The sequence below is a fragment of the Haliotis asinina genome, unplaced genomic scaffold (assembly GCF_037392515.1).
Source record: "Haliotis asinina isolate JCU_RB_2024 unplaced genomic scaffold, JCU_Hal_asi_v2 scaffold_26, whole genome shotgun sequence".
In the NCBI taxonomy this organism is placed as follows: domain Eukaryota; kingdom Metazoa; phylum Mollusca; class Gastropoda; order Lepetellida; family Haliotidae; genus Haliotis; species Haliotis asinina.
In genome coordinates, this window is record NW_027133898.1 from 14,078 (window position 1) to 135,973 (window position 121,896).

At 42.3% G+C, this 121,896-nt stretch overlaps 1 protein-coding gene across 1 annotated transcript; it reads right to left on the reverse strand.

Annotated features, from left to right (window-relative positions):
* Nucleotides 1-49,365: 49,365 nt before the first annotated feature.
* LOC137270012 (B-cell receptor CD22-like) lies at nt 49,366-109,925 on the reverse strand (the record flags this gene model as incomplete). Its single annotated transcript, XM_067803826.1, has 4 exons — nt 109,892-109,925; nt 54,735-55,010; nt 53,699-53,980; nt 49,366-49,641 (listed from the first exon to the last, which is right to left on the reverse strand). Coding segments are annotated over exons 1-4 (868 nt in total), but the record flags the coding sequence as incomplete, so codon positions are not given.
* Between the last annotated feature and the right edge of the window lie 11,971 nt (nt 109,926-121,896).

A 121,896-nucleotide genomic window follows, 5' to 3' on the forward strand; every position in this document is an offset into this window, starting at 1 on the left:
TGCAGATATAACCGTTAGAATCACCATCATAACACCCTCTATGTCTTAAAGCATGCAGATATAACCGTTAGAATCACCACCATAACACCCTCTATGTCTTAAAGCATGCAGATATAACCGTTAGAATCACCATCATAACACCCTCTGTGTCTTAAAGCATGCAGATATAACCGTTAGAATCACCATCATAACACCCTCTATGTCTTAAAGCATGCAGATATAACCGTTAGAATCACCATCATGACACCCTCTATGTCTTAAAGCATGCAGATATAACCGTTAGAATCACCATCATAACACCCTCTATGTCTTAAAGCATGCAGATATGACCGTTAGAATCACCATCATAACACCCTCTATGTCTTAAAGCATGCAGATATAACCGTTAGAATCACCATCATAACACCCTCTGTGTCTTAAAGCATGCAGATATAACCGATAGAATCACCATCATAACACCCTCTATGTCTTAAAGCATGCAGATATAACCGTTAGAACCACCACCATAACACCCTCTGTGTCTTAAAGCATGCAGATATAACCGTTAGAATCACCATCATAACACCCTCTATGTCTTAAAGCATGCAGATATAACCGTTAGAATCACCATCATAACACACTCTGTGTCTTAAAGCATGCAGATATAACCGTTAGAATCACCATCATAACACCCTCTATGTCTTAAAGCATGCAGATATAACCGTTAGAACCACCACCATAACACCCTCTGTGTCTTAAAGCATGCAGATATAACCGTTAGAATCACCATCATAACACCCTCTATGTCTTAAAGCATGCAGATATAACCGTTAGAACCACCACCATAACACCTTCTGTGTCTTAAAGCATGCAGATATAACCGTTAGAATCACCATCATAACACCCTCTATGTCTTAAAGCATGCAGATATAACCGTTAGAATCACCATCATAACACCCTCTATGTCTTAAAGCATGCAGATATAACCGTTAGAATCACCACCATAACACCCTCTGTGTCTTAAAGCATGCAGATATAACCGTTAGAATCACCACCATAACACCCTCTGTGTCTTAAAGCATGCAGCTATAACCGTTAGAATCACCATCATAACACCCTCTGTGTCTTAAAGCATGCAGATATAACCGTTAGAATCACCATCATAACACCCTCTGTGTCTTAAAGCATGCAGATATAACCGTTAGAACCACCACCATAACACCCTCTGTGTCTTAAAGCATGCAGATATAACCGTTACAATCACCATCATAACACCCTCTATGTCTTAAAGCATGCAGATATAACCGTTAGAATCACCATCATAACACCCTCTATGTCTTAAAGCATGCAGATATAACCGTTAGAACCACCACCATAACACCCTCTGTGTCTTAAAGCATGCAGATATAACCGTTAGAATCACCATCATAACACCCTCTATGCCTTAAAGCATGCAGATATAACCGTTAGAATCACCATCATAACACCCTCTGTGTCTTAAAGCATGCAGATATAACCGATAGAATCACCATCATAACACCCTCTATGTCTTAAAGCATGCAGATATAACCGTTAGAACCACCACCATAACACCCTCTGTGTCTTAAAGCATGCAGATATAACCGTTAGAATCACCATCATAACACCCTCTATGTCTTAAAGCATGCAGATATAACCGTTAGAATCACCATCATAACACACTCTGTGTCTTAAAGCATGCAGATATAACCGTTAGAATCACCATCATAACACCCTCTATGTCTTAAAGCATGCAGATATAACCGTTAGAACCACCACCATAACACCCTCTGTGTCTTAAAGCATGCAGATATAACCGTTAGAATCACCATCATAACACCCTCTATGTCTTAAAGCATGCAGATATAACCGTTAGAACCACCACCATAACACCTTCTGTGTCTTAAAGCATGCAGATATAACCGTTAGAATCACCATCATAACACCCTCTATGTCTTAAAGCATGCAGATATAACCGTTAGAATCACCATCATAACACCCTCTATGTCTTAAAGCATGCAGATATAACCGTTAGAATCACCACCATAACACCCTCTGTGTCTTAAAGCATGCAGATATAACCGTTAGAATCACCACCATAACACCCTCTGTGTCTTAAAGCATGCAGATATAACCGATAGAATCACCATCATAACACCCTCTATGTCTTAAAGCATGCAGATATAACCGTTAGAATCACCATCATAACACCCTCTATGTCTTAAAGCATGCAGATATAACCGTTAGAATCACCACCATAACACCCTCTATGTCTTAAAGCATGCAGATATAACCGTTAGAATCACCATCATAACACCCTCTGTGTCTTAAAGCATGCAGATATAACCGTTAGAATCACCATCATAACACCCTCTATGTCTTAAAGCATGCAGATATAACCGTTAGAATCACCATCATGACACCCTCTATGTCTTAAAGCATGCAGATATAACCGTTAGAATCACCATCATAACACCCTCTATGTCTTAAAGCATGCAGATATGACCGTTAGAATCACCATCATAACACCCTCTATGTCTTAAAGCATGCAGATATAACCGTTAGAATCACCATCATAACACCCTCTGTGTCTTAAAGCATGCAGATATAACCGATAGAATCACCATCATAACACCCTCTATGTCTTAAAGCATGCAGATATAACCGTTAGAACCACCACCATAACACCCTCTGTGTCTTAAAGCATGCAGATATAACCGTTAGAATCACCATCATAACACCCTCTATGTCTTAAAGCATGCAGATATAACCGTTAGAATCACCATCATAACACACTCTGTGTCTTAAAGCATGCAGATATAACCGTTAGAATCACCATCATAACACCCTCTATGTCTTAAAGCATGCAGATATAACCGTTAGAACCACCACCATAACACCCTCTGTGTCTTAAAGCATGCAGATATAACCGTTAGAATCACCATCATAACACCCTCTATGTCTTAAAGCATGCAGATATAACCGTTAGAACCACCACCATAACACCTTCTGTGTCTTAAAGCATGCAGATATAACCGTTAGAATCACCATCATAACACCCTCTATGTCTTAAAGCATGCAGATATAACCGTTAGAATCACCATCATAACACCCTCTATGTCTTAAAGCATGCAGATATAACCGTTAGAATCACCACCATAACACCCTCTGTGTCTTAAAGCATGCAGATATAACCGTTAGAATCACCACCATAACACCCTCTGTGTCTTAAAGCATGCAGATATAACCGTTAGAATCACCATCATAACACCCTCTATGTCTTAAAGCATGCAGATATAACCGTTAGAATCACCATCATAACACCCTCTATGTCTTAAAGCATGCAGATATAACCGTTAGAATCACCACCATAACACCCTCTATGTCTTAAAGCATGCAGATATAACCGTTAGAATCACCATCATAACACCCTCTGTGTCTTAAAGCATGCAGATATAACCGTTAGAATCACCATCATAACACCCTCTATGTCTTAAAGCATGCAGATATAACCGTTAGAATCACCATCATGACACCCTCTATGTCTTAAAGCATGCAGATATAACCGTTAGAATCACCATCACAACACCCTCTATGTCTTAAAGCATGCAGATATGACCGTTAGAATCACCATCATAACACCCTCTATGTCTTAAAGCATGCAGATATAACCGTTAGAATCACCATCATAACACCCTCTATGTCTTAAAGCATGCAGATATAACCGTTGGAACCACCACCATAACACCCTCTGTGACTTAAAGCATGCAGATATAACCGTTAGAATCACCACCATAACACCCTCTGTGTCTTAAAGCATGCAGATATAACCGTTAGAATCACCATCATAACACCCTCTATGTCTTAAAGCATGCAGATATAACCGTTAGAATCACCACCATAACACCCTCTATGTCTTAAAGCATGCAGATATAACCGTTAGAATCACCACCATAACACCCTCTATGTCTTAAAGCATGCAGATATAACCGTTAGAATCACCATCATAACACCCTCTGTGTCTTAAAGCATGCAGATATAACCGTTAGAATCACCATCATAACACCCTCTATGTCTTAAAGCATGCAGATATAACCGTTAGAATCACCATCATAACACCCTCTATGTCTTAAAGCATGCAGATATAACCGTTAGAATCACCACCATAACACCCTCTGTGTCTTAAAGCATGCAGATATAACCGTTAGAACCACCACCATCACACCCTCTGTGTCTTAAAGCATGCAGATATAACCGTTAGAATCACCACCATAACACCCTCTATGTCTTAAAGCATGCAGATATAACCGTTAGAATCACCACCATAACACCCTCTGTGTCTTAAAGCATGCAGATATAACCGTTAGAATCACCACCATAACACCCTCTATGTCTTAAAGCATGCAGATATAACCGTTGGAATCACCATCATAACACCCTCTGTGTCTTAAAGCATGCAGATATAACCGTTAGAACCACCACGATAACACCCTCTGTGTCTTAAAGCATGCAGATATAACCGTTAGAATCACCACCATAACACCCTCTATGTCTTAAAGCATGCAGATATAACCGTTGGAATCACCATCATAACACCCTCTGTGTCTTAAAGCATGCAGATATAACCGTTAGAACCACCACCATAACACCCTCTGTGTCTTAAAGCATGCAGATATAACCGTTAGAATCACCACCATAACACCCTCTGTGTCTTAAAGCATGCAGCTATAACCGTTAGAATCACCATCATAACACCCTCTGTGTCTTAAAGCATGCAGATATAACCGTTAGAATCACCATCATAACACCCTCTGTGTCTTAAAGCATGCAGATATAACCGTTAGAACCACCACCATAACACCCTCTGTGTCTTAAAGCATGCAGATATAACCGTTACAATCACCATCATAACACCCTCTATGTCTTAAAGCATGCAGATATAACCGTTAGAATCACCATCATAACACCCTCTATGTCTTAAAGCATGCAGATATAACCGTTAGAACCACCACCATAACACCCTCTGTGTCTTAAAGCATGCAGATATAACCGTTAGAATCACCATCATAACACCCTCTCTGTCTTAAAGCATGCAGATATAACCGTTAGAATCACCATCATAACACCCTCTGTGTCTTAAAGCATGCAGATATAACCGTTAGAATCACCATCATAACACCCTCTATGTCTTAAAGCATGCAGATATAACCGTTAGAACCACCACCATAACACCCTCTGTGTCTTAAAGCATGCAGATATAACCGTTAGAATCACCATCATAACACCCTCTATGTCTTAAAGCATGCAGATATAACCGTTAGAATCACCATCATAACACCCTCTATGTCTTAAAGCATGCAGATATAACCGTTAGAATCACCATCATAACACCCTCTGTGTCTTAAAGCATGCAGATATAACGGTTAGAATCACCATCATAACACCCTCTATGTCTTAAAGCATGCAGATATAACCGTTAGAACCACCACCATAACACCCTCTGTGTCTTAAAGCATGCAGATATAACCGTTAGAATCACCATCATAACACCCTCTATGTCTTAAAGCATGCAGATATAACCGTTAGAATCACCATCATAACACCCTGTATGTCTTAAAGCATGCAGATATAACCGTTAGAATCACCACCATAACACCCTCTGTGTCTTAAAGCATGCAGATATAACCGTTAGAATCACCACCATAACACCCTCTGTGTCTTAAAGCATGCAGATATAACCGTTAGAATCACCACCATAACACCCTCTATGTCTTAAAGCATGCAGATATAACCGTTAGAACCACCACCATAACACCCTCTGTGTCTTAAAGCATGCAGATATAACCGTTAGAACCACCACCATAACACCCTCTGTGTCTTAAAGCATGCAGATATAACCGTTAGAATCACCATCATAACACCCTCTATGTCTTAAAGCATGCAGATATAACCGTTAGAATCACCATCATAACACCCTGTATGTCTTAAAGCATGCAGATATAACCGTTAGAATCACCACCATAACACCCTCTGTGTCTTAAAGCATGCAGATATAACCGTTAGAATCACCACCATAACACCCTCTGTGTCTTAAAGCATGCAGATATAACCGTTAGAATCACCACCATAACACCCTCTGTGTCTTAAAGCATGCAGATATAACCGTTAGAATCACCATCATAACACCCAGATATAACCGTTAGAACCACCACCATAACACCCTCTGTGTCTTAAAGCATGCAGATATAACCGTTAGAACCACCACCATAACACCCTCTGTGTCTTAAAGCATGCAGATATAACCGTTAGAATCACCATCATAACACCCTCTATGTCTTAAAGCATGCAGATATAACCGTTAGAATCACCATCATAACACCCTCTGTGTCTTAAAGCATGCAGATATAACCGTTAGAACCACCACCATAACACCCTCTGTGTCTTAAAGCATGCAGATATAACCGTTAGAATCACCACCATAACACCCTCTGTGTCTTAAAGCATGCAGATATAACCGTTAGAATCACCACCATAACACCCTCTATGTCTTAAAGCATGCAGATATAACCGTTAGAATCACCATCATAACACCCTCTGTGTCTTAAAGCATGCAGATATAACCGTTAGAACCACCACCATAACACCCTCTGTGTCTTAAAGCATGCAGATATAACCGTTAGAATCACCACCATAACACCCTCTGTGTCTTAAAGCATGCAGATATAACCGTTAGAATCACCATCATAACACCCTCTGTGTCTTAAAGCATGCAGATATAACCGTTAGAATCACCATCATAACACCCTCTGTGTCTTAAAGCATGCAGATATAACCGTTAGAACCACCACCATAACACCCTCTGTGTCTTAAAGCATGCAGATATAACCGTTAGAACCACCACCATAACACCCTCTGTGTCTTAAAGCATGCAGATATAACCGTTAGAATCACCATCATAACACCCTCTATGTCTTAAAGCATGCAGATATAACCGTTAGAATCACCATCATAACACCCTCTATGTCTTAAAGCATGCAGATATAACCGTTAGAATCACCATCATAACACCCTCTATGTCTTAAAGCATGCAGATATAACCGTTAGAATCACCACCATAACACCCTCTATGTCTTAAAGCATGCAGATATAACCGTTAGAATCACCATCATAACACCCTCTGTGTCTTAAAGCATGCAGATATAACCGTTAGAATCACCATCATAACACCCTCTATGTCTTAAAGCATGCAGATATAACCGTTAGAATCACCATCATAACACCCTCTATGTCTTAAAGCATGCAGATATAACCGTTAGAACCACCACCATAACACCCTCTGTGTCTTAAAGCATGCAGATATAACCGTTAGAATCACCATCATAACACCCTCTATGTCTTAAAGCATGCAGATATAACCGTTAGAACCACCACCATAACACCCTCTGTGTCTTAAAGCATGCAGATATAACCGTTAGAATCACCACCATAACACCCTCTATGTCTTAAAGCATGCAGATATAACCGTTAGAATCACCACCATAACACCCTCTGTGTCTTAAAGCATGCAGATATAACCGTTAGAATCACCATCATAACACCCTCTATGTCTTAAAGCATGCAGACATAACCGTTAGAATCACCATCATAACACCCTCTATGTCTTAAAGCATGCAGATATAACCGTTAGAATCACCACCATAACACCCTCTGTGTCTTAAAGCATGCAGATATAACCGTTAGAATCACCACCATAACACCCTCTGTGTCTTAAAGCATGCAGATATAACCGTTAGAATCACCATCATAACATGTCTTAAAGCATGCAGATATAACCGTTAGAATCACCATCATAACACCCTCTGTGTCTTAAAGCATGCAGATATAACCGTTAGAACCACCACCATAACACCCTCTGTGTCTTAAAGCATGCAGATATAACCGTTAGAATCACCACCATAACACCCTCTGTGTCTTAAAGCATGCAGATATAACCGTTAGAATCACCACCATAACACCCTCTGTGTCTTAAAGCATGCAGATATAACCGTTAGAATCACCATCATAACACCCTCTGTGTCTTAAAGCATGCAGATATAACCGTTAGAATCACCATCATAACACCCTCTGTGTCTTAAAGCATGCAGATATAACCGTTAGAATCACCATCATAACACCCTCTGTGTCTTAAAGCATGCAGATATAACCGTTAGAACCACCACCATAACACCCTCTGTGTCTTAAAGCATGCAGATATAACCGTTAGAACCACCACCATAACACCCTCTGTGTCTTAAAGCATGCAGATATAACCGTTAGAACCACCACCATAACACCCTCTGTGTCTTAAAGCATGCAGATATAACCGTTAGAATCACCATCATAACACCCTCTATGTCTTAAAGCATGCAGATATAACCGTTAGAATCACCATCATAACACCCTGTATGTCTTAAAGCATGCAGATATAACCGTTAGAATCACCACCATAACACCCTCTGTGTCTTAAAGCATGCAGATATAACCGTTAGAATCACCACCATAACACCCTCTGTGTCTTAAAGCATGCAGATATAACCGTTAGAATCACCACCATAACACCCTCTGTGTCTTAAAGCATGCAGATATAACCGTTAGAATCACCATCATAACACCCAGATATAACCGTTAGAACCACCACCATAACACCCTCTGTGTCTTAAAGCATGCAGATATAACCGTTAGAACCACCACCATAACACCCTCTGTGTCTTAAAGCATGCAGATATAACCGTTAGAATCACCATCATAACACCCTCTATGTCTTAAAGCATGCAGATATAACCGTTAGAATCACCATCATAACACCCTCTGTGTCTTAAAGCATGCAGATATAACCGTTAGAACCACCACCATAACACCCTCTGTGTCTTAAAGCATGCAGATATAACCGTTAGAATCACCACCATAACACCCTCTGTGTCTTAAAGCATGCAGATATAACCGTTAGAATCACCACCATAACACCCTCTATGTCTTAAAGCATGCAGATATAACCGTTAGAATCACCATCATAACACCCTCTGTGTCTTAAAGCATGCAGATATAACCGTTAGAACCACCACCATAACACCCTCTGTGTCTTAAAGCATGCAGATATAACCGTTAGAATCACCACCATAACACCCTCTGTGTCTTAAAGCATGCAGATATAACCGTTAGAATCACCATCATAACACCCTCTGTGTCTTAAAGCATGCAGATATAACCGTTAGAATCACCATCATAACACCCTCTGTGTCTTAAAGCATGCAGATATAACCGTTAGAAACACCACCATAACACCCTCTGTGTCTTAAAGCATGCAGATATAACCGTTAGAACCACCACCATAACACCCTCTGTGTCTTAAAGCATGCAGATATAACCGTTAGAATCACCATCATAACACCCTCTATGTCTTAAAGCATGCAGATATAACCGTTAGAATCACCATCATAACACCCTCTATGTCTTAAAGCATGCAGATATAACCGTTAGAATCACCATCATAACACCCTCTATGTCTTAAAGCATGCAGATATAACCGTTAGAATCACCACCATAACACCCTCTATGTCTTAAAGCATGCAGATATAACCGTTAGAATCACCATCATAACACCCTCTGTGTCTTAAAGCATGCAGATATAACCGTTAGAATCACCATCATAACACCCTCTATGTCTTAAAGCATGCAGATATAACCGTTAGAATCACCATCATAACACCCTCTATGTCTTAAAGCATGCAGATATAACCGTTAGAACCACCACCATAACACCCTCTGTGTCTTAAAGCATGCAGATATAACCGTTAGAATCACCATCATAACACCCTCTATGTCTTAAAGCATGCAGATATAACCGTTAGAACCACCACCATAACACCCTCTGTGTCTTAAAGCATGCAGATATAACCGTTAGAATCACCACCATAACACCCTCTATGTCTTAAAGCATGCAGATATAACCGTTAGAATCACCACCATAACACCCTCTGTGTCTTAAAGCATGCAGATATAACCGTTAGAATCACCATCATAACACCCTCTATGTCTTAAAGCATGCAGATATAACCGTTAGAATCACCATCATAACACCCTCTATGTCTTAAAGCATGCAGATATAACCGTTAGAATCACCACCATAACACCCTCTGTGTCTTAAAGCATGCAGATATAACCGTTAGAATCACCACCATAACACCCTCTGTGTCTTAAAGCATGCAGATATAACCGTTAGAATCACCATCATAACACCCTCTATGTCTTAAAGCATGCAGATATAACCGTTAGAATCACCATCATAACACCCTCTGTGTCTTAAAGCATGCAGATATAACCGTTAGAACCACCACCATAACACCCTCTGTGTCTTAAAGCATGCAGATATAACCGTTAGAATCACCACCATAACACCCTCTGTGTCTTAAAGCATGCAGATATAACCGTTAGAATCACCACCATAACACCCTCTGTGTCTTAAAGCATGCAGATATAACCGTTAGAATCACCATCATAACACCCTCTGTGTCTTAAAGCATGCAGATATAACCGTTAGAATCACCATCATAACACCCTCTGTGTCTTAAAGCATGCAGATATAACCGTTAGAATCACCATCATAACACCCTCTGTGTCTTAAAGCATGCAGATATAACCGTTAGAACCACCACCATAACACCCTCTGTGTCTTAAAGCATGCAGATATAACCGTTAGAATCACCACCATAACACCCTCTATGTCTTAAAGCATGCAGATATAACCGTTAGAATCACCACCATAACACCCTCTATGTCTTAAAGCATGCAGATATAACCGTTAGAATCACCATCATAACACCCTCTGTGTCTTAAAGCATGCAGATATAACCGTTAGAATCACCATCATAACACCCTCTATGTCTTAAAGCATGCAGATATAACCGTTAGAATCACCATCATAACACCCTCTATGTCTTAAAGCATGCAGATATAACCGTTAGAATCACCACCATAACACCCTCTGTGTCTCAAAGCATGCAGATATAACCGTTAGAATCACCACCATAACACCCTCTGTGTCTTAAAGCATGCAGATATAACCGTTAGAATCACCACCATAACACCCTCTATGTCTTAAAGCATGCAGATATAACCGTTGGAGTCACCATCATAACACCCTCTGTGTCTTAAAGCATGCAGATATAACCGTTAGAACCACCACCATAACACCCTCTGTGTCTTAAAGCATGCAGATATAACCGTTAGAATCACCACCATAACACCCTCTGTGTCTTAAAGCGTGCAGCTATAACCGTTAGAATCACCATCATAACACCCTCTGTGTCTTAAAGCATGCAGATATAACCGTTAGAATCACCATCATAACACCCTCTGTGTCTTAAAGCATGCAGATATAACCGTTAGAACCACCACCATAACACCCTCTGTGTCTTAAAGCATGCAGATATAACCGTTACAATCACCATCATAACACCCTCTATGTCTTAAAGCATGCAGATATAACCGTTAGAATCACCATCATAACACCCTCTATGTCTTAAAGCATGCAGATATAACCGTTAGAACCACCACCATAACACCCTCTGTGTCTTAAAGCATGCAGATATAACCGTTAGAATCACCATCATAACACCCTCTATGTCTTAAAGCATGCAGATATAACCGTTAGAACCACCACCATAACACCCTCTGTGTCTTAAAGCATGCAGATATAACCGTTAGAATCACCATCATAACACCCTCTATGTCTTAAAGCATGCAGATATAACCGTTAGAACCACCACCATAACACCCTCTGTGTCTTAAAGCATGCAGATATAACCGTTAGAATCACCATCATAACACCCTCTATGTCTTAAAGCATGCAGATATAACCGTTAGAATCACCACCATAACACCCTCTATGTCTTAAAGCATGCAGATATAACCGTTAGAATCACCACCATAACACCCTCTGTGTCTTAAAGCATGCAGATATAACCGTTAGAATCACCACCATAACACCCTCTGTGTCTTAAAGCATGCAGATATAACCGTTAGAATCACCATCATAACACCCTCTATGTCTTAAAGCATGCAGATATAACCGTTAGAACCACCACCATAACACCCTCTGTGTCTTAAAGCATGCAGATATAACCGTTAGAATCACCATCATAACACCCTCTATGTCTTAAAGCATGCAGATATAACCGTTAGAATCACCACCATAACACCCTCTATGTCTTAAAGCATGCAGATATAACCGTTAGAATCACCACCATAACACCCTCTGTGTCTTAAAGCATGCAGATATAACCGTTAGAATCACCACCATAACACCCTCTGTGTCTTAAAGCATGCAGATATAACCGTTAGAATCACCATCATAACACCCTCTATGTCTTAAAGCATGCAGATATAACCGTTAGAATCACCACCATAACACCCTCTATGTCTTAAAGCATGCAGATATAACCGTTAGAATCACCACCATAACACCCTCTATGTCTTAAAGCATGCAGATATAACCGTTAGAATCACCATCATAACACCCTCTGTGTCTTAAAGCATGCAGATATAACCGCTAGAATCACCATCATAACACCCTCTATGTCTTAAAGCATGCAGATATAACCGTTAGAATCACCATCATAACACCCTCTATGTCTTAAAGCATGCAGATATAACCGTTAGAATCACCACCATAACACCCTCTGTGTCTTAATGCATGCAGATATAACCGTTAGAATCACCATCATAACACCCTCTATGTCTTAAAGCATGCAGATATAACCGTTAGAATCACCATCATAACACCCTCTATGTCTTAAAGCATGCAGATATAACCGTTAGAATCACCACCATAACACCCTCTGTGTCTTAAAGCATGCAGATAAAACCGTTAGAATCACCACCATAACACCCTCTGTGTCTTAAAGCATGCAGATATAACCGTTAGAATCACCACCATAACACCCTCTATGTCTTAAAGCATGCAGATATAACCGTTGGAATCACCATCATAACACCCTCTGTGTCTTAAAGCATGCAGATATAACCGTTAGAACCACCACCATAACACCCTCTGTGTCTTAAAGCATGCAGATATAACCGTTAGAATCACCACCATAACACCCTCTGTGTCTTAAAGCATGCAGATATAACCGTTAGAATCACCATCATAACACCCTCTGTGTCTTACAGTATGCAGATATAACCGTTAGAATCACCATCATAACACCCTCTGTGTCTTAAAGCATGCAGATATATCCGTTAGAACCACCACCATAACACCCTCTGTGTCTTAAAGCATGCAGATATAACCGTTACAATCACCATCATAACACCCTCTATGTCTTAAAGCATGCAGATATAACCGTTAGAATCACCATCATAACACCCTCTATGTCTTAAAGCATGCAGATATAACCGTTAGAACCACCACCATAACACCCTCTGTGTCTTAAAGCATGCAGATATAACCGTTAGAATCACCATCATAACACCCTCTATGTCTTAAAGCATGCAGATATAACCGTTAGAATCACCATCATAACACCCTCTGTGTCTTAAAGCATGCAGATATAACCGTTAGAATCACCATCATAACACCCTCTCTGTCTTAAAGCATGCAGATATAACCGTTAGAACCACCACCATAACACCCTCTGTGTCTTAAAGCATGCAGATATAACCGTTAGAATCACCATCATAACACCCTCTATGTCTTAAAGCATGCAGATATAACCGTTAGAACCACCACCATAACACCCTCTGTGTCTTAAAGCATGCAGATATAACCGTTAGAATCACCATCATAACACCCTCTATGTCTTAAAGCATGCAGATATAACCGTTAGAATCACCATCATAACACCCTCTATGTCTTAAAGCATGCAGATATAACCGTTAGAATCACCACCATAACACCCTCTGTGTCTTAAAGCATGCAGATATAACCGTTAGAATCACCACCATAACACCCTCTGTGTCTTAAAGCATGCAGATATAACCGTTAGAATCACCATCATAACACCCTCTATGTCTTAAAGCATGCAGATATAACCGTTAGAATCACCACCATAACACCCTCTATGTCTTAAAGCATGCAGATATAACCGTTAGAATCACCACCATAGCACCCTCTATGTCTTAAAGCATGCAGATATAACCGTTAGAATCACCATCATAACACCCTCTGTGTCTTAAAGCATGCAGATATAACCGTTAGAATCACCATCATAACACCCTCTATGTCTTAAAGCATGCAGATATAACCGTTAGAATCACCATCATAACACCCTCTATGTCTTAAAGCATGCAGATACAACCGTTAGAATCACCACCATAACACCCTCTGTGTCTTAAAGCATGCAGATATAACCGTTAGAACCACCATCATAACACCCTCTGTGTCTTAAAGCATGCAGATATAACCGTTAGAATCACCATCATAACACCCTCTATGTCTTAAAGCATGCAGATATAACCGTTAGAACCACCACCATAACACCCTCTGTGTCTTAAAGCATGCAGATATAACCGTTAGAATCACCACCATAACACCCTCTGTGTCTTAAAGCATGCAGATATAACCGTTAGAATCACCATCATAGCACCCTCTATGTCTTAAAGCATGCAGATATAACCGTTAGAATCACCACCATAACACCCTCTATGTCTTAAAGCATGCAGATATAACCGTTAGAATCACCACCATAACACCCTCTATGTCTTAAAGCATGCAGATATAACCGTTAGAATCACCATCATAACACCCTCTGTGTCTTAAAGCATGCAGATATAACCGTTAGAATCACCATCATAACACCCTCTATGTCTTAAAGCATGCAGATATAACCGTTAGAATCACCATCATAACACCCTCTATGTCTTAAAGCATGCAGATATAACCGTTAGAATCACCACCAAAACACCCTCTGTGTCTTAAAGCATGCAGATATAACCGTTAGAATCACCACCATAACACCCTCTGTGTCTTAAAGCATGCAGATATAACCGTTAGAATCACCATCATAACACCCTCTATGTCTTAAAGCATGCAGATATAACCGTTAGAATCACCATCATAACACCCTCTGTGTCTTAAAGCATGCAGATATAACCGTTAGAACCACCACCATAACACCCTCTGTGTCTTAAAGCATGCAGATATAACCGTTAGAATCACCACCATAACACCCTCTGTGTCTTAAAGCATGCAGATACAACCGTTAGAATCACCACCATAACACCCTCTGTGTCTTAAAGCATGCAGATATAACCGTTAGAATCACCATCATAACACCCTCTGTGTCTTAAAGCATGCAGATATAACCGTTAGAATCACCATCATAACACCCTCTGTGTCTTAAAGCATGCAGATATAACCGTTAGAATCACCATCATAACACCCTCTGTGTCTTAAAGCATGCAGATATAACCGTTAGAACCACCACCATAACACCCTCTGTGTCTTAAAGCATGCAGATATAACCGTTAGAATCACCACCATAACACCCTCTGTGTCTTAAAGCATGCAGATATAACCGTTAGAATCACCATCATAACACCCTCTATGTCTTAAAGCATGCAGATATAACCGTTAGAATCACCATCATAACACCCTCTATGTCTTAAAGCATGCAGATATAACCGTTAGAATCACCACCAAAACACCCTCTGTGTCTTAAAGCATGCAGATATAACCGTTAGAATCACCACCATAACACCCTCTGTGTCTTAAAGCATGCAGATATAACCGTTAGAATCACCATCATAACACCCTCTATGTCTTAAAGCATGCAGATATAACCGTTAGAATCACCATCATAACACCCTCTGTGTCTTAAAGCATGCAGATATAACCGTTAGAACCACCACCATAACACCCTCTGTGTCTTAAAGCATGCAGATATAACCGTTAGAATCACCACCATAACACCCTCTGTGTCTTAAAGCATGCAGATACAACCGTTAGAATCACCACCATAACACCCTCTGGGTCTTAAAGCATGCAGATATAACCGTTAGAATCACCATCATAACACCCTCTGTGTCTTAAAGCATGCAGATATAACCGTTAGAATCACCATCATAACACCCTCTGTGTCTTAAAGCATGCAGATATAACCGTTAGAATCACCATCATAACACCCTCTGTGTCTTAAAGCATGCAGATATAACCGTTAGAACCACCACCATAACACCCTCTGTGTCTTAAAGCATGCAGATATAACCGTTAGAATCACCACCATAACACCCTCTATGTCTTAAAGCATGCAGATATAACCGTTAGAATCACCACCATAACACCCTCTATGTCTTAAAGCATGCAGATATAACCGTTAGAATCACCATCATAACACCCTCTGTGTCTTAAAGCATGCAGATATAACCGTTAGAATCACCATCATAACACCCTCTATGTCTTAAAGCATGCAGATATAACCGTTAGAATCACCATCATAACACCCTCTATGACTTAAAGCATGCAGATATAACCGTTAGAATCACCACCATAACACCCTCTGTGTCTTAAAGCATGCAGATATAACCGTTAGAATCACCACCATAACACCCTCTGTGTCTTAAAGCATGCAGATATAACCGTTAGAATCACCACCATAACACCCTCTATGTCTTAAAGCATGCAGATATAACCGTTGGAATCACCATCATAACACCCTCTGTGTCTTAAAGCATGCAGATATAACCGTTAGAACACCACCATAACACCCTCTGTGTCTTAAAGCATGCAGATATAACCGTTAGAATCACCACCATAACACCCTCTATGTCTTAAAGCATGCAGATATAACCGTTAGAGTCACCACCATAACACCCTCTGTGTCTTAAAGCATGCAGATATAACCGTTAGAATCACCACCATAACACCCTCTATGTCTTAAAGCATGCAGATATAACCGTTGGAATCACCATCATAACACCCTCTGTGTCTTAAAGCATGCAGATATAACCGTTAGAACCACCACCATAACAACCTCTGTGTCTTAAAGCATGCAGATATAACCGTTAGAATCACCACCATAACACCCTCTATGTCTTAAAGCATGCAGATATAACCGTTGGAATCACCATCATAACACCCTCTGTGTCTTAAAGCATGCAGATATAACCGTTAGAACCACCACCATAACACCCTCTGTGTCTTAAAGCATGCAGATATAACCGTTAGAATCACCACCATAACACCCTCTGTGTCTTAAAGCATGCAGCTATAACCGTTAGAATCACCATCATAACACCCTCTGTGTCTTAAAGCATGCAGATATAACCGTTAGAATCACCATCATAACACCCTCTGTGTCTTAAAGCATGCAGATATAACCGTTAGAACCACCACCATAACACCCTCTGTGTCTTAAAGCATGCAGATATAACCGTTACAATCACCATCATAACACCCTCTATGTCTTAAAGCATGCAGATATAACCGTTGAATCACCATCATAACACCCTCTATGTCTTAAAGCATGCAGATATAACCGTTAGAACCACCACCATAACACCCTCTGTGTCTTAAAGCATGCAGATATAACCGTTAGAATCACCATCATAACACCCTCTATGTCTTAAAGCATGCAGATACAACCGTTAGAATCACCATCATAACACCCTCTGTGTCTTAAAGCATGCAGATATAACCGATAGAATCACCATCATAACACCCTCTATGTCTTAAAGCATGCAGATATAACCGTTAGAACCACCACCATAACACCCTCTGTGTCTTAAAGCATGCAGATATAACCGTTAGAATCACCATCATAAAACCCTCTATGTCTTAAAGCATGCAGATATAACCGTTAGAATCACCATCATAACACACTCTGTGTCTTAAAGCATGCAGATATAACCGTTAGAATCACCATCATAACACCCTCTATGTCTTAAAGCATGCAGATATAACCGTTAGAACCACCACCATAACACCCTCTGTGTCTTAAAGCATGCAGATATAACCGTTAGAATCACCATCATAACACCCTCTATGTCTTAAAGCATGCAGATATAACCGTTAGAACCACCACCATAACACCTTCTGTGTCTTAAAGCATGCAGATATAACCGTCAGAATCACCATCATAACACCCTCTATGTCTTAAAGCATGCAGATATAACCGTTAGAATCACCATCATAACACCCTCTATGTCTTAAAGCATGCAGATATAACCGTTAGAATCACCACCATAACACCCTCTGTGTCTTAAAGCATGCAGATATAACCGTTAGAATCACCACCATAACACCCTCTGTGTCTTAAAGCATGCAGATATAACCGTTAGAATCACCATCATAACACCCTCTATGTCTTAAAGCATGCAGATATAACCGTTAGAATCACCATCATAACACCCTCTATGTCTTAAAGCATGCAGATATAACCGTTAGAATCACCATCATAACACCCTCTATGTCTTAAAGCATGCAGATATAACCGTTGGAACCACCACCATAACACCCTCTGTGTCTTAAAGCATGCAGATATAACCGTTAGAATCACCACCATAACACCCTCTGTGTCTTAAAGCATGCAGATATAACCGTTAGAATCACCATCATAACACCCTCTATGTCTTAAAGCATGCAGATGTAACCGTTAGAATCACCACCATAACACCCTCTATGTCTTAAAGCATGCAGATATAACCGTTAGAATCACCACCATAACACCCTCTATGTCTTAAAGCATGCAGATGTAACCGTTAGAATCACCACCATAACACCCTCTATGTCTTAAAGCATGCAGATATAACCGTTAGAATCACCACCATAACACCCTCTATGTCTTAAAGCATGCAGATATAACCGTTAGAATCACCATCATAACACCCTCTGTGTCTTAAAGCATGCAGATATAACCGTTAGAATCACCATCATAACACCCTCTATGTCTTAAAGCATGCAGATATAACCGTTAGAATCACCATCATAACACCCTCTATGTCTTAAAGCATGCAGATATAACCGTTAGAATCACCACCATAACACCCTCTGTGTCTTAAAGCATGCAGATATAACCGTTAGAACCACCACCATAACACCCTCTGTGTCTTAAAGCATGCAGATATAACCGTTAGAATCACCACCATAACACCCTCTATGTCTTAAAGCATGCAGATATAACCGTTAGAATCACCACCATAACACCCTCTGTGTCTTAAAGCATGCAGATATAACCGTTAGAATCACCACCATAACACCCTCTATGTCTTAAAGCATGCAGATATAACCGTTGGAATCACCATCATAACACCCTCTGTGTCTTAAAGCATGCAGATATAACCGTTAGAACCACCACGATAACACCCTCTGTGTCTTAAAGCATGCAGATATAACCGTTAGAATCACCACCATAACACCCTCTATGTCTTAAAGCATGCAGATATAACCGTTGGAATCAGCATCATAACACCCTCTGTGTCTTAAAGCATGCAGATACAACCGTTAGAATCACCATCATAACACCCTCTGTGTCTTAAAGCATGCAGATATAACCGTTAGAATCACCATCATAACACCCTCTATGTCTTAAAGCATGCAGATATAACCGTTAGAATCACCATCATAACACCCTCTCTGTCTTAAAGCATGCAGATATAACCTTTAGAATCACCATCATAACACCCTCTGTGTCTTAAAGCATGCAGATATAACCGTTAGAACCACCACCATAACACCCTCTGTGTCTTAAAGCATGCAGATATAACCGTTAGAATCACCACCATAACACCCTCTGTGTCTTAAAGCATGCAGCTATAACCGTTAGAATCACCATCATAACACCCTCTGTGTCTTAAAGCATGCAGATATAACCGTTAGAATCACCATCATAACACCCTCTGTGTCTTAAAGCATGCAGATATAACCGTTAGAACCACCACCATAACACCCTCTGTGTCTTAAAGCATGCAGATATAACCGTTACAATCACCATCATAACACCCTCTATGTCTTAAAGCATGCAGATATAACCGTTAGAATCACCATCATAACACCCTCTATGTCTTAAAGCATGCAGATATAACCGTTAGAACCACCACCATAACACCCTCTGTGTCTTAAAGCATGCAGATATAACCGTTAGAATCACCATCATAACACCCTCTCTGTCTTAAAGCATGCAGATATAACCGTTAGAATCACCATCATAACACCCTCTGTGTCTTAAAGCATGCAGATATAACCGTTAGAATCACCATCATAACACCCTCTATGTCTTAAAGCATGCAGATATAACCGTTAGAACCACCACCATAACACCCTCTGTGTCTTAAAGCATGCAGATATAACCGTTAGAATCACCATCATAACACCCTCTATGTCTTAAAGCATGCAGATATAACCGTTAGAATCACCATCATAACACCCTCTGTGTCTTAAAGCATGCAGATATAACCGTTAGAATCACCATCATAACACCCTCTATGTCTTAAAGCATGCAGATATAACCGTTAGAACCACCACCATAACACCCTCTGTGTCTTAAAGCATGCAGATATAACCGTTAGAATCACCATCATAACACCCTCTATGTCTTAAAGCATGCAGATATAACCGATAGAACCACCACCATAACACCTTCTGTGTCTTAAAGCATGAAGATATAACCGTTAGAATCACCATCATAACACCCTCTATGTCTTAAAGCATGCAGATATAACCGTTAGAATCACCATCATAACACCCTCTATGTCTTAAAGCATGCAGATATAACCGTTAGAATCACCACCATAACACCCTCTGTGTCTTAAAGCATGCAGATATAACCGTTAGAATCACCACCATAACACCCTCTGTGTCTTAAAGCATGCAGATATAACCGTTAGAATCACCATCATAACACCCTCTATGTCTTAAAGCATGCAGATATAACCGTTAGAATCACCACCATAACACCCTCTATGTCTTAAAGCATGCAGATATAACCGTTAGAATCACCACCATAACACCCTCTGTGTCTTAAAGCATGCAGATATAACCGTTAGAATCACCATCATAACACCCTCTGTGTCTTAAAGCATGCAGATATAACCGTTAGAATCACCATCATAACACCCTCTATGTCTTAAAGCATGCAGATATAACCGTTAGAATCACCATCATAACACCCTCTATGTCTTAAAGCATGCAGATACAACCGTTAGAATCACCACCATAACACCCTCTGTGTCTTAAAGCATGCAGATATAACCGTTAGAATCACCATCATAACACCCTCTGTGTCTTAAAGTATGCAGATATAACCGTTAGAATCACCATCATAACACCCTCTGTGTCTTAAAGCATGCAGATATAACCGTTAGAACCACCACCATAACACCCTCTGTGTCTTAAAGCATGCAGATATAACCGTTACAATCACCATCATAACACCCTCTATGTCTTAAAGCATGCAGATATAACCGTTAGAATCACCATCATAACACCCTCTATGTCTTAAAGCATGCAGATATAACCGTTAGAACCACCACCATAACACCCTCTGTGTCTTAAAGCATGCAGATATAACCGTTAGAATCACCATCATAACACCCTCTATGTCTTAAAGCATGCAGATATAACCGTTAGAATCACCATCATAACACCCTCTGTGTCTTAAAGCATGCAGATATAACCGTTAGAATCACCATCATAACACCCTCTATGTCTTAAAGCATGCAGATATAACCGTTAGAACCACCACCATAACACCCTCTGTGTCTTAAAGCATGCAGATATAACCGTTAGAATCACCATCATAACACCCTCTATGTCTTAAAGCATGCAGATATAACCGTTAGAACCACCACCATAACACCCTCTGTGTCTTAAAGCATGCAGATATAACCGTTAGAATCACCATCATAACACCCTCTATGTCTTAAAGCATGCAGATATAACCGTTAGAATCACCATCATAACACCCTCTATGTCTTAAAGCATGCAGATATAACCGTTAGAATCACCACCATAACTCCCTCTGTGTCTTAAAGCATGCAGATATAACCGTTAGAATCACCACCATAACACCCTCTGTGTCTTAAAGCATGCAGATATAACCGTTAGAATCACCACCATAACACCCTCTATGTCTTAAAGCATGCAGATATAACCGTTAGAATCACCATCATAACACCCTCTGTGTCTTAAAGCATGCAGATATAACCGTTAGAATCACCACCATAACACCCTCTGTGTCTTAAAGCATGCAGATATAACCGTTAGAATCACCATCATAACACCCTCTGTGTCTTAAAGCATGCAGATATAACCGTTAGAATCACCATCATAACACCCTCTGTGTCTTAAAGCATGCAGATATAACCGTTAGAACTACCACCATAACACCCTCTGTGTCTTAAAGCATGCAGATATAACCGTTGGAATCACCACCATAACACCCTCTCTGTCTTAAAGCATGCAGATAAAACCGTTAGAATCACCACCATAACACCCTCTATGTCTTAAAGCATGCAGATATAACCGTTAGAATCACCATCATAACACCCTCTGTGTCTTAAAGCATGCAGATATAACCGTTAGAATCACCATCATAACACCCTCTATGTCTTAAAGCATGCAGATATAACCGTTAGAATCACCATCATAACACCCTCTATGTCTTAAAGCATGCAGATATAACCGTTAGAATCACCACCATAACACCCTCTGTGTCTTAAAGCATGCAGATATAACCGTTAGAATCACCACCATAACACCCTCTGTGTCTTAAAGCATGCAGATATAACCGTTAGAATCACCACCATAACACCCTCTATGTCTTAAAGCATGCAGATATAACCGTTGGAATCACCATCATAACACCCTCTGTGTCTTAAAGCATGCAGATATAACCGTTAGAACCACCACCATAACACCCTCTGTGTCTTAAAGCATGCAGATATAACCGTTAGAATCACCACCATAACACCCTCTGTGTCTTAAAGCATGCAGATATAACCGTTAGAATCACCACCATAACACCCTCTGTGTCTTAAAGCATGCAGATATAACCGTTACAATCACCATCATAACACCCTCTATGTCTTAAAGCATGCAGATATAACCGTTAGAATCACCATCATAACACCCTCTATGTCTTAAAGCATGCAGATATAACCGTTAGAACCACCACCATAACACCCTCTGTGTCTTAAAGCATGCAGATATAACCGTTAGAATCACCATCATAACACCCTCTATGTCTTAAAGCATGCAGATATAACCGTTAGAATCACCATCATAACACCCTCTGTGTCTTAAAGCATGCAGATATAACCGTTAGAATCACCATCATAACACCCTCTATGTCTTAAAGCATGCAGATATAACCGTTAGAACCACCACCATAACACCCTCTGTGTCTTAAAGCATGCAGATATAACCGTTAGAATCACCATCATAACACCCTCTATGTCTTAAAGCATGCAGATATAACCGTTAGAACCACCACCATAACACCCTCTGTGTCTTAAAGCATGCAGATATAACCGTTAGAATCACCATCATAACACCCTCTGTGTCTTAAAGCATGCAGATATAACCGTTAGAATCACCATCATAACACCCTCTATGTCTTAAAGCATGCAGATATAACCGTTAGAACCACCACCATAACACCCTCTGTGTCTTAAAGCATGCAGATATAACCGTTGGAATCACCATCATAACACCCTCTGTGTCTTAAAGCATGCAGATATAACCGTTAGAATCACCATCATAACACCCTCTATGTCTTAAAGCATGCAGATATAACCGTTAGAACCACCACCATAACACCCTCTGTGTCTTAAAGCATGCAGATATAACCGTTAGAATCACCATCATAACACCCTCTGTGTCTTAAAGCATGCAGATATAACCGTTAGAATCACCATCATAACACCCTCTGTGTCTTAAAGCATGCAGATATAACCGTTAGAACCACCACCATAACACCCTCTGTGTCTTAAAGCATGCAGATATAACCGTTACAATCACCATCATAACACCCTCTATGTCTTAAAGCATGCAGATATAACCGTTAGAATCACCATCATAACACCCTCTATGTCTTAAAGCATGCAGATATAACCGTTAGAACCACCACCATAACACCCTCTGTGTCTTAAAGCATGCAGATATAACCGTTAGAATCACCATCATAACACCCTCTATGTCTTAAAGCATGCAGATATAACCGTTAGAATCACCATCATAACACCCTCTGTGTCTTAAAGCATGCAGATATAACCGTTAGAATCACCATCATAACACCCTCTATGTCTTAAAGCATGCAGATATAACCGTTAGAACCACCACCACAACACCCTCTGTGTCTTAAAGCATGCAGATATAACCGTTACAATCACCATCATAACACCCTCTATGTCTTAAAGCATGCAGATATAACCGTTAGAACCACCACCATAACACCCTCTGTGTCTTAAAGCATGCAGATATAACCGTTAGAATCACCATCATAACACCCTCTATGTCTTAAAGCATGCAGATATAACCGTTAGAATCACCACCATAACACCCTCTGTGTCTTAAAGCATGCAGATATAACCGTTAGAATCACCACCATAACACCCTCTATGTCTTAAAGCATGCAGATATAACCGCTAGAATCACCATCATAACACCCTCTGTGTCTTAAAGCATGCAGATATAACCGTTAGAATCACCATCATAACACCCTCTATGTCTTAAAGCATGCAGATATAACCGTTAGAATCACCATCATAACACCCTCTATGTCTTAAAGCATGCAGATATAACCGTTAGAATCACCACCATAACACCCTCTGTGTCTTAAAGCATGCAGATATAACCGTTAGAATCACCATCATAACACCCTCTATGTCTTAAAGCATGCAGATATAACCGTTAGAATCACCATCATAACACCCTCTGTGTCTTAAAGCATGCAGATATAACCGTTAGAATCACCACCATAACACCCTCTGTGTCTTAAAGCATGCAGATATAACCGTTAGAATCACCACCATAACACCCTCTGTGTCTTAAAGCATGCAGATATAACCGTTAGAATCACCATCATAACACCCTCTATGTCTTAAAGCATGCAGATATAACCGTTAGAATCACCATCATAACACCCTCTGTGTCTTAAAGCATGCAGATATAACCGTTAGAACCACCATCATAACACCCTCTATGTCTTAAAGCATGCAGACATAACCGTTAGAATCACCATCAAAACACCCTCTATGTCTTAAAGCATGCAGATATAACCGTTAGAATCACCATCATAACACCCTCTATGTCTTAAAGCATGCAGATATAACCGTTAGAATCACCACCATAACACCCTCTGTGTCTTAAAGCATGCAGATATAACCGTTAGAATCACCATCATAACACCCTCTATGTCTTAAAGCATGCAGATATAACCGTTAGAATCACCATCATAACACCCTCTGTGTCTTAAAGCATGCAGATATAACCGTTAGAATCACCACCATAACACCCTCTGTGTCTTAAAGCATGCAGATATAACCGTTAGAATCACCATCATAACACCCTCTGTGTCTTAAAGCATGCAGATATAACCGTTAGAATCACCATCATAACACCCTCTATGTCTTAAAGCATGCAGATATAACCGTTAGAATCACCATCATAACACCCTCTGTGTCTTAAAGCATGCAGATATAACCGTTAGAACCACCATCATAACACCCTCTATGTCTTAAAGCATGCAGATATAACCGTTAGAATCACCACCATAACACCCTCTATGTCTTAAAGCATGCAGATATTACCGTTAGAATCACCACCATAACACCCTCTATGTCTTAAAGCATGCAGATATAACCGTTAGAATCACCAGCATAACACCCTCTGTGTCTTAAAGCATGCAGATATAACCGTTAGAATCACCATCATAACACCCTCTATGTCTTAAAGCATGCAGATATAACCGTTAGAATCACCATCATAACACCCTCTATGTCTTAAAGCATGCAGATATAACCGTTAGAATCACCACCATAACACCCTCTGTGTCTTAAAGCATGCAGATATAACCGTTAGAATCACCACCATAACACCCTCTGTGTCTTAAAGCATGCAGATATAACCGTTAGAATCACCACCATAACACCCTCTATGTCTTAAAGCATGCAGATATAACCGTTGGAATCACTATCATAACACCCTCTGTGTCTTAAAGCATGCAGATATAACCGTTAGAACCACCACCATAACACCCTCTGTGTCTTAAAGCATGCAGATATAACCGTTAGAATCACCACCATAACACCCTCTGTGTCTTAAAGCATGCAGATATAACCGTTAGAATCACCATCATAACACCCTCTGTGTCTTAAAGCATGCAGATATAACCGTTAGAATCACCACCATAACACCCTCTATGTCTTAAAGCATGCAGATATAACCGTTAGAATCACCATCATAACACCCTCTATGTCTTAAAGCATGCAGATATAACCGTTAGAATCACCATCATAACACCCTCTATGTCTTAAAGCATGCAGATATAACCGTTAGAATCACCACCATAACACCCTCTATGTCTTAAAGCATGCAGATATAACCGTTAGAATCACCACCATAACACCCTCTATGTCTTAAAGCATGCAGATATAACCGCTAGAATCACCATCATAACACCCTCTGTGTCTTAAAGCATGCAGATATAACCGTTAGAATCACCATCATAACACCCTCTATGTCTTAAAGCATGCAGATATAACCGTTAGAATCACCATCATAACACCCTCTATGTCTTAAAGCATGCAGATATAACCGTTAGAATCACCACCATAACACCCTCTGTGTCTTAAAGCATGCAGATATAACCGTTAGAATCACCACCATAACACCCTCTGTGTCTTAAAGCATGCAGATATAACCGTTAGAATCACCACCATAACACCCTCTATGTCTTAAAGCATGCAGATATAACCGTTGGAATCACCATCATAACACCCTCTGTGTCTTAAAGCATGCAGATATAACCGTTAGAACCACCACCATAACACCCTCTGTGTCTTAAAGCATGCAGATATAACCGTTAGAATCACCACCATAACACCCTCTGTGTCTTAAAGCATGCAGATATAACCGTTAGAATCACCATCATAACACCCTCTGTGTCTTAAAGCATGCAGATATAACCGTTAGAATCACCATCATAACACCCTCTGTGTCTTAAAGCATGCAGATATAACCGTTAGAATCACCATCATAACACCCTCTGTGTCTTAAAGCATGCAGATATAACCGTTAGAATCACCATCATAACACCCTCTATGTCTTAAAGCATGCAGATATAACCGTTAGAATCACCATCATAACACCCTCTATGTCTTAAAGCATGCAGATATAACCGTTAGAATCACCACCATAACACCCTCTGTGTCTTAAAGCATGCAGATATAACCGTTAGAATCACCACCATAACACCCTCTGTGTCTTAAAGCATGCAGATATAACCGTTAGAACCACCACCATAACACCCTCTGTGTCTTAAAGCATGCAGATATAACCGTTAGAATCACCATCATAACACCCTCTATGTCTTAAAGCATGCAGATATAACCGTTAGAATCACCACCATAACACCCTCTGTGTCTTAAAGCATGCAGATATAACCGTTAGAACCACCACCATAACACCCTCTGTGTCTTAAAGCATGCAGATATAACCGTTAGAATCACCATCATAACACCCTCTATGTCTTAAAGCATGCAGATATAACCGTTAGAATCACCACCATAACACCCTCTATGTCTTAAAGCATGCAGATATAACCGTTAGAATCACCACCATAACACCCTCTATGTCTTAAAGCATGCAGATATAACCGTTAGAATCACCATCATAACACCCTCTATGTCTTAAAGCATGCAGATATAACCGTTAGAATCACCATCATAACACCCTCTATGTCTTAAAGCATGCAGACATAACCGTTAGAATCACCATCATAACACCCTCTATGTCTTAAAGCATGCAGATATAACCGTTAGAATCACCACCATAACACCCTCTGTGTCTTAAAGCATGCAGATATAACCGTTAGAATCACCACCATAACACCCTCTGTGTCTTAAAGCATGCAGATATAACCGTTAGAATCACCACCATAACACCCTCTATGTCTTAAAGCATGCAGATATAACCGTTAGAATCACCATCATAACACCCTCTGTGTCTTAAAGCATGCAGATATAACCGTTAGAACCACCACCATAACACCCTCTGTGTCTTAAAGCATGCAGATATAACTGTTAGAATCACCACCATAACACCCTCTGTGTCTTAAAGCATGCAGATATAACCGTTAGAATCACCATCATAACACCCTCTGTGTCTTAAAGCATGCAGATATAACCGTTAGAATCACCATCATAACACCCTCTATGTCTTAAAGGATGCAGATATAACCGTTAGAATCACCATCATAACACCCTCTATGTCTTAAAGCATGCAGATATAACCGTTAGAATCAAGACCATAACACCCTCTGTGTCTTAAAGCATGCAGATATAACCGTTAGAATCACCACCATAACACCCTCTGTGTCTTAAAGCATGCAGATATAACCGTTAGAATCACCACCATAACACCCTCTATTTCTTAAAGCATGCAGATATAACCGTTAGAATCACCATCATAACACCCTCTGTGTCTTAAAGCATGCAGATATAACCGTTAGAACCACCACCATAGCACCCTCTGTGTCTTAAAGCATGCAGATATAACCGTTAGAATCATCATCATAACACCCTCTGTGTCTTAAAGCATGCAGATATTACCGTTAGAATCACCATCATAACACCCTCTGTGTCTTAAAGCATGCAGATATAACCGTTAGAATCACCACCATAACACCCTCTGTGTCTTAAAGCATGCAGATATAACCGTTAGAATCACCATCATAACACCCTCTGTGTCTTAAAGCATGCAGATATAACCGTTAGAATCACCACCATAACACCCTCTGTGTCTTAAAGCATGCAGATATAACCGTTAGAATCACCACCATAACACCCTCTATGTCTTAAATCATGCAGATATAACCGTTAGAATCACCATCATAACACCCTCTGTGTCTTAAAGCATGCAGATATAACCGTTAGAATCACCATCAAAATACCCTCTATGTCTTAAAGCATGCAGATATAACCGTTAGAATCACCACCATAACACCCTCTATGTCTTAAAGCATGCAGATATAACCGTTAGAATCACCATCATAACACCCTCTATGTCTTAAAGCATGCAGATATAACCGTTAGAATCACCACCATAACACCCTCTGTGTCTTAAAGCATGCAGATATAACCGTTAGAATCACCACCATAACACCCTCTGTGTCTTAAAGCATACAGATATAACCGTTAGAATCACCACCATAACACCCTCTGTGTCTTAAAGCATGCAGATATAACCGTTAGAATCACCATCATAACACCCTCTATGTCTTAAAGCATGCAGATATAACCGTTAGAACCACCACCATAACACCCTCTATGTCTTAAAGCATGCAGATATAACCGTTACAATCACCATCATAACACCCTCTATGTCTTGAAGCATGCAGATATAACCGTTAGAATCACCATCATAACACCCTCTATGTCTTAAAGCATGCAGATATAACCGTTAGAATCACCATCATAACACCCTCTATGTCTTAAAGCATGCAGATATAACCGTTAGAATCACCATCATAACACCCTCTGTGTCTTAAAGCATGCAGATATAACCGTTAGAATCACCACCATAACACCCTCTGTGTCTTAAAGCATGCAGATATAACCGTTAGAATCACCATCATAACACCCTCTATGTCTTAAAGCATGCAGATATAACCGTTAGAATCACCATCATAACACCCTCTATGTCTTAAAGCATGCAGATATAACCGTTAGAATCACCACCATAACACCCTCTGTGTCTTAAAGGATGCAGATATAACCGTTAGAATCACCACCATAACACCCTCTGTGTCTTAAAGCATGCAGATATAACCGTTGGAATCACCATCATAACACCCTCTGTGTCTTAAAGCATGCAGATATAACCGTTAGAATCACCACCATAACACCCTCTGTGTCTTAAAGCATGCAGATATAACCGTTAGAATCACCACCATAACACCCTCTGTGTCTTAAAGCATGGAGATATAACCGTTAGAATCACCATCATAACACCCTCTGTGTCTTAAAGCATGCAGATATAACCGTTAGAATCACCATCATAACACCCTCTGTGTCTTAAAGCATGCAGATATAACCGTTAGAACCACCACCATAACACCCTCTGTGTCTTAAAGCATGCAGATATAACCGTTAGAATCACCATCATAACACCCTCTATGTCTTAAAGCATGCAGATATAACCGTTAGAATCACCACCATAACACCCTCTGTGTCTTAAAGCATGCAGATATAACCGTTAGAATCACCACCATAACACCCTCTGTGTCTTAAAGCATGCAGATATAACCGTTAGAATCACCATCATAACACCCTCTATGTCTTAAAGCATGCAGATATAACCGTTAGAATCACCATCATAACACCCTCTGTGTCTTAAAGCATGCAGATATAACCGTTAGAATCACCACCATAACACCCTCTGTGTCTTAAAGGATGCAGATATAACCGTTAGAATCACCACCATAACACCCTCTGTGTCTTAAAGCATGCAGATATAACCGTTGGAATCACCATCATAACACCCTCTGTGTCTTAAAGCATGCAGATATAACCGTTAGAACCACCACCATAACACCCTCTGTGTCTTAAAGCATGCAGATATAACCGTTAGAATCACCACCATAACACCCTCTGTGTCTTAAAGCATGCAGATATAACCGTTAGAATCACCACCATAACACCCTCTATGTCTTAAATCATGCAGATATAACCGTTAGAATCACCATCATAACACCCTCTGTGTCTTAAAGCATGCAGATATAACCGTTAGAATCACCATCAAAATACCCTCTATGTCTTAAAGCATGCAGATATAACCGTTAGAATCACCACCATAACACCCTCTATGTCTTAAAGCATGCAGATATAACCGTTAGAATCACCATCATAACACCCTCTATGTCTTAAAGCATGCAGATATAACCGTTAGAATCACCATCATAACACCCTCTGTGTCTTAAAGCATGCAGATATAACCGTTAGAATCACCACCATAACACCCTCTGTGTCTTAAAGGATGCAGATATAACCGTTAGAATCACCACCATAACACCCTCTGTGTCTTAAAGCATGCAGATATAACCGTTGGAATCACCATCATAACACCCTCTGTGTCTTAAAGCATGCAGATATAACCGTTAGAACCACCACCATAACACCCTCTGTGTCTTAAAGCATGCAGATATAACCGTTAGAATCACCACCATAACACCCTCTGTGTCTTAAAGCATGCAGATATAACCGTTAGAATCACCACCATAACACCCTCTATGTCTTAAATCATGCAGATATAACCGTTAGAATCACCATCATAACACCCTCTGTGTCTTAAAGCATGCAGATATAACCGTTAGAATCACCATCAAAATACCCTCTATGTCTTAAAGCATGCAGATATAACCGTTAGAATCACCACCATAACACCCTCTATGTCTTAAAGCATGCAGATATAACCGTTAGAATCACCATCATAACACCCTCTATGTCTTAAAGCATGCAGATATAACCGTTAGAATCACCACCATAACACCCTCTGTGTCTTAAAGCATGCAGATATAACCGTTAGAATCACCACCATAACACCCTCTGTGTCTTAAAGCATACAGATATAACCGTTAGAATCACCACCATAACACCCTCTGTGTCTTAAAGCATGCAGATATAACCGTTAGAATCACCATCATAACACCCTCTGTGTCTTAAAGCATGCAGATATAACCGTTAGAACCACCACCATAACACCCTCTATGTCTTAAAGCATGCAGATATAACCGTTACAATCACCATCATAACACCCTCTATGTCTTGAAGCATGCAGATATAACCGTTAGAATCACCATCATAACACCCTCTATGTCTTAAAGCATGCAGATATAACCGTTAGAATCACCATCATAACACCCTCTATGTCTTAAAGCATGCAGATATAACCGTTAGAATCACCATCATAACACCCTCTGTGTCTTAAAGCATGCAGATATAACCGTTAGAATCACCACCATAACACCCTCTGTGTCTTAAAGCATGCAGATATAACCGTTAGAATCACCATCATAACACCCTCTATGTCTTAAAGCATGCAGATATAACCGTTAGAATCACCATCATAACACCCTCTATGTCTTATAGCATGCAGATATAACCGTTAGAATCACCACCATAACACCCTCTGTGTCTTAAAGGATGCAGATATAACCGTTAGAATCACCACCATAACACCCTCTGTGTCTTAAAGCATGCAGATATAACCGTTGGAATCACCATCATAACACCCTCTGTGTCTTAAAGCATGCAGATATAACCGTTAGAACCACCACCATAACACCCTCTGTGTCTTAAAGCATGCAGATATAACCGTTAGAATCACCACCATAACACCCTCTGTGTCTTAAAGCATGCAGATATAACCGTTAGAATCACCATCATAACACCCTCTGTGTCTTAAAGCATGCAGATATAACCGTTAGAATCACCATCATAACACCCTCTGTGTCTTAAAGCATGCAGATATAACCGTTAGAACCACCACCATAACACCCTCTGTGTCTTAAAGAATGCAGATATAACCGTTAGAATCACCATCATAACACCCTCTATGTCTTAAAGCATGCAGATATAACCGTTAGAATCACCATCATAACACCCTCTATGTCTTAAAGCATGCAGATATAACCGTTAGAATCACCACCATAACACCCTCTGTGTCTTAAAGCATGCAGATATAACCGTTAGAATCACCACCATAACACCCTCTGTGTCTTAAAGCATGCAGATATAACCGTTAGAATCACCATCATAACACCCTCTATGTCTTAAAGCATGCAGATATAACCGTTAGAATCACCATCATAACACCCTCTATGTCTTAAAGCATGCAGATATAACCGTTAGAATCACCACCATAACACCCTCTGTGTCTTAAAGGATGCAGATATAACCGTTAGAATCACCACCATAACACCCTCTGTGTCTTAAAGCATGCAGATATAACCGTTGGAATCACCATCATAACACCCTCTGTGTCTTAAAGCATGCAGATATAACCGTTAGAACCACCACCATAACACCCTCTGTGTCTTAAAGCATGCAGATATAACCGTTAGAATCACCACCATAACACCCTCTGTGTCTTAAAGCATGCAGATATAACCGTTAGAATCACCATCATAACACCCTCTGTGTCTTAAAGCATGCAGATATAACCGTTAGAACCACCATCATAACACCCTCTGTGTCTTAAAGCATGCAGATATAACCGTTAGAACCACCACCATAACACCCTCTGTGTCTTAAAGCATGCAGATATAACCGTTAGAATCACCATCATAACACCCTCTATGTCTTAAAGCATGCAGATATAACCGTTAGAATCACCATCATAACACCCTCTATGTCTTAAAGCATGCAGATATAACCGTTAGAATCACCACCATAACACCCTCTGTGTCTTAAAGCATGCAGATATAACCGTTAGAATCACCACCATAACACCCTCTGTGTCTTAAAGCATGCAGATATAACCGTTAGAATCACCATCATAACACCCTCTATGTCTTAAAGCATGCAGATATAACCGTTAGAATCACCACCATAACACCCTCTATGTCTTAAAGCATGCAGATATAACCGTTAGAATCACCATCATAACACCCTCTGTGTCTTAAAGCATGCAGATATAACCGTTAGAATCACCATCATAACACCCTCTGTGTCTTAAAGCATGCAGATATAACCGTTAGAATCACCACCATAACACCCTCTATGTCTTAAAGCATGCAGATACAACCGTTAGAATCACCACCATAACACCCTCTATGTCTTAAAGCATGCAGATATAACCGTTAGAATCACCACCATAACACCCTCTGTGTCTTAAAGCATGCAGATATAACCGTTAGAATCACCATCATAACACCCTCTATGTCTTAAAGCATGCAGATATAACCGTTAGAATCACCATCATAACACCCTCTATGTCTTAAAGCATGCAGATATAACCGTTAGAATCACCACCATAACACCCTCTGTGTCTTAAAGCATGCAGATATAACCGTTAGAATCACCACCATAACACCCTCTGTGTCTTAAAGCATGCAGATATAACCGTTAGAATCACCACCATAACACCCTCTATGTCTTAAAGCATGCAGATATAACCGTTAGAATCACCATCATAACACCCTCTGTGTCTTAAAGCATGCAGATATAACCGTTAGAACCACCACCATAACACCCTCTGTGTCTTAAAGCATGCAGATATAACCGTTAGAATCACCATCATAACACCCTCTGTGTCTTAAAGCATGCAGATATAACCGTTAGAATCACCATCATAACACCCTCTGTGTCTTAAAGCATGCAGATATAACCGTTAGAATCACCATCATAACACCCTCTATGTCTTAAAGGATGCATATATAACCGTTAGAATCACCATCATAACACCCTCTATGTCTTAAAGCATGCAGATATAACCGTTAGAATCACCACCATAACACCCTCTGTGTCTTAAAGCATGCAGATATAACCGTTAGAATCACCACCATAACACCCTCTGTGTCTTAAAGCATGCAGATATAACCGTTAGAATCACCACCATAACACCCTCTATGTCTTAAAGCATGCAGATATAACCGTTAGAATCACCATCATAACACCCTCTGTGTCTTAAAGCATGCAGATATAACCGTTAGAACCACCACCATAGCACCCTCTGTGTCTTAAAGCATGCAGATATAACCGTTAGAATCACCATCATAACACCCTCTGTGTCTTAAAGCATGCAGATATTACCGTTAGAATCACCATCATAACACCCTCTGTGTCTTAAAGCATGCAGATATAACCGTTAGAATCACCACCATAACACCCTCTGTGTCTTAAAGCATGCAGATATAACCGTTAGAATCACCATCATAACACCCTCTGTGTCTTAAAGCATGCAGATATAACCGTTAGAATCACCACCATAACACCCTCTGTGTCTTAAAGCATGCAGATATAACCGTTAGAATCACCACCATAACACCCTCTATGTCTTAAATCATGCAGATATAACCGTTAGAATCACCATCATAACACCCTCTGTGTCTTAAAGCATGCAGATATAACCGTTAGAATCACCATCAAAATACCCTCTATGTCTTAAAGCATGCAGATATAACCGTTAGAATCACCACCATAACACCCTCTATGTCTTAAAGCATGCAGATATAACCGTTAGAATCACCATCATAACACCCTCTATGTCTTAAAGCATGCAGATATAACCGTTAGAATCACCACCATAACACCCTCTGTGTCTTAAAGCATGCAGATATAACCGTTAGAATCACCACCATAACACCCTCTGTGTCTTAAAGCATGCAGATATAACCGTTAGAATCACCACCATAACACCCTCTGTGTCTTAAAGCATGCAGATATAACCGTTAGAATCACCATCATAACACCCTCTATGTCTTAAAGCATGCAGATATAACCGTTAGAATCACCATCATAACACCCTCTATGTCTTAAAGCATGCAGATATAACCGTTAGAATCACCACCATAACACCCTCTGTGTCTTAAAGGATGCAGATATAACCGTTAGAATCACCACCATAACACCCTCTGTGTCTTAAAGCATGCAGATATAACCGTTGGAATCACCATCATAACACCCTCTGTGTCTTAAAGCATGCAGATATAACCGTTAGAACCACCACCATAACACCCTCTGTGTCTTAAAGCATGCAGATATAACCGTTAGAATCACCACCATAACACCCTCTGTGTCTTAAAGCATGCAGATATAACCGTTAGAATCACCATCATAACACCCTCTGTGTCTTAAAGCATGCAGATATAACCGTTAGAACCACCATCATAACACCCTCTGTGTCTTAAAGCATGCAGATATAACCGTTAGAACCACCACCATAACACCCTCTGTGTCTTAAAGCATGCAGATATAACCGTTAGAATCACCATCATAACACCCTCTATGTCTTAAAGCATGCAGATATAACCGTTAGAATCACCATCATAACACCCTCTATGTCTTAAAGCATGCAGATATAACCGTTAGAATCACCACCATAACACCCTCTGTGTCTTAAAGCATGCAGATATAACCGTTAGAATCACCACCATAACACCCTCTGTGTCTTAAAGCATGCAGATATAACCGTTAGAATCACCATCATAACACCCTCTATGTCTTAAAGCATGCAGATATAACCGTTAGAATCACCACCATAACACCCTCTATGTCTTAAAGCATGCAGATATAACCGTTAGAATCACCATCATAACACCCTCTGTGTCTTAAAGCATGCAGATATAACCGTTAGAATCACCATCATAACACCCTCTGTGTCTTAAAGCATGCAGATATAACCGTTAGAATCACCACCATAACACCCTCTATGTCTTAAAGCATGCAGATACAACCGTTAGAATCACCACCATAACACCCTCTATGTCTTAAAGCATGCAGATATAACCGTTAGAATCACCACCATAACACCCTCTGTGTCTTAAAGCATGCAGATATAACCGTTAGAATCACCATCATAACACCCTCTATGTCTTAAAGCATGCAGATATAACCGTTAGAATCACCATCATAACACCCTCTATGTCTTAAAGCATGCAGATATAACCGTTAGAATCACCACCATAACACCCTCTGTGTCTTAAAGCATGCAGATATAACCGTTAGAATCACCACCATAACACCCTCTGTGTCTTAAAGCATGCAGATATAACCGTTAGAATCACCACCATAACACCCTCTATGTCTTAAAGCATGCAGATATAACCGTTAGAATCACCATCATAACACCCTCTGTGTCTTAAAGCATGCAGATATAACCGTTAGAACCACCACCATAACACCCTCTGTGTCTTAAAGCATGCAGATATAACCGTTAGAATCACCATCATAACACCCTCTGTGTCTTAAAGCATGCAGATATAACCGTTAGAATCACCATCATAACACCCTCTGTGTCTTAAAGCATGCAGATATAACCGTTAGAATCACCATCATAACACCCTCTATGTCTTAAAGGATGCATATATAACCGTTAGAATCACCATCATAACACCCTCTATGTCTTAAAGCATGCAGATATAACCGTTAGAATCACCACCATAACACCCTCTGTGTCTTAAAGCATGCAGATATAACCGTTAGAATCACCACCATAACACCCTCTGTGTCTTAAAGCATGCAGATATAACCGTTAGAATCACCACCATAACACCCTCTATGTCTTAAAGCATGCAGATATAACCGTTAGAATCACCATCATAACACCCTCTGTGTCTTAAAGCATGCAGATATAACCGTTAGAACCACCACCATAGCACCCTCTGTGTCTTAAAGCATGCAGATATAACCGTTAGAATCACCATCATAACACCCTCTGTGTCTTAAAGCATGCAGATATTACCGTTAGAATCACCATCATAACACCCTCTGTGTCTTAAAGCATGCAGATATAACCGTTAGAATCACCACCATAACACCCTCTGTGTCTTAAAGCATGCAGATATAACCGTTAGAATCACCATCATAACACCCTCTGTGTCTTAAAGCATGCAGATATAACCGTTAGAATCACCACCATAACACCCTCTGTGTCTTAAAGCATGCAGATATAACCGTTAGAATCACCACCATAACACCCTCTATGTCTTAAATCATGCAGATATAACCGTTAGAATCACCATCATAACACCCTCTGTGTCTTAAAGCATGCAGATATAACCGTTAGAATCACCATCAAAATACCCTCTATGTCTTAAAGCATGCAGATATAACCGTTAGAATCACCACCATAACACCCTCTATGTCTTAAAGCATGCAGATATAACCGTTAGAATCACCATCATAACACCCTCTATGTCTTAAAGCATGCAGATATAACCGTTAGAATCACCACCATAACACCCTCTGTGTCTTAAAGCATGCAGATATAACCGTTAGAATCACCACCATAACACCCTCTGTGTCTTAAAGCATACAGATATAACCGTTAGAATCACCACCATAACACCCTCTGTGTCTTAAAGCATGCAGATATAACCGTTAGAATCACCATCATAACACCCTCTGTGTCTTAAAGCATGCAGATATAACCGTTAGAACCACCACCATAACACCCTCTATGTCTTAAAGCATGCAGATATAACCGTTACAATCACCATCATAACACCCTCTATGTCTTGAAGCATGCAGATATAACCGTTAGAATCACCATCATAACACCCTCTATGTCTTAAAGCATGCAGATATAACCGTTAGAATCACCATCATAACACCCTCTATGTCTTAAAGCATGCAGATATAACCGTTAGAATCACCATCATAACACCCTCTGTGTCTTAAAGCATGCAGATATAACCGTTAGAATCACCACCATAACACCCTCTGTGTCTTAAAGCATGCAGATATAACCGTTAGAATCACCATCATAACACCCTCTATGTCTTAAAGCATGCAGATATAACCGTTAGAATCACCATCATAACACCCTCTATGTCTTAAAGCATGCAGATATAACCGTTAGAATCACCACCATAACACCCTCTGTGTCTTAAAGGATGCAGATATAACCGTTAAAATCACCACCATAACACCCTCTGTGTCTTAAAGCATGCAGATATAACCGTTAGAATCACCACCATAACACCCTCTATGTCTTAAAGCATGCAGATATAACCGTTAGAATCACCATCATAAGACCCTCTGTGTCTTAAAGCATGCAGATATAACCGTTAGAACCACCACCATAACACCCTCTGTGTCTTAAAGCATGCAGATATAACCGTTAGAATCACCATCATAACACCCTCTGTGTCTTAAAGCATGCAGATATAACCGTTAGAATCACCATCATAACACCCTCTGTGTCTTAAAGCATGCAGATATAACCGTTAGAATCACCATCATAACACCCTCTATGTCTTAAAGCATGCAGATATAACCGTTAGAATCACCACCATAACACCCTCTGTGTCTTAAAGCATGCAGATATAACCGTTAGAATCACCATCATAACACCCTCTGTGTCTTAAAGCATGCAGATATAACCGTTAGAACCACCACCATAACACCCTCTATGTCTTAAAGCATGCAGATATAACCGTTACAATCACCATCATAACACCCTCTATGTCTTGAAGCATGCAGATATAACCGTTAGAATCACCATCATAACACCCTCTATGTCTTAAAGCATGCAGATATAACCGTTAGAATCACCATCATAACACCCTCTATGTCTTAAAGCATGCAGATATAACCGTTAGAATCACCATCATAACACCCTCTGTGTCTTAAAGCATGCAGATATAACCGTTAGAATCACCACCATAACACCCTCTGTGTCTTAAAGCATGCAGATATAACCGTTAGAATCACCATCATAACACCCTCTATGTCTTAAAGCATGCAGATATAACCGTTAGAATCACCATCATAACACCCTCTATGTCTTAAAGCATGCAGATATAACCGTTAGAATCACCACCATAACACCCTCTGTGTCTTAAAGGATGCAGATATAACCGTTAGAATCACCACCATAACACCCTCTGTGTCTTAAAGCATGCAGATATAACCGTTAGAATCACCACCATAACACCCTCTATGTCTTAAAGCATGCAGATATAACCGTTAGAATCACCATCATAAGACCCTCTGTGTCTTAAAGCATGCAGATATAACCGTTAGAACCACCACCATAACACCCTCTGTGTCTTAAAGCATGCAGATATAACCGTTAGAATCACCATCATAACACCCTCTGTGTCTTAAAGCATGCAGATATAACCGTTAGAATCACCATCATAACACCCTCTGTGTCTTAAAGCATGCAGATATAACCGTTAGAATCACCATCATAACACCCTCTATGTCTTAAAGCATGCAGATATAACCGTTAGAATCACCACCATAACACCCTCTGTGTCTTAAAGCATGCAGATATAACCGTTAGAATCACCACCATAACACCCTCTGTGTCTTAAAGCATGCAGATATAACCGTTAGAATCACCACCATAACACCCTCTATGTCTTAAAGCATGCAGATATAACCGTTAGAATCACCATCATAACACCCTCTGTGTCTTAAAGCATGCAGATATAACCGTTAGAACCACCACCATAACACCCTCTGTGTCTTAAAGCATGCAGATATAACCGTTAGAATCACCATCATAACACCCTCTGTGTCTTAAAGCATGCAGATATAACCGTTAGAATCACCATCATAACACCCTCTATGTCTTAAAGCATGCAGATATAACCGTTAGAATCACCACCATAACACCCTCTGTGTCTTAAAGCATGCAGATATAACCGTTAGAATCACCATCACAACACCCTCTGTGTCTTAAAGCATGCAGATATAACCGTTAGAATCACCACCATAACACCCTCTGTGTCTTAAAGCATGCAGATATAACCGTTAGAATCACCACCATAACACCCTCTATGTCTTAAATCATGCAGATATAACCGTTAGAATCACCATCATAACACCCTCTGTGTCTTAAAGCATGCAGATATAACCGTTAGAATCACCATCAAAATACCCTCTATGTCTTAAAGCATGCAGATATAACCGTTAGAATCACCACCATAACACCCTCTATGTCTTAAAGCATGCAGATATAACCGTTAGAATCACCATCATAACACCCTCTATGTCTTAAAGCATGCAGATATAACCGTTAGAATCACCACCATAACACCCTCTGTGTCTTAAAGCATGCAGATATAACCGTTAGAATCACCACCATAACACCCTCTGTGTCTTAAAGCATGCAGATATAACCGTTAGAATCACCACCATAACACCCTCTGTGTCTTAAAGCATGCAGATATAACCGTTAGAATCACCACCATAACACCCTCTGTGTCTTAAAGCATGCAGATATAACCGTTAGAATCACCATCATAACACCCTCTGTGTCTTAAAGCATGCAGATATAACCGTTAGAACCACCACCATAACACCCTCTATGTCTTAAAGCATGCAGATATAACCGTTAGAATCACCATCATAACACCCTCTATGTCTTGAAGCATGCAGATATAACCGTTAGAATCACCATCATAACACCCTCTATGTCTTAAAGCATGCAGATATAACCGTTAGAATCACCATCATAACACCCTCTATGTCTTAAAGCATGCAGATATAACCGTTAGAATCACCATCATAACACCCTCTGTGTCTTAAAGCATGCAGATATAACCGTTAGAATCACCACCATAACACCCTCTGTGTCTTAAAGCATGCAGATATAACCGTTAGAATCACCATCATAACACCCTCTGTGTCTTAAAGCATGCAGATATAACCGTTAGAACCACCACCATAACACCCCCTATGCCTTAAAGCATGCAGATATATAAATTATTACCAATTAATTAAAAGGTTTACAACGTACAATGAATTTTATGGACTTCACTAAAATATTTTCATGTATAGTTTGTTGCAGACGAATATTGAAAGGAGTTTATATCTAAGCTAACCTTTAGGAATGTATCAAACAAAACTGGCAGCTGACATACTTTGGACATTTTAGAAAGACGCGATTGGCGTCTTCCAGAAGAGCAACACAAGGGCAACCTTTACTTCCAAATACATTGACACCCAAAAGACCAGCATTTAGGGATCTACACGAATGTCTTAACTTAGTTTGTGAAATATTCATCTTCGTTTCACCAAACAGGAATTCTTTAGGAATTTCGTCATTTTAAAAGATGATTTCTATTTGAATAATGGAAATCAAATTGGTACATTGGTATTTTTTTGTGTGAATCACTATTCCTTAAAATTCCCAATTATATGTAAAAGCAGGGCTGTGGGTCTTTGGAATAGCCAAATTAGACTTGTTGCGCAAATTGTATGGAGAAATGAGTCGATGGTGGAAATAAGTCCATAAGATAAAAAGAAGTTTGCATGTTAACAACTTTGTCAATTGTCAAATGTTAATAAAGGTTACCAATCAGTTTTATTGCACAAACTAGCTCTTGAAGCGAATATTTGCAGACCAGTTACAATGATTGCTGCTTTAAAACTGGGCAATTTACAGTTTATCACAAATATCTGCGGGACAATAATTTATTAACCCAGACCTCAGAAGTATATTCTGTGATAGGTCTAGCATTTCATGCATGCTTGACAGAATATTTCTGGGTAGGACGTTTTAATAATGTTCCATTAACAGACACATTGTCGTCTATCAGAGGCAGTTACTTCACTCACTGAGTGCGTTTCCACGAATTCCATAGTGTTCTAAATTGTGCAATAAACTGTTGTGTTAAGCCCTACAAAAAATATCACAAAATAACATACAGCACAGGTGGTGATTATCCAGGAACTGAGCATATATTGTGAAAGATTTCTTTCCTGAGATGTAGTAGAATGACTAGCAGTAAAACCCCACTGGAATATATCTAAAAGGTATGTTCATGGGAATGGTCGTGCGAATGCTTCACCGTTATTCTTTCAAGGATTTTCCCAAGGATGGATAATAAACTAACAGGTCTGTAACTAGCTGGAAGGAAATTAATTGTATCTCGTTCTTTCAAAATAGGAGTAACATTTACCCGCTTTCCATATTGTAGGAAATACAGCCACACAGTGATATATTATACAACAAACCACCCGTGAAGGTCCCGTGGTAGAATAGGCCTTCCGCAACCCATGCCTGCCATAAAAGGCGACTGAGATTGTCGTAAGAGGCGACTAACGGGATCGAGTGGTCAGGTTCTCTGACTTGGTTGACACATGTCATCGGTTCCCAATTGCGCAGATCGATGCTCATGCTGTTGATCACTGGCCTGTCTGGTCCAGACTCGATTATTTACAGACCGCCGCCATATAGCTGGAATATTGCTGAGCGCGGCATAAAGCTAAACTCACTCACTCACTATACAACAAACCAGGAGGTTCAGCTATAGATGTACAAAGTCGTTGTAACACGCTCATGCTGATACTATATGGTCTACTAGATTTGTCTGCTGGTGGGGGGCTTAATCACATCAGATACTTCTTTTACGGTTAAAATAACATTTGGTTATCACAACATTTTCTGTCTAACAGATGGCAAAGACTTGCCATTATTAACATTTGAAGCAGATACAAAATAATCATTTAATGCGTGTGCTTTATCCAAACCTGTAACACTGAAGGCATCCCAGAATCATAAATGACAAGAAGGGGATGTGTCCTGATTAAATAGTAACCCACTGAATAGGCTGAGTTGATAAATAGTGATCACAATTAGATTAAGAGTTTTCCTTGGCTATTGTTTTCAGATTATTTACTTTGTCTATAGCTCTTTGCCTTTTGGGTTTAAGTAGCACAGAAGTATTCATAGATCGAAATGCATTTATACTTAGGCGTTCTCATGTCTTGTAAATATGCTACAAGGGGTGTTGAAATAATAATAATAATAATAATTTTAATGAGTTGCTGGTCGGTTCAACTTGAGATGTACTCGAAAGGGCAGGTGCAGACTTCGGAATTTATTCCAATCAGAAGGGGAATATTTCAGGGGGACTCCTTCAGTCCTTTGCTTTTTTGTCTGTCTCTAACCCTTTGAGTTTTCTGCTCAGTAGGGAGGAGGGTCACCAGCCCGGACCTCCTTAGCACAGATCCCCAACACCTCTTACTCATCTCCTCTACATGGATGACATCGAGCTCCTTGCCAAAGGGGATACCAATTTGAAACGTGGCAAGGTTACTAATGATGGATCGGTCAAGTTACAAGGGGCAGGAATTATTGAGCATCTTGTGGAAAATCAGGCCTACACCCATCTTGCAATGCAAATTCGAGACAAGCTCCAGAATGCCCAGATTCAAGATAAACTTCGTTTATAAATCTCGTTTGAAGAAAATCTGGAACTCCGAGTTAAGTGCTCGAAACAAGGTCAAAGCCACCAATACTTTTGCTGTGCCAGTCCTCTCCTATTCCTTTGGAGTAGCTGATTGGACGAAAGAAGACATACAGGGTCTTGACCGCCTGACCAGAAGGATCCTGTCTGATAACAGAGCACACCACCCTCCTCCTCTTAATCGTTGATACATGCAAATCAATTCGGGAGGACGGGGTTTGATTAATGCGGAAGCTCTTCATGACAGAATTTTATTGTGTACTTTTGCACATATTTATTTATCGGATGATCCTCTGGTGATGCACGTCAAGACTCACGATGAAAACAAGGAATTCCACAGCTATTTTAAGCGTGCCAAGGTTGTTGGACACAATTTGAAATTTGAAGTTGATTTTGTTGATTGTGATGTACTGCTGGACGGTACAGTGATGGGAGTAAACGAGGTGAAGTCATTCACCAAGTCTGCCCAGAGTCAGTCCTTTGTGGAGAAGCTGCCTGAAAAGCCATGGAATCGTGTGTACATGCAGTGTGTGGAACAGAACAGCAATCCAACCGACTCCTTCGCCTGGATGAAGTCGGCTGGTCTCAGATGTGAAACTGAGGGCTTCCTTTTTGCTGCTCAGGACCAGTCACTTCCCACTCGCAGTCGCCAGAATGTTATTTTTAAAGAAAATATCAATATGAAATGTCGGCTTTGCAATCAATTTACAGAGACTGTCCAACACCTTGTCAGTGGATGCCCTTCCTTGGCGCAAACAGCATATCTTAAAAGACATGATGGTATCGCTCGCTGCTTTTACTATCGTCTCCGCCATATCTGTGGCTTTGACCCCGAGGTCCATCCATGGTACGACCCTGAACATGTCCAGGGCGTCCTGGAAAATGATGCTTTTAAGCTTCTCTGGAATAGGCCAATATACAGCCTGAGATGAATTCCAGCCAACAAACCTGATCTTGTTCTTTTTGATAAAACTAATGAAATTATTTATATCATAGAATTGTCTGTCCCTTTTGACAGCAATGTGATTGGCAAGATTCAGGAAAAGCATGATAAGTATGCGGAACTCGCCTTTGAAATGTCTCGCTTGTATCCCAAGGACACTGTCGTCAGGCTCCCCATTGTTTGGTACCTCGGTGCCCTTGGTTTGGTACCTTCTGATCTCTTGGCGCAGATGAGGAGAGTGCCCGGGTTCTCCAACGGGAGCACAGCCCTTCTGACAATTTGGATCATGCAGAAGGCTGCAGTGTTGGGGAGCCTCCATATTCTCCGGAAAGTTCTTGGTGGGTTCGACTAGGCAGTGTTTCCTGGGAGAAGTCCCATTTGCTGTCTGGGCTGCGTGTAGAGGAGGTGAGGGCACTGAGCTGATGATGAGCTTGACCAGCCTGACTGTGCCAGGATCACCCAAACCCTCTCTGGTGCATTTCAATTCTAATTTGTAAAACATAATAAGTGCATATTTATAATGCGCCTGTTCCACACATTAAGGCATGCTCAAGGCGCTACAGAATATTTACAATGGATGGAGTATTTTCAGCTGAAATATTTAGTAGTTTGCTGCGAAAAAGTGAGTTTTCAAGTCTGGACTCAAAAATGTCAATTGTGTTCGAGCTTTAAATGGCACAAGGGAGAGAGTTCCAAAGCACAGGTGCAGAGTACGAGAATGACCGGTAGCCGAAGGATTTCAGTTTTTAGGATGGGATGACCAGTAGATCTTGAGTGTTTGAGCGCAACGGATGTAGGGGTTTAGACAGGTAGGACGGAGCCAATCCATGGAGGCACTTGTATGTCAAACAGAGGATCTTGAAGTCAATTTTGGACTTAACTGGTAGCCACTGCAAATCTTTCAACACAGGTGTTATACGGGAACATTTAGAAGTCTAGCAGTCAGACTTACTATACTCTCTATGTCCAATGTTTGGACAGCTTCCACTGTATTTTGACGGATTCATTAGCAAAGTGACATCCAAAATTTTTTGTGGGTAAGCGTACAGCGTTTCTTGTAAATTTGCAGAAACTGGAAAACGATCTGCCATCTGGTACCTAAGTTATAATAATAGATTACGTATCTGGCGCCCATGTCCAGGTACATTGCCTGCTGACGGCGCTACGGACATTATTAATTCCGACCATAGGACACTATATATCGTACTTTCCGATAGTGTTTCAACTCCCTGGGGAACACACATTCATACTGCCTGTTGGGGGTAATGAACTAAACACTCACAATGCCAGCGTTTCCTCGCGGGTTTGATTTTACAGCTTGGTGAACTGACACAATGTCGATCTAAATAGCTTATCCAAGGATACTACTTAAATATGCCCATGTCGGGACTCGAACCTAGGTGCCTCGTCGGACCCAGGCCTCCATCGTGGTAGGCAGACTCATTATCGCTGCACTATATCGGTACCTCCTGGATAATGGTCCTCAGATAATACCATATAAAATATGTTCAACATAGTACAGGATGACTTCCAACATTCAAAGTTTCGATTAATTTTATATATATTTAAACGGGTCTCTTTTTCAAGGACACTTTCATTCTAGTTTTTCCAAGAGATTGGGTTCAGATATACAGTTTATTGATACGTGGGCTACCATTCAGGAATTAGGTTGAACCTTCTGAAAGGGGGTGGATACTGTCCCCAAAACAAGTTCTTTCAGCAAACATGAAGGGGGTCACTTGAACAAGAATTAACTCTTGTACTTTCAAATTGCTTTTTTGTGCAGTTTAATGTCTAAGTTTGATCCTAGGGGACTTCTATCGATCTCCAACATACAAACAGTTGCTTGCATTCTTTGTTTCCTGGCGTTTGTGATTGCAGAGACGCATTTTACTGCAGAGTTTACGTTTTGTGTGACTGACAAGCCAAGATACAAAACAGGGGTCGTGAAGCTGGAACATAGCAAAACCAATTTGACTGATGCTGACAGATAACATGTGGTAAAACAAAACATAAAAATCAGCTGCATGTTGAATGTTCCTCGTAGATATACTAGTACCTTTGAGAACACCCATCCAGCCCTCCGACTCCACATTAATGTGTGTTAACTATAACTAACAATCTCATCCCACCCCTACTTTATACATATGGATATGAAACCCTGAAAATATATTTGCGAAAAGACATGATAAACAGGATAGTTACAGATTTTATATCGATTATATATCAGGAGGAATATATGTAGGAGTATTTAAATTGTACATATTAGCCAGTATATTTTAACTTGTATTTTAATCATTAAGTCTAGCCCCAGTTTAACCACTCAATCTAACCTGCTTCACGTTCACAATAGCACAGTGAGCCCAGCGCTTACGTTGTCCATTTCACCTATTGTCTTGTCTCAGCCCCAGGCCCCATATATTCCCAAGCAGAGTGTTTATGGGTCAGATTGCATTTCCACTTCAGTCTCCCAGTCACTGGTGAGCACATACAGCTTTCTCACAGGTTAGCTTATATTTGCAAGGTGTATTTTATGTCTTCACATATCATGTTATGTGTGGTAAATATAACTTATATTAACAATCTGGTGTGTGCCACATAACTAGGTCCTAGCAATACTTTTTGGTATGTGAGTGTATTGCAGGTATTCTTAAAGAACATTTCCACGGAGATGTTATATAACTTATTGTGTAGGTAAATATAATGTGTACATACCTAGCTTTGTATGTCTGTCTGTCTGTCTGTCTGTCTGTCTGTCTGTCTGTCTGTAGAAGATGAGTCGTTCGAATGGATACTGTATGTACTGTAGTGTGATACAGGTGCAGAGCACTGATTTTGTATATATTTATGTTCAGGTGTGGCAAACATACTTGCTAACGTTTCTGACGTCGAAAGGGGCGCAGTGCCATACACTCGGTGAGGGTCATTCACATTTTATGGTATATAACTATGTCGTAACCTTATTTGATGTTTAATGGTCATCTTGAATATATAATAAATATGGATATATATATATATATATACACTCACCCTATGACCTGGCCAATCAATAATTATTGTATTGATTATATATGTTTGATAGTAGCATGTATGGCTTATTCTCATCTGTGTCGGCCCTTCTAGTACTGTTGTATATGTTTGCTACAGTGTGTTAATACAATGTATTTATTTTCACAGGGCCTTTCTGTTACGAGTTTGCCAATAAACCCTGACATCTACTGGAACCTATTTGCCTTTGTGGTATGTCCAAAACCACTCCGGTTACATATATATAATTTTCATTATTTAGCTGAGATTTGTCAAATCTTCCTTGGGTTATGGCGCCAACAATCTCTATATTGGCAAAACCCTCAGAGTTTTGCTGTGACCTTGCAAATTATCTCGAGGTCATTCAGTTTATCTAATGACGGTGAATCTTGCCAATATACGTTGGTACCACATTTGAACAAGATCCGCTATTTCTTTCTTGAGTAAGAGCCCTAACAAGGTTATTGGGTTATGATCTGCAAAGAAAATGTATTTACGAGTGGCTACAACTGTTATTACAATTTACGTCAATATTTGACTGCAACTAAAATTATTACATTTTCCATCAGTTTTTATTATAATTTACCTCACGTTTATTACAATATGCTGCAAGTATTTGCGTTTTTATTAAAGTTTACATCGTAACAGGCTCATTGAGCGTCCATGGTTTACACCAGGTTTGAATATCGTAACAAAGGTCTGGCCAATGTGATAGCAGAATACAGGAGGTTGATAAACCGTGACTGCACATGAGCACCGGCGGTGTTAGTCTTCAGTATTTAGGGTTTCTCAGAGAGCCTGTTTGACTGGATTTGCCCCTTCAGTCAAAATGACAAGCTAGCAAGAAAGTTATCATGTTACACATATTTTCAAAGGGACAAAGGCGAAAACAAAGATTAGGTTAATTTAGTTCAGTTTCCAACATCATCACTAGATAAATGAACTTACATAACCCGCATTACAGCAGTCTCCGTCTTTGTTCAGCTGTGTCCAGTGAGTGAATGAGGCAGTCAGTCAGTAAATTTTTAACATCACATTGGCAATGCTACAGCTATGTCGTAACGAGAATAAGTTTAACGTTGCTAATTTAAGATAGCCAAGAAGAATCTTTTGAAGTCTGTTCAATTGTGAGTATGAAGTGGCCGAAGATGGAACCATTGATTCTGGCTCAAATCCGTGAAGGAAATGTTTATAACTAAGCACGTTTTCTCCTGTTAGTAGTATGTAACCCTGTTTGATTGGCACACAGTGCCAGCTGATGAATCTACACCCAGTACTTACAGTGGACGTCGACTTGTACGCCATGCTCTCCTGGTGGATGAATGCCATTATCTGCCGTACATCTGTACCAGCCCCCACTGGATCTAGTCACACGACTAATGGTGTAGATAGGACTGGGCCCGTCCTGCAGGCTGACATCTTTATGGTACCAAGAGAAGGAGGTTGGTGCAGGGTTAGCTCCCTTGACTGAACAGTTGAGAGCCACATTTGACTCGTTGATCCTGAACGTAAACCCGGAACATGGCGTCACGGCGTGTATTTCAACTGTAGGAGAATCTGCAATAACATTATACTTCTATATTAATGAGAAACAAATTGTCATATGCAAGTATGCGATTGCGCTGGGAAAGTACATCCAGGGCAAGGTGTGTATAGCATTTTAATGCAGTGTTACTAAGTAACAAATAGATGCACGTACGTTTATATGTACGTGAGGAAAGCAGGGAAGGATGTGAAGACGACAAACCAAGGGGAGACTATTCATATTCAAACAGAATACAAACGTGCAAAGCGCGATTTCCGTCGTTTACATCGACAGGCAAAGCGAAAACAACGAAAAGAACTATCTCGTGAACTCGAAATTACATCAGAAACTGAGATTAATACCTTCTTTAAATCTGTGCGTAAACATAGACGCCTGCGGTCAACGGTTGACCAATTAGTGTTTAACAATACCCAAGCGGACACACCAGAGGCCATTTGTAACCTGTGGGGTGCTTACTATGCTAACCTTGCCTTACCGCACCACGCCGAAATGTTTGGAGATGAAGTTAAAGCATCTGTTGATAAGAAACTAGCAGATATAATTTCACATGCTAATGATTCTAGTCATGCTGACGCTGTACTATATGCCGATATCCAGAGTTAAAACAACATCTGGTCAATCTAAATCGTAATAAATACCCCGGACCAGATCATGTAAACAATGAACACCTTATCTATGGAGGTGACGCGCTGGTCGAAAAGCTTTGCGTCTTATATAACGCAATTATGAAAGCTGTCTACTTTCCCAGTATCCTTAGATTGGGCATGATTGTTCCATTTACAAAGGAAAAGGTTCAAAATGCGACCCCAAAAACTACAGGGGTATCACCGGTACCTCCTGTATAGGAAAACTATTTGAAAAACTATTACTCTCACGTCTGCAATGTTATATAAGTCATATTAATCCTTATTTTCCAGACCCTCTCCAATTTGGATTTAGAAAAGAACATGGTGCCATTATGTTAACGTTCATGCTCAATGATTGCGTAACATATTATGTTGAGCGTGGCTCACAAGTCTTTTCAGCGTTTCTCGATAATGAGAAAACCTTTGATCGCGTTTGGCATAACGGTCTATTCCTAAAACTCTACAATTTGGGTATAACGGGAAGCATGTGGAATCTGCTATATCATAGCTACACCTGCAGCTCTTCTTTTGTAATGTACAACGGAAATAGCTCAGATACATTTGAAGTAAAACAAGGTGTAGGACAAGGTAGAGTCCTGTCTGCATGGTTCTTCCTTGTCTTTATTAATGATTTATTAACTGAACTAAGACGCAGTAACAATGGTATATGTGTATATGGTATAGACGTGCCATCAATCCTGTTAGCCGATGATACGACACTGTTACGCACCACCCCGTGTGGGCTGCAGAATTCACTTCACATTGTCTCGAATTATGCTTCCCGATGGCGCCTAACATACAATGCATCTAAAAGCACTGTTGTAGTTTTTCGGAAAGGAAAACAATCTTGTCCTGAGCTTTCATTCTCGTTTTGTGACGTCGCAATTAATACAAGTTCAGCAGTAGAATATGGTGGTGTTCTACTTTCATCAGATCTGTCTTGTAAAGACAGAGTTCTCGCTAACTGTCAAAAGGCCAGGCAAACTATATATTCCTTACGCTCACTGGGTCTTAACAACACTGATTTACATCCTGTTACATGTGTTAATATATGGAAAAGAATGATTTTACCTACAAGTTTCTATGGCTGTGAAACCATGCCTCCGCTATAAGGCAAAAACATTGATTTGCAGGAAAATACCCAACGATATTTTGCTAAATGTATTCAAGGGTTCAACAGACGTATGTCAACAGATTCTGTGTGTGCCAACCTATGTCTCTGGACAATGGTTGGGTACATTGATAAGTGTAGATTGCTATTTATAGGAAGATTATGTAACAACGCTTGTCATTCATCAACGAAAACGATGTTCTGTACATTCTTATCACTAACTGTTCACTTAGATATTAACTCACGCAGTATTTGCAAAACTTTGTTATGTACTGTACGGAAGTATAATCTATTGAAATATGTAGTAACTTTTGTCGAAACTGGTATTTTTCCGTCAAAGACAGCTTGGAGAAGAATAGTTGTAAGTTCTATCTTGTCTTATGAAGAAGCCCAATGGAAATTGAGACTCTCCATAAGAGAACATATGTCCAGATATGCTGTAATACACCAAACACTGAGTCTACATAGACTTTACACTCTAATGTATTTGTACCCAGACTATAAAGCACGTATACAACTTACTGTACTAGTCGGCTCTAAAGCCAAATTCTCAAAGGAATGTACGCTTTGTAATAAGTACTGCCATGACCATGATGCCCACCGTATTTTACATTGTGAATCTGTAATGAGCCAACGAAATCATTTTTATATGACACTACTTGACATACTGGATATAGATATATATGTATTCATTGAAATACTGGATGATGAAGATGCCCTTGTACTCTTTTGTGGTGCCACACTTCAGATCCCTGATCTTGACGAAACAGCATGGCAAACCATCACATTACACTTTTCAAACTATATCTATGCCTTAAAAGACTCTTTGATGTATACTTTCTAAACTACCACTCATGAAAATATCCATCTTCTATAAATATGTGTGCTTTGCTAATATCATATGTATATGTGTAGTTGACTGATATCATAAATGCTTAATCTTCGAATGTATTTTGGAGGAAATAAAGACATTCATTCATTCATTCATTCATATAAAACATGATGAGATTACCAAGTAATGATTCGATTCCTTGTTTTTGCCTTTATGTATCTAAATGGTATTAATCATGCATACAATGCATGATGAACTTGTTTGTATCTAGCACATGGATATACCCTGGTTTCGTTCTGTTAGCAGGACTGATGAGAAGGAAGTACTAGTCAGGTTCTGTATCTTACACAAATTATGTGTTACAGATTATTTTAGAGGTGGTGGTATGTGGTCCTGTGTGACGATGAGAGCTCTTAGATGGGTGACAGTGTTTGGCGGACAGACTCCTGGGAGTTTCTAGGATTTCAACCCTGCCTCACGACGAAGCAAACGTGACACATGTGGTCTCACCTTAGGCACCATGTTCATCAACTGCCTTTATTCACCCATTTGTGAATGGGTACCCGGTGGATAAGTCACATGACTGTTAACCTTCCGGCGCCTCAAGGCGGTTTGGGCTATCCCAGGTAATAATGTTAATAATGCGCTTTGCGATTCAACCGGTGCTTTATAAATAGCCATTATTACATTACTATCATTAATTCTAAGATGCTTCGGTGAAAGATCAAAGGTGCCGACAATACTTTATCAGACGATAATGTCGCATCCCGTTTCTTGGTTTGCAGTTGCATTACACATCTAACATCACCGTGGAAACATTACGTTTATGTTTTCCGACGGATACAATGTCTCATAGTTCGACTCTTACAGAGACACGGTAATGTTGGCAATGTTTACATTCCCACAATGCAATCGTGGAATGTCGCTTGACTTGTCAGCTTCCTCTGAATGTACTGATCTAAACTTTCGTTGGTAGTAGAAATGAGGCAGTCATATTGCCTTGTATGGTTTAAGAGAATCACGAATGTAATTAAAATGATCTAGAGAAGATATTTAACCCGAACATAAACCATCACCAAACTCTTCATCATTTGTTTTTCTAGTAACCCTTGTCTTAACGTAGGGGGCTGACACGTCAAAAGAACAGCGCGTTAGTTAGCCCTGTGCGAGGATTCTTAATTTAGGTCACAGACGCCGCCGTCTGTATTCTGCCATAGATTAATCGAAATTAGGTTTAGAAATTATTGAATACAGCATTTTAGAAAAGAAATACATTTCGTTCTACCACCATGTATAGTGTAATAAAGCACACTTTCACCCTGAACTATTACAACGTTAAAGCACTCGGACGCTTGTGTCAGGGGGAAAGTTTACTTTATTACACTATACATGGTGGTAGAGAGAACTGTATTTCTTAAATATTGTCACTTAACATACCACCACCTTTAATTAAGTATAACATAACACGCACATAACTTCACAAACACATTTTTACTCACATTGCACCTCCAGGGTTACAGACGCATGTGAGTGTTTCGTCTGTGGTCCTTCCGAGCAGGATGTGACCTTGTTGGTGGCTTTACAGACATATATTCCAGCGTCATCCTTATGTATGTCTCTCAGACGAAGAGTCCCATTCTCAGAGATCCTTCGACCTACAACTTTCTTTGTCCAGACTACTGACGTCACTTCCGGTATTGCGTCTGCTGTACATTGGAGTGTCAAGTCTTCGGATTCAGTGACGACTCTCTTAGTATCGCCAACATGCACAGTTGGTGGATCTGAAAAATGGATATGATGTGCAGAATATTTGTCACATTGCTCGCATGTGTGCCATATGTGCTGTATGTGTTGGTGAGTCTGGCTTATGGCGGGAATTGTGTTCGTATTGCACACTGGACAGAACATGTCGTGAAAAGGAGTTAAAATCAGGAGCCAGTAGAACACCATTAAATACGAAAATGCTTCACGTTTCCATGTCATGATCTGGAAATCATGGAGATCTGGAGTTAAACATGTGTTTTACAACATGGATGTCCAGTGGAGTCATTTGGAATGATACTCACAGCAGCTGTGCGACTACTTTTATGTAACTACTACTACTTCCACTACTAACAAACTACTACATATTGTGTGTGTGTGTGTGTGTGGGGGGGGGGGGGGGGGTGGAGGGGGGGTGGGGTGGGGGGGTGAGGGGTGGGGGTTACTTGCTGTTGCTATATCTATATAACCACTGAAAACAATTTGTCAGATTAATTGTTGTATATGTCTGTATGCCTGTTTGTGTGTTTATCTGTCTGTACGCTTCTGTATGTCTGTTTATCGATGTGCCTGTGTGTTTGTTTGTGTGTATACCCGTGTGTGTGCTTGTCGGTATGCCCGTAAGTGTGTTTAACATGACAATGTTCGGGTAATAGTACAGACCCACTGACATGTCTTGCCTCAGTGGATACACATTTTGCAGTACATAGTGTGGAACAAGAGGGACACAGTTGTCTTGTTAAGTCAGTTACTGAATCTACACCCAGTACTTACAGTGGACGTAGACTGTCACATCATCCTCTCCTGGCGGAGATATGCCATTATCTGCCGTACATCTGTACTGACCCCCAGTGGATCTATTCACACTATTGATGGTGTAGATCGGACTGGGCCCGTTCTGAAGGGTGGCATCTTCATGGTACCAAGTGAAGGAGGCTGGTGCAGGGTTAGCTCCCTTGACTGAACAGTTGAGAGCCACATTGGACTCGCTGACCAGGAACGTAAACCCGGAACATGGCGTCACTGTGTGTATTTCAACTGTTGGGGGATCTGGAATAACATTTCAATCAATATGAATCAGAAAACAAAATGTGATATGTCTCAGCACACTTGGAAAGTAGTACAGGACCTGGGGTGTACAATAAACGTTGGAGGATCTGCACGTATGTGTCACATTAGATAAAATATTTATATATTCCTGTATGCTGTTTGAAAGTGTATTTTTATAAATGTATAGATAATTTCAAAATTTGCCCTTTTTACACCCTCCGTGCAAAGTCCTCGTTATGCCAGGACTCAGACATCGAAAGTATCGAGGAATTTGACTTCAAGTGGCAGTATCTTTTTCAGTCACACAGCTGTTCGATCAAGGGTGACAAAATATGTATGCCAGTAGCATATCTACATTTACCTGATAAATCTAAATCTAAACTATGAGGCATTGATGTAAATAGGTGTGGATTAGCTGTATTGGAAGCATGCATGTTGTGGGGACTACTCATTGTGAATGGTCGAGGAGGACATCACATGACACGCCTGGTTCAGTCACATGTCAGTCACGTGAATCATAAGCAATGAATCTGGTTTAGTTGACTATATACTAGTAACAGCTAATTGTTTGCATTCTATAATAGATATCTCTCACTCAAAACCTGACTCTGGTGATCTTCCAGTTTCCTTTCATTTTACATGTTAATTAAATATAGTAGTATATACAATGGGGGTTTTAAAACACTTTCAAGAAAAGTCTCTACAAAGCCTTATTTACTAAATAAGGCTTTGGTTGGGTCCTTAGCTCTTGCTACTATTACCCCTACTACTTAACGTGTGTTGGAGGTAACACTGTGCCGTACGGTACGATCAATAATTCTTCTCTTACAAACCCCCTACCCGGCCCATCCCTCAAGTAGTACAAGTTAGGTTCGTCGGCTTTTATATCCACTTTATCTATGTTGTAAGTTTTGACTGACCATATAGGATCGGTGGCCCGCTTACGGCTATCACCCTCGTGTTCCCCCGGCTGGTATAGATACCTCACTAGGGCCCTATCTGGTATCTGTTTCTCCTTCCCACGCAATGGAGCGGCCAACTCTGCAACTATTGATTTTAGTTTGATAGCGTCTGCCGGTTTCTTACCGGTGAGACGGGTGACTTCATGGTTGATTGCCGACACCACCTTGGGTAACCTCGTGACCCATTCAGTCGATCGTTTTCCAGGGGTGACCATCTCCCTAGCATACTGATGGCCGAACAAGTGCTCAGCCAAAGTCCTATTAAATCTCTCAACTATGGCTTGGCTGCGATGGGCTCCGGCCGTGCAACGCCTGACCTTTGTATCGTGTTTGGCTAGCAGTTGTGACACGGCACCCATGAACTCCCGTCTGGGGTCAACTTGCAGCTCTGTTGGCCACGTCAGCGGGCTGCGTTTGTATATGCGTTCCAATCCTCTGGCTACCTGGGCCGAATCTTTCGTGGTCAAGGGTTCGGCTTCCTTGTAATGACTGGCTACGTCCACTACGGTTAAGGCATACTTGTACCTCTTGTCGTGGGGTAGGAACAGTAGGCCTGCCTGGTGAACGCTATTAGGTATGTTAATACCGAACCTCCTTCTAGGCACGTAGCGTGGTGCCGGCAAATAGATCTGCCACAGGGCTTGTTTTTCAAGCCACGCTTTGGCTTCCTCCGGGGGTACTCGCGGTATTTTAGTTAGCTTATCTACTGCGCTAGCTCCTTTCCAGTACCCACGCGGGCTGTAGTAAATAGCCTCAAATTTTTTCATGTCCATACGCGTATGTGTTTATCCCATCAATAGCTATCCAACGTTTCGTGTCCATAGGCGACAGGGACGTCTTGTTTATAGTCAGTCCGTATATCTTATGTCCATCACTTCTAAGTGTGTTCATTTTATGCCTAAAGGTACGGGTCTTGAACAGGGCTTCCTTGAATCTGGCGTGTTTGATGTGTTGTTTCACCACATACTTCTTAACCCCCTTAGCCTTCCGGATCTCACTATTGTCGGCTTTCAGTATGGAGTACATCTTAGGTCTCAAACCTATGTACTCGGCTATGGGCGTGCCAGCACACTCGTCCTTCATCTTACCTAGGACCTTTTTATTTACCGTACTGTGTATGGCATGGGTCTTAGGGTAGTCGCTGGTGTCGTATAAATCGAGGTGTTTTTTCATGTCCTCGTACACGTCCTCGGTTCGAATTTCTAACAGCAGGGAATCCGTGTCAGTGTACAGCACTTCACACCTGTCACCGTACTGTTTCTTGAGCTCGTTGTAGTAAAAGTCGTACATCAGGTGTTTGGATAAATCGAGGATGCTCATCCCCACGTAAACAGGCCGGTTGAATTTTATGTGGCTTTTCTTCATGTGTAGGGCAACCAGGTTGTCTGTGAATATCTTACTACGGTTGAATGCTGGACTGGCTATCAATCTCCTGAGCTTGTCTTCCTCACTCGACCGAACCAGCTTCACGGTCACGCGTTTCCTCAGGTTCTCCATAGTCTTACCAAACACCCAGTTGTTCATGAGCTTGTAGAGATTTTTCTCAAAGTCACTGGTGGCTTTTTTTCGTAGGTCTGTGTTCATTCTGATGTAGGGCTCCATCCATGGGCTCTGGTCGAACATGAGCACCCTGTGTATTTTGGTCAGCCTCATACCCAACGACAGGTACAGCTGTAGGTTGCGATAGTGAACGATGTACTTGGTCTTATTCATTAAGTTAGGAACGAGTTTTTCAACGTCTGTCACACGCCCACCTAACAAGTTATGTTGGTACTCAGACATCCAGTCTGGGTTAACCCTCATACGTTCGGGGGCCAGGGGGTAGCTGTTGTGCGATGTGTGTAATTCCTTGGTATACTCTAAGTCAACCTCGAGGATATAACCTTTGTTCGAATCTGGAAAACCCCCATAACATCAACGTGGGGTACCCATTCGAATCCCCCTGTAGGTAGATACTGGCTCATGGCCCAGCCGTACAGGTTGTTTGCGTCGAGGTAGAGAATGTGATTGGTTGGCTTGTTAGGATCGTAACCTTTCACGTATTGATTATTTGCTTTCGCGTATCGTTTGGATGCCATGGAAATCCCACCTCGCAAGCCTTTCTCAATGAATAGGTGCATGTCGTAATCTGTGAGCAATTCCAAATTAACTCCGGTCTTTTTAAGCAAGGCGTCCCACGACAGACCTGGGCTGGTGTAATACCATGCGGGGTCGAGTTTATACTGCTTGAAACACGTCCGCCTAAACGTCTCAAACACGTCGGCTAACAGCAGTACATCTGTCCTCAAGTACAGGTCGTGATAATCACCCAGGTTCTTACAACCCAGTTTATTCCATAGGTTAGTCGCGTGCGAGTAATCATCTCGTGAGACGGACGCCTCATTCAGCTTGCTATAAAAGCAGTCAATAGGGGGTAGTCTGGTCTCGGTGAACTTGACCCAACTATCCATGTACTCATAGGGGTACACACCCTTCCTCATAAGCAGGGGTCTAGTCTCGGCGTCTGTGTAAGTAGTATAGGGAATGGGGGTTTTAAAACACTTGCATTCATTACACACATTAACACTGAAATGTTCTGACTGAAGAAATTCATTCCGAATCGTACTGCATACTGACAGTTCAGCTTCCTGATTTACATTGCGTCCCATTTGTAGTTCGACGCACCATCTAACGTCACACCGCTATCAATGCTTACAGCATTGGTCTTGATTATATTAGTAGTATAGGGAATGGGGGTTTTAAAACACTTTCAAGAAAAGTCTCTACAAAGCCTTATTTACTAAATAAGGCTTTGGTTGGGCCCTTAGCTCTTGCTACTATTACCCCTACTACTTAACGTGTGTTGGAGGTAACACTGTGCCTATGTCACGTTTATATCGATGAAACAGTTTAACGTGAACCGCCTACGATCACTTTGGTGTTCGTAATAAAGGCTTGCTGGGCTTTTTGTATCCCCTGTTCTATGTACTTTTTTTTCTCGTCCTCGCTGATAGCAGACTTACGAGACTTGGATCGAATATTTTGTTTCATTCCGTTATATTTTGTGAGTTCAGAGATGATTGAACGAAACTCCTCTTCTGAGATCTTACTGTCAGAGAGTGCCGTGGAAATACGCTCACTCACTGTGTTGAGCTTTGCTTCGGCCAGAACCCTGATCTCGTCGTGTTTCAATGCCTTACGATGCAGTCTGCGTGATACTAACTTAAGCGCCAACCCTGCCAACCCTGCCACCCCAGCTGTTATTTCAATACCTAGCACTATAGGTGCAGCCACGATGGTAGCTAACAACCCAACACCTGCCGCCCCTAGTCCCATGCTGGTTGCCATAAGGGTAGTGTCAGCCCCGTCCACGATATTGAAAGCTCTATGGTACTTTTTACATAGTGCTTTCCGCGTGTCACGGTCTTGTTCTAGTTGGCGTTTCACATCACATAACTGCCTCAAGCGGAACCCATCTACGGTTTCCAGCGTCTTTGCTACTTCCTCTACGACTGGGTACAGGCCCATCCTATAATATATATTTTGAAAGATATTAATTGGGTTTCAGTTAAAAGGCTATCAATGAATTTGAAGCCTACAAGGGATAGATCATTACCAATGATAATAGGTGAGAGGCTAATAGACTTTTCTGTTGTAATAAAAACCCCACTGAGGCTTATTAAACGTTTTATAGAACTCGTGGGGGTATTCCGTTGTATAACAATACGACAATATTGGTCTAAGTGTTCGGTATACCAGTGTATTACCAACCCGGGTAAAATTTGGCGTCCTTTCGAGGAGTTTACCTGGTCAAAATACGTAAAGACGACTTCTATGATGAGTGTGTAGGGGGAGGATATTCTATCAAGAGATCCCGGGATTAAATAATTACTGCTAAATGTTAATTTATTATCTAATCCAGAACTTAACCCATTTGTTTCGGTATACAAAAGTATCGGAGATCCTAAGTGATTCTCCGGAATGAAATCCCCGGGCCAGATACCGTTGTTCCTAATCTTAGAGATCTGCCACGTATCTGCGTCTATTGTGATATAAGGTGAGGTGAGTGTTAAGTTGATCAGCCATTTGGGCTCTTTTAAATCTGATAACGACACCCGTCTGTACACGTTGTCTTTGAAGTGCAGGATATATAAGGTGTCTTCCTCACCAGGCTGATCGAATCCCTCCGTATCTCCTAGGTCGTTAAGCGTAGTGTTGGGACGATGACTGGTCATTATTATACTATTACGATATAATTTCCAACTGGTTTTCTGATAATAATTCATGGGTGAACTTCATACCCATGAAGTGTATGTTGTCAGGCAGGAAGATCTTGGTTAGTGATATCTTGTTTTCCACGATCACGTTGACCCCCTGCAGACTGGTGTTGGAGCCGACACTCACCCGCACGTAAACGTTGCAAACTTGATACTGGTGTCGTTTCCCCCACCCGAGTTTGATCCCCTTCACGATCTCGACATCATTCCCCGATGGTTCCCCTAGGTAGACTTTGATGATCAGTGTTGAGTTTGCTGGTAGACTCTCTAGTATACTGACCACGCCTTCGAATTCAGACACCAACTGCAATGTCACGTTTTGTATGGCCGGTTTACTCGATAGTATGTGGGCTGCCATAGTTTCAAGTGGGCTGACGACTACGCTACGTCTCTGAGTTGGGACGTAAGCCACGAGCAGGGTTCCATTGTTCACGACTTTGTTTAGGTGGTTGTCTTTGTTATCCGTGAATACGTAGGGGGAGCCGAGCCTAATATTGAGAAACCAGTCGTTATCGGGTAACAACACCCACTTGTCATCTTCGGTGAAGACGAGCATATATGGCTTGTTTCGGGCGACGGTAGTGCTCTCAACATCGTCTAAGTCGAACAGTTTACCCCCGAACGATGGGTATATTATCCAGTTATTACCGGTGTTGACAAGGGCGTACTTAGTGTTGATTTTTGCTCTTGTGGTATCTACTATATCACTTAGGGTTCCACCGGAGGGGACTTCAACGCGTTTGTAAATGTTGTTTTTCAGTTGCAAGGCGTACGATTTACCATCTACTCCGGGAGCGTCGAAACCGCGCGTGTCTCCGAGGTCGGAGATCCCGATATTGACGCATTTTTTCACTCCGGGCCATTGTGCGCTGGTCATTTTACATGAAGCGTTAAGCTGAGGTATCCTATATTTACAGGATTATGATTCATATCTAACACCGATATTATCAGCTCAGGTATGTTGCCCTGGGTTAATCTCTTATACTGCCGTGGTGAAAACGACTCGGTTCTACCGTCGTTGTATTTCTCAGTTTTCACCGGCACTGCTCTCAGTGTAGTGGAAGGGTGACCTCCTTGAATGTTGTACGTTGTGCTCACCTGACCGAGATGAATGTACAGCTCTCGGTACGGTACTAGATCGGGTAACTTCATGCCTGTGACGGTTGTTGTTGGTTTTATCTCGTCAGGAGACATACCGAGTATCCTCGCTAATGGTCGGCCGAGCCTCAAGGAGGTTCTTCCGTTGTTGATTAACACCACTGTACCGTTTGAGTCGTTCATCTTGAGTTCGGCTCCCAGGGGTTTGAAGACCTCGTCGTTTAGAGACCACACGCTGTAGTAGCCGTCAGTTATCTGGCTGCGAGTTCCACTGACGAACAGCTTATTGTTGCTGGCGTTGATGTTAGTCCATTGCGGTAGGTAGGTGATATCGCAGAGTGCGACTTCGAGTTGGCCTGACGTGTTATCGATCGCGTGCGTCAGCTGAACGGCCTCACCGCTCGTTATTCCTGGAAGTGTTATGTACATATTATAATATATAAATTATATATTATAATATGGACTTAGCACACTTGAAAATCGTGGTGGTAGGTAGTATGGGGTTTAAAACAACCTTTATTAATATCTTTGAAAACTATATCGTGACCGTTAATAACGCGCAGGCGGTGGTAAACTGGAATCAAAACCCAATGCAGTTTTGGCAGAACCAACTCAACTTTGCTGTGAGGTGTGCGACGACAGGGTCGGGTGTGACACTAGACTACGGTATAGACGAACTGAGTAAGGCAGTCATTTTGTTTCATATTTATTATCAAACGAGACGAATATTGAAGGAAATAAGTGCTCCTCTTCCCCAAGATAAAGCGTGGAGTATGACGAATAACCCCTATGATAAACGCGCTTATGAACGTGTTTGTGGGGAGTTTGAGATTCCAACGAATAAAGACTTTCGCCTTCCTGGTGTGAACCATGGTCTCGGTATAGTTCTCGTGTACTTCTACAGGTCCGGAACATATATGGCCGGTTCTGCAGATGGTACATACAACCCAAACCGTCATACATTTACAGGCCCCACAACGAATGAAAAGATCCATGTCAGCTGTATAAAGCAAACCAATCCTGATGCAGCCACAGCCTGGACTAAAATGATCTCAAAAACATCGAAAGAATTCACTCGTGCTGGTACAATACGCTTGAACGACTCGATTCGAACGTACGTGTGGGCGCTGTTGGGTGCGCAGTCGATGACGCGTTCCAACATCCTCGGTAAGGGAACTGCTTACGACGCTCAGAAACAGTTCGTTGCCAACGTTGAGGATGCTATCAATTCTCCAGTTGATCTCCCGCGGGCCATCGACCGTTACCAGCCAGTTTAGCTAGGCCTTCCCCGAGTTTTTTTATCCAGTCTTTAACCCCACCGCCGCCGGCAGGTGTGGGGGGTGTGGGGGGAACTCCCACAGTACCCCCTGTCAGTGACACCACCAGGGTTGATATGATGAAACCCAATGCAGTCAGTATGCTGGCGATGGTGATCCCTTGCTCCCGGAACAATATCCGAATCCTGTCTGCTAACGTGGTGTCTCAGTGGAGGACTTGATTGATGGTTTCCCGCACACGGTTGGTCTGGGATCTAAGCTTTTCTTTGTAGCCGGAGTCTCCAACCAGGTCTGCCTTTCATCTTCCAAATTACGTATTCGTTCCTCGATGGTGGCTTTCATAGACTCGTCCTCAGTTTCACCGAGTTTTTCCTTTTCATAGGCGATGTGGTCGTCTATCTCACTCATTTTGGCCGTGCTTTTCCAGAGCTGACCACGAATGGTTTGCATCAACAGGTCCAACACATTCAGTTCCCGAAAGGTAATTTCGAGACCCGGGAAGGGCTTGTTCTTGTAGTCGGCCAACACCTTTTCAATATCATAAGTCATGTTTTGATCCGATGTGGCGCCCCTGATGCCTTCCAGACTTTGAACTAACTTCGGAGGATACTGCTTAGGTCGCGCGCCACCGTAATCTATGAAGCCTAGTTCATCGCGGACAAAGTTACTCCCATGTCGACTGCTCAGTGTTGATAAAGCAAGCGGTTCTCTCGTGCGTTTATGCACGAGATTGATCTCCGGGTGAGCCTTCAAACGCAGCGTGCCATTGCTATCGAGGGTAAACCTGGAATAGTTCCTTCCCAACGGCTTGAGTTTGGATTTATTTTCAACTGCGTTGTAATAATCGTCGACGGCGCCCTCCATGAGTGAGCCACCTTGCGAGAATGAGGTCTCCTGGTCATCATTGAATGCCTGGGCACTATCGTCCCACATATCATCCATAGGTATGTCTTCATCCATTATTTAGTATTAAAAATATATTTCATTTATATATAACAATGTACGGCAGAAAATTAGATCCTTTCAGAAGATTGAGAGAGCCATTAGGAGCCAGAGCCGTGCGCCAGTCGGTGACCATCACCAACAATCCCAGCAAGATAGACCAGAGTCAAACTCTGCTGGTTAGATTTCCAGACCTTGGTGAGAATGACCTCATTGTACCAGGCACTGTTCGACTGGCGTTCAATATCACGTTGACCTCCGACAACGACAAACGCGAGCTAGTGCGGAACGTGGGTCTAGCTATCATCAAGAAAACGACCGTCAAGATCAGCGGTAACGAGGTGCTGAGTATCGACGACAGTGACGTGTTTCACTGCTACGGGGATCTCTGGAAAAGCGAGGGAGAACGAGTCAATGATGTGTACCAGGGCATCAGCAAATCAACCCGGTCGCGCATAGGGTATGCCTTCACGCCAGACCAGCTAGACAAGCTATCGGACGGTGAAAAGGCCATCGCTCGAGCATACGGGAATCGATTCTGCGTGCCGCTCGACTTCGAGTTGCTCACGGGACACGCGCCGTTTTACCAGGCCTCGCTGGGTGATAGGCTCGAATACGAGCTCACGTTTAACGACTATAGCAAAGTAGTGCGTACGCCGAACGGTGATGAGGCCAGTTATGCCATAGACAACATCTCTCTGGAGTTCGACATGGTCACTAGCCCGGAGCTGGCCAGGCAGGTTCGAAGCCAGTACTCTGGGAAGATGGCTATCCTGTACGATCGCGTACTGAGGCATAGATCAGTCGTGCGAGATAAGAGCGACACTGTGTGGAATATCAACCTGAACGTGCCGGCGCGATCGATGAAAGGTATCCTGGTCGTCCCCGTGGAGGATTACGAGCCATTCCGGAGGGACAGCGAGAAGTTTTTCAACCCCGAGATTGAAAAGGTGGAAGTGACCATCGAGGGCGTGCCCAACCAGCTGTTCAGTCATGGTATGAGACCACACCAGCAGTGGGATGAGATAAAAAAGCTACCAATGGGGGATTACATAACAAAGGACCTGGACCTCGGCTCCGTGCAGATCGGTGAATACCTGACCACCAAGTACGCCCTATGGTTGGACATGCGATCCACGGATGATGATAAACTGCACGGTAGCGGGCGCCGTATAGATAACGGCAGCGAAGGGATAACCATCCATTACTAAGAAGGCTCAACCCGCTGGTAAGTTGAAATTATATCTGTACGTTATTATGGACGCGCAACTTAATATAGACAATGGGAGATTCGTGCAAGCCATCTATTGACCTCCCCACTGACCCACACTGCGCCATAGTGTGCGGGCAGACTGGTTGTGGGAAGACCGTTTTCGTGTTGGATATGTTGGAGGGTTACTACAAGGATGTGTTCGATAACATCGTTATCATGTGCCCTACTCTGAGCATGAATAAAACGTACGAGCAACCTTGGGTGATGACGGACCCCGACGTACACAAAATCGACCCTGGAACACGCCTGCAGGACTGGTTGAAAGCTCTTCACGAGAAATTTAAAGGGGAACCGACGCTGTTCATACTGGACGACTGCAGCGCTAATCGCGAGATAACAAAAAAGAGAGACATGCTATCGTACCTGGCCTTCTCCGGCCGGCATGCAAATCACAGCGTCTGGGTGCTAACGCAGAAGTTCAACTCGGTGTTGAAAGACCTCAGGGAGCAGACGTGATGGGTGGCCTTATTTCACTGCAAGGACAGGGATTCGTTCGAGGAGTGTTTGAGAGAGAACGATGTGATGAGCAAATTAGAATGTAAACGGGTGAAGAAACAGCTCGCTGAAACTAAACACACTAAGATCGTGCTCAAGACCGACCAACCAGTAGCATATAGGGTGTGCTAAAGCTAAGCAAAGCTAAGCAAAGCTAAGCTAAAGCTAAGCTAAAGCTAAACTAAAGCTAAGCTAAAGCTAAGCAAAGCTAAGCTAAAGCTAAGCAAATGCTAAGTATAGCTATGATATTTGAAGTGTTTGTCGTGTGCAACTTAACCTTCATTTCTCTGTGTTTTGTCTGCATCGGGTATTATATAGTTAAAACTAAATCTTACTTGTTATATTATAAGATGGAGTGTGAGGAATTGCTCGAACAATTGTCTGGGGATGATGACAAGCGAGAGAAACTGGTGGCGTTGGCTGTTGGCGGCAAAGCCAAACATTACTTTGGAGACTACACTCCGGATAAAATTCACAAAATGTCAGCCGAAGAAATCGATAAGCTGTACGCTAGATACGAGTCCCGGCTCGGAGCAGAAATGACAAAGACAATAGGATCGGCTATGACTCAGATATACACCGGTATTGTGTCATACTTCCTTCCCATTCCACCAGAGTGCCGACTTTACCTGTGGGAAGACCTCGAGAAAGACCCTTTTATCGAACACGCCGTGAGCTCTATCAGCTGCGAGCTGTACCACAAATATGGCATGTTGTTGGCTCCAGTGACGGCGGCGATTATCACGGCAAAGCATTGTCAATTTGAGAGAAAAAATAATAATAATAGTATAGATGGATACTGCTCCCGAGGTGAGGGAAGTGACCAGGGAACCAGTGGGGGAAACCCCTCCCGAGGTGACGGTGGGGGAAGTGACACAGGAACCAATGAGGGAACCCCCAACAGTAACCAGGCAGAAGAATCCTAAGAGAGTAGCTGCCGGTAAAAAACGGTGGTGTAACCAACATAAAATTATCAACCCCCGACTGTTGTTGGCTGTAGGTGCTGCCGTGGTTATAACATGGTTATACGTGGGAGTACCCTCCCACAGTGAGGTGGTACCCCCCAACAGTGAGGTGGTATCCCCCACTGTCGACCCGCATATCATGTTATAATTTAAATGTTTTTATATATACATAATGTCTGAGGGGAAAACGTTCGTCAACGACGCATACCACGCCACAGTGGTCGCCAGTCTAGCCGTAGGGTACGCTCGGTTGACTAAAATGGTGCTTAAACAACCAACTATCAAGCTAGATTTCAACCTGCAGGATATGGGTATGCTCATAATGAACCTTGGTATGGCGATGGCCACAAAAGACATCCTAGTAAAACAAGGGATAATACCTGATAATATAATGAAATAAATATAGGATGGCCACGATAGCTATGATGGTCGGTGGGGCGTTAGTGAATGCCCTGGCATTTCCGGGAGTAATTTCCTCTTCTCGAAACTACGAGATGACCACGCGGCTGAAATACAGGAAGAAAGGAAGCGGCACGATCTCGCTACTGAGAACTTACAAAAGGCACAGGCCGAGTACGCTAAAAAACGCCTCCAGAGGATCGATTTTATTAACGAACAACTCCAGCGTGAAAACCATGCCGTTCAAACATTCAACGATGTCGATGAAGCAATGAAAGAATACTACCTACTAACTGGTAAATGATTGGAACCGCTCAATAAACCCACACTCGCTCAGTACTACACACCATCCAAGGGACAAATGAATCGTGAACTGGGCTTCATAGTGTTGGGTATAGCAGCTACTGCCTTGGTTGCGAAGCAATTAAATTAAATGCCTATATAAGTAAACATGAGACCAGCTCCATACCGATGCGAATACATACTTATGGGGAAGACCGAGGCCTGTGGTAGGAAATGCAGGAATCAGGGGTTCTGTTGTTTCCATATGGGAAGTCCTAACTACACGTGTTCTGTGTGTGGTATCGGGGTTAAAGGGCACTACTGTCTATGTAAAGCTCACGGAGCGAACGTAGTCAGACATCAACTCATCTACGAGAATAAAAAGGGCTACATAAAAGAACGTAGGCGACTGCTCAAGATAGACTCCAAACTCAATACCAAATAAATGTTTTACTCATATACAGGAATACATGCACAAGGAACACTATATCCAACAGTGCGTGAAACAGCCACATATTTTTTATCAAGGGTTACCTCCCTTTACTGTGAACCAATTAGACATTGGTTATGTTAGGTGTAAACACTATGACTACTGTACGCGAGCTTAAGCGGGTCGCAAAACAGAGAGGTGTGATCGGGTATTCTCGAATGCGGAAGTCATTGCTGAGATTACTAGGTTTAGAAGCCCCTACGGTAAAACAATTAAAAGCTCAAGCAAAACAGCTTGGATACACGGGTTATTCAAACCTGGGGAGAGCCGGGTTAACCGCATTGTTATCACATGCCCCCGTAGCAAAACCTCCCACTGTAAAACAACTGAAAGCCGAGGCACACGATTTGGGTTTAGGCGGGTATTCCCGTATGAGAAAACCACAGCTTGTAGAATTATTACGACAGAATAGAGCTATTGACCTACAGTTCGTGCGCACTGAGCGCGCTGTAGGCAACTATTTGAGAGGTTGGCGCATGCACGTTGATATTACAGATATCAAGCCTCTGATAGCTGATAAGGTCAACCAGAAACTAAATAACCTAGGAAGTATCAAGTTTCAGATCACAGTGAAAATGTCGCTCGATAAGCAGGATGAATATGTTCAGCCTTACTTCCGAGGTAAACAAGAGGTCGTCACACATACAGAGACCATTGACGCATCAATCGATACCAGTTTTCAGCAGATACGAGAATACCTAGAACGCTACACACACTTGGGCTCCGGGTGGGCTGTAGATAAAATCGATAATGTCTATCTAGACATAGCTAACTACGTGCCATTCAGAGGCGGGTCATACCTAGCCTTGCCCCCCTACTATAGGAACAAACATGCCATAGTAAACGTTAAGAATAGAGGAAACGATTGCCTGAGGTTAGCTATCAGGTCAGCCTTATTTCCAGCTGACACTAATCCGAACAGGTCTTCTAATTATCCTCAGGAAGATGGGCTCAACTGGGATGGTATAGATGAACCCACCCCCATATCCCAGATCACTAAAGTAGAAAAACAGAATAATCTGGCTATAAATGTCTTTGGGCACGAAGGTAACACAACAATAGTACACAGGGTCAGCGAAGTGAAGGATCGCCAAGTTATCAATATATTCATGATCCAGCGAGGTGACAAGTATCACTACACATGGATAAAACACTTTAGCAGGCTGTTGTATGACCAATCGGCACACAGAGAAAAGACCCACTTCTGTGAACGATGCCTACATGGCTTCACACGAGCTGATTTATTAGAATCCCACCGGGATGATTGTCAAGGTGTGGGGCAGACGGCCATAGGAGTCGACATGCCTAAGGAAGGTGATAATATCCTAAAATTCAGTAACCACAAGAACCAAATGTCTGTGCCTTATATCATATACGCCGACTTCGAAGCCTTGGTCACCCACAAAACACAAGAGCATAAAGCCTGTGGGTTTGGATACATTGTCGTCCGTTGTGACGGGGAAACGAAAGCCCCGGTAGTGTATAGGGGCCCTGACGCGGCTGAAAGGTTTCTAAAGTGTTTGCAGGAGGAAGAAAAAATTATTAGGAATGCATTGTATAGAATCGCTCCCATGCGTATGACCCGAGTCGACAGGCTAGCTCACGCTAGTAGCACTAACTGTCACGTGTGTGACTCACCACTTAACGGTGATTCGGTGAGAGATCACTGCCACATAACTGGTAAGTATAGAGGCGCCGCTCACAGCGCGTGCAACCTCAAGCTTAAAATCAACCCTAAGACAATAAACATCTTTCACAACTTGATAGGGTACGACTCACACTTGATCATGCAGGCCATCGCGAAAATCGATGGTAATATAACGTGCATCCCCAACAACATGGAGAGATACATCTCCTTCAGCTTAAACGGACTTAGGTTCATTGACTCGTTTCAGTTCCTCCTGTCGTCACTCACAGTCTGGTCAAGGCCAACAATACCTTCCCTATCACCGATCGATACACAGTAGTATATACAATGGGGGTTTTAAAACACTTTCAAGAAAAGTCTCTACAAAGCCTTATTTACTAAATAAGGCTTTGGTTGGGTCCTTAGCTCTTGCTACTATTACCCCTACTACTTAACGTGTGTTGGAGGTAACACTGTGCCGTACGGTACGATCAATAATTCTTCTCTTACAAACCCCCTACCCGGCCCATCCCTCAAGTAGTACAAGTTAGGTTCGTCGGCTTTTATATCCACTTTATCTATGTTGTAAGTTTTGACTGACCATATAGGATCGGTGGCCCGCTTACGGCTATCACCCTCGTGTTCCCCCGGCTGGTATAGATACCTCACTAGGGCCCTATCTGGTATCTGTTTCTCCTTCCCACGCAATGGAGCGGCCGACGCTGCAACTATTGATTTTAGTTTCATAGCGTCTGCCGCTTTCTTACCGGTGAGACGGGTGACTTCATGGTTGATTGCCGACACCACCTTGGGTAACCTCGTGACCCATTCAGTCGATCGTTTTCCAGGGGTGACCATCTCCCTAGCATACTGATGGCCAAACAAGCGCTCAGCCAAAGTCCTATTAAATCTCTCAACTATGGCTTGGCTGCGATGGGCTCCGGCCGTGCCACGCCTGACCTTTGTATCGTGTTTGGCTAGCAGTTATGACACGGCACCCATGAACTCCCGTCCGGGGTCAACTTGCAGCTCTGTTGGCCACGTCAGCGGACTGCGTTTGTATATGCGTTCCAATCCTCTGGCTACCTGGGCCGAATCTTTCGTGGTCAAGGGTTCGGCTTCCTTGTAACGACTGGCTACGTCCACTACGGTTAAGGCATACTTGTACCTCTTGTCGTGGGGTAGGAACAGTAGGTCTGCCTGGTGAACGCTATTAGGTATGTTAATACCGAACCTCCTTCTAGGCACGTAGCGTGGTGCCGGCAAATAGATCTGCCACAGGGCTTGTTTTTCAAGCCACGCTTTGGCTTCCTCCGGGGGTACTCGCGCTATTTTAGCTAGCTTATCTACTGCGCTAGCTCCTTTCCAGTACCCACGCGGGCTGTAGTAAATAGCCTCAAATTTTTTCATGTCCATACGCGTATGTGTTTATCCCATCAATAGCTATCCAACGTTTCGTGTCCATAGGCGACAGGGACGTCTTGTTTATAGTCAGTCCGTATATCTTATGTCCATCACTTCTAAGTGTGTTCATTTTATGCCTAAAGGTACGGGTCTTGAACAGGGCTTCCTTGAATCTGGCGTGTTTGATGTGTTGTTTCACCACATACTTCTTAACCCCCTTAGCCTTCCGGATCTCACTATTGTCGGCTTTCAGTATGGAGTACATCTTAGGTCTCAAACCTATGTACTCGGCTATGGGCGTGCCAGCACACTCGTCCTTCATCTTACCTAGGACCTTTTTATTTACCGTACTGTGTATGGCATGGGTCTTAGGGTAGTCGCTGGTGTCGTATAAATCGAGGTGTTTTTTCATGTCCTCGTACACGTCCTCGGTTCGAATCTCCATCAGCAGGGAATCCGTGTCAGTGTACAGCACTTCACACCTGTCACCGTACTGTTTCTTGAGCTCGTTGTAGTAAAAGTCGTACATCAGGTGTTTGGATAAATCGAGGATGCTCATCCCCACGTAAACAGGCCGGTTGAATTTTATGTGGCTTTTCTTCATGTGTAGGGCAACCAGGTTGTCTGTGAATATCTTACTACGGTTGAATGCCGGACTGGCTATCAATCTCCTGAGCTTGTCTTCCTCACTCGACCGAACCAGCTTCACGGTCAATCGTTTCCTCAGGTTCTCCATAGTCTTACCAAACACCCAGTTGTTCATGAGCTTGTAGAGATTTTTCTCAAAATCACTGGTGGCTTTTTTTCGTAGGTCTGTGTTCATTCTGATGTAGGGCTCCATCCATGGGCTCTGGTCGAACATGAGCACCCTGTGTATTTTGGTCAGCCTCATACCCAACGACAGGTACAGCTGTAGGTTGCGATAGTGAACGATGTACTTGGTCTTATTCATTAAGTTAGGCACGAGTTTTTCAACGTCTGTCACACGCCCACCTAACAAGTTATGTTGGTACTCAGACATCCAGTCTGGGTTAACCCTCATACGTTCGGGGGCCAGGGGGTAGCTGTTGTGCGATGTGTGTAATTCCTTGGTATACTCTAAGTCAACCTCGAGGATATAACCTTTGTTTGAATCTGGTGCAACCCCCATAACATCAACGTGGGGTACCCATTCGAATCCCCCTGTAGGTAGATACTGGCTCATGGCCCAGCCGTACAGGTTGTTTGCGTCGAGGTAGAGAATGTGATTGGTTGGCTTGTTAGGATCGTAACCTTTCACGTATTGATTATTTGCTTTCGCGTATCGTTTGGATGCCATGGAAATCCCACCTCGCAAGCCTTTCTCAATGAATAGGTGCATGTCGTAATCTGTGAGCAATTCCAAATTAACTCCGGTCTTTTTAAGCAAGGCGTCCCACGACAGACCTGGGCTGGTGTAATACCATGCGAGGTCGAGTTTATACTGCTTGAAACACGTCCGCCTAAACGTCTCAAACACGTCGGCTAACAGCAGTACATCTGTCCTCAAGTACAGGTCGTGATAATCACCCAGGTTCTTACAACCCAGTTTATTCCATACGTTAGTCGCGTGCGAGTAATCATCTCGTGAGACGGACGCCTCATTCAGCTTGCTATAAAAGCAGTCAATAGGGGGTAGTCTGGTCTCGGTGAACTTGACCCAACTATCCATGTACTCATAGGGGTACACACCCTTCCTCATAAGCAGGGGTCTAGTCTCGGCGTCTGTGTATCGATCGGTGATAGGGAAGGTATTGTTGGCCTTGACCAGACTGTCGAGTGACGACAGGAGGAACTGAAACGAGTCAATGAACCTAAGTCCGTTTAAGCTGAAGGAGATGTATCTCTCCATGTTGTTGGGGATGTTTATTGTCTTAGGGTTGATTTTAAGCTTGAGGTTGCACGCGCTGTGAGCGGCGCCTCTATACTTACCAGTTATGTGGCAGTGATCTCTCACCGAATCACCGTTAAGTGGTGAGTCACACACGTGACAGTTAGTGCTACTAGCGTAAGCTAGCCTGTCGACTCGGGTCATACGCATGGGAGCGATTCTATACAATGCATTCCTAATAATTTTTTCTTCCTCCTGCAAACACTTTAGAAACCTTTCAGCCGCGTCAGGGCCCCTATACACTACCGGAGCTTTCGTTTCCCCGTCACAACGGACGACAATGTATCCAAACCCACAGGCTTTATGCTCTTGTGTTTTGTGGGTAAAGCTACCACTGGGGGCCTCGCCGGCAACACAACTGGGGGAATCCCGCACAACTAAGGCTTCGAAATCCCGTATATGATATAAGGCACAGACATTTGGTTCTTGTGGTTACTGAATTTTAGGATATTATCACCTTCCTTAGGCATGTCGACTCGTATGGCCGTCTGCCCCACACCTTGACAATCATCCCGGTGGGATTCTAATAAATCAGCTCGTGTGAAGCCATGTAGGCATCGTTCACAGAAGTGGGTCTTTTCTCTGTGTGCCGATTGGTCATACAACAGCCTGCTAAAGTGTTTTATCCATGTGTAGTGATACTTGTCACCTCGCTGGATCATGAATATATTGATAACTTGGCGATCCTTCACCGGGCTGACCCTGTGTACTATTGTTGTGTTACCTTCGTGCCCAAAGACATTTATAGCCAGATTATTCTGTTTTTCTACTTTAGTGATCTGGGATATGGGGGTGGGTTCATCTATACCATCCCAGTTGAGCCCATCATCCTGAGGATAATTAGAAGACCTGTTCGGATTAGTGTCAGCTGGAAATAAGGCTGACCTGATAGCTAACCTCAGGCAATCGTTTCCTCTATTCTTAACGTTTACTATGGCATGTTTGTTCCTATAGTAGGGGGGCAAGGCTAGGTATGACCCGCCTCTGAATGGCACGTAGTTAGCTATGTCTAGATAGACATTATCGATTTTATCTACAGCCCACCCGGAGCCCAAGTGTGTGTAGCGTTCTAGGTATTCTCGTATCTGCTGAAAACTGGTATCGATTGATGCGTCAATGGTCTCTGTATGTGTGACGACCTCTTGTTTACCTCGGAAGTAAGGCTGAACATACTCAGTGGTCCCTGTGGGCCCCCAACCTGCTTATCGAGCGACATTTTCACTGTGATCTGAAACTTGAGCAATTCCTAGGTTATTTAGTTCCTGGTTGACCTTATCAGCTATCAGAGGCTTGATATCTGTAATGTCTATGTTTCTATCAACGTGCATGCGCCAACCTCTCAAATAGTTGCCTACAGCGCGCTCAGTGCGCACGAACTGTAGGTCAATAGCTCTATTCTGTCGTAATAATTCTACAAGTTGTGGTTTTCTCATACGGGAATACCCGCCTAAACCCAAATCGTGTGCCTCGGCTTTCAGTTGTTTTACAGTGGGAGGTTTTGCTACGGGGGCATGTGATAACAATTCGACTAACCCGGCTCTCCCCAGGTTTGAATAACCCGTGTATCCAAGCTGTTTTGCTTGAGCTTTTAATTGTTTTACCGTAGGAGGGGCTTCTAAACCTAGTAATCTCAACAATGCTGACTTCCGCATTCAAGAATTCCCAATCACACCTCTCTGTTTTGCGACCCGCTTAAGCTCGCGTACAGTAGTCATAGTGTTTACACCTAACATAACCAATGTCTAATTGGTTCACAGTAAAGGGAGGTAACCCTTGATAAAAAATATGTGGCTGTTGGATATAGTGTTCCTTGTGTATGTATATGAGTAAACATTTATTTGGAGTCTATCTTGAGCAGTCGCCTACGTTCTTTTATGAAGTCCTTTTTATTCTCGTAGATGAGTTGATGTCTGACTACGTTCGCTCCGTGAGCTTTACATAGACAGTAGTGTCCTTTAACCCCGATACCACACACAGAACACGTGTAGTTAGGACTTCCCATATGGAAACAACAGAACCCCTGATTCCTGCATTTCCTACCACAGGCTTCGGTCTTCCCCATAAGTATGTATTCGCATCGGTATGGAGCTGGTCTCATGTTTACTTATATAGGTATTTAATTTAATTGCTTCGCAACCAAGGCAGTAGCTGCTATACCCAACACTATGAAGCCCAGTTCACGATTCATTTGTCCCTTGGATGGTGTGTAGTACTGAGCGAGTGTGGGTTTATTGAGCGGTTCCAATCGTTTACCAGTTAGTAGGTAGTATTCTTTCATTGCTTCATCGACATCGTTGAATGTTTGAACGGCATGGTTTTCACGCTGGAGTTGTTCGTTAATAAAATCGATCCTCTGGAGGCGTTTTTTAGCGTACTCGGCCTGTGCCTTTTGTAAGTTCTCAGTAGCGAGATCGTGCCGCTTCCTTTCTTCCTGTATTTCAGCCGCGTGGTCATCTCGTAGTTTCAAGAAGAGGAAATTACTCCCGGAAAATGCCAGGGCATTCACTAACGCCCCACCGACCATCATAGCTATCGTGGCCATCCTATATTTATTTCATTATATTATCAGGTATTATCCCTTGTTTTACTAGGATGTCTTTTGTGGCCATCGCCATACCAAGGTTCATTATGAGCATACCCATATCCTGCAGGTTGAAATCTAGCTTGATAGTTGGTTGTTTAAGCAACATTTTAGTCAACCGAGCGTACCCTACGGCTAGACTGGCGACCACTGTGGCGTGGTATGCGTCGTTGACGAACGTTTTCCCCTCAGACATTATGTATATATAAAAATATTTTAAATTATAACATGATATGCGGGTCGACAGTGGGGGTTACCTCACTGTTGGGGGGTACCACCTCACTGTGGGAGGGTACTCCCACGTATAACCATGTTATAACCACGGCAGCACCTACAGCCAACAACAGTCGGGGGTTGATAGTTTTATGTTGGTTACACCACCGTTTTTTACCGGCAGCTACTCTCTTAGGATTCTTCTGCCTGGTTACTGTTGGGGGTTCCTGTATCACCTCGGGAGGGGTTTCCCTCACCTCGGGAGGGGTTTCCCTCACTGTGGGGGGTATCACCTCGGGAGCAGCATCCATCTATACTATTATTATTATTTTTTCTCTCAAATTGACAATGCTTTGCCGTGATAATCGCCGCCGTCACTGGAGCCAACAACATACCATATTTGTGGTACAGCTCGCAGCTGATAGAGCTCACGGCGTGTTCGATAAAAGGGTCTTTCTCGAGGTCTTCCCACAGGTAAAGTCGGCGCTCTGGTGGAATGGGAAGGAAGTATGACACAATACCGGTGTATATCTGGGTCATAGCCGATCCTATTGTCTTTGTCATTTCTGCTCCGAGCCGGGACTCGTATCTAGCGTACAGCTTATCGATTTCTTCGGCTGACATTTTGTGAATTTTATCCGGAGTGTAGTCTCCAAAGTAATGTTTGGCTTTGCCGCCAACAGCCAACGCCACCAGTTTCTCTCGCTTGTCATCATCCACTACCCCAGGTACCAACAATTGTTCGAGCAATTCCTCACACTCCATCTTATAATATAACAAGTAAGATTTAGTTTTAACTATATAATACCCGATGCAGACAAAACACAGAGAAATGAAGGTTAAGTTGCACACGACAAACACTTCAAATATCATAGCTATACTTAGCATTTGCTTAGCTTTAGCTTAGCTTTGCTTAGATTTGCTTAGCTTTGCTTAGCTTTGCTTAGCTTTGCTTAGCTTTAGCACACTCTATATGCTACTGGTTGGTCGGTCTTGAGCACGAGCTTAGCGTGTTTAGTTTCAGCGAGCTGTTTCTTCACCCGTTCCCATTCTAATTTGCTCATCACATCGTTCTCTCTCAAACACTCCTCGAACGAATCCCTGTCCTTGCAGTGAAATAAGGCCACCCATCCCGTCTGCTCCCTGAGGTCTTTCAACACCGAGTTGAACTTCTGCGTTAGCACCCAGACGCTGTGATTTGCATGCCGGCCGGAGAAGGCCAGGTACGATAGCATGTCTCTCTTTTTTGTTATCTCGCGATTAGCGCTGCAGTCGTCCAGTATGAACAGCGTCGGTTCCCCTTTAAATTTCTCGTGAAGAGCTTTCAACCAGTCCTGCAGGCGTGTTCCAGGGTCGATTTTGTGTACGTCGGGGTCCGTCATCACCCAAGGTCGCTCGTACGTTTTATTCATGCTCAGAGTAGGGCACATGATAACGATGTTATCGAACACATCCTTGTAGTAACCCTCCAACATATCCAACACGAAAACTGTCTTCCCACAGCCAGTCTGCCCGCACACTATGGCGCAGTGTGGGTCAGTGGGTAGGTCAATAGATGGCTTGCACGAATCTCCCATTGTCTATATTAAGTTGCGCGTCCATAATAACGTACAGATATAATTTCAACTTACCAGCGGGTTGAGCCTTCTTAGTAATCTGGATGGTTATCCCTTCGCTGCCGTTATCTATACGGCGCCCGCTACCGTGCAGTTTATCATCATCCGTGGATCGCATGTCCAACCATAGGGCGTACTTGGTGGTCAGGTATTCACCGATCTGCACGGAGCCGAGGTCCAGGTCCTTTGTTATGTAATCCCCCACTGGTAGCTTTTTTATCTCATCCCACTGCTGGTGTGGTCTCATACCATGACTGAACAGCTGGTTGGGCACGCCCTCGATGGTCACTTCCACCTTTTCAATCTCGGGGTTGAAAAACTTCTCGCTGTCCCTCCGGAATGGCTCGTAATCCTCCACGGGGACGACCAGGATACCTTTCATCGATCGCGCCGGCACGTTCAGGTTGATATTCCACACAGTGTTGCTCTTATCTCGCACGACTGATCTATGCCTCAGTACGCGATCGTACAGGATAGCCATCTTCCCAGAGTACTGGCTTCGAACCTGCCTGGCCAGCTCCGGGCTAGTGACCATGTCGAACTCCAGAGAGATGTTGTCTATGGCATAACTGGCCTCATCACCGTTCGGCGTACGCACTACTTTGCTATAGTCGTTAAACGTGAGCTTGTATTCGAGCCTATCACCCAGCGCGGCCTGGTAAAACGGCGCGTGTCCCGTGAGCAACTCGAAGTCGAGCGGCACGCAGAATCGATTCCCGTATGCTCGAGCGATGGCCTTTTCACCGTCCGATAGCTTGTCTAGCTGGTCTGGCGTGAAGGCATACCCTATGCGCGACCGGGTTGATTTGCTGATGCCCTGGTACACATCATTGACTCGTTCTCCCTCGCTTTTCCAGAGATCCCCGTAGCAGTGAAACACGTCGCTGTCGTCGATACTCAGCACCTCGTTACCGCTGATCTTGACGGTCGTTTTCTTGATGATAGCTCGACCCACGTTCCGCACTAGCTCGCGTTTGTCGTTGTCGGAGGTCAACGTGATATTGAACGCCAGTCGAACAGTGCCTGGTACAATGAGGTCATTCTCACCAAGGTTTGGAAATCTAACCAGCAGAGTTTGATTCTGGTCTATCTTGCTGGGATTGTTGGTGATGGTCACCGACTGGCGCACGGCTCTGGCTCCTAATGGCTCTCTCAATCTTCTGAAAGGATCTAATTTTCTGCCGTACATTGTTATATATAAATGAAATATATTTTTAATACTAAATAATGGATGAAGACATACCTATGGATGATATGTGGGACGATAGTGCCCAGGCATTCAATGATGACCAGGAGACCTCATTCTCAGGTGACGCACTCATGGAGGGCGCCGTCGACGATTATTACAACGCAGTTGAAAATAAATCTAAACTCAAGCCGTTGGGAAGGAACTATTCCAGGTTTACCCTCGAAAACAATGGCACGCTGCATTTGAAGGCTCACCCGGAGATCGATCTCGTGCATAAATGCACGAGAGAACCGCATGCTTTATCAACACTGAGCAGTCGACATGGGAGTAACTTTGTCCGCGATGAACTAGGCTTCATAGATTACGGTGGCGCGCGACCTAAGCACTATCCTCCGAAGTTAGTTCAAAGTCTGGAAGGCATCAGGGACGCCACATCGGATCAAAACATGACTTATAATATTGAAAAGGTGTTGGCCGACTACAAGAACAAGCCCTTCCCGGGTCTCGAAATTACCTTTCGGGAACTGAATGTGTTGGACCTGTTGATGCAAACCATTCGTGGTCAGCTCTGGAAAAGCACGGCCAAAATGAGTGAGATAGACGACCACATCGCCTATGAAAAGGAAAAACTCGGTGAAACTGAGGACGAGTCTATGAAAGCCACCATCGAGGAACGAATACGTAATTTGGAAGATGAAAGGCAGACCTGGTTGGAGACAGCGTCCGACTACAAAGAAAAGCTTAGATCCCAGACCAACCGTGTGCGGGAAACCATCAATCAAGTCCTCCACCGAGACACCAAGTTAGCAGACAGGATTCGGATATTGTTCCGGGAGCAAGGGATCACCATCGCCAGCATTCTGACTGCATTGGGTTTCATCATATCAACCCTGGTGGTGTCACTGACAGGGGGTACTGTGGGGCTTGCCGGCGGCGGAGTTCCCCCCACACCTGCCGGCGGCGGTGGGGTTAAAGACTGGATAAAAAAACTCGGGGAAGGCCTAGCTAAACTGGCTGGTAAAGCCGCCGAAGCCCTTCCCGGCATCCTGGGTAGCATCGTCTCGTGGTTGTTGGGCGCTCTGGCTAAAACTGCCATGTGGTTCAGTCAAAACCTGTGGGCAGCCATCGTCGCCGTGGCGGGTCTGGTGTACGTAGCGGCTAAGAAATTTTTAACCAAATAAGTCCCAAAGCTACCCCACCAACCACCAGGGCCGTTTTATTATCGATGTGATTGGAGGCCTGAATATGGGGGTGTGTGGGGGGTACCTCCACATGAACTTTAGACTCCGGGGGTGGCGCCACTATACCCGTTTCACGTGGTGGGATGTGTGGGATATAGGGGGTGTTAATATCGGGGTTGATACCCAGCTTTTGATCCGCCGTGGCTATGACTATTTTATTGTTATAACCCACCACTTTTTTTACTCTCAGTTGCATATCACTCGGAGCCATGTACAGCCCCACGCCGAACACGTAATTGACTTTCGATCTGGCGTATTCTAACACGTTTTGGTAACGGTCGATGGCCCGGGGGAGATCAACTGGAGAATTGATAGCATCCTCAACGTTGGCAACGAACTGTTTCTGAGCGTCGTAAGCAGTTCCCTTACCGAGGATGTTGGAACGCATCATCGACTGCGCACCCAACAGCGCCCACACGTATGTTCGAATAGAGTCGTTCAAGCGTATTGTACCAGCACGAGTGAATTCTTTCGATGTTTTTGAGATCATTTTAGTCCAGGCTGTGGCTGCATCAGGATTGGTTTGCTTTATACAGCTGACATGGATCTTTTCATTCGTTGTGGGGCCTGTAAATGTATGACGGTTTGGGTTGTATGTACCATCTGCAGAACCGGCCATATATGTTCCGGACCTGTAGAAGTACACGAGAACTATACCGAGACCATGGTTCACACCAGGAAGGCGAAAGTCTTTATTTGTTGGAATCTCAAACTCCCCACAAACACGTTCATAAGCGCGTTTATCATAGGGGTTATTCGTCATACTCCACGCTTTATCTTGGGGAAGAGGAGCACTTATTTCCTTCAATATTCGTCTCGTTTGATAATAAATATGAAACAAAATGACTGCCTTACTCAGTTCGTCTATACCGTAGTCTAGTGTCACACCCGACCCTGTCGTCGCACACCACACAGCAAAGTTGAGTTGGTTCTGCCAAAACTGCATTGGGTTTTGATTCCAGTTTACCACCGCCTGCGCGTTATTAACGGTCACGATATAGTTTTCAAAGATATTAATAAAGGTTGCTTTAAACCCCGTACTACCTACCACCACGATTTTCAAGTGTGCTAAGTCCATATTATAATATATAAATTATATATTATAATATGTACATAACACTTCCAGGAATAACGAGCGGTGAGGCCGTTCAGCTGACGCACGCGATCGATAACACGTCAGGCCAACTCGAAGTCGCACTCTGCGATATCACCTACCTACCGCAATGGACTAACATCAACGCCAGCAACAATAAGCTGTTCGTCAGTGGAACTCGCAGTCAGATAACTGACGGCTACTACAGCGTGTGGTCTCTAAACGACGAGGTCTTCAAACCCCTGGGAGCCGAACTCAAGATGAACGACTCAAACGGCACAGTGGTGTTAATCAACAACAGAAGAAACCCCTTGAGGCTCGGCCGACCATTAGCGAGGATACTCGGTATGTCTCCTGACGAGATAAAACCAACAACAACCGTCACAGGCACGAAGTTACCCGATCTAGTACCGTACCGAGAGCTGTACATTCATCTCGGTCAGGTGAGCACAACGTACAACATTCAAGGAGGTCACCCTTCCACTATACTGAGAGCAGTGCCGGTGAAAACTGAGAAATACAACGACGGTAGAACCGAGTCGTTTTCACCACGGCAGTATAAGAGATTAACCCAGGGCAACATACCTGAGCTGATAATATCGGTGTTAGATATAAATCATAATCCTGTAAATATAGGATACCTCAGCTTAACGCTTCATGTAAAATGACCAGCGCACAATGGCCCGGAGTGAAAAAATGCGTCAATATCGGGATCTCCGACCTCGGAGACACGCGCGGTTTCGACGCTCCCGGAGTAGATGGTAAATCGTACGCCTTGCAACTGAAAAACAACATTTACAAACGCGTTGAAGTCCCCTCCGGTGGAACCCTAAGTGATATAGTAGATACCACAAGAGCAACAATCAACACTAAGTACGCCCTTGTTAACACCGGTAATAACTGGATAATATACCCATCGTTCGGGGGTAAACTGTTCGACTTAGACGATGTTGAGAGCACTACCGTCGCCCGAAACAAGCCATATATGCTCGTCTTCACCGAAGATGATAAGTGGGTGTTGTTACCCGATAACGACTGGTTTCTCAATATTAGGCTCGGCTCCCCCTACGTGTTCACGGATAACAAAGACAACCACCTAAACAAAGTCGTGAACAATGGAACCCTGCTCGTGGCTTACGTCCCAACTCAGAGACGTAGCGTAGTCGTCAGCCCACTCGACACTATGGCAGCCCACATGCTATCGAGTAAACCGGCCATACAAAACGTGACATTGCAGTTGGTGTCTGAATTCGAAGGCGTGGTCAGTATACTAGAGAGTCTACCGGCAAACTCAACACTGATCATCAAAGTCTACCTAGGGGAACCATCGGGGAATGATGTAGAGATCGTGAAGGGGATCAAACTCGGGTGGGGGAAACGACACCAGTATCAAGTTTGCAACGTTTACGTGCGGGTGGGTGTCGGCTCCAACACCAGTCTGCAGGGGGTCAACGTGATCGTGGAAAACAAGATATCACTAACCAAGATCTTCCTGCCTGACAACATACACTTCATGGGTATGAAGTTCACCCCTGAATTATTATCAGAAAACCAGTTGGAAATTATATCGTAATAGTATAATAATGACCAGTCATCGTCCCAACACTACGCTTAACGACCTAGGAGATACGGAGGGATTCGATCAGCCTGGTGAGGAAGACACCTTATATATCCTGCACTTCAAAGACAACGTGTACAGACGGGTGTCGTTATCAGATTTAAAAGAGCCCAAATGGTTGATCAACTTAACACTCGCCTCACCTTATATCACATTAGACGAAAATACGTGGATCACTAAGATTAGGAACAACGGCATCTGGGCCGGGGATTTCATTCCGGAGAGTGAATTACCCATAGAATCTATTGGCCCCCCAAAAAAGGGGTTAAGTGCTTGGCCACACAATAAATTAACATTTAGCAATAGTCCTTTTAGCATGAGTCTTGTTGATAGAATATCCTCCCCTTTCACACTCATCATAGAAGTCTTCTTTACGTCTTTATTCAATGGAAACCCCCCAATAGTACACCAAATTTTACCCGGGGTGTCAATACACTGGTTTGACGAACACATAGACCAATATTGTCGTATTGTTATACAACGGGATACCCCCACGGGTCCTATAAACCGCTTAATAAGCCTCAGTGGGGTTTTTTTACAACAGGAAAGTCTATTAGCCTCTCACCTATTACACTGACTAGTAGTCTAGAACTTGTAGACTTCAAATTCATTGATAGACTTTTAACTGAAACCCAATTAAAATATCTTTCAAAATATATATTATAGGATGGGTCTGTACCCAGTCGTAGAGGAAGTAGCGAAGACGCTGGAAACCGTAGATGGGTTCCGCTTGAGGCAGTTATGTGATGTGAAACGCCAACTAGAACAAGACCGTGACACGCGGAAAGCACTATGTAAAAAGTACCATAGAGCTTTCAATATCGTGGACGGGGCTGACACTACCCTTATGGCAACCAGCATGGGACTAGGGGCGGCAGGTGTTGGGTTGTTGGCTACCATCGTGGCTGCACCTATAGTGCTAGGTATTGAAATAACAGCTGGGGTGGCAGGGGTGTTAGGGTTGGCGCTTAAGTTAGTATCACGCAGACTGCATCGTAAGGCATTGAAACACGACGAGATCAGGGTTCTGGCCGAAGCAAAGCTCAACACAGAGGAGTTTCGTTCAATCATCTCTGAACTCACAAAATATAACGGAATGAAACAAGATATTCGGTCCAAATCTCGTAAGTCTGCTATCAGTGAGGACGAGAAAAAAAAGTACATAGAACAGGGGATACAAAAAGCCCAACAAGCCTTTATTATGAACACCAAAGAGATCATAGGCGGTTCACGTTAAACTGTTTCATCGATATAAACGTGACATAGGCACAGTGTTACCTCCAACACACGTTAAGTAGTAGGGGTAATAGTAGCAAGAGCTAAGGACCCAACCAAAGCCTTATTTAGTAAATAAGGCTTTGTAGAGACTTTTCTTGAAAGTGTTTTAAAACCCCCATTCCCTATACTACTAATATAATCAAGACCAATGCTGTAAGCATTGATAGCGGTGTGACGTTAGATGGTGCGTTGAACTACAAATGGGACGCAATGTAAATCAGGAAGTTGAACTGTCTGTATGCAGTACGATTCGGAATGAATTTCTTCAGTCAGAACATTTCAGTGTTAATGTGTGTAATGAATGCAAGTGGGACTCCGGCAACACATGAGGAATTTATCTTAGCAGTACCAGAAGACAGGGTTTTAAGCATGAACACCTTACATGGTTAATTGACGACGGTGAGACAGCCTGGGGAAGGAATTCTTTTTGTTTTGATGCATTACTTAGATATGGCAAAAGATCAGATAACCATATTACCCCCGTCCTTTGTGTAAAGAGAAATGTGCAAATGCCAGCTGTTCAACAATGCTATTGCAGATAACATGCATTTGTTGTAAAAGGTATCTGTAAGGATGGGATTAAAATATAAGCCCTACTGCCGAACCTTTGTGCGAAAAAGCATATCTCACCAAGACAATGGTGTATCTTTGTTTAAAGATTCACCAAACTGAACCTGTAATTGTGGTCAAGCGCTTGATAATAGTGTCAGATAGTTTACCAGAGTCGGAATCCGATCAAGTTGTTTTAACTGGGAAACTGCTTGACTAGTGATGGTTTACCGCCTGGTATTTAAACATGCTGTCTGTCTCTATAAATGCCTATTCAACACGATTGATAATTTACAGGTATTTGTCTTTTAATATAAGCATATTTGATAAAACGAAGCACACAGATTGTTTACACCTTTCATAGACATGAAACCTTGTCAATAATATGGTATTTTGTGGACAGTTATGAATCACGTACGTGAGGAAATGTTTAGCAAGGGTGGCAAGGTGTTAGCTTGTGTTGTATTAAAACAAAAAAGGTTTGAAAACTAAAATATTCATATTATTTGGAGTATATAAAGCTGTTTGCAACAATGTTCCCGTACTTGTACATCTTTTCAGATCAATATACCTTTGTATCTTTTCACGTTCATACATTTTTGCATCTCTACCCCTCTATTTTCACATCTGTGCATTTGTATATCTTTTCACATCTATATGTTTTTGTGCGTCTATACATGCATTCAGAGACAGTTGTCCCCAAGGACAAGGATGCAAAATCGCATCTCCCAAACACACCATGACCGGTGGTGTCACGCTGCACTAGAAAATGGTAAAACACGCGCAAAGGCTGCAGAGGGAGATGCACGCGCCGAAATGGCGTATGAATAAGGTGAAACCATGGGTTGACAACACAGTTGACAAAAGCACACAATCGATGTGCCTAGACTGACAAGAGAGGAGCGAGAGAAGGCGATTGGTATGCACCAGATGGGAGCAACACATGTCCAGATTGCACGAAGGTACGGGTGCAAGCCTTTAACGGTATCCAGGCTGCTGCAACGTTACCGACAGACAGGAAGGACTGCAAACAGAACCAGAACGGGAAGACCAAGTGTCACAACACCCCAGGAGGATCGCCGAATTCGAACAATTCATTTACACAACAGGTACGGCGACGACGACGAAGGCGACGGGTGCAACAGCGCTGGGACATCGCATCAGCCAACGAACAGTACTCCGACGACTTTGTGCTGCAGGAATCAAACCCTCCGTCCCTTCAAAGGAATGTTCCTGACAGCACAACATCGACGTCGAAGGTTACAGTGGGCGTGGCAAGTTCGAAACTGGCAAGTGCGCCGAGTACTGTTTTCTGCATGAACCCCATAGGGCATATGTGGGACCACCTGAGCAGACGGTTAAGGAATCGTCACTAACCTCGAGTGACGAGAGATCAGATAGAACGTACCCTGAGATAAGAGTGGCAGAGAATCCCGCCACCCGTCATCAGACGCCTGACGTCATTAATGAGACGACCCGTCATGACATGTATTAATGCACGTGGGGGTCATACACGATACTGAGACATGGTCTGTTTGTTGTGTAAACTTGAACAATGATTGACAATCATGTGTAGCTCTTTTTCGCTAAAACATGAGTTGTTGGACCCCATCATTGTTCAACTAACGCTCACATGTTATGTGTTGCCTGTATTCCAATCACTTTGTGGCCAAATAATGACCATTGACCCTTCTTTTACGATATACACATGCTTCGCCAATTTTATGTGTTTAGTTTGCCACTCATCAAACTCCACCTATACTTTCTTTTGCCGTCTACTTTATTTTTCAGATCTATATATCTCTACATGTGATTACATGTTGTAATCCTGTTTGAAATAGTCATTTGTGCTTCAGTAACTGAATGTGTTAGGTATTTGCCATAAACTTACTCAAATAAAACGAAAAGCCAGATAACCTTGTCCTCTCAGTAATCTCTGTTCAACCATCAGGGACAAATAATCGTTTCTAGGGTTTTATAACTGACTATTCAACAAGATTATTAATTTACACATGTTTGTATATTAATGTAAATGTATTTGATAAAACCAAACTCAAAAAATAGTCAGCAGTTTTAAGCCTTGTCATTAATAAGCTAATTTAGGGCCCTGTTATGAAACATGTACACGAGGAAATGTTTTGCAAAGGTGACAAAGTGTCAACTTGTGTTAAAATATTAAGATTGAAAACTGAAATATTCACATGATTTGGAGTATGATATGCTGAATACTGTTTATATATCTAACAGGCCCCAGCCAACAGGACATAAAAAGAAATGTGCTATGAGAGGACGGTTTTGTCAGAGATGTTATAAAGACCATCATCTTGCTCGTACATCTCAGATGACGTTGCATTTACTTGATGGCTGTGATTTACCTATAGGCCAGGAGCATTAGACAGAAACAGTAGGTAACATTGGGAAAAAATAGTAGAAAACTGACTTTTTTCAGGAAAGAATCATTGCCATGTGCAAAGTACAAAGTTCTGCAAATTCTCTCTTGTGGCATTTTCAAGATGGCCGCCAATTTCAAAATGGCCGCTAAAATCAAAATCAAAAATAATTACACACACAGATATTTTGTCAATAATTATGCCATGTGATCAAATGAAAGCTCATCTCACAAGGAATCAGGATAGTTATCACTGTCATACAATGTGGATCTGTGGATCGTATATCATCACAAATAAGAGCAGCTGCAATGTCTGTGATTGAATCCTTGGACAAACTACTAATCAAATAATGACTTCTTTTGATGCAATTTCTGTCATTCAAGAAAGTGTAAATTCTGGACTTTCCATGCTCACACGAGCTGACAATATCCTTTTTAAATCAGATTTTTCCTTTGCTATTTCCTTAGTACAGTTGAGACAATGTGTTTTGACGTTGACAACAGGAGTATTTGAGCGCAATTTAGAAGCTGGGCTTTCAGTGTCGGGAGACAGGAGTCTTTTGAAAGAATTGATGCTGCTCTTTCTGATGTAGGGTCTTCTGCATTTGCCATGGACAACAAATGGTAACTTATATTTCTCCAAAATGTGACTGCTAATCATCCCCTCTCAATATACTTGCTCGGACAAGACCATGAGGACCTTTTTCACCACCTTCAAAACGACCTGTTGAATGTCTTTTCCACAGGTTGGCATTCAGCATCTTTGTATGTTGCTCTGTCAGTTTTCAACTCCTACTTCAATAAAGTTCACCCAAATATCACATCTTATCTATTATATATGTCCCATGAAATCACACTGAATTTTTTCAAAATTATTTTGTTTCAAAAATTTACTTAAATGTTTAGGAAAATCATGATGAAATCCATAATTCCAAGTGACGTTGTTTTTCTCAGAGAAATGCACTTCCTGTACTGCTTACCAGACAATATATCATATATGCTTATCACCTTTACATGGATTCAATGATATTTTTTTCAAGAAAAAAGATAAAAGCATCTATCTTGAGAGGATAGTAATTCTGTTCATCAATAACAGCTGAAATGTATTAAGTCAACCATAGTAGATGCTTTAATAAATTTGACCAAAAGCACAAACATCAAATGCATTGTTATCATGTCATTTTTTATGGTCTTATTTATGTTTGGTGTTAAAAGTAATACATTTAGATTCCTTGTGGGATGAGCTTTCATTTGATGTGTCACATGGCATACTTATTGACAAAAGATGTGTGTGTATAATCATTGTAATGGTTTTGGCGGCCATCTTGAAATTGGCGGCCATTTTGAAAATGCTAAAATGCTTGATATCAATATAGTTAAGATTCCCTGTGAGATGAGCTCTCATTTGATATATCACATGGCATAATTATTGACAAAATATCTCTTTGTGTATAATCATTGTAATTATTTTCCCTTCCGTCAGCCCAACAGCACCTGCAGTTCGTAAGCGTTACTTAGCCAAAGCATATTGAGGCCTCTACCCCTTTCACCTTCGTTTTTTAAAAAGATAAATACTTTGCAAATAATTGACTTAGAATCGTGTGATAATGTCATTGTTTCAGGTACTGCAATCACGAATGTCTGGTTTGCCGAGCAAATCACACATGTCAGTTTCACACGTGCACCTTTCACACCAGGCTGTTCTACCAGCAAGAGGTTCCCCTCGTACAAAATAGCGAAAGGTGACAAGAAAATGATGATTGCTTGTGAAACAACTTTTTTATTCGGGTCTCCCAAATTATGAGACACACCATCAGAGTTGGTCTGTCGATTTCATGTGGCTGTGCAAAATTTGGTTTTGTTGCAATTATTAGATTTTGTGTTAGTGAGCAATTCATCGGTCTTAAATGGAATCAAACGGACTGTAGGTGGGGGTCATCGTTGATTATAATGTCGGAATACACATCAATACCGGTTCGTCCTTTAAAGTCTTCTTGCAGAATAATTTGACAGTGAGAATTTGTAATATCTCCTTCCAGGATAGTAAATATTGGTTCATTAGCATAACCACTAGAGTTCACAGGTGAAAAATATACAACACCGTACTATAAGACAGGCAATAAACGATGACTGTGTATCTTTAACCACATTGTGTCTGTTGAACAACTTTTTAATAGGGTTACACACAGTCAAATATCTGAGCTAGCAAATGTTAAAATTCCACCTGGTTAAGCATTATCAGACTTTTGCTTAACCTGACTATATTGAACATAGTCAGGCAGAGTGAATCTACCCTCCTCACTAGCCCATGTTTGGACCAGTGACACGATGTGAACGGTCATCAAACAGTTAGTAAATGGACGTTGGTCCGTTCGTTTTAGCAATTCAATATTCCAATATAACACACTGACACAAGCTTTTGAATCATGTGGGCCTTGGCCACGTCCGTATTTCTTGCTGGATTGACGTGTTCTATATTCTTCATGTTTCCATTTTTTCAAAGTTTTCACAAGTTGAATATCATCACATGAGCTGTTGAGTGTGTACAGCTCATCATTGATCTGTAGCTTGTCGAACTTCAATATTGCGAATTTATCCTCCGATCGTACCTTGCCCATAAATGTTTTCAGCTTATTACGGGTTAGCAGAACTTTCTCACTTTAGTCTTGTGATACGCGAACAGGGTAATCTTTTAGACACTTTGTACTTGCAGAATAGTCATTTTCTGTCTGAAGTCCCTCGGCATTAGGAAAATAGGCCGGGATCCAGGGTATTTAGACGGAAGACATTTCACACGTTCAATATCGACTGAGTCAGTAATATGCCTTGTATTTTCTAGAACATCGGTTACCTTTCTTGTTGTTTCACTATGGGTCTCCTTGGCTGATTCATCAATGTTATAAAATGTAAGGTTGTTCTGTCGTGAGGTATTTTCCAACATATCCACCTTTATGAGTAGATTATCGACTGTATTAATTAGTTCAGCATTCTCTATAGTAAGTTCGTTCATAAAATGTTGAATGTCGTTGATTCGGTTCGTAAGTTTGGTGAAGTTTTCGTTTATTTCGGTCCGCATCTCTCGTAATTCTTTTATTACCTCTGAAACTCAGATATCACCCTCTAATGTGGTATTTTTTTGGTGGGCCAGGATTCTGTTCAGCGTCATTAGAAAGCAGTAAGAACAACGAGAGGAACAAACAACTTTTCAAGAAAACACTCGCACATCTCGGCACGTGCAGCACGCGCACCCGCATGGCTGACCTGCGTAGTGCTTTCTTCCTCATTAGTGTGATAAAAACTGGATGAAAACAACCATTTTGGCATCGAAAAGTCACAAATCGCAACCCATGTTGTTGAGACACAATACTTTGTGTTATTCGTGCCTTCCAAGTATTTAAAGTTGGTGTCTACTTTGTAACTTTCAACATTCCGTTGGAGCTCTACGGTAGGTGGCACTCTATCCATAGGTTGTACGGCATCGATCCACCCCAAACACAGTTTGATCAATTTCCAATAACACTGTGAAGCTTGAGTTAATGAGTTAAATGTAAAACAAAACCAAAACGAATAATGAACTGTGAATGGATGAAAGTATGTTCATAAGTATCAAAAATTAAACACTCTCGCCCATGGGCCTCCGCATTGGCCACTGTTCGCCCATGGGCGTGCCCATGGGCGTGCCCATGGGCGAGCGAGTTTAAATTTTGAGTTTTCGAAAAGTTTTTTGGATAAAAACAGCACAACATCTGTCTTTGTCATCTCCTAGTCATGTGGCATCGGATACAGAAAACACTTCTTGAGTGGCTTTTTTCACTCCTATATAAGTTTAATTCCCATCTATGCATCTTTCCATATCCTTATATTTCTTTTTACAAAATATGTGTATAGGTCGTTCCACGTCTATATATCATTTCACATCTATAGGTTTTTCACATCTGTCAGCATTTTCTTTTCACATTTGTATATCTTTGCACATCTATATGACTTTCCATACCTATACTTCTTTTCACATCTGTATGATCTATTTTGTTCCACATCTGTATATCTTTTTACATCTACATACCCTTACATCATTACATCTCTCTTTGCACATTTGTGCATTTGTATATTTTCACACACACACACGCACGCAGACACGCACGCACGCACCAGCACTGTTTTTTGTTTTGTGTTTTTTTTGTTATTCAGTTTGCAATTCTGTGATACACTTGATTGATTTAACATCTATTCCCTTCGCTCTCCTACCCATAAGGGTGGAATTAACCATAAATATCCATGGTAACTCTGTCTGAGCATCGATCCCCACAGACTTATATCATATCGACTTACTAATTGTTGCTACGCAATTAGGAGGTGAACTTCGTGTGTTGGCCAATATCCGACTGTTATAGAGTATTTGAAGCACGGGAATGCATTTCGAACCGACAGCGTTACACGGAAGTTTCACATTAAATATTCCCGTACTTCAAATACTCAGTAACACCAGGAAATTAACGGATTGATTTGTCAATGGCTGTCAAGCATTAGATTTGTAAAGATATGAAAGGGTGATATGGCTGAGAGTGTTGTGGAAAATGCACGACAGGGAAATATGAAAACGATATTATTCCGTGTGTCTTGTATGTGTTGTTAAATACTTATCCACAGTATGTTAACTGCTTATTTTGTTGATAATTATTTTTTCTGTTGGTAAAAGGCGCCTTTCACGCAAATTGCATATGCCTCAGCAAGTGTAGTTTCCTGTTTGAAAAATACTTGTATTATATTTAAAATGCAGAGATTAAAACTCTTGTCTCTTGTCAGATTTAATTTTAGATTTTATAATTCGAAGGAAACATAATTTTGCACATTATGCAACGGTAGATTATTGTAATGATAAACCATGACAAAGTAATTGACACGACTATGATCGAAAAGAAATATGTGTTGAGATCTTCGCTGTCACACCATAACAAACATTGTATTTGGGCATGGCAGATTTTACGGCAACGGCATAATATGCAAAGGGAAACCACTCCAATCTTGCGTAAAAACTAAGATTAGCTGCCCTGGAGTTATTGAAAAGGTCATTGCCACTTGAAAAGGTCATGGTCATGGAGAAACCTTTCGTTACTCTCCTTTCCTTGATTATCAAAAAGGTATGGTGTTCATAGTTTTTTCCACCACTGAATCGGTGGAGAAATGTACTTTCTGATATCGAGTGATTTTGCTCCTTACAAATGGTTCCGACCAATGATCTTAGCTTACAATCGCTTTGTGCAAGTGGATGGCGATTGTAGCCGATGCCTAAGATCGTGATCGTAAGGATTTACAATAATTGTAGCGGTAAGATCGTTTTGTGCAAGTGGGCCCTGCTCATTTGTGACGCCATTCTGACTTTACGTCACAATATGCTTCGAATGACGTCACCGCTGCTGATGACACAACAATGTCTATGCGTATCATTACGCAGCGAAATGTCTTGCAGTTTTCAGTTACCAGTTGCTCATCTTTTTCAACCAATCAGATTTCAGAACACAGTGACCTTTGGTTTACAATGCCATGTACGTGTCTGAAGTGCTTTCCTTACAAACAATAACATACAGAGATTGTAATCGCACAAAACTGCCTGTCTGAAATGCCTTCCTTGCAGACAATAGCGTACATAGACTGCAATCACACAAAAGTGCCCTCCTTAGAGACCATACCATACAAAGATTGTACTCACAAAAAGGTGCCAGTCTGAAGTGCCACCCTCACAGGCGATGGTGTACAGAGATTGTACTACCACAGATGTGCCTGTCTGAAGTGCCTCCCTTACACACAATAGCGTACAGAGATTGTACTACCACAAATGTGCCTGTCTGAAGTGTCTTCCTTACAGGCAACAGCGTGAGACTGTAATCACACAAAAGTGCCCTCCTAAGAGACCATAACATACAGGCAATGTAATCACAGAAAATGCCTGTCTAAACTGCTCTCCTATCACACCATAATATACACGGACTAAAGTCAGTTCGAGAATGAATTAGATTACGGTTTCTTTTCATCAGGTTAGAAAACTTCCCACACGTATTTAAATCTGTATGATCTCAATCATGACCAAAAATATTTTGCATGACACATCTTTAACAAAACGGTTTTATAACCTTTATGCCAAGCGATTTTGACAGAATCGTGTATGAAAACAAGTTGTAAGTGGGAAGCTAGGCAGATCAGATGGCAAGATTAAATGACAGTTGAGTGTGAAAACATCGAGATTTCGTTTCGCACAACAATTGTCACTATTTCGGGTTTAGACAGACCCGTAAAGAAAATAATAGATACATAGGCATACCTCACATTACATTACCGAAACTTTATCCTCTGATTGGATGAAATTTCGTTCGCAGGAGAAAATTGTGCACTGTTTTCAAAAAGGTCGATACTTTATGTCGAAATGAGTAGTTGGCAAGGGTTTATTTAATAACGATGCTAATAACCGATTTTTGTGTTTGAACCTCCAAGAGAACACGTAATCTTTAGGCAGTCTTTGCTCTAACCCGACAGGTCAATGCTGAGTTGCACCATGAAACAAAAAACTACTCATATACATACATTGGTGGATACATAAGTAAGGCTTATACCTCGACGATCCTTGGTTGCAATAGTTAGACCCAGAAGCTTTAGCGGTGAAGGTCCTGTGTAATGTTTGCATGATTACCCAAGGATCCGAAGAGTGTAACTTACTTCAACCATAACAGAGAAAGGTAATTTCGAACCGGATCTCAGTTTGGAAATTATTTTTTTGCATTTTGTGATGCACTTTTTGAAATCAGGTTATAACGCCTCCCAAATGAGAACCTTCTCCTGGATTGCCCGTGCTGATTAGGAGCGAGCTCATCATTTGATAACTATGCCTGTTCCCATGGACCTGTTCCATTCTGTAAGCCCAGTTAGGGTATTTCATCAGATGATTGGATTGAGTGAGTGAGTGAGTTTAGTTTTTCGCCGCACTCAGCAACATTCCATCTATATGGCGGCGGTCTGTAAATAACTAAGTATGGACCAGACAATCCAGTGATCAACAGCATGAGCATCGATCTGCGCAATTAGCATGGGAAACGATGACATGCGTGAACCAAGTCCGCGAGCCGGAGACATTTTAAAAAGGCCTTAATTCCTTAACTTGTTACATTCTATGTGTCACCCTATAGCTGTTCATATGATTTCAAGTAGTATAGGGAATGATAGTCCGAAAACACTTTTCAAAAACCCCTCTACAAAGCCTCATTTACTAAATGAGGCTTTGGTGGGACCCTTAGCTCTTGCTACTATTGCCCCTACTACAAAGCCACGCCATCACGTTTACCGTGACTTGGCAGGCGGTAACACTGTGCCGTACGGCACGATCAATAATTCTTCTCTTACAAATCCCCTACCCGGCCCATCCCTCAAGTAGTACAAGTTGGGTTCGTCGGCTTTCATATCCACTTTATCTATGTTGTAAGTTTTGACTGACCATATAGGATCGGTGGCTCGCTTACGGCTATCGCCCTCGTGTTCCCCCGGCTGGTACAGATACCTCACTAGGGCCCTATCCGGTATCTGTTTCTCCTTCCCACGCAATGGAGCGGCCGACTCTGCAACTATTGATTTTAGTTTGATAGCGTCTGCCGGTTTCTTACCGGTGAGACGGGTGACTTCATGGTTGATTGCCGACACCACCTCGGGTAACCTCGTGACCCATTCGGTCGATCGTTTTCCAGGGGTGGTCATCTCCCTAGCATACTGATGGCCGAACAAGCGCTCAGCCAAAGTCCTATTAAATCTCTCAACTATAGCTTGGCTGCGATGGGCTCCAGCCGTGCCACGCCTGACCTTCGTATCGTGTTTGGCTAGCAGTTGTGACACGGCACCCATGAACTCCCGTCCGGGGTCAACTTGCAGCTCTGTTGGCCACGTCAGCGGACTGCGTTTGTATATACGTTCGAATCCTCTGGCTACCTGGGCCGAATCTTTCGTGGTCAAGGGTTCGGCTTCCTTGTAACGACTGGCTACGTCCACTACGGTTAAGGCATACTTGTACCTCTTATCGTGAGGTAGGAACAGTAGGTCTGCCTGGTGAATGCTATTAGGTATGTTAATACCGAACCTCCTTCTAGGTACGTAGCGTGGTGCAGGCAAATAGATCTGCCACAGGGCTTGTTTTTCAAGCCACGCTTTGGCTTCCTCCGGGGGTACTCGCGCTAGTTTAGCTAGCTTATCTACTGCGCTAGCTCCTTTCCAGTACCCACGCGGGCTGTAGTAAATAGACTCAAATTTTTTCATGTCCATACGCGTATGTGTTTATCCCATCAATAGCTATCCAACGTTTCGTGTCCATAGGCGATAGGGACGTCTTGTTTATAGTCAGTCCGTATATCTTGTGCCCATCACTTCTAAGTGTGTTCATTTTATGTCTAAAGGTACGGGTCTTGAACAGGGCTTCCTTGAATCTGGCGTGTTTGATGTGTTGTTTCACCACATACTTCTTAACCCCCTTAGCCTTCCGGATCTCGCTATTGTCGGCTTTCAGTATGGAGTACATCTTAGGCCTCAAACCTATGTACTCGGCTATGGGCGTGCCAGCACACTCGTCCTTCATCTTACCTAGGACCTTTTTATTTACCGTACTGTGCATGGCATGGGTCTTAGGGTAGTCGCTGGTGTCGTATAAATCGATGTGTTTTTTCATGTCCTCGTACACGTCCTCGGTTCGAATCTCCATCAGCAGGGAATCCGTGTCAGTGTACAGCACTTCGCACCTGTCGCCGTACTGTTTCTTGAGCTCGTTGTAGTAAAAGTCGTACATCAGGTGTTTGGATAAATCGAGGATGCTCATCCCCACGTAAACAGGTCGGTTGAATTTTATGTGGCTTTTCTTCATGTGTAGGGCAGCCAGGTCGTCTGTGAATATCTTGCTACGGTTGAATGCCGGACTGGCTATCAATTTCCTGAGCTTGTCTTCCTCACTAGATCTAACCAGCTTCACGGTCACGCGTTTCCTCAGGTTCTCCATAGTCTTACCAAACACCGAGTTGTTCATGAGCTTGTAGAGATTTTTCTCGAAATCACTGGTGGCTTTTTTTCGTAGGTCTGTGTTCATTCTGATGTAGGGCTCCATCCATGGGCTCTGGTCGAACATGAGCACCCTGTGTATTTTGGCCAGCCTCATACCCAACGACAGGTACAGCTGTAGGTTGCGATAGTGAACGATGTACTTGGTCTTATTCATTAAGTTAGGCACGAGTTTTTCAACGTCTGTCACACGACCACCTGACAAGTTATGTTGGTACTCAGACATCCAGTCTGGGTTAACCCTCATACGTTCGGGTGCAAGGGGATAGCTGTTGTGCGATGCGTGTAATGCCTTGGGATACTCTAAGTCAACTTCGAGGATATAACCTTTGTTCGAATCTGGTGCAATGCTCATAACATCAACGTGGGGTACCCATTCGAATCCCCCTGTAGGTAGATACTGGCTCATGGCCCAGCCGTACAGGTTATTTGCGTCGAGGTAGAGAATGTGATTGGTTGGTTTGTTAGGATCGTAACCTTTCACGTATTGATTATTTGCTTTAGCGTATCGTTTGGATGCCATGGAAATCCCACCTCGCAAGCCTTTCTCAATGAATAGGTGCATGTCGTAATCTGTTAGCAATTCCAAATTAACTCCGATCTTTTTAAGCAAGGCGTCCCACGACAGACCTGGGCTGGTGTAATACCATGCGGGGTCGAGTTTATACTGCTTTAAACATGTCTGCCTAAACGTTTCAAACACGTCGGCTAACAGCAGTACATCTGTCCTCAAGTACAGGTCGTGATAATCACCCAGGTTCTTACAACCCAGTTTATTCCATACGTTAGTCGCGTGCGAGTAATCATCTCGTGAGACGGACGCCTCATTCAGCTTGCTATAAAAGCAGTCAATAGGGGGTAGTCTGGTCTCGGTGAACTTGGTCCAACTATCCATGTACTCATAGGGGTACACACCCTTCCTCATAAGCAGGGGTCTAGTCTCGACGTCTGTGTATCGATCGGTGATAGGGAAGGTATTGTTAGCCTTGACCAGACTGTCGAGTGACGACAGGAGGAATTGAAACGAGTCAATGAACCTAAGTCCGTTTAAGCTGAAGGAGATGTATCTCTCCATGTTGTTGGGGATGCACGATATATTACCATCGATTTTCGCGATGGCCTGCATGATCAAGTGTGAGTCGTACCCTCTCAAGTTGTGAAAGACAACGGGGATGTTTATTGTCTTAGGGTTGATTTTAAGCTTGAGGTTGCACGCGCTGTGAGCGGCGCCTCTATACTTACCAGTTATGTGACAGTGATCTCTCACCGAATCACCGTTAAGCGGTGAGTCACACACGTGACAGTTAGTGCTACTAGTGTGAGCTAGCCTGTCGGCTCTGGTCATACGCATGGGAGCGATTTTATACAATGCATTCCTAATAATTTTTTCTTCCTCCTGCAAGCACTTTAGAAACCTTTCAGCCGCGTCAGGACCCCTATACACTACCGGAGCTTTCGTTTCCCCGTCACAACGGACAACGATGTATCCAAAACCGCAGGCTATATGCTCTTGTGTCTTGTGGGTGAAACTCCCACCACTAGGGGGTGTGGGGGATGATTCCCCTACCACCAAGGCTTCGAAGTCGGCGTATATGATATAAGGCACAGACATTTGATTCTTGTGATTGTCGAATTTTAGGATATTTTCACCTTCCTTAGGCATGTCGACTCGTATGGCCGTCTGCCCCACACCTTGGCAATCATCCCGGTGGGATTCTAATAAATCGGCCCGACTGAAACCGTGTAGGCATCGTACACAAAAGTGTTTTTCCCCAACGTGTTTCGACTGGTCGTGCAACAACCGGCTGAGATTTTTTATCCACGTGTAGTGATACGTTTCACCTCGCTTGATCATGAATAAATTAATAACTTGGCGATCCTTCACCGGGCTGACCCTGTGTACTATTGTTGTGTTACCTTCGTGTCCAAAGACATTTATAGCCAGATTATTCTGTTTTTCTACTTTAGTGATCTGGGATATTGGGGTGGGTTCATCTATACCATCCCAGTTGAGCCCATCGTCCTGTGGATAATTAGAAGCCCTGTTCGGATTAGTGGCAGCTGGAAATAAGGCTGACCTGATAGCTAACCTCAGGCAATCGTTTCCTCTATTCTTAACGTTTACTATGGCTTGTTTGTTCTTATAGTAGGGAGGCAAGGCTAGGTATGACCCACCTCTGAACGGCACGTAGTTAGCTATATCTAGATAGACGTTATCGATTTTATCTACAGCCCACCCGGACCCCATGTGCGTGTAGCGTTCTAGGTATTCTCGTATCTGCTGAAAACTATTATCGATTGATGCGTCAATGGTCTCTGTATGTGTGACGACCTCTTGTTTGCCTCGGAAGTAAGGTTGAACATACTCAGTGACCCCTGTGGTGCCCTCCTTATCGAGCGACATTTTCACCGTGATCTGAAACTTGATACTTCCTAGGTTATTTAGTTCCTGGTTGACCTTATCAGCTATCAGAGGCTTGATATCTGTAATGTCTATGTTTCTATCGACGAGCATGCGCCAACCTCTCAAATAGTTGCCTACAGCGCGCTCAGTGCGAACGAACTGCAGGTCAACAGCTCTATTCTGTTGTAATAATTCTACGAGCTGTGGTTTCCTCATACGGGAATACCCGCCTAAACCCAAATCGTGTGCCTCGGTTTTCAGTTGTTTTACAGTGGGAGGTTTTGCTACGGGGGCATGTGATAACAATGCGGTTAACCCGGCTCTCCCCAGGTGTGAATAACCCGTGTGTCCAAGCTGTTTTGCTTGAGCTTTTAATTGTTTTACCGTAGGAGGGACTTCTAAACCTAGTAATCTCAACAATGCTGGCTTCCGCATTCTAGAATACCCGATCACACCTCTCTGCTTTGCGACCCGCTTGAGCTCGCGCACAGTAGACATCGTGTTTACACCTAAGAGAACCAATGTCTAATTGGTTCACAGTAAGGGGAGGTAACTCTTAAGTGGCTATCTTGAGCAGTCGCCTATGTTCTTTTATGTAGCCTTTTTTATTCTCGTATATGAGTTGATGTCTGACTACGTTCGCTCCGTGAGCTTTACATAAACAGTAGTGCCCTTTAACCCCGATACCACACACAGAACACGTGTAGTTAGGACTTCCCATATGGAAACAACAGAACCCCTGATTCCTGCATTTCCTACCACAGGCCTCGGTCTTCCCCATAAGTATGTATTCGCATCGGTATGGAGCGGGTCTCATGTTTACTTATATAGGTATTTTAGTTTAATTGCTTTGCAACCAACGCAGTAGCTGCTATACCCAACACTATGAAGCCCAGTTCACGATTCATTTGTCCCTTGGATGGTGTGTAGTACTGAGCGAGTGTGGGTTTATTGAGCGGTTCCAATTGTTTACCAGTTAGTAGATAGTATTCTTTCATTGCTTCATCGACATCGTTGAATGTTTGAACGGCATGGTTTTCACGCGTGAGTTGTTCGTTAATAAAATCGATCCTCTGGAGGCGTTTTTTAGCGTACTCGGCCTGTGCTCTTTGTAATTTCTCAGTAGCGAGATCGTGCCGCTTCCTTTCTTCCTGTATTTCAGCCGCATGATCATCTCGTAGTTTCGAGAAGAGGTAATTACTCCCGGAAAATGCCAGGGCATTCACTAACGCCCCACCGACCATCATAGCTATCGTGGCCATCCCTATATTTATTTCATTATATTATCAGGTATTATTCCTTGTTTTACTAGGATGTCTTTTGTGGCCATCGCCATACCAAGGTTCATTATGAGCATACCCATATCCTGCAGGTTGAAATCTAGCTTGATAGTTGGTTGTTTAAGCACCATTTTAGTCAACCGAGCGTACCCTACTGCTAGACTAGCTACCACTGTGGCGTGGTATGCGTCGTTGACGAACGTTTTCCCCTCAGACATTATGTATATATAAAAATATTTTAAATTATAACATGATATGCGGGTCGACGGTGGGGGTACCCCCCACAGTGGGGGTTACCACCTCAGGTACCACCTCACGTCCCTCACGTGTATATAACCACGAGATAGCCAAGGCAGCAGTTACACCTACAGCCAACAACAGTCGGGTTGGGTTGGTCACTTTATGTTGGTTACACCACCGTTTTTTACCGGCAGCTACTCTCTTAGGATTCTTCTGTCTGGTTACTGTTGAAGTGGTCTCCACCGTCACTGGTTCCTGTGAAGGGGGTACCACCACTGGGGTCTCCTCCTGTGCAGCATCCATCTATACTATTATTATTATTCTTTCTCTCAAATTGACAATGTTTTGCCGTGATAATCGCCGCCGTCACTGGAGCCAACAACATGCCATATTTGTGGTACAGCCCGCAGCTGATAGAGCTCACGGCGTGTTCGATAAAAGGGTCTTTCTCGAGGTCCTCCCACAGGTAAAGTCGGCGCTCTGGTGGAATGGGAAGGAAGTGTGATACAATACCGGTATATATCTGGGTCATAGCCGATCCTATTGTCTTTGTCATTTCTGCTCCGAGCCGGGACTCGTATCTAGCGTACAGCTTATCGATTTCTTCGGCTGACATTTTGTGAATTTTATCCGGGGTGTAGTCTCCAAAGTAATGTTTGGCTTTGCCGCCAACAGCCAACGCCACCAGTTTCTCTCGCTTGGGGGAATCCCCACTGGGGGAACCCTCCAACGACAATTGTTCGAGCAATTCCTCACACTCCATCTTATAATATAACAAGTAAGATTTAGTTTTAACTATATAATACCCGATACAAACAAAACACAGAGAAATGAAGGTTAAGTTGCACACGACAAATACTTCAAATATCATAGCTATGCTTAGCATTTGCTTAGCTTTGCTTAGCTTTAGCTTAGCTTTGCTTAGCAAACTATATATGCTACTGGTTGGTCGGTTTTTAGAACGAGCTTAGCGTGTTTAGTTTCAGCGAGCTGTTTCTTCACCCGTTCCCGTTCTAATTTACTCATCACATCGTTCTCTCTCAAACACTCCTCGAACGAATCCCTGTCCTTGCAGTGAAATAAGGCCACCCATCGCGTCTGCTCCCTGAGGTCTTTCAACACCGAGTTGAACTTCTGCGTTAGCACCCAGACGCTGTGATTTGCATGCCGGCCGGAGAAGGCCAGGTACGATAGCATGTCTCTCTTTTTTGTTATCTCGCGATTAGCGCTGCAGTCGTCCAGTATAAACAGCGTCGGTTCCCCTTTAAATTTCTCGTGAAGAGCTTTCAACCAGTCCTGCAGGCGTGTTCCAGGGTCGATTTTGTGTACGTCCGGGTCCGTCATCACCCAAGGTCGCGCGTACGTTTTATTCATGCTCAGAGTAGGGCACATGATAACGATGTTATCGAACACATCCTTGTAGTAACCCTCCAACATATCCAACACGAAAACGGTCTTCCCACAGCCAGTCTGCCCGCATATGATAGCGCAGTGTGGGTCAGTGGGTAACCCCAGGGGGGTGTGGGGGTCTCCCCCACTAGTAGATGGCTTGCACGAATCTCCCATTGTCTATATTAAGTTGCGCGTCCATAATAACGTACAGATATAATTTCAACTTACCAGCGGTTTGAGCCTTCTTAGTAATCTGGATGGTTATCCCTTCGCTGCCGTTATCTATACGACGCCCGCTGCCGTGCAGTTTATCATCATCCGTGGATCGCATGTCCAACCATAGGGCGTACTTGGTGGTCAGGTATTCACCGATTTGCACGGAGCCGAGGTCCAGGTCCTTTGTTATGTAGTCCCCCACTGGTAGCTTTTTTATCTCATCCCACTGCTGGTGTGGCCTCATACCATGACTGAACAGCTGGTTGGGCACGCCCTCGATGGTCACTTCCACCTTTTCAATCTCGGGGTTGAAAAACTTCTCGCTGTCCCTCCGGAATGGCTCATAATCCTCCACGGGGACGACCAGGATACCTTTCATAGATCGCGCCGGCACGTTCAGGTTGATATTCCACACAGTGTCGCTCTTATCTCGCACGACTGATCTATGCCTCAGTACACGATCGTACAGGATAGCCATCTTCCCAGAGTACTGGCTTCGAACCTGCCTGGCCAGCTCCGGGCTAGTGACCATGTCGAACTCCAGAGAGATGTTGTCTATGGCATAACTAGCCTCATCACCGTTCGGCGTACGCACTACTTTGCTATAGTCGTTAAACGTGAGCTCGTATTCGAGCCTATCACCCAGTGCGGCCTGGTAAAACGGCGCGTGTCCCGTGAGCAACTCGAAGTCGAGCGGCACGGAGAATCGATTCCCGTATGCTAGAGCGATGGCCTTTTCACCGTCCGATAGCTTGTCTTGCTGGTCTGTCGTGAAGACGTATCCTATGCGCGCCCGGGTTGATTTACTGATACCCTGGTACACATCATTGACTCGTTCTCTCTCGCTTTTCCAGAGATCCTTGTAGCAGTGAAACACGTCGCTGTCGTCGATGCTCAGCACCTCGTTACCGCTGATCTTGACGGTCGTTTTCTTGATGATAGCTCGACCCACGTTCCGCACTAGCTCGCGTTTGTCGTTGTCGGAGGTCAACGTGATATTGAACGCCAGTCGAACAGTGCCTGGTACAATGAGGTCATTCTCACCAAGGTTTGGAAATCTAACCAGCAGAGTTTGATTCTGGTCTATCTTGCTGGGATTGTTGGTGATAGTCACCGACTGGCGCACGGCTCTGGCACCTAATGGCTCTCTCAATTTTCTGAAAGGATCTAATTTTCTACCGTACATTGTTATATAAATGAAATATATTTTTAATACTAATGGATGAAGACATACCTATGGATGATATGCGGGGCGATAGTACCCAGGCATTCGATGATGACCAGGAGACCTCATTCTCGCAAGGTGACGAGCTCCTTAAAGGCGCCGTCGACGGTTATTACGACGTAGTTGAAAATAAATCCAAACTCAAATCGTCGGGAAGGAACTATTCCGATTTTACCCTCGATAGCAATGGCACGCTGCGTTTGAAGGCTCACCCGGATATCGATCTCATGCATCAACACACGAGAAAACCGCTTGCCTTATCAACATTGGCCGGTAAACATGGAAGTAAGTTTGTCCAAGATGAACTAGGCTTCACAGATTACGGTGGCGCGCGACCTAAGCAGTATCCTCCGAAGTTAGTTCAAGGTCTGGAAGGCATCAGGGACGCCACATCAGATCAAAACATGACTTATGATATTAAAAAGGTGTTGGCCGACTACGAGAACGAACCCTTCCCGGGGCTCAAAAGTACTTTTAGGGAACTGCGGGGGTTGGACCTGTTAATGCAAACCATTCGTGGTCATCTCTGGAAAAGCACGGCCAAAATGAGTGAGATAGACGACCACATCGCCTATGAAAGGAAAAAACTCGGTGAAACTGAGGACGAGGCTCTGAAAGCCCCCATCGAGAAACGAATACGTGATTTGGAAGAGGAAAAGAAGGTCTGGTTGGAGACAGCATCCTCCTTCAAAGAAAAGCTTCGATCCCAGGTCAGCCGTATACGGGAAACCATCAATCAAGTCCTCCACCGAGACACCACGTTAGCAGACAGGATTCGGATATTATTCCGGGAGCAAGGGATCACCATCGCCAGCATTCTGACTGCATTGGGTTTCATTATATCAACCCTGGTGGTGTCACTGGTGGGGGGTGCCCCCACACCCCCAAGTGCCGGTGGGGGAACTCCAAGTGGCGGTGGGGGTGTTAAAGACTGGATTAAAAAACTCGGGGAAGGCCTAGCTAAACTGGCTGGTAAAGCCGCCGAAGCCCTTCCCGGCATCCTGGGTAGCATCGTCTCGTGGTTGTTGAGCGCTCTGTCTAAAACTGCCATGTGGCTCAGTCAAAACCTGTGGGCAGCCATCGTCGCCGTGGCTGGTCTGGTGTACGTAGCGGCTAAGAAATCTTTAACCAAATAAGTCCCAAAGTTACCCCACCAACCACTAAGGCTGTTTTATTATCAATATGCTGCTGATAGGTGGTGGAAACCCCCACACCCCCCGGGGGTACCTCCACATGAACTTTAGGCTCCGGGGGTGGCGCCACTATACCCTTTTCACGTGGTGGGATGTGTGGGATATAGGGGGTGTTAATATCGGGGTTGATACCCAACTTTTGGTCCGCCGTGGCTATGACTATTTTGTTGTTATAACCCACCACTTTTTTTATTCTCAGTTGCATATCACTCGGAGCCATGTACAACCCCACACCGAACACGTAATTGACTTTCGATCTGGCGTATTCTAACACGTTTTGGTAACGGTCGATGGCCCTCGGGAGATCAACTGGAGAATTGATAGCATCCTCAACGTTGGAAACGAATTGTGTCTGAGCGTCGTAAGCAGTTCCCTTACCGAGGATGTTAGAACGCGTCATCGACTGCGCACCCAACAGCGCCCACACGTACGTTCGAATCGAGTCGTTCAAGCGTATTGTACCAGCACGAGTGAATCCTTTCGATGTTTTTGAGATCATTTTAGTCCAGGCTGTGGCTGCATCAGGACTGGTTTGCTTTATACAGCTGACATGGATCTTTTCATTCGTTGTGGGGCCTGTAAATGTATGCCGGTTTGGGTTGTATGAACCATCTTTAGAACCGGCATAATATTTTCCGGACCTGTAGAAGTACACGAGAACTATACCGAGACCATGGTTCACACCAGGAAGGCGAAAGTCTTTATTCGTTGGAATCTCAAACTCCCCACAAACACGTTCATAAGCGCGTCTATCATAAGGGTTATTCGTCATACTCCACGCTTTATCTTGGGGAAGAGGAGCACTTATTTCCTTCAATATTCGTCTCGTTTGATAATAAATATGAAACAAAATAACCGCCTTACTCAGTTCGTCTATACCGTAGTCTGGTTTCACACCCGACCCTGTCGTCGCACACCACACAGCAAAGTTGAGTTGGTTCTGCCAAAACTGCATTGGGTTTTGATTCCAGTTTACCACCGCCTGCGCGTTATTAACGGACACGACATACTTTTCAAAGATATCAATAAAGGTTGTTTTAAACCCCGTACCATCTGCATTCACCACGATTTTCAAGTGTGCTAAATCCATATTATAATTTATAATTCATATATTATAATATGTACATAACACTTCCCGGAATAACGAGCGGTGAGGCCGTTCAACTGGCGCACGCGATCGATAACACGTCAGGTCAACTCGAAGTCGCACTCTGCGATATCACCTACCTACCGCAATGGACTAACATTAATATCAACAACAATAAGCTGTTCGTCAGTGGAACTCGCAGTCAGATAACTGACGGCTACTACAGCGTGTGCTCTCTAAACGATGAGGTCTTCAAACCCCTGGGAGCCGAACTCAAGATGAACGACTCACACGGTACAGTGGTGTTAATCAACAATGGAATAAACCCTTTGAGGCTCGGCCGACCATTAGCAAGGATGCTCGGTATGTCTCCTGACGAGATAAAACCAACAACAACCGTCACAGGTACGAAGTTACCCGACCTAGTACCGTACCGAGAGCTGTACATTCATCTCGGTCAGGTGAGCACAACGTATAACATTCAAGGAGGTCACCCTTCCACTATATTGAGAGCAGTGCCGGTGAAAACTGAGAAATTCAACGACGGTAGAACCGAGTCGTTTTCACCACGGCAGTATAAGAGATTAACCCAGGGCAACATACCTGAACTGACAATATCGGTGTTAGATATAAATCATAATCCTGTAAATATAGGATACCTCAGCTTAACGCTTCACGTAACATGACCAGCGCACAAGGGCCCGGAGTGAAAAAATGTGTCAATATCGGGATCTCCGACCTCGGAGACACACGCGGTTTCGACGCTCCCGGAGTAGATGGTAAATCGTATGCCTTGCAACTGAAAAACAACATTTACAAACGCGTTGAAATCCCCTCCGGTGGAGCCCTAAGTGATATGATAGATACCACAGGGGCAACAGCCAACACTAAGTACGCCCTCGTCAACACCGGTGATGACAACTGGAGAATATACCCATCGTTCGGGGGTAAACTGTTCGACTTGGACGATGTTGAGCGCACTACCGTCGTCAAAAACCGGCCATATAGGCTCGTCTTCACCGAAGATGACAAGTGGGTGTTGTTACCCGATTACGAAACCTGGTTTCTTAATATTGATCTCTTCTCCCCCTACGTGTTCACTGATAACAAAGACCACTACCTAAACAAAGTCGTGAACAATGGAACCCTGCTCGTGGCTTACGTTCCAACTCAGAGACGTAGCGTAGTCATCAGCCAAATCAACAATTCACCACTCCACATGCTATCGAGTAAACCGAACATACAAAACGTGGCATTACAGTTGGTGACTGAATTCGAAGGCGTGGACAAATTATTAGATGGTATACCATCAAACGTAACACTGGCCATCAAAGTCTACCTAGGGGAACCATCGGGGGATGACGTCGAGATCGTGAAAGGGGTCAAACTAGGGTGGGAAAGACGACACAAGGATCAAGTTTGCCACGTTTACGTGCGGGTTGGTGTCGGCTCCAACACCAGTCTGCAGGGTGTCAACGTGACCGTGGAAAACAAAATATCACTAACTAAGATCTTCCTACCTAACAACATACACTTTATTGGTATGAAGTTCCTCCCTATACTAGTACCAAAAAACCAGTTGGAAATTATACCATAATATTATAACAATGACCAATTATCATCCCAACACTACTCTTAACGACCTAGGAGATACTGAGGGGTTCGATGAGCCTGGTGAGGAAGATGAATTTTATATCCTACACTTCAAAGACAACGTGTACAGACGAGTGTCGTTATCAAACTTAAAAGAGCCTAGATGGTTGATCAACTTAACATTAGCCTCACCTTATATCACACTAAAAGAAGATGATCTTATCACTAAGATTAGAAACAACGGTGACTGGATCGGGGAGTTCATTCCGGATGGTGGTGTAGCAGTCATAGTAGGGTTTGGTAATATAAAAAATAGGTTAAGGTCTGTTGGGTCAATCAATAAATTAACATTTAACACTAATATACCTTTCCCGGGCAGTATTGAGCTATCATACTACCCTTTAACAATCATCATAGAAGTCTTCTTTACGAGTGATGGCACCATGAGAGTAACCCAAATTTTACCCGGGTTGATAATAAGATGGGATTACAAACACCTATCCAAATATTGCCGTATTATTATACAACGAGGATACCAACCGGACCCTATAAACCACTTAACAAGCCTCAGTGGGGTTTCTATTGAAATAATAGGAGAGACTATTAAACTCTCACCTATTACCCTGACTATTGGTATAAACCTTCTAAGCCTTAAATACATTAAGAGAAAGTTAACTGAAACCCAATTAAAATATCTTTCATAATATATATTATAGGATGGGTCTGTACCCAGTCGTAGAGGAAGTAGCTAAGACGCTGGAAACCGTAGATGGGTTCCGCTTGAGGCAGTTATGTGATGTGAAACGCCAACTAGAACAAGACCGTGACACGCGGAAAGCACTATGTAAAAAATATAATAGAGCTTTCAATATCGTGGATGGGGCTGACACTACCCTTATGGCAACCAGTATGGGACTAGGGGCGGCAGGCGTTGGATTGTTAACCACCATCGTGGCTGCACCTATAGTGCTAGGTATTGAAATAACGGCTGGGGTGACAGGGTTGGTAGGGTTGGCTCTTAAGTTAGTATCACGCAGACTTAATCGTAAGGCATTGAAACACGACGAGATCAGGGTTCTGGCCGAAGCAAAGCTGAACACAGTGTGTGAGCGAATTTCCACGGCACTCTCTGACAGTAAGATATCAGAAGAGGAGTTTAGTTCAATCCTCTCTGAACTCAAAAAATATAACGGAATGAAACAAGATATTCGATCCAAGTCTCGTAAGTCTGCTATCAGCGAGGACGAGAAAAAAAAGTACATAGCACAGGGAATACAAAAAGCCCAGCAAGCCTTTATTATGAACACCAAAGAGATCGTAGGCGGTTCACGTTAAACTGTTTCATCGATATAAACATAACATAGGGGCGATAGCCGTAAGCGGGCCACCGATCCTATATGGTCAGTCAAAACTTACAACATAGATAAAGTGGATATGAAAGCCGACGAACCTAACTTGTACTACTTGAGGGATGGGCCGGGTAGGGGATTTGTAAGAGAAGAATTATTGATCGTACCGTACGGCACAGTGTTACCGCCTGCCAAGTCACGGTAAACGTGATGGCGTAGCTTTGTAGTAGGGGCAATAATAGCAAGAGCTAATAGTCCCACCAAAGCCTCATTTAGTAAATGAGGCTTTTTAGAGGGGGTTTTGAAAAGTGTTTTCGGACTATCATTCCCTATACTACTTTTCATTTTATCTATATCCAATTTTACTTTTCAAGAGAAATAAATCAGAAGTTAGAGACAATTGTAAACCGTCCAACATATTTCCTACAATAAAATCCCAGGACTTACACACAGGTAAAGACCAACCCCGGGTAGAACATATAGGCCCATTTTCGTTTGTTGAAGGAATTCTTTTTAAAAAACGAGCAGCTTCGATACGTTGTTTTGCTAATTCAAAAAAAAACAAAAAAAAAAAAACATTTCCCCCTGCCAAATTTTATTACCCACTCCTAAGGAATATCTACAGGCTCTATTTTGGATGGCACGGATGCAGCTCTACTCTTCTGTTCATTGCTGTCCCATACGATAAAATTGGCTAGACTACATTATCACACATTGTGACTTCACCATGCTTCATAAAGCAGCACTTTAACTGTTCGTGCGCACGGTCTCTGACGCAGGTCACGTGTCCCTAAGACGAGCAAACAGGTCTGCCTGCAAACGGTATAAGAAGCTATACCGAAATGTCGCATCAAAGAAATAGTTGTCCATAAAGGATTATTCTTTTCTAGTTGTGTGGAAAATAGTCGGACGTGAAATGGTGACCTTCTGGTAGTTACCTCTTGAGCTAACTCACTGAGCTACCTCCACACTTACAGGAAAGAGAGTCATGGAAATAATCTTTAAAGAGATTTAAGAAAAAGGTCAGAAACTCAGAAAGGTCAATATTGATCATGTATATATTTAACAAGTCATAACATGTCATCATCAATAGCATACCACAGTTGGAGCGAACGTCACCACTTCCACCAGATTTTACTTTTCGCTGATGAATGCCTCGTATACAAATATCCATCATAACTAACTTCCAGGCTTCCCTTGCTTGTGATCAGTAACTCCATTTTGAATGACTGATCTCCCAGTTCACCTCATGTCTTAAATTAGGTGTCAGAAGGAAACCATTTGAGTAAAGTAATTAACTGATAAGCCCATGAATTCATTAACCTGTTTGAAATCGTCAAGCTCAAAGCAAGTTAAACAAACAATATGACTTGTGACTTTTAATCCCACAATCTTTTAAAGAATCACTACTGCTAATATGCCCATTTCTCCTGTTTTGAAAAAGATCCAGTTGCTTACAGCACAACACTGAAAGGAATAATTAATTTGAAAGTATAAACAAAATAAAGGGAGAACAGGACGTTTTATAACAGCTTTTGAATTAGTTTTTGGCAAATAACTGAAGAACAACATGCTTTTATTACAGACGATGGAAGTAAAATTTATAAAAATGTAGTGTAATCAAAGTAAATAACTGGAGAACAGGGTGTTTCTTATTAATTATTTTTCCAATGACATTTTTCCATGACTTCTTTTCCTGTGATTTTCTTTCCGAGTACCGCAAATCTATCTAGTCATTCCTGAAACAGTACGGAAATGAACGGAAAGAGGCGAATAGGTCATGGTCGATTACGAAAGTTATGGTAGGCGTGTTGTCTAGCGATTTTTATCGTTTTTCGATTCACTCTCGATTACCCTAACATAAAAATCAATTTTTATTCGGAAAAACATATTTGAAACCATATTTCTACAAAAGTTGTAATAATAAAATAGACCATGTCATGTCTTCCATCAGACACGCCTTACATTATTGTTCAGATAGTTCCATATCAAAACGGGTGTCTTTTCGCGCTCCTTTCGTTGTAACTATACTTATGAAGTGAAAGTCCTATAGTCTCACAAAGAAACCAAGTCCTATCCTAATACATTTGTACATATATTCGTGCATGTTGAAACATTCTTTTTCACTTACGTTAATTTGGTGCCAGACAGGTAGTGTTTTGTCCACATTACGATGCGCAGTCAAACCATTGATTGATTATTTATTCGTTAGGAGAGATAACTCACAACAGTTACCACAGACATGATTGAGTCTCTTACACTGACCAGTGACCCTTTCAACCTTAGTTAGGTTGGGGTGAAATATCCCACCAGAGTTAAGGTTTACCAAGGGTAGTTCTGCAACGGGCTTTAAGGTTATCGTAAGGTTAACTCATTATGTTCAACCACAGTAAAGGTTGTTTCGTACGAAGAGACCTTGATATGTGTAGTGTTTTCAAACAGACTTGATATGTGTAGTGTTTTCAAACAGACTCGATATGTGTAGTGTTTTCAAACAGACTTGATATGTGTAGTGTTTTCAAACAGACTTGATATGTGTAGTGTTTTCAAACAGACTTGATATGTGTAGTGTTTTCAGACAGACTTGATATGTGTAGTGTTTGCAAACAGACTGGATTATGTGTTGTGACGAAAGATGAACTTATTCAGATTGGCAGTAGCTGTTGTGTTATACTTACATTGCACATCCAAGGTAACACGGTTGCTTGTCATTCCCCTTGCCTGACAGGTCCAAACAGTGGAATCATTCCGAGAAACATTCCTGATGGTCAGCGAGTATGTACTTGTTTGTCCTCCTACAGCTGAACATGTGAATCCCTCTGTCCCCGATATTTGATCCCCGGTGCTCGTATCTACTCTGCAGACAGTTTGAAATGACTGGCTATCATCCCTGCTGAATACTATTAACCCCGAGACTCTGGCATTGACAACCGTGCAGGTAAAACTGACCTCAGTCCCTAAGACGGCATACTGTCCAGGGCTGGTCAATGTGACAGTTCCACCTGCAAATGTAAAGCAAATACTTTGTGTTATATATGATTAATACATTAAAAACATGCGGATGCTTTAGGTTCACTTAATACCATGTTGTCAGATGATGAGTCTACCTGAGTCAAGTGGCAGACATAGAAAAACATTCGCTCGTCATGGGTTCGAATCCCTACATGGGTACACCGAGTAGTGACCTCCATCGTGATATTGCTGGGATATTGCTAAAAGCGCGCCCACAACTGACCCCAACCACAACACTGTAAGTTGGAATCGATGGCCGGTAATCCCCACTTTCCGGATAGCCACAGGTACAATGTGAGACTCGCCAAGAGTGAATGTACTCACCAAGAATGTCAGACACGCTTTTATGCTAGCCAAGATTGTCAGACACGTGATTATACTCACCAGGAATGTCAGACACGTAATTATACTCACCAAGAAGAAAAGCCCCGTGGCAATAGAATAATTACCCCCAAAAATATCAGATACGTCAATGTGGTCACCAAGAATGTCAGATACATAAATAAATTCACCAAGAATGTCAGATACATAGATAAACTCACCAAGAATGTCAGATACATTGATAAACTCACCACGAATGTCAGATACATTGATAAACTCACCAAGAATGTCAAATACATTAAGAAACTTACCAAGAATGTCAGATACATTGATAAACTCACCAAGAATGTCAGATACATTGATAAACTCACCAAGAATGTCAGATACATTGATAAACTCACCTGTAATTACTTGAGCAGAAAACAGGAGAAACACTAGATGTTTCAAAAGGTCCATATCTGTCATTGCGATACCCGAAGCAAGCAAGTGACTGTCACTGATACCTGGTGATTGCCATCCCTCTCAGAGAATGTAATGCATGTAGCTTGAGAGCTACAACAATACAGTTGCTCTTAACCAACACGGATACAAAACTTCCTTTTCAATATACTTCCTAGAACGTATTCCAGCTTGCTGGCTGCTCCGGATATATCCCACTTAAAGCGACCAGTTGCTGCACCGATGTTGAGTAAATGGAGCTAAGTAAATGTCGGTTAGACCCGCCTTTATTGTTAATTTCTGATTGCAATATGTTCGTATTACTCGGGTGACACAAGGGTTTCTTGATCAGGTAACAAGCTGCCATGAGGCTGACATTAGTTCGTTGACAACACACCTTAGGAAGCGAGGTACAGCACCATATTATGCATGTACATTACTGTGTGCAACCTAGTTGGTATCAGTTCACCATGTTATTGACGGATATGGAGATAAAATCAACATCCGACACGTGAACGGTTCTGATGAGTTATTTATAAGCTGATTACTTTGTGATCATAATGAGTTATCGTTAAGCTGATTAACGTGTTATCATAATGTGTCCTTTGTAAGTTGATTAATGTGTTATCATAATATGTCCTTTGTAAGTTGATTACGTTGTTATCATAAGGATTTATTCACTTATAACCTGATTAATGTTTTGTAATAATGAGTTATGTATAAACAGAAGTCAGTAAGGGACACAAGGAGAACAAACACAAAAAGCTGTTAAAGGTGAATTAAATGTCCCAGAAACAGGAAGGAACCACGAAAGTAAGTTTCGACACGTTTTCCGCGTACTACACCCTGCATGTAATACAGTTACCTTTTTATACAGATGTTCAATTGATAGCATATATTGCAATAACGAATGCTGTGAGTAGCTCTTTTGCTACAAGTAGGTCTCCCATGCTGTCCGCCCCTCAATAACTGGTTTAGGATTGATCTCCAGTAATAGTACCCAGACACATGTCATCGTTTCCAAATTGCATTGATCGATGCTCATGCTGTTGATTATTGGGTTGTCTGGTGTACATTCGATTATTTACACACCGCCGCCATGTAAATGGAATATTGCTGAGTGCGGACTAAAACTAAACTCACTCACTCACTCACTCATGTGGTGTTCAACCACGTCATCAGTGGGGATTCCTCGTTGGATAACGCCGTACGTTACCATATTAATGCCGAAGCTCGGTGACCTAGATGAACGCGTGTCACCGCACCCCGACCAGACAGGGCGCTGCCTACAATATCTATCACTGTTTCACGCGTCCACATCCGACTACAGTCAAGTCCCGTTAATCCGACCCCATATCCGACAATCGGCCTTATCCGACACTTTTGTTGGTAACAAATTTGAGACGCTCTCGTTAATCCGACTGTGCAGCAATGTGATGCATGGAACGGATTAACGAGAGTTGGCTGGATGTATTTGGATGGCGGGGTCATTGCTAGCCCTGGCGCGGAACACCAAATAACACTGTGAGCACGTTTCTGTGTCGCTTGACTTTGATAAGAATGCATATATACCTCCTGCACTAAACAACACAAACATTCCTCCTAAATGTATATCGTTAATCGCTGACAGTGTATATTTCTAACTACAAAAAAATAGTAGACATAACCGCAATAATCTAAAACTTGTTTCGCTCGTATGTGTTCGAAAGTGTTTCTTTGTGTATATGTGAAGTATGTTGATACCAGCTGACATGAGACATATCCTGGTTGTGGTGGTCGCTTGATGAGGATGGTGGTGGTATCCTGTTGCCAGGGACGACCGACAAGGAGGAGGGAAGTATGTGTAACGTGTAACTAGACTCGTCAGTTATCACTGCGATTCCGAACCTAAACCTTAGAGATGTCATTCACTTGCACTTGTAATAGTAATCACCGAGTTATATTACATACATCATGTACTTATAGTATCTGGGAGAGTGAGTGGGTTTAGTTTTACGCCGCACTCAGCAATAGTCCAGCTCTAACTGTGTGAACATACAACAAATTTGTATAACAGACCGAGGACGTGTTGGAATTGTTACAACAGACAAGGTAATTGTGGGCCTACGTAGGGCCATTACACCACTGCTCAATGTATTGACCCATACAACACTGGAGGCCGTAAACCGGCTGAGTGGGGTGTGTCACTCTAGAAAAACACATATATATATAAAGTATACCCTATTACTACACTGAACCGCAAAAAAGTCACTCCCTTTTTTTGTTAATGGTAATCAGTTTAATTCAAACTGATGTAAATAACATCAAGATTGTCGCAAAACATTTCATAATTAACATGTTTTATCATCAGTACTTAAAGAAGAATTTCAGACAACTGCAAGTCAAAATGACGACAGGTTGTGCGGCAGTGCGATCCGAAAGCCAATAACGTGTACGGCCTCCGTGGGGGCCATATAACAACGTTGCAGTACCGTTGCACCTTCTGTGCATGGAGTGGATGAGACGGTTCATGTATGAACGGGTGATACGCCTGAGAAAGTTCAGCTGCACATCGCTGAGCTTCCTCTAAATCTTCTCCCAGAAGTGTTCTATCGGGTTCAAGCCTGGAATGAGGGCAGGCCACGGAGAAAGTGTCCAGCGGTTCTGGCGGTATGGACACTCGCGCTGTCCTGTTGAAAGACGTGGTTTCCATGACGACCAAAATATGGCAAGACAAAGTGTCTCAGCGCTTGATCAGTGTGACGGGCAGATGTTACCCCATTTCCTCTACTAAGGCCAATATTCTGGTACACCATAGGGCAGAGTTTGTGACTGAGAGCAACTGCACCCCACATGATTACGCTCGGACCTCCCTACGACTCTCTTTCCAGGACACAATCATCTCAAAACGCTCCCCGCGTCTTCGCCACACTCTCAGTCTGCCATCAGCCGATTTTCGTCGTAGAAGACTACTATTCGATAATCCCGGTGACGTCAATTCCGATGATGAAAGGCCCACTGGAGACGAGTACGACGATATCGAACTGTGAGGACCTCGGCAAGGCCTACCGCATCTGACGTTTCTCTGCCTCAAACGCCTCCGCACTGTGTCGCCACAGGTGACTCAACGGTTGTTCGTTCAATTTTTTGCGAAACAATTTTTCAGGTGCTAACGGACAACCTGAAGATGTTGCTTCAGCATTGTCACACGTGGTCTTTCACTGCCAGAGTGATCGGCATGTGCTCTGAGTGGCTTGGTCTCGTTGTTGTTGTTTTTTATTATTTATTTATGTATTTATTTATTCTATTAAGTATCAAATATAGAATCTGAAACCGAATAATCTTGAACACTTGTCTACGAAGCAAGTTCAGCTAATATATGAAAAAGTGAAGAAAATATAATTAAGGTGAAATATATCTGGTAAAAAAGTTGGTAGGTTGACGCTTTTTTTGCCGTTCAGTGTATATAAAAGGAAACGGATGTAAAGACGAAACCACCCCATCGTCAATCAAAGTTAATTTTCACCATCTAAATTATTTTAAGGTCCTGCCGAGGCCTACGGATCGAAAGCTAGATGGTGTCCCTACAAAATGAGCTGTAAATTGTCACAACTGGATCGTTATTGCAAAGGTTATATCCTACTTCTCATCGAGAACAGCTACCTTCACTATTCAATGCCAAAATCACGAATCAGCCAAGATAGCGCATACTCACCTTTTAAATTCGGTTATTAATTCCAGCCACGTCGACAGCACCTATGTAGGCCTAGATTCGATCGGCGGCAGCCTTCTACGGGGTTAAAAGCTTATTGCAACATCTACATCTCATTTCCTCCACCGTAGGCAGGCATTTTCTTCAAATCATACTCACTTATCAGTCAAAGATGACCCTGACATTCTTAACATCCACAACTATAGGTTCTATAATTTACGCACACGTGGTGATCTTTTTACTTACCATGAGAATAGCTTGATTGTATTCAAATGGCAAGTTTTCTTTAACGAGGGTATCCATTGGTGCAGTATGATTAGTTGACTCAGGTCATGAATTTGACCAATCACGATCATTTTAGAAGACGGTTAACCAATATTTATTCAATAAAATCGCTTCTTGCAACTGAGAAAATACTCTTCCTGGCAAATGATATTAATGATGTTGAGAGCTTTCGAACAACATTCGTCATTTGAAGAATCACCTCACGTGTTATTAATTACGAACTTCCAAAACGAAAGTATTTCCCGCTCTCGTGTCATGTTACACAGAGGAACACAGAGGAACACAGAGGAACACAACTGTTATCGGGGAGTAGCCGACCACTGATACTAACTAAGAAATTTCCTTATAGTAATTGTTCAGTTACCTATCAGAAAAATGTAAAGGGATATTGTGGCATGCTACAGATGATAAATTGTCGGAGTGGCTGCATCCTTTATGGTTTATCTGCACATCATACATGTCACAGTTTGCATTGTAATTAAAATAACTTATTTAAGTTGAGACTGTATTATTGGAATAATTTGTTAGTGGCTGCTTCCTTTATGGTTTATCTGCACATCATACATGTCACAGCTTACATTGTAATTAAAATAACTTATTTAAGTTGAGACTGTATTATTGGAATAATTTGTTAGTGGCTGCTTCCTTTATGGTTTATCTGCACATCATACATGTCACAGCTTGCATTGTAATTAAAATAACTTATTTAAGTTGAGGCTGTATTATTGGAATAATTTGTTAGTGGCTGCTTCCTTTATGGTTTATCTGCACATCATACATGTCACGGCTTACATTGTAATTAAAATAACTTATTTAAGTTGAGGCTGTATTATTGGAATAATTTGTTAGTGGCTGCTTCCTTTATGGTTTATCTGCACATCATACATGTCACAGCTTACATTGTAATTAAAATAACTTATTTAAGTTGAGGCTGTATTATTGGAATAATTTGTTAGTGGCTGCTTCCTTTATGGTTTATCTGCACATCATACATGTCACAGCTTACATTGTAATTAAAATAACTTATTTAAGTTGAGGCTGTATTATTGGAATAATTTGTTAGTGGCTGCTTCCTTTATGGTTTATCTGCACATCATACATGTCACAGCTTACATTGTAATTAAAATAACTTATTTAAGTTGAGGCTGTATTATTGGAATAATTTGTTAGTGGCTGCTTCCTTTATGGTTTATCTGCACATCATACATGTCACAGCTTACATTGTAATTAAAATAACTTATTTAAGTTGAGGCTGTATTATTGGAATAATTTGTTAGTGGCTGCTTCCTTTATGGTTTATCTGCACATCATACATGTCACAGCTTACATTGTAATTAAAATAACTTATTTAAGTTGAGGCTGTATTATTGGAATAATTTGTTAGTGGCTGCTTCCTTTATGGTTTATCTGCACATCATACATGTCACAGTTTGCATTGTAATTAAAATAACTTATTCAAGTTGAGGCTGTATTATTGGAATAATTTGTTAGTGGCTGCTTCCTTTATGGTTTATCTGCACATCATACATGTCACAGCTTGCATTGTAATTAAAATAACTTATTTAAGTTGAGGCTGTATTATTGGAATAATTTGTTAGTGGCTGCTTCCTTTATGGTTTATCTGCACATCATACATGTCACAGTTTGCATTGTAATTAAAATAACTTATTCAAGTTGAGGCTGTATTATTGGAATAATTTGTTAGTGGCTGCTTCCTTTATGGTTTATCTGCACATCATACATGTCACAGTTTGCATTGTAATTAAAATAACTTATTCAAGTTGAGGCTGTATTATTGGAATAATTTGTTAGTGGCTGCTTCCTTTATGGTTTATCTGCACATCATACATGTCACAGTTTGCATTGTAATTAAAATAACTTATTCAAGTTGAGGCTGTATTATTGGAATGATATGTTACGAAATTAACCTTTATGTCTATAAACAGTAGGATTGGGCCTTTCAAATGATGTATGACATGGTAGTGGCAGGTATGTTTTACCAGCTGATATTTTCCTTCATAAACATAGGCTTCATCTATGACCTCTGTGTCTGGGAGCTGAGTCAGTAAAAGCCTCCTGTTGACTGGTATTGAAAGAGTTATTGGGAACTGTCCAACTACTGCAATATTTATGTTAAGCTGTCGTTGTGTGTGCATTGCGTTGAGGCTAGAATGAAGTATCGGTGGGTACGTCAGGATTGTGATTAGTCATGGCTTAGTGTTTAATGTCCCATTGAACGCGCGTATTAAGTGATAAAATCGTTCACGTTCACTCTTTTGAATAAACTGTTTCTCTGTCAGGATTTGGAAATCAATCAGGGAAAACGGTATACGAAGCTGAATTTGATTGTCAGTATTAAAAACGAGACGATACAGAAAATTCACGATACGATGTGATACGTATCGCGATATCTTGGAACGATACGATGTGATACGATACGTATCGCGATATCTTGGAACGATACGATGTGATACGATACGTATCGCGATATCTTGGAACGATACGATGTGATACGAATCGATGCACATCAAGATATGCTATATTTATTTATTTTCTGTAGAAACGTATATTTTGATATCAAGAAACAGTGTCAATTTTGATATAACAGTCAATTTCTAGTGACAGTTAATATTTATCATCCGCTGAAGTATCGCGATGATCGATACTACGTACTGACTCCGGCCCGAGCCGTCCTTGTCAAACCCTTGAATGGAAACGTGACGGTATCAACAACAACCAAAGCGCTATCCACGGATCCTGAATGAAGATAAAACATACACGATCGAGGAGGAAGTAACCATTATCTTAGACTATCCAGTCAGACACATCATCTACTTGATACTGGATCCTTGAGGAAGGTAAAAATGCACGATCGAGGAGGAAGCAACCACGATACAAGCTGTTACAGATGATAAGAGTGCCATATTGCGAATCGACTCACGTCATCTTTCTGCATGAAACAAATAAAGTATAATATTGTAACAAGATTTATTTCACAAGCATGACCCTAAGTTATAAATATCAAATTACACCATACGACAAACGTATGCGATACGACAAATCGTATTATGGAAATATGAGTTGTTTTTACCTATGATTTGATCATTATTTCAGTTATGTGACAAAGTGTCAGTTACATGCTGAACAAGTTAGTTGGATGGGTTCAACACCCAACAGTACCTCATATCAGATTAATGTGGGATCCAAACAGATCCATCTAAAATTCTCAAATTTGGCGAAGCGGCCATAAAGTATGGAGATGGTGTTGTGAACCAGGAAAGAAATTCAGCTCGATGACAGAATCGTGTTATCTTTTTACACGCGGCATCCAGTTCTACCGCCGATCGCCTGATACTCATAGAGAGTGAATGAGTTTAGTTTTACGCTACACTCCACAATACTCCAGCTATATGGTGGCGGTCTGCAAATAATCGAGTCTGCACCAGGCAGCCCAGTGATCAACATCATCGATCTACACAACTGGGGTACGATGACATGCGTCAACCGATTGCAAATCAGCGACCCTGACCACCTGATCCCCTAGTCGCCTCATACGACAAGTATGGGTGATAAAGACCAATTCTAACCGGGACCTTCACTGGTTTTGATACTGATGCACATCGCACCGAATGTATCCTGGGCAGCTCAACGGCACCTGGTAGCATTGTTCATATACATAATATAATACACACATGTTTTGTTCAATTTATGACAACATCAATGTAACCAGCAAAAGGGCAATGTGACGTCACAGTGTCAATAACGAGAACAATCAGACAGGATATACGTACGGGAGACAGCCAAACGAGAGCACACTGAGAAGTGTTCAAATCCGGAGTTTACCAACAAAGTTTTCTACATCATACAAAATCTTGATGTTAAGCAAATATAATCCGGTAAATCAGGATGAACCTAATTTGCTTGTTTGCACTCTGAAATATTACGTCTAAATGTCTAAAGCACTGCGGGATGTAAATGATCGACCCTGGACAAGAAAGTTCTACTTGTACTCATATAGGAATGAGCCAAATAACTGATTCTCTGTGGAACGTATTAACAGGACTTCGACAAGACTGAGCATGTGTATGTATGTATGTGTGTGTGTGTGTGTGTGTGTGTGTGTGTGTGTGTGTATCCCATGCTGTGTACATAAACGACCTGCTCAATGCAAATCTAAAAACATATACGCAGAAGAAAGATCAGAACTCTCCTCGTAAAATGTTCAAACATATTCTGACACAAACACCATGACATATAAATATACAGATATAACAGATACAACACAATACAGCACTAGACACAAGTTTGAATATGTGGTAGGGTGGCTTTAACGCCACAAAAGTACCCCGGGACATCACGTATCAGATGAATGTGGATCCAGACAGATCCTTTCAAAATTACCAATTTTGGGTAGACAAGAAAGCACGGGATTGGTTCTGTAAACCAAGGCCAAAGAGAGAGGGTGAGAAGGAGAGAACGAGAGAAACGATATAGGAGTGGAAGACAGAGAGGGAGATATCAAGCAGACACATACACGTATATATCTATACTCATCACACGGAAGATTTCGCTAACCTTTGGTCACCATGATCTATGTGCATTGATTGAAATCTCTAACCCCCCTCCCCTTTCTCTCTCTCTCTCTCTCTCTCTCTCTCTCTCTCTCTCTCACACACACACACACCTCCACAACACCGCAAGCCTGTGACCATTTAATTCAACATCTATGAATGTGTGAGATTCTCTAGGTACGATGTTTCGGACGAGGGAGAAACCGTTCAATTACTTAGCAAGCTATCGGCAGTCTAGACAGGAAATAGATGACGGGTTTAACAGTGGACGCGACAAGGTCAAGGTCAAGGTCAAGGTCAAGCAGAGATCATATGCTAGCCTTTTTCTCCACTGAAGCTTCCACAGATGAAATTTAAAATTCATACGTTTGGTGTACTAACAAAGAAATAGAAGGTTGGTTAAACAAGCGTAATGACCTCATTCTGTACAGAAAAACGTACCTCCCCAGCAGGCACCATATCATTGAACTCATGGTCCGAGTTTCAGTGATTCTCACTAATCCTAGCTGACTGTCAGTGCGGCAGCTGTAAACATGACAATCTATTTCTCACAGTCCGTCAGTTTCTCTGTACATGAACAGTATGTTGTTACTTTTCTACCCACGTCCCTGTTTGTTATCATGCAAACAAACAAGTGACAAGTGACCGTTGTAAATTAACTTAAGACCGCCGCAGGTAAAGAAGGAGATCATCAAGTCAAGTGACCAGAGCTGTAGCCTCGAAAAGTAACATATGCAGTTAACCACGATATAAGTACTTGATGCAGTTAACCACGATAAGTAACTGATACAGTTAACCACAATATAAGTACTTGATGCAGTTAACCACGATAAAAAAACTGATGCAGTTATATCCACGATAAGTAACATATGCAGTTAACCTCGATATAAGTACTTGATGCAGTTAACCACGATAAGTAATAGATGCAGTTAACCAGTGAGGCGGGTGTCCACAAGAGGCAAGTGGGCTAGTTAACCATGGAAGGTATTATGAAGCATAAATATTGTATTAGGAACCGACTTTCTACGAGTTAACTCAGTGTTTGGAATGAAGGCACGAACGGCGAAAAATACTGTTACATATTGTTGGTCTCATACACGTTACAAATGTTATATTTTGGATTACAGATTCATGGTACTTCTTCTGTAATCTAGTAGTACACATTTTAGTTGAATGGAGTCCCATCCGGGATTCGAGCCCACATCCTCGGAAGCAGGCACCTAACCACCAGCACACAAAGTCAGCCGCCTAACCCGCGCAGCCACCGTGACTTCCACCAAATGAAAGCTGACAACTGGTAGTCAAGACAGCTGACTTTTGTGTACTATCTTTTCTGTACCATCTTGTGAACACCTAGTGCATATCAAGGATCCATTTAAATGATTTTCGTTGCATGTTAATGCTGGTGACGTATAAACCTCTATATCACATATAGGCACTCTTACATTACATGGACACTTTACCCATTTCCTAGTTCTCATTGCCTTGTTTCGTCAAATGTACAAGTAATTTTGATTAACAACAAAAACATGTGTCTTTGACATGGTTGAGAGCCAGGAGTTGGATTCGAGATCTTCTTTAGTCTACAGCTGCACCCTGGCCGCCAGTCGTCCTTTACATGATCCTGTCTGTGGTTCCTTTCAAAGCTGTGCCGCAGAAGGTGCCACCCACAGAAGCAGCGCTGGTGGGGTAAGGGAAGGGAGACAACTCATCCCTTCTTATTGCTCACAGGCTCCGGTGTTTGCATAAACATCGTCAGAATCGTGGTTACGGGGCGTGGCGTCTGTTGGGAAATTTAGAATGTATACCCTAAACGCTATATAAAGGGTTCTAAAATTTGAAATATTCCACGAAACGATACACAAAGTACACTGAAATATGACGTAAGCATTCTGGGCATATTTCGATCAGGGGTTAGACAGGTCAACTACTCTGAGTTTTACCGGCCACATACTGACATGCAAATCTTCGTAAACAAGATGCATACATGTCAAACATCACTGTTCTGACTGAGAACAGTGACATTGCTGTTGATTAGGTTACAAGAATATTATATTACAAAGTTTTTAATAAATTAACGCAGCGTTGTATTAAATCGACTCTCGTGTCATCGAGCTACCGATACTCATTTCAAGCGAACCCCATAGAGTTATGTCCCTTATTATGCTCTTTACGGATATCCCATAACACAACTTGTGACTGAAGTCAGTTTGACCAAAAGCAAAAACGCCCCACCATCCACCTCTCCAAAAAATGATATAAAACAAACAACAAAAAGTAAACAAACTAACAAACATATAAAACAAAAACAAAAACAATCCCGCGCGCGACAGTGTTCAGTGCACTGAACAATCGTTTATATTTC